The sequence below is a fragment of the Battus philenor genome, unplaced genomic scaffold, assembly GCF_028537555.1.
Source record: "Battus philenor isolate CCGP_79_NKW_IND1 unplaced genomic scaffold, ilBatPhil1.0.hap1 SCAF_2, whole genome shotgun sequence".
In the NCBI taxonomy this organism is placed as follows: Eukaryota; Metazoa; Arthropoda; class Insecta; order Lepidoptera; family Papilionidae; genus Battus; species Battus philenor.
This window is the reverse complement of record NW_027181682.1, coordinates 5288574-5410469: the sequence shown is the minus strand read 5'-3', so window position 1 is coordinate 5410469 and position 121896 is coordinate 5288574. Positions and strand designations below refer to the sequence as shown.

The 121896-nt window shown below is 32.6% G+C and overlaps 3 protein-coding genes across 3 annotated transcripts; 1 reads left to right on the top strand and 2 right to left on the bottom strand.

The window, feature by feature from the left end:
- Nucleotides 1–6509: 6509 nt before the first annotated feature.
- On the top strand, nt 6510–58651 carry Wnt6 (Wnt oncogene analog 6). Its single transcript, XM_068764799.1, has 6 exons — nt 6510–6771; nt 31252–31472; nt 56544–56650; nt 57193–57402; nt 57771–57911; nt 58326–58651. The coding sequence occupies exons 1-6, from the start codon at nt 6710–6712 to the stop codon at nt 58644–58646; spliced, it is 1062 nt and encodes a 353-aa protein (XP_068620900.1). The 5' UTR covers nt 6510–6709; the 3' UTR covers nt 58647–58651.
- LOC137921988 (zinc metalloproteinase nas-14-like) lies at nt 58282–66279 on the bottom strand. Its single transcript, XM_068764798.1, has 6 exons — nt 66174–66279; nt 63504–63737; nt 62234–62421; nt 60911–61052; nt 59435–59568; nt 58282–59328 (listed from the first exon to the last, which is right to left on the bottom strand). The coding sequence occupies exons 1-6, from the start codon at nt 66238–66240 to the stop codon at nt 58723–58725; spliced, it is 1371 nt and encodes a 456-aa protein (XP_068620899.1). The 5' UTR covers nt 66241–66279; the 3' UTR covers nt 58282–58722.
- Nucleotides 66280–68532: 2253 nt separating this feature from the next.
- wg (wingless) lies at nt 68533–88917 on the bottom strand. The gene is made up of 4 exons (XM_068765434.1): nt 88778–88917; nt 81605–81867; nt 72171–72469; nt 68533–71195 (listed from the first exon to the last, which is right to left on the bottom strand). Exons 1-4 carry the CDS (start codon nt 88870–88872, stop codon nt 70668–70670), a joined length of 1185 nt encoding a protein of 394 aa, XP_068621535.1. The 5' UTR covers nt 88873–88917; the 3' UTR covers nt 68533–70667.
- Nucleotides 88918–121896: the final 32979 nt, after the last annotated feature.

Below are 121896 nucleotides of genomic sequence, written 5' to 3'. Positions count from 1 at the left end.
GACGTATATTAAGTATATCGAACGGTGATAGCTTGTTGATATTTGAATGGTGTTGAATGACTCCGATACTATAGCAGAGGTCTTTTAAATTTTTGGTAAACACGAAGACAGCTTTCACTGGGTATCAATATACATATATTTTTTTCATCCATTATTAGTTTAGTTTTTACCGTTGTAATATCACCACTTTTCTAGTTAAGTATCCACTGGAAGTAATGGGAGAGACGGCATGTAGAGTTGAATCCACGAGAGATCCTGTGCCTATCGGTGAACTGTTATATAATAAAATTATGTAAACATTTACGAACATTTAGACATGCTTGATTTCATTGGACTTTCATCAATTAAGGTTTTGTAAATTTTCCGGAAAAACGGTGTCGAATTATTATTAAATTACTATTTTTGTTTCTGGTTCATCTAGCGTTTTGAACAACTAATACTGTAAGTATTGTCGGTTTTTAGTAACAAATGTTGTTTATACTTATTCGTAATACACTCTTTTAATTACAATTTATAAAATAAATAATCTGGAAATGTGAAGATCAAAAAAAATCACTAGTTTACAGGAATACATTTTGTGCTATCTAATGAAAACAACTGTGTTGTGAATGTAAACAATTGCCAGAAGCGTATTGAAAATTGCATTAGCTAAAGTCACCGGAAACAGCTGCAGATTTTAAAACAATTAGTTTTACAAAGTTTCAAAAGAATAGATAAATATAACGCCAATGATTATTGTAGATAGTCCTAAAATTGCAACCGAATCGGAATGTTTTGATCTGGAATTCCTAATGCGTGTCAAAAATCTCAACGCGGCACTTGTGTGTGACTGGTCACTTCATGGTTTTTTTTACCGCGCTTAGAATGCTGCATCACAGGATTGCATGGCTTTTGAATATGCTGGGTGTAATTGTTTTGTAAGTGGTGGTACCTATAATCATCGAGCATATATGTTCATCCTTTGGAGCATCCGCCAAAGTGTGCTTAGAGCTACGCGGCCCCCTGATCCGTTGATGTAATAAAATTAATGATTCGAGCCTTGTGCCCCAAAGAAGCTCTCGAGATTTAAGACTGCAAAGAGGTTTAAGCTAGTAAGTGCCTAGGAGAAGAAAGTAAAGCTGTAAATATCTTAAAATTTGTCTTTTGATATCCCACTTTATACTTTATCATTAAAAAAATCATAAATTACTTGAAATAAAATCTCTAGAACTTTGTTACTCTGTGAAAATAAAGAGATAGGTCAAAATAATATAACTTGTGCGTTATATTCAACGTGGTGTGAAAATATCCTTTGTCGAATTCTTGTCAAACAATGCTTTGTAGTAATGATTCTTTGAAGTTGCTTGAAGAAGCGTGCACTATGTAATCTGGAATATTCCTTTGAAAATTTAACTACATTTAGATTGCAAATAAAGATGTTTCATAACTAAATGTTTAATCATGTTTTATTTTTTCTAAGTTATGTTTAATATTGAAGAGGAAATTTGTTGTATTTTTAATGTAATGTTAAGTTATAAAGGGTATTGCAAATTAGTCATGAATGATTAAGACTTTAATACCAAATAAAGACTAACAAATTGCGAATGCCAAAAACAATGTATGTCGCTGAAGTTTATAAATGTAAATTTATGTGTGCACTCGTCTTGATTTGTATAATCGCACAATGATTTTTAGTGATGATGAAGTCTTTTAATATCGACGTTGAAATGTAGAAAATACTAATCCGATTAGTGAAAAAAAATCTTTCGCTGCAAACATGAGTCCGCCGACAAAACCTTTAATATCCTATGCGGACAGTTACTCTACCGAGTTTTCCCAGAAGTTAATGATGTACTGGCATGAGCTCTATCTCCAGAAGAAGCTCTTGAATTTATATATAAAATTGAGAAAAGCTTAGACAAAGGTTTCTTGGCCACCTTGGACTTGACTTGAACCAAAGCTGTAAATGTCAATGAGTAACGAACGTTACTCCATGGATAATAAAATTACCATCTGGATATTTAAGACTCGTTACTAAGATGTATGTAAACAGTAATTTTTGTTAGCTAATACAGTAATGTAGTTACACACTATTTGATAAAGAATGTCGTGTCATCTACACAGACGGTTTTTTACCATAAGTAACCTTACTTGTTCCGTTTGTCCAAAAATCTAGTAATTGAATCATATAAAACGAACATGATAAAAACACTGATTGATTGAAAAAAAGAATTTAGTCGATGCAGTAGATTTCGCTACACATTTGTGGCGCCATAAATACTGGGTGTTTACAGCCAACATCGGTTTTGACGTTAACAGTTCAATAAAAGACATTTATCACTTTAACGTCTGTTTTAGCAGCCTTTCGTCGCACTTATGTTTGAAATTTTTTCATTCTCATTTTGCTGTAATTATGTTAAGTGTGTATAAGAAAAATTATGAGTTCTAAAACAAATTATTACTTATTAAATTTTAAATTACCTTATACGCTGGTAAAGTGTACACTTTAGTTATCGACGTAATTTATCAAGTAGTAAACGAAGTGATTGTACTACTCTGTATATCTGCGTCATATGTACAGCATAGAAAAAATAATTATAATTAATTTTAGATATAATAAAACAAATATTCACAATATATTTAAAAATTTAGACATTTAAATGATATTGTACTACCAACCACTACCGACGAACACCAACTCGCTTGATGGAAAGCGACGATATGATCGAAAATGAGGCATGCATACTCAGTAGGTATCCATTGAAGATACCTGGGTTATAATTTTCGAGAAATAAGAAAGTCGGTATATCGAACCATACTTAGGTTGTGTGGATCAGAAAAGTTAAGTTGAAATGCTTGGTACGCCTTCAAAGAAACTTTACAACGTAAGGTGTCGTAGAGGGCTGACTTCATACTCGTCCTATAGAGAAATATATATCAGACAAAAAGATTCAAGTCGATATTATAGTCTTTGAACTTCTACTTATTCTCGGTTGAAGTTGTTGCTGTTAGTCCAGGAGCTTTTACAGTTTCATCGGAGCTGAGTTCACGGAGCGGAAGTCCGTGAACTTAAAAACTTAAATATAAACAAAGCTGGACAGGAGCATACTTGTTGTATGAAGTAATTCGCACGTAGTAAAACGTTCTAACCGAGTAGAGCTGTATAGTATGGGTATTATGTGGCAGGGAGAGATCCGGATCCAACCTCGGTTCGCCCACGCTGTTCGCGATTAGGGAGCGGGCGGCCGCCCCCTAAAACGGGTGTTGTGGTGTGGTGAGTAGCGTTTGGTTCCGTTATGTATAACGCGGTGTCCTGTGCGGAGTGTCGCAGGTGCAGTGGTTGCCAGTGCTGTGTGGTTAGCGCTTGCAGTGTTGTGGGTGTGATGTCTGTGAAATATTTTATATGAAATATTTAAATAAATATTGAAATCGTTTTATGCTGCTGGTACTAGAGGCCTAGTACAGGCGTTCCTCCTTGTTCCTTCTTTCTTGTGTCGCCTCACAGGATCACCGCTGAGGATTGTGACTCTTTTTGCAAAGTTTATATTTGCATTTATGTTACGCCATCTGTGCCGGTCTTCGTCAATGTGTACTGTTTTGGCTACAGTGCTGTCGAACGTGGTTCGGACCTGATCGGATCAGCGCTTAGGGTTGCGGCCACGTAGTTTTTTCTGGTAATTTATCTATAAAATAATTCGGATTCTAACGAGATTATGTAAAAGCTACACATATTTCCTAAGACCCTGTTAATCTTGAAGAAATCAAGTAATCGAATAATATTTTATTTATTACAATACAAATCTTTCTTGTTGAAAATGGCTAAAATAAAAAAATGTTTAAGAGAAGTAAGTGTAAAATAGTTAAAAAATAATTCACGAATAAATTATTTATTATTCTACAAAGTCGACTTTACCAAAAATATTACTTAGCTATTCTATTGGTAATAATAAAAGTTTATTTTAATTATGATATTTTTAAAAATTTAAAATATTGTCAATATATTATTACTAACCTAATTTTGCGAATTGAAGTATCTAGTAAAAATTAAAACCTCTGAAAAATGTTTTAGTCACTGAGAAATATTAACAGAATAAATAAAAAAATAAACTTGAAATTCAAGAGTAATCATAGTAATTACCATTCCAGTCGTAGAATGTTCATATTCACGTGTTTTTGCTTGTAATTGATGATGCAACTACTAACTTAGTATATATGTCTTAAATTAATAATTTTAAATTGAAAAGCTTCAATGCGGACCTATTTAAATAGAGAAGTCAGTGTCTATGATTTTTTTTTGTTTATTATCATGATAAATTTAAGCTGTAGTCAAGAGAAGAATTTAATTTAGATTAAATACGTTTTCTCGTTGTTCAAACCGTTCTTTCTTTTTAATTAATACTAATGGTCACAAATGGTTTAAAATTGGAACGTTTTTCTATTCATTGTTGGGGTCGAAAGGTTCTCTAATGGCGACCACGAGCCGGTAGACGCGGCTTGGGTAGACCCCCCCATCAGGTAGACCGACGATATAAGTCAAGGTCACTGGTAGTCGCTGGATTCGAGCAACGCAAGGCCAATGCCTCACAGCAGGCGCCCATCGGCTGAAAAGAAGAAACAATTCATAGTATTTTTTTTGTTTTTGTAACTAGCCTCTGATGGTTATAAACGAGATTTTCATCTACGATAAGTATTGACTTGCTGAATAATATTGTTAGCTAAGAATGATTTTTTCCAACTAGTACGCGATAAGGTTGAATGAGAGTTTATTAAAAAAAACCGCACATATGCAAACTCTTCGAAGCTCTCAACGACCTCTCTTATACACTTGACCAGAATAATTTCTTTGGAAAGTTAAACATTGCTCAGAATTGGTTTTATAAAATTGCATATACAAAAGGCATTACTTGTTACGCGAATCGGACGTGTTATAGATTATCTAGCAAGTGTAAATAAATGTTGTTTAGGTATTATAATAAATAAATAAATAGTAACTAATACGACATACCTATAAAATATATTAAACAAGCTCTAACTTTAAGCATAACTAACTAACTCTACCTCGTAAGTAAACTCAAAACATGCTGCGATACACTATAAGTACATTATTACTAACTTTTATTAGTTATTTATATTCTCAAACTATAATATCGAGCTTGTATGACTATTGAATCTAACTTTTTTAAGTAAGATAATGTGTGAATTCACTCAACGGCGACAATCTCTAAAGACAGTAAACAATATTTTGTTACAACACTAGATAATGCGTATTTTAAAGATACCTTTTATTACTACGTAATTATTACGTTATACATTATTTCCTAAGCAATTGAATTTTAGATAAAGTGTATCATATATTAACTAACAGCGAATGTGCCGTACATAAAGTTTTTACACCTATAACCAATCATCCCGTATATATCTTTATTACTCTAGGTGCGTAGTTATGTTCGTAAAGTGACACATCCATACAGCTTCGGCATTAGTATCATCACGTGTAATAAAGTGGGATCGATGCACTGCGCATCGTTTTCTATTTCAAAATCCTAAGTAAGTATTACAGGTTTCTTTAGGCGACATCACGTCTAAAATCAAATTCTTACAGTTACTATGTCGAATTATTTCTGTAGTTAAACAATTAATAATTATAGAGACGTAAAAAAAGACTATTTAATTTCTTAGTACCAATACTTGAATAGTTAATATTACGTAATTTTTTAATAAGATGAAATGTAATTTTGACATCATTGAGAGCCTTAGAGTAAATATAAAAGTTATTGTCGCGTATAAATCTATATTTGTCAGTGCAGCTTTGGATCCGTCAGGTATATGTACACGCAATTGTTTGTTTAACACAATTAGCGTTTCGCACGTGTGTTCTAATAATAGATGTGTACCGTACGCTTCACTGTCCATCACTCGCTACCAATCAGAGAGTGTCTGTTTTGTATTAGTAATGCCGTATTGAAAGAGCTGCAACGACGACTGTGCATATATCCCTGCACACCATTCATTCAACCAACCGTCAAGTAATTTGTAAAAGTAAATATAATTTAAAAACTTATTTCAACTATTTTAGACGCATTATTGCTTGCGGGGCCATATTATATTTCGTAATATATCAAATGTGATGTTATATATGCTAAATTTTTGTTTGTAACCAACTTTAGCCCACGGCACCGATATAAATGCCAAATATAGCCGCGGGACTGATAATTAACAGAATTTAGAAGTCCGATCAGTTTTAAATTGGTATTACAAACATGAGTTTTTAAAAGACCAACAAGTCGCGTATTTAATTATACCTCGAGACTCGATTATTGGGGCCCCGCTGATCGTTCGAAAGCGTTAATATATCAAATCGCCCACAACGATCTTTATTGCGAATTGTAGAGTATAAGGCTTTATATTTGTAGTAACGTAAAGCCTAATCCGTTAAATATTAGTCAAAATAGCGCGAAAATCGTTTTGCGCAGCGCGTGCGCTGGGGTGGGCGCACAGGTGAACGTCAGTCTGCTCTGGGAGCTCCTGCCGACAGGGATCCACTCACGCAACACGCCGCGAAATTTCGGTACAGTTTTCGACACTTAACAAATTAAACAAGAACTGATTGCGAGAAAATTAATATGATGCTATTATTTTGAGCGTTATACGATTGGTATGTGCTTAGTAAAGGTTAGAGGACAGATCATGGTTAGGGGTGGGATGCTGGGGCAGTGATGTCCGACGAGAGATGCGTCCGGTTGTCATTGCCGCGTGCTTGCTGCTGCTCGCGCCCATCACCGACTCCTGGTGGTGAGTCCAAATCCACGAGATAACAAAGTCAAATGTTAAATTTTCCCCTAATTCCTATAAAACAATCAATACACTAAACTTTAAAGTATTAGATATATAAATAACATTTATTATAGCGTAGTTTGATAATTAAACATGTTTAACTCACATTCCGTATATAATTAATGCATGCATCCTTAATTTTTTTTAAATAAAAAACGTGTTTTTCGTTCACGAGTATTCACAATTTTTTTTATTGAAATGTCATTTAGCGTTGAATTCATATAATTTTTAGTTCTTTTGGACTAACAGAAGGTTAAACACGGTTGTGTAGGTTTAAATCACAATATTTAATTACTTCTCCTGCCTTAATGATTCCTTAAAACAAAATTATCTTTTACAAAAGTTTATTTATAACCTTTTTGGTTTTAAACATTTAAAGACGGTATATTATTTTTTTGACGAGGACCTTTTTGGGGGATAAAATAAATATATATTTGTGGCTAAATTAACTCTGACATAAAAACTTACTAACACCGCTATGTTGAGCAGGTCTTTTTACTTTCACTTAAAAAAAAATACAGCGATTTCAGAATATTTAATTATTCCGTGTTTCAAAATCATGTTCATCTTTGAAATTTCTTTAATGTTTTATTTATGTTACCATAAATATAAATATCATCCATAAATTAGAGAAAGATTATATGCATATTTATGTTCATTTCAAATTTTTAAATTTTTATTTGTTATTGTAATCGTATTGATATGTTGTAAATATTAACGGCTATTTAAAATTCTTGTAAAAAATTGTATACACATAATTTACGTGACGGTTGTGTTCTGATAACTTTGTAAATGAAAATATCTCTAAGATAATTTATGGCCGGTTTTTGTTATATAGTTGTAACAAAAGCTATTGCGCTAATTTCTAAACGACTTGTTACTTGTACTCGTTGTAATACGGAGAATAAGCGCTTTAACAGTAGGTGGCGGGGATCCAAAGTAAACTTCATGTTCATTTTATCGAGCCAAATTTCTCTGAACAGGGTTCTAGAACAAACACCAACTATTAAAATAAAATCGACTCAACCGACGTGTAAATCTTCTTGTTTATAATGTTTTCCTTCAAGCCTTTCCCGATAGTTAGCCAAAGATTACACAATTACAATAATAACCTATGAATTGTAATTTTATATAGGCTAGAATATTACAAACAGTAAGTCTTTCGCCATTGTTGCAAATGAAATCTAAACTAAAAAACAATTTAATTTTTTTTTGTATATCCAATTTAATTTAAGGATATTTAATACTAGTAAAGATAATTATTAATACCCATAATGACTTAAATTTAATTTCAAATGTTAAAATTGTAAATAAAGAGTATGTAAAAAAATATATACATTGTTTTAGCACTAGGCGATAAGAGGTGATTATTCATTCGTTTACAAGTAAAACTGCCAGTTCATAACAGGTTGGTATTTTACAGAGTTTTATAATAAATGATACAAAGGAACAATACATAAAAAACTTAAGCGATTTTTTACAAGATATATAAACTTGCATGCAGAAGCTAGTTCAACTAACTGCATAGCTGTTCTCGGTTCAGAACAGGGGCATAGTCCTAAAATGTATAAAAAAAATTAATAGTTTAATTTATTCTTAGGGTCATTTAAAGTGATTACATGTGTATATATAAGATTGCTACAAGAACACAATTTATATATAACCTATTGTCAAATATAGCTCCTATACAATGATACATTTTAATTTAAAAGGAAGAAACCATTACAAACTTGTTCCTATTGCATTATCTTTTATATGAAAATTATTAACACCAAAAACTTATTAAAAATTTGGTTTTAGCTAGGAGTAGGGGTTACAATACTGAAACTTGCATAATAATCATAACGATTACGTAAAGTGACTATAAATGAGAAATATCTAATAGATTCAAGCGTTACTTTGCGGAAGTCCATCCTAAGTAAGAAAGGGACTAGCTACATATAAGTCCCTTTTTTACATAAATGAGAAAGTCATTGAGAATATGATATATGTACAACGCAGAGTCAAGAGATGTCGTGTCAAGTCATACAACAAGCCAGAAAATTATTAATTTTGAAAATGGTAGAGCTATAACCATTTTGCGGTAAATATAATTATTGAGGTTATACCGATCAAAACTGCCTTTAGGAGGCGACACTTTTATGAGTTATTTTTCTGTTGATTTAGAAAGGCTCTAATATTGCTGTATACAGTCGTTACTTATTATAAATAACGTGCTGTTAGCCATTATTTGCCTGAGACAATCCATTGAGCGTATTCGACAGAGTCTAAGAAAGGTAAAATTTTTCAATATCGCAGAGTCCATGTTCTACACTGTGCTTGCCACTCCGTGGTTTTCAGAAACATAAAGCCCCGGTTGTCCGTTCTGCGAGCTACTTTAATATTAATCTCACTAAAAGCGTAAAAGTATTTACGGAGTTAATAACAAAACCGTTTTTATATTCTTACATATTGAACCCAATAAGTAAACAAGTTACGATAACAAGTAACAAATGGTTGCTTATTAAAAAGAGAAATACATAATGGAGTAGCCGATATAATTACGCGATGAGATTTATGACAAGGAAGTCTAATAATGGCGATTTTCAACGGACTTTATTCATGTCTAACTTTATTTACACGTGCCAAATCCAGCATGCATGTGGGCCTTTATTTAGGATCAAATTAATGAGTGGCGAGTGATGTAGTTAATTAACTGGTAGGTGACTCTATTTGGTACGATTTTAAATATGAATTTAATTTTAAACGTGATTTATATGCTTGAAGTATTTTTTAATCTTAAATTAAATCTTTTACAATTACATAGTAAATAAAACAATGGTAAATAACGATAAGCAATTTATAAAATTATTACTCTTCAATATAAGTATGTTCCCAATTCTGAGAGTGAATCTTTACTTTATAGATGAAGTTAATGCCCGTGTTTGGCAAACTCTGGTTTCGGCCAAAAGTTATCACCCTCAATTAAAATTGGCCAAAAGGTCAACTCGACCATTCGCCGTAATTTGCTGTCTTGTAAAAAAATCTTAATAACTGTAGCAGGTGCTGTTTATAATTATTTTTCATCTCGATTAACGAAATTTACTTAAAAAAATGTCCATATTCATAATGGCTTTCATCTGAGCAAGTAGAGTTACAAACTTTTAGATGGGACATTTTAATTAATAACATAAGGTGGTTTCACAAGGTAACACAAATTGTTTTTTTTTTGGAAAAATCTTGTCAATCGATATCCGTTTAATATACACCGCTATGAAATAGAATCTCTAAAAAAATTTTTTATAACTAGCATATTCCATTACTTTATAATATTATAATCATTCGGTCTTTCGGATATGCAAAATTATATTATTTTTGTCTACAGAAATGTTTCTGCTTTTACGAACCATTGACTTTTCATAGTGATTGGCTGACGGTAGAAAATATTACGTATCAAAGATTTACAATCACAAAGTGTTGTGATATACATAGTTACGCACGATTTATCCACCTTCATTAGTGATTTATAGGGCTAAATATCTAAGTTATATTTCCCTATTTGCTACAAATTCTGATAATAATTATAAAATATAATTTGGTATAGGGCCCACTATATTAGCAACTTAGACCTCCGCTATCGACAGAATTTAGCAGTCACCAAAGTAGCTGTTTCTATTTTTAAAACAGAAAATCACTCTTAATATCTGTTGTATCTTAATGTCTCTTAATACCTGTTATCTAAAGATTATCTGCTGGTTAGAAATTAAACTTTTTTTCTTTTATTATAAAAATAGTTATTACATATTAATTTGAACGTTGATATAGGTTGGTAAGTTTATTTTATTGTGAATAATAAACCTTAAAAGCCTTTGTTTAATCTTCGCATGTTAATCCGTCTGCAATTTTCCTCGGTCCGAGTCTGGCCGTAATAAATTCAAGATTCGAGGCATAAATCTGCGAGCATGAAATTCAATAAAGTCATACCGACTGGCGAACCACCGCGGAGGGGAGTTTAATTTGCAATTAATCAAGCGCGGGCTTAAATTAGGCGATTCGACCACGATCAACAAAAATTGATGCCGCGGCTAAAACTTGGGGCACAATGTCGGAATGTTGGAGCTCAAAACTTGTTCTCCATTTACGGGAAACTTTCTATAAATAACACGTGCTATATTATTTTATACTTACATTAAAGAAGTCAAATACACAAGTGACCTTTATACCAGATATCTATTTTCAAGAGGATTACAATACTCTCGACGACCGACATGTTTATGCCCTTATCGCGTCGCGGACCAAATAATCCAAACAAATGTTTGTTTATCGCAAAGTTAAAAATTAAACTTCAAGTAGAACAACGCAACACTGCTGGTAAAACCAAGTACAGTTCTCACGTTTAAACTAATATTAATTACGTTTTGATAAGCTGAAGACCAAATAAAGTGGAAGGAAATATCTTAAAACGAGTAACTTGCACACGGACTTTTATTTATTTTGGCTATACTGTAATCAGGATTTAGATGTTCGTCTAACGGGCAATCTTCTTAGCATATTTTTAGACCTCTCTTTTTACAAAATTTGACATCATATAAGTTTCAAAAAGAACAGTAAAGAGATTTTGATAATCACGGTACATAATGATTGATTATAATGTATAAATTATTTTATTTATTTATTAGAAACTTTTCATTGATACGTTTTGTTTAGTCTACTGTACTCTGCGAGACTGATTGACACACGACCTTTATTTTCAACGATTCTTCCTTAAATAAACATCTTCACAATCAATTGCTCCTCGGGTAAGGTTTATAACATATGCAGAGCTATCTTCTACAGCTTACGTTGTCGTTTGCTAGATGATTGTATGATTATGTACACCAACAATGAAGGCTTCATGAATGATGTAAAATTATGAAAAGGAATACATTAAAAAGGTTTTCATTAAATTATATTTAATACATATCAAAAAAATCTTTCCAACAAAAATATGTTGGCTCCGTTATAGCTATTAACGGGAATCTTACTAAAACAGGTTCCATTGAGATCATTTTTTTTAAAATAAAAACTTTAATGTGTAAAACATCTATAGCCTCTTCTTTGCATCCTGCCAAATTCAATGGCTTACGACTTGACAGCCAAATTCGCTGATGTCACTTCGGGCAGTCTTTTTTAATGTCGAATAATAACTCATTTTGGCAACTTTTGACACGTGATAGATTGATTTGGACGACACGATGCGTAATTTAAGAGTGATTACAGTCGTTAATGATTCTTTAGCGTTTTTGCGAAATAAATAATGCTCTTTTGATTGTGGTGTTATTGGATGTGTGCATCGTTATTCCTTGAGTATATTTTATATATATTGTCTTTCAAACATGAAGCTACCACTCTCGAACACAAATGTCACTAAATATATTTTCCAATTTTTATATAATAATAACAAAGTGTAATTATAAATGAAAAACATTAATATATTGTTAAAAATAGAGTAAATACTTGGAAGTGGTAGTAAGGAACGGAAGGTAACCTTGGAAGTAATAGTCGCGACTTAAGTTATAAAAGCGAGAGTTTGTGTCAATGGAAGAGTTCCCAAGAGGTCGGCTTCCTGCTAATCCAGTAATACAGACGAATTTAGCAGCAAGAACTAGGGCTCCTCTGAAATTCTTCGACCTCTGCTCCGAAAATCTTGGCAGAATCTGTAACTGCTATTTAATCAGAATACAAATAAAAAAAATAAAGTAAGAGGTGAGTTATTTCATTAGAATCAGTTGCGTGCGGACGCTATGTTTTAATTTATCAGTGCATTTAAAAAAAATTGTCATTAAATAAGTTTGTGTATTGCTAGAGTAAAAAGACTTGTGATCGTAGGGTTGGATTCCAGAGATACAATTTAACATAAATCATAATTGGAGCATTAATTGTATTAGAATGCCGCTCATAAACAAGTTTCCAGAGGATGGGCAACTGCGTTCTCTGCGTAATATCTGACCACACTGTGATCACCAAACTGCATGTCACAGTTTCCAATGGATATGTCTAAAGAGCCCTTTTTTTGCTTAGCTGATTTAATAAGTAATAAGCTAATTTTGTACCAACATCTGTTTTTGAAAAATGTTCATGGCAAAAGTAGCACAGAGCTCACAATTTTTTTTTAAATTTTACCAGAATTAGTTAAGACCAGAAATAAGATAATGTGTTTTCATTAATGTGAGATAGTGATTTTTCTCTTAATTGTCGTAGTTTTATCTTATATAAGATTTCTTTAGATTTGCACTCTAATTTTTTAGCACCGCTGGTGTTCAAATAATACGAAGCTGTCCTAATAAATGAATTTACATTATGTTTTAACATGGACTTATAGGCTCTCCTTCATCATTAGTTCAATACAGGTCTTTACCAGAAAAAATGTCAGGGAACTCGACAAATATTATTAAAAAAATATATTTATTTCCACATTACATAAAGATGTTAGTGGCGATTCAAAATTTTAATTAAATAACGATGTGTTAGATTTCATGTCCGGACTAAGTCAGTTATAAATTGTATGGGAATTGGTTTAGTATGTCACCAAAGTTATACGAAACTGGTTAAATTGGCGCAGTGTGTCCATAAGCAAACATCGTCAATAAAATATGTTTTAATTACCACTTACAATACTACTAATACAATGCTACAAATTTAATATATAGTTTTGTTATTGAAATCGTTGTTGTTGCGAAAATATGCAATTAAAAAATGTTAAGGTATCGGAAGTGTTTTCGAAGTACCGTATGAAATTTATTACATTGAAATGATGAAGCGAAACTTTACCCAATAACTATTTTGTGCAAAATTTATTATAATTCTGAGCTTTATCAATAAACAAAGTTTAAGTTTAAGTAAATTGTAATTTGCACACGATTTCTCAATTTTTTAAGATATAAAAGATTTCGACGAATACTTCAAGCGTGTCTTAAGAATTATCATATGGACGTGAGAGCGACAAATATCTTACGAATGAGAAGAATAATTTGGCACGAAATAATGCGGTCACGTAAATTTTCAAAAAGATAAGCGGTGTAAAAGATAATATCCAAGGTTCAGAGCAATGGATATGATTTGCCGACGTGATAATACGCTTGGTTTTTGGAATTTAATGAAATTCTCTACTGTATGTGTGACATTCCTAAAGACATACGTTCGAAAGGTATTTTTTTCTTTGCGGTAAATAAATCTTAAATATTAAACATTAATTATAATAATACATTCAACTGAATTTTAACCTGAAAATAAATACGTTCTTTTTGATAAATTTGACATGGCTCAATGAATGCTAAGACAAACTGGCGGTTGTCTTAGCATTAAATACAAGAGTTATGCTAATAACAATTAAATTATTTCAAAACTGAACACAAAAACTCTTTCTGGCAGCTGACAGTACACGCCAAGGTACTCTCGTGGGGGCACTTGGAGCCTAGTCACACCATGGAGCGTCCGCGTAAGCGATTAAGGCTTCACAATCCGGTGAAAGTGTAATAATATATATCCGATGAATGTGTAATATATCGCGGCCGGAGCATTGAATTTTGCTTGCTTAAAAGATAGTTTGAGGTTAAGCGTCTTCAGTGCCCTGCCTTCTTGCACCCTAGGAATTTGCAGATGCCACTTGGGCTGTAGTGCAAGTAAGGTAAAAAAAGCCGCCAGTGCAGCTGTAAAATAGATCTGTTCCTTAAAGGCAAAACCAATGAAGCCGCTTAGAAATCAATTAAGTAAAGACGAAAAGAAAAAGAAAAATTGCTTTTTCGGATATAAAAATAAAACTGTACATTATTTCTATTTTAGGAGATAAATATTTGTAACGTGTTATAAGCAACGGAGTACTGAGTACGTTCGTAACGTATCGAATAGTTTTGTCATAGTTAACATTTGGATATAGAGTTGAAGTACCGTTTAAGATTTTATACATTGGATAAAAAAGTTAAATAAGACAAATACTTCCACTTTCACTCAATCACTTATGTGTGTCTGAAGAAAAATATTTGAAGAATGTCGTATAATAGCATCCTTTAATCTAAGGCATAGCTGTTAGAATTGATAACGCATATCGATATTAGAAGAAACTTTATGTAAATTTATATTAAAATTTATTTGTAACTCAAATTAGACTAGATACCGTCAAATTCTATGTATTCTGTCTGTCTGATTACCATTAAAAAGACTGAATACATTTTCCAGAAGCGATGCGACACATCGTTTAAAGACATCGTCTGTCGATTACAAAAAATCTAACCTTGATTCTATATTTTTAGTAGTCGAATATAATAATACGTAACTCAATCATTGCCGATCAAGATTTTGATTGAAATCATTGCCCATAAAAGTTGATGACAGCTGGCGACGTAGGTGTGGCCGGTCTCATGCGCCCACGGCATCATTTCAAGTCAAAGTATCGATTAGCTAATTAACTACGTTTTTATTTTAATGTCTAAACTATTGATAAGTGAGTGTATAGCCTGATCTGGTGGGTTATGTCCGATTAAGCGTCCCAACTGGCAGCCATTTCACGTTTCCTGAACATGTTTATAAAGTAGGAAGTTATGATAATGGTTAATGAATTTCCTAAACGTGTTTCATTCATACAGGTCATGTAAATGACGAGTGTCAGAAGTTTTATAATTTCCATGTCATAAAAGTTTTAACGGTTTAGTCTGTGCACTCGTTATAATGTACCTCATTTTCGATATTATCTATACGTACATCCTTATTGATTTTCAAATCATTGCTTAGATTATTAAAAAAAATCTTCAATCCAATATTTCAGCATATAAAAACTGCAGACGTCTTTAAAAAAACCTATAAATCAATAAATTTTGAACGCATTGTCTATTCAGTCTTTGATAAATAATCCTCATTGTTTCTGAAAGAGTTTATACTCGTATTTGGTACCATATAATTTTCATGTTGTTTGTACACTAAATATATTATTAATTAAGTTATTAAAAATTAGACAATCTTATCTTTGACATTTGCGTTCAACGAAGCCTTATTAATTTTCTTTTTTAATTATAAATTATTGTGTCAGTGGTAAAACTAATAATTTGGCAAAGTATTAAGAGAAAACTTAGCCATCCATAACGAAGCGGAAAATAGAAGTGTCGTACGTTACCCGCTAATGTGGCACGATGTTATTTTTAACTAAACGAATGAGAAATAAGTGGCGAAAAAGTCAAACAAAATTATTAACGCTACTAAAGAAGGATTTCAATTAACGTGTTTGGAATGTTACATAAATTTCGTTATCTGTATCGTAACAGTAATTAAAATGCCTCGTAAAAATATTTACATCAATTTTGACTGCGATTAGATTCGCTGTCTGACATTTTATTTAAAGAACGCGTGGACTAGGAAAAAAATGTTTATAGTGCTACCGAAATCGCTTTACCGCGTCTTAGGAAGCTTGGCGAGGAGGGGGTTGAGGAAAAATAAGGTTACGCTCTTTTTTTTCCTACGTTGCGTGGAGACAAAAAGAAATGGGTTCATTAAACTTCTACTGCACTAATTACTACAAGTACTATAACTTCTCCGAAATAGGCGATACAGAAACATTGTTACAATAATAATTATTAATATTTACTAAAGTTCCAGATAAAAGAATTATAAAATAAAATTTAGTTTTATATTTACAAATAAATAGTTTTAATCTATGGAGCGTCCTGAGCTCAGACAGCCGAGACAGCTAAGTTACTGTGATTAGTTCTACACCCTGCCACCACACAGATCCGTAACACTGTATATGTAAATGGTAAATAATATTCATATATTAATTTATTCCTTGTCAATAGGAGATTAAATTAAATCAGATGATATGATATGACAAATAATTATGTACAAAGGGATCGCGATGGCGAACGGTGATAAAAAACTAGAAAGCGCAGTCATCAAGCACTTATCAAAGAACAATACGAAATTAGATGTATTGACATTAGTAACATATTTCTTATTTTTATAAAGTAAGGTATGACATTCTAGATAATGTGTACGAGTAATAGTTTTATGTTTTTTTATCGATCTAATGGTTTAAGAAAAAATGAATAATCTTTAATCTATTCAAGGTTATAATTATGACTAATGCAAGGCTTAATTTAATTAAGAAAATTATAACTTCCTTATGTTAATTTCATTTATATGTAATTATATATGCAATTTCGACATATTTTAGTGGTTTAAAATTGTTTCTATATTCATATTTTGGACACCGTCATTTACATGAATGTTTGATTTTATATTAAACATAAATTACAAAAACATCAATACCTAGTGTAACATGACAAACGGTCACAAAGTTAGAATTCCGGTTTTCCAACTACAATAAAACTTGATTGATAACATTTAATAGAGGTAACATTTCTCTTTTCACGTCTAAATGGGAATTTATGTTCGTTCCACAACCTTGTTCGTAAAGAATTGCGGTGTCGAGTTTGTTTATGAACATGAACAAATGATGTGTTAATGGAAACTAAAATAAAATTTAAAAATAATCCGAATGGCTTTCGATTGATAGTATACAATAGCTTTCATTTTGGGATTTTATAATTGAGCCTTTACCCAATTCATATTTCTAAAAGTCGAATTTTTTTTCTAATGTTTAATCATTATAATAATATGCATATTACCGTGCCAATTTTTTGCTTATTTTAATAATAAAATACTAAATTATGTCAACGAGTATACCAGTTATGATTAATTAATTAAACATTTGATGCCTATTCGAGATAAGAAAATAATTACTCATGACACTACCAATGGCAGGCAGAACTTTTTCATACGGTTATATTCCCAGCAGTGGGAAAATTTCTGCACTAACCAAACCGTAAAATAATTTACTCTAAAATGTACGACCAAAAATTTCGCAAAAGTCTAACATGGTGAAATGGGTGTTATTAAAAATATTTCAAAATATATTAATGAAATAAACTAAATTATTTAGAATTTTGAAGATAACATAAATCACAAATAATAATGAATTCGTAAACATGGAGATATTTCTATAACCTGCTGAAATATTTAAGTCTATCAAGAGTGAACATGAGCTTATTTTTAAGCCAGGCTTCCAAAACAGCACTAGTAGGATCATTCATAATTTGGTTAAGTTGGGATAGGAGTATTGTTAGGTGTCTCACATAACAATGCGATGGACCGGTACTCGCACGGCGAATTCATGGAATGCTGAGAAGTTACGTCCCCGTAAAAGTAAAAAATAATTAATAATTTGTCTTTAAAAAGAAATGCTGTGTAGAGAATCAAGCCCCGTACTGTCTTTTTAAGTGGAGGTTTTTTTTGTTGTAGCTACGTAAACATTAAAGGCTAATACAATTACGATAGCTTACCAAGGTAATACAATTACAAAGACTTTAAAACTTCTTGCTTCTCCACACGCAGTAAGTTACAGTAAATATTTATTCATTTATTTATTGTTATCTTTGTATCAAAGATACTGATCTCTTATGTACATTACTACCACTACACTTATATAAAATATACACCATATATACTACTTATATTCATTTATATACAATTATCATCACAAGAATGTCAGCAAAGTTCAATTTAACAGAAATTATAAACAAATTGTGCTGCAACATAATGTCATCCTTGAACTTAAAGTAAGTCTCTAGGGTTTCAAATGCCTGTGGATCTGTAAATGGTCCACAACAAACTGAGTCGGTTTTTGTGTAAATACTTTCACAAATATCCTTTTAAGTTTATTGATCTTAATAATTCTGGTGCGTTACAAGGGAGTTTATTGTAAATGTCGTGTATATTTTTTACAGTAACTAAGATTTTTTAAAATACGGTTATTTCAAATTGTTTTAAGTTAGGCTAGGATAACTACATACTCACTTGTTTATAAAATTTACATCTAACTCTTCGTAGTATTGGTTTTTAAGCAGTTTATGGTGCGTTCTTTGCGGTGAGTGTGCAAGGATTTACATCAAAGTTTATAATAAGTTTATCTTATTCTGTTACAGGGTCAAAAAGTCTATTAAGAAGCAAGGACTAGGGCAACCTCTTAATTAAGTTTAGAAAGTTATTTATATCAATCGTTTTAAATTAATCACAATTTTTTATAATTGTATTACCCGAGGAAAGACACATAGTTAATACCAAAGCAATTCGAAAATAGAAGCTTTGCTGGAATCTCTTTCGCCACTTCTCCCTGCGCTAATGCTTTTCGAAGTGATAGTAATATCATTATTATAACAATAGCAACCGACCAAGCCAAGGTGTCCTCTCAAGGACCTTTTGAGCTTTACTTCCAAATCGGTAATATTACATGTACTATAACAGCTTGAGCCGAGGTTCACAAGTGTAGTACTCAAGCTAATTTACGCAAACGATATTTGTACTAAAAAAAGAATACCTCGAGGATCATACACCGATATTTTGTTTCAGCATATTTCTTACTATGGAACTGTGTATATTTATCGAAATCCAAAAAAGTTTTACTTGTATTAATCAAGAAACAAATTAGCAAAGTTTTAAAGTTTCAGAAAAGGTTGTTGTGAGTTTTGTAATTTAAGGTGTTAGTATGACTACCAAATTTCGAATATACCTAATTGCATACATATATATATACATATATGTGTATGTATGTATATATATATATATATATATATATATGTGTGTGAGTGTGTGTATATGCTATGCATAAATTTATCCATTTTACATTTGTCATAATAATGCATGAGCTTTTTCTTTTACTTAGATAACTAATTGTGCGTGTTTAATCTTTGTTTTATAATGCCTGGTACTGATTTTGGCAACTTATCGTACTAAATGCTACATCAAAGGTAATACTAAATCGAATCGACTACAGCATTCGAAAGTTAAGAATTTGTAACATTGATAGGAAATGTATCCACTAGATTTTACACAGTGGTATTCACTGATAGCAGTGTAATTAAGCTATAAAATCGTGTTAATATTTGTTACCGAACAATCTGGTATTTGTGAGACAGATTGAAATGTGGATGGGTATTAAAATTTTATTACATTCACGATTTGTGTACCGGCGCGTAGGCGATCAATTAAATCAGGTTTAGCTATCGACCATTACGGCTTTTCTATCCGATGTGTGTGCTAATTTTTTATCTCTTTTTATCGATTCCATAATTACTCGATACATTTCGATACCCGTTTATAGTTCAAGCTTTTACTTTTGGTTCGTTAAAAATAATAAGAAATCGTACTACATTTTTTTTGCTGCTATCGCCTTTTATAATACACTAGACACTAATTAAACATCAGAACATGAGATTACTTTGCTTATTATTTTAAATTTTAAAACAATTGTGATTGTTGAACATACACTTTACACTATTTTTAGAAATTAAATATTTACGTTCCTTTGTTACATAACATATTTTTGCTGATTTGTTTTTAATAACCATTTCATGTACAGTAATTTTATCTAACATTACAATTATTCCAGTTATTTATATGCGTACCTAATTATAGTTTAGGTAATTTATTTATAAAACGTTATTTTAAACTTGACAGATGCCTGCTCGTTTTTATTTTTTTAGCTTTTATGTTTTATGCATAATAAAAATAATATTCTTCTGGATATAATGAGAGAATGTGAGAGAAAAAGAGAGATAAAAGAGAAAAAGCGAGAGAAATATAGAATGAGAGAGACAGAAATAGGTTGAGATGGTACAGGCTGTAATTCATATGACATACTGAATGCTTAGTGGCAATGTTATATCTAATACACACTGAGTATGTGCGCCTTGTCAATCAAATCTCATTTTAAGTCGTGTAAATGTTCGTAACACAGCTATCATTGTACTTTCTTTGTAAAAATAGTTGAAAAATGTATGTAACAATTTATTATGAAGTTTTCACATACCTCTGTATGAGCTTTGCAGAGTTATTGGAAATAGATAAAGAAATTTAAAGCTTTTTGCTAACCAAAGAGCTATAAATTTACCCTTTTATAGTTTTTACCCCCATAACCAAGGACTCTGTATAATCAACGAAGCTGTCTTTCTAAAAGCAGAAGATAAATTTAGAAAAGCAACACGAAGTACTTGTCGCAACGCCTCTGGTTGTACATCGTACTATTTAAATTCGACAAGGCGACGTAAAATTTGGTCGAGATAACCTCGCCGACGTATCAGGCGGGTGGAACTAGTTCATTTAGCACTGTGAGTAGTGCGATGCCCTGTCGCACACGGGCGCCCGCCCGCGCTTGTTTGCGGTGCGCTTAGCGGGACCACGCTAACCAACGCTGTCGTTGCATTACAGAACAACGATTCACTCGAAGACGCGGCATTTGGCATCAAGTCGTTATCAAGCCGACATCTGACGTGCCCAGTAAATCTTTAATGATAATTGTTGCCGTCAAAATTTCTGATATACCTAGTATATATTAGTCCCACACTCGCTTCGCGTGGCCTGTACTACTTTTTGTGGGTGTAATTTAAAAATAAATATTTTGGCCTAGTTTTATAAATATAAGAGCTATACTTTGAAGGCTGTCTTTTTAATGAACGCTAAAGCAATTTTCTTTGTGGGTAGAATTTTGTAAAATCCGTTCTTAGCTAATCTCCACTTAGCAAAAGAAATACTTCTACCAAACCTTAAGTCTTTTCATTTTATACTTACAGAGATATGATGATGATTCAGTAGGTGGAAATCTTGTATATATTGATGTAGGGTTTTTCAACTAGAACTTGACTTTCCAAACGATATGGATCAGATGGTTTTAACAGAGTTTTGTTAAATTTATTACAAAAAATCCTGATAGTTCACTTTAACAAAATTCAGTTATTAATTAACGAGTCCAATTATTAGATTTAACAGTACTGGATTTTTTATAAATGTGGTACTATGTTAAAGAGTTTATGCAGAGATAATCGGATCCGTTGCAGTAAAACAGTTTAAAAGCTACATAAAATCTTCATAAATATAATGCTCATTGGTATGCGTAGTTACCTTTGTTCTATCTCCAACTATCTGTACTATAACCTTCCGTATTTAATATTGCCTTAATTTTGTTTTTTATAATACAATAAAAATGAACTTATTTTTACGCAAATTTTATTAAGTGCTTATGGAAAAATATTTCATTTAATTATTTTTTGGTACACGATGAATTCCTATTTCCCTTGATCACGCTATAACTTGGTTATCGATTACATTTATCTTGTTTTCTAATACATTGTAGAAGGTTACTTCCATAAATCCATCTAAATATGTTCATAATCTTTGCCTCTGTAGCATTCGGTACACAGTGCGCGTTATTGTGCGTAGAACTTTACCAATTATCGCATCTCGCACCCATTATGGTCACAAATCTTGGTGGCGCTAAAACCTTGAGTGATAACATACGTAATTCCACAAATGTTATATTTTATAATCCGTTATTTTCATTACATAACTTACTATGTTTTATATTACATTTGCAATTCATAAAAAGGTCAAACGTACCATTTCTGTATTTTATGGTTATTAGGAGAAGCTCCTAAACAGCAAACTTTAATTCATATATAAATACATACACTCTCTCACACACTCATTTAAACTCAAAACGTTCTTTATTAAAATAGGCTGTTACAAGCGCTTTCTCATAGTCTATCAACATAAATTGTCAGTATTGTTATTTCTACAGGAAGCTACCACCGGGTCGGAATGTTCTGCTAAGAAGAGTTGGCGAAAAACCCAAGAATCTTTTCGTTTATACTTTTACAATGAGTCCAATATAATAATTAGTTTCCCGTGTGTGCTTCAACAATATTTAATCCCATATATTCAAATCAGTATAATATTCTTGAATAGAATAATATACATTTTTCAAAAATATTTTATTTTGATATTGATTCTTAATATCTCCAGAGGCAGATCTAAAATTACTTGTGGGTTTTTTTTACAAAAAAGAAACTAACTTTTCAAAAACTTTATTCAATTTTTTTTATTAAGTTTTTTTTGATCTTAATAATCCTTCTTGAACAATAGTTTTATATTCATAAATATTATGCGTCCATTTATTCCAAAAGTCGCAGACGACCGGTTACAGTTAGGTCGTAATAAACACTGTCTTGTAGTTAATAACTATCAACCGTATGTTTTGTGCTAAACATATAATACTTTGAAAACGTTACAACATAATAAGCAAGCATAAAAGTTTTCCGGCATTTTTGAAAAGATTTAAATAATGTGGTTATTTCAAATAACGAAATTTTTACTATTGACGTAAGATCAGTAAAGTGTAAATATAAATAAAGCCAGGTAAATACTATTGGATCAAAAAAATATCTGAAGAACGAAAAGGTAAATAAATTAAAATGTTGTAATAAAGATGCTATTATGTACATTAAAAATCAAGATTTATACAATCGAAATGTAATGTAACGCCACAAGTAACATTTTAAAGCCACTAATAGTTGTAACACACCTCGAAACGCTTTCGAAAGCCAAGAAAAACCTGACAATGAAGACGCGAACGTCTTAAACCCAATTTGAAACGGCACAGCAAACAAGTATACATGGCTATGCATCCACGATGCGCCCACTAAAACCTTCTGACAACACCGCTCATCGTCACATAAACTTTTAAAAGTGTTTGCTCACATACAATGTGACAGAGCGATCTAGTCTGACGATTGCTGATGTTGACAAACTCGACCAGCCATTTTATATCTGCGTTTAAATTAGCGTTTATCACGATGACTACAACGTCCAAAACGGGAGCACCGGGCTTGACAGTTTTATGCTAAACGAGTAATGGTAATGATGTTTACAGTTAAGTCGTCATGTAGTTGCTAATCGCGTCGAAGTCGCGCGTTAGCGCCTCGCCCGGTGTCCACAAACAACGTCATTCATTGTCACCCTGGCTGAATGAGGCTCGCTCCATCTTCCTGCACATACCCACACATATCTCATGACCGTAATGCTTCGTAAGGGTGGTCAAAGCGGATATCGGCTTACCGTTAAAGCTAACCAATAGCTGTACCAATAGCCTCAGGATAAATGCTTTATCCTGAGGCTATTGGTACAGCTTTAAAATAAAAAAAAAACGCACAAATTCCAAGTTTGGTAACAAAAAATAAATGAGAGTTTTTAATATTAAAACTTCGTTACCTAACTAATAACGACTCATGACGTTGATTGAAAATATTATATTGTCTTGTCTCTACGAACTAATTTCCACAACCAAGCGACATTAAACTCATGCATTAAGGTTGACTTAAGTCTAGCCGACCTATCTGTTTGAAATGTTCTTGCAGATCCTAGATGATTATGACTTAAAAATTTCATGTGGAAGACCTGTGATAAAGTGTAGAAAAAAACATCGTAGAACGACTTTGTCATAGTAATAATCACTTTTATACGTGGTTAAAGGGTTAAGAAATTCAAGGCTCTAAAATTTTAATAAATCGGACATAATTATAAACATATGTAAAATACTGAGTTACATGGATCACGTACAAAATTTCGAATTACCGAAATGTAATTGGAGCAAACCGTAGATAAGACATATGTAGGAAGACATTAATAATTTGAAATGATACGATGAAGCGTCATTATAATATTTGCTTTAAGTTCCCGAGTAAAATATATAGCTCGCAGTTAATAAGAGTACTAGACGTAAATATATCGAGTGGGCTATTATGTTTTGCAATTGTCCCGGTGCCAAGTGTAACGTATTGTTAACATAGGTCATGGCCACATTGACAGTTTTATTGCACTTTCTGTGACTGTTATGAGCGTGACATTTAAAAACAATTAATAATAAAATCGATTATTCCATTTATTTAATGACGAAAATAATTCATTATGTCTGCGATTTTTCGATTAATGTTTTATTTTACTTATTATTCATCTATAGTCTCTATTATTGTTGTATGGTAATATTTATTGAAAATAATACATTTCACTTTATTGTGTTGGATATTGTTCCAAGGACATTGAAAGAGGATTATTGATTTTTATTTAAGAAAAATAATTTCATTAAACGAATGCTTAAACAATTCAATTGATAATCAAGGTTTTTTTTTAAATCGATTATAAATAGGCTGGATTATGTAAGAATTCATCGATGAATGTTAATGAAGCGAAAATGTTTTATCAATTTACTAATGACAGGTATCAAATCATTCCAAAATATCCTTGTCCATCATTTAGGTGCTTCCTTTCGCGCTTAACCGACTTTCACACCAGATGGTGCTTTGAAGAATAATTAATTGACATACAACTTATCACAGCTAATTTATTCGTCTGGATGGACAGTGGTTTGTCGCCAGTTTGGCAAAATTCCATCACTGACTTATTCATAGAAACATCATCCGTATTACCGATGTTCAAAGCATATTTTCGATTATTCATGATAACATGGTATTTTCTTAGATCACTGAAACGCTCCTGTCAGTACGGAACAGTTAAATTGAAGCCAAAATAAACTGAACCTCTTCTAAGACGTATTTTGTAACAGCACTCCGGAAGCGATATGTAACAATAATTATTGTGGTAAACATTTGCTGCCAGTACCTTAAACTGAATCAGAGAGCACATGTATGTTACAGATGTTTTCAAGTTTTATGTTTACGTTGTTGGCATAGTACTGTTTACCATTTTTTTATAATTCTTCTATTCCGAGGCCTTATAAAATATAAATAAATTTAAATTGACTATGTATACAAACATTTCATTTATCTTTTTTCATTAGTTTCCTAATACTTTGATAATCACAGCAAAAAGTGGAGAGAAGGAGATCAGAAAGGCTATCACAAACTTGATGGACGCACTGGCCTCACAACAGAAACATTTAGAAAAGCAGGTCATAGAGGCCTGTACGGCAAAACGTCGAATCCTCGATCCTCGATCAAGGCATGAAAGCGACTGAAAAGAAGTTAAAGAAGAATTCTTTGTAGAAGGTCTTTTGGGAAAAAATAAGAGAATTGCGATGAAAGTTGAGATATTTCTAAAACTATAATGACTATTGAATCTTTGTACATTACTGATGTCTGTATACTATAAATCAGATTCAAATAAATATCTGAAAATTTTTGCCATTCAAAGAAGTGTCGTAAATTTTGTGCATGTCGTCCACAGCTGGACGTAGGGTCCTCCCATAGTTTTCCACTCGTCAAATAAACTGGTTGGTTGGACTATGTAAGCGGTCTGCTTCAGCGATACTACAAATTTTCATTTTTCACATCGTTTTATTACTTTCATGTAACCACATGTAATTGCAAATTTCAATTACAATTTTAAAAAATCGTGATGTGAATATGGATATTAAAAGAAATAATTATTTTTTTGGGTCACTATTTTCCCCATCCAGACAGAGAGAAACAGTATATAATATGTGTAGTCATTTGATGTAATGTTTTTTTAAACTTTTGATGAAATTGTTAAAAAAATGTAGTATTGACGGAAAACTTAAAATGTATTGCCAAACTGTGTATATAGGGTAATAATATTATAAAATAGTTGACACTCCAAAGAGACTGTGAGGCTTAGCTCTTTAAAGCTCAAGCGACGCATGTCCTCGGGTGTCACGGGGAGGGCATTCAGGTGCCAATCCGGGGCAGATTGATTCAACTAATGTAAGCACTGGTAATGATGATGCGGCCCCGATTCGCTTCGCGCGCTTTCGTACACTTTATATTGACGGCCTAGGGACTTGCAAATCATATCCATTATGTATATACCATTTGTAAAAGTTACAACGTATCTCGTTATATTTACACATGAAAAATATCACAACTCTACAATTTTTTATGGATTTCACCACTAATTGGTTTTATTTACACGAATATCAGCTAATTAAAATAAAACTAATTTTTGACGAATTACATCGAGGTTTAATTTATTTTCAATTTCGCAACGTAGTTAACAAGATTGAAGATATTTCGGAATAACTATGACGTGTGGACTTCCAACACCCACGAGAAAAACTTCTAGTACATTATATAAACTACAATATATTGCTACAATTAAGTTCAATTTTAATTCTTTTGTAGTATTAAGGAATACAAATGTTTTAACAATTATATTCTTCATACCACAGAAATAATAACCATTATTTTAATTAATATCGATGTTCAAAATAACTTTGTATTATATAAGAGAAGTTTGATGTAAAAATTAACAAAAAAGTACTTCGATGATTCTATAAGATGATCTATTTAAAAATGAAAGAAGATAAGCGAATTAACTCCGAATTCCATGGATGCATTGCAAAACTAACGTCGGCATCACCTTGCAGTAAACATAGCCGGTGTATTGGGTTAATAAAATCATTTCATTGGTTCGGCTCGCACCGCGTCAGCAGTTGTGCTCGTAATTTAAAAGCATCTTGACTTTTACTGTTGTACTCGGATTTTTACTGTTGAAGTAAAACCAGTGAAGGCCAATCAATAGTTGTTTGCATGAATTGAATAGATCAAGAACATTTTTTTACTCTGTGTATATTTCCCCGATGAAATTTGAAGGAGGAACCGAAATTCCTAACATAGATTCTTTCTTTCTCATTTTTGAGTATCTTAATTATAATATGTATATTATTACAGTGTGATCAGTTATCCTTATAAAAGCCCACTTGTCAACAAAAAGCTTTATAGCTTTTACATCGACTTCCAATCAGCCTGTATAAAGTGACCACACTGAAATATGATTTTTTTTCTATTCGAATGCGATAGGCGAATGGCTTTTGGCAGTACAAAAGGTGTAATGGGATGGAAGTAAACAGTAAAATATTTTATTACGCATTAATTCAAATTTTGAAAACGGGTTTTCTTACTTTACTATCATTATTTGTTAACGCTATTTATTATTTCTGAAATCATTGAACTACAACATTGAACTTTGGTAAAGTGTACTATAGAGTAATTAACAGCAAACATGCTCTACATTCATACGTGTACAGTTTGTACAACTATGACCAATGATCCTATTTATAAATTATGTAATTATTTGAATAAATTGAATTTATTTGCTCACTGGCAGATCATTCTTAGACAAGTTTTGTGTTGACTTGTCTCATAGATACTAAATGAGATGTATTATTTCATACATGTAGACCGTTAATACCGCTCTTGCGTGACGGTCACAGAATTTCAAGAATTAAATATTTTTAACTACCGGGTTATCATACTCTTTCACCGTGATGTTAAAGTAAAAATTGTCGTGACTTTATTTAAGCTACAACGACACCAATAGATTATAAACAAGATCTCGTTTGTTAATTACAACAGGTGGTTAATTGTTTTGGGAAGAGCATATAAATTATCATCGGGTGAAAGTGTTATGTATTTTATATTAATTTTTTGAATCACGTTTTATTAGGTTGTCAGTCCGGTTGGGCCAAATGACAAATTTCTAATGTCAACTTTTATATCCTTAACATAACAATTATTTATATTTATACTCGGTTAGATATATCAAAGTGTACGTTAAAGGGAAATTAAAAAAGCGTTTAGAGTAAAATGCTTAAGTAATTAAAACTTATTTAATTAAACTCAGAGATACAGGGTGATTAGCTAAAGGTGTAAAAGATTTAAGAGATGAATATATTACTGCCTGACTGGCGGCAATCAATGTATGAAACCACAGCAAAATTCATTTGTTTCAGAACTAATAATTAATTTAATAATGTATAGATTATTTTACAGTAAAAAGTGTTTTCTTTCAACCTATAAAAGCTTTCAAACATGTTTCCAATCCTCCTATACAAATTATTCACTTTGAAAAATGTTACATAAATTTATTTTTTACAATACTGTTAGATAGTTTATGACTTTAGTAATAAGTAATCCAAATTTTGGAAACATTTTTTGGTTATTCATTATCTTTATCTTATTTATAATTTTGGGAACCATTGATTTTTGAATAGCAATGAGTTATATATTTAACCATTTAATGCTGTTTTATAATCACTGGGTGATCATATTAATGTTATTACCGTATTGGAAAATTACGTCTATTGATTTTTTATTTATAATTTTTACGACCATAAATTACGAACTCAAACTCTCTCCCCGTGTATTGCGCAATGTATGAATGCCGTTAAATTTTTAAAAATCAAGTTTTGTAGATCACCGCCTGACAAGACGGAAAGTAACACGTTGCACAACTGGTGAAATTTCCTTCAACGCGTATGAATGCTAAAGATTAATTGCCCACGATAATAAGGATAATTATGCCATTTTCATGTTTATCTGTAAAATGTGAACATCAATTTATTATAAGCAAATATAAAAGTTGTAACTTAAAGGCCTTTAACCAAAACAGTAAAATTTAAAATTCGACAACAAATTAAACCATTTAAAACCTATATATTTATTTTATATTGTGAAACGGACAATAAATTATTAAAAATGTGAATTAATAATTCCTTTATAACACGATCATAATTTTTATAATAGTTATTTGTTAAAAAAATACCAGTATAATTTACATTACAACTTAAAACCAGTATATTTTTGGCAGCCTATATGAGTGATTTATTATGAGTGCAAAAGTTTAAAGGAGTGATTATATAGTTTATTCGACTAGAAAAAGTTTTAATGCTTTCACGCGTATTTCTAATCACCTTGTAAAAACTCACTTTGAAATATGTTACATTTATTTATTGTTTGTATTACAATGCGACAGGTCAATAAATTCTGGCATAATAAAATCTGCAAGAACAGATAGTAAATAACTATTAGTTTAGATGTTCGAATTTTAAAAACGCCTTTTTTAGATCGGGTGTATACAAACATTAATTGACAGCAATTGAGCTATGAACACCTAAAACCAATTATTCTTTTTAATAATTCATTGTCCGTTTCACTATATAAAATAAATGTGTAGGTTGTTAACGATTGATAGAAATGTAAACCAGCGTTCGGTATACATAATCGATATTTCGCGGTATAATCAAACATGCCAATTATCGAATAGTTCTCTTAAAACGAATGTAACGTAATCTATCAGTATCTAACGAGACCCAGTTCCGGGTAAAGTCTTCAGACACGTCTAAATTTATTCGAACTAGCTTCGCACTCGATCCTCTGACAATGAACTCTTATCGAATAAACAATCGTTCACTCAACGCGACCTGGCGCTCGTCTCTCGCCGCTCGCCGTGGCGGATCGTAAATCGATATTTACCGGTTTGAAGTACAACACTAGTTGTAGTAAGTGAGTCGAATTTTACGACTCGTTTCTCTAATTAGAGAATTTCAAGTCTGCCGTCGATGAATGGACTATAAAATAAACAAAAAAGTGGCACTTTGTGAACCAGTTTTTCACATTTGCTGCCATACTTATAAGCAATAAGTAATTACAATGATTGAGAAAAAATTAATTACCTAACTAATTTTGTTTCACCGTATGACGAGTGTGCTGTTTGACATATGAATCAAACTATAATGTCTTATATTATTTATTGTTTTGGATGAAGATGGTGTTGTTAGCTTTGGGAGCTTTAACAGCTTCATCAGAACAGAGTTCAAGGAACGGTAAGGTACCTAAACTATTCAAAAATAATGTCTCACTTGCTAGTCTTATAAGGATTGAAATGAAGGTCACTAGATGAACACTTACAAAAGTATGTAAGGTCAAAGCAACAAAAGAAAACAGAAAAGTGGAGAAGAATGTTAGCAGAGACTGTCATGAGTGGCGACTACTCTCAATCATGAGATAACAACTAAGAAGGAGAAAGAAGATGTAAGGATTGATTGTATTAAAGACATATATGAAAGTGTTAACAACAATAATCGACTGAGTTTGTTATGAGTTCATCTCAGATCCGGATGCGTTTAGAACTTAAGATAAAAATGTCAAATTCGGACGGCTTAACATGTTTGTTGTTTCAACCAACTGGACTCTCCTCGAATTTTTCTTTTGTTATAGGTACACATGTGGTCACATTATATAAGAGATTTTACTCCAAAAGTTAATAAGCAAAAGCACACATTAAACAGTTAATCTATCCATATGGTTTCATAACTGACAATCTTTTACATTTTTTATGAGAAGAGATCAACGTTTTCTGTACAACCCGGAGGATGTTATTCCTGTTAGAATTAAATGAACGCACATATATTTCGGTAAAGAATTTTTCTCCTTATTCTATTGCTTAATGGTAGTGTAACATTACCATAAACTAATATGTACATTTAAATTTTTTTTCACAAATTATAAGCTATACGTATACCACGTGTACTATTTATGCTAAAGTATTTATTTTTAAACACAGTTATTTAACCTCTTCCGGTTGTAGGATATCTGTTGAACAGTAAAGCAGAAGGTAATAATTTTGTCAACTTTTAAAGTCAGAATAGCTTTATTATATAAGGTCATTAATAAATTTACGTTAGCTCGTAAAGCGCCACCTACTGAAAACAATTCATAAGAAAATAAGAGAGGTTTTTTATTTATTTTAGTTTGTGTAATAAGTTTATTGTATTTCGTTTTTTGGTTTCAGGGCGTCCGGCAGCGCAGTGATCCTTGATCCGCGAATGGTTTGTAAGAAGAATCGACGAACGAAAGGTCGTTTGGCCCAGATTTGCAAGAACGAGACGGGTCTTTTAAAAGAAATCACTAAAGGTGTTACGCTTGGAGCTACCGAGTGCGCCTATCAATTCAGGAATCGAAGGTGGAATTGTACAACTCAAAGACGCAGCATGAGAAAGATATTGCTGAGGGGTTAGTATATTATATTAAATGTTAATGGTTACAGATTTGCCTCATAGATGTACAGTTACTTCATTAAAAATATAATGCCTTTTATGGTGCAATGTCTTCTTAATAATTGTAACGGACAAGATATTATGAATTGCCCGTCATATAACGTTTGATTTAATGAAAAAGAAATATAATTTATTCCTTATTAACTGCTATATCTGTTCTTGGTCATGTACGCATTTTTTTATAATATTGAAGTGTACATATGTAAGTGGGTGATTAAGTGTATAAAGGGAGAGGTAATTTTCTGATAGACGGTCGATGCTATAATTTATTTTCAATCATCCTGTATGATCAATCTGAAATGTGGTACTTTAATTTATTTTTCTGTTGCAAATGCGACAGTCCTTTATCTTCTGGCAGTACAAACTTTGCAGGGACAGATAGTAAATAATAATTAGTATTAATATATAGCCTTCTGTACTTTGAAAATTCTTTTTCTATCTATATTATAATTATGTTATTGATAATTTAAATAAGCTATGCATTCACATATATAAAGAAAACTTATAACCAATCACCCATATATAACAAGTTGCAATGACGTTGATTTATCAAGAAAAAAAAATTACTAGAACTCATTCATTATTAAATATTTCATACTATTTTCTTTGACCGCCTACACTTTTTTTGTAAATATATAAAACATATAAATATAATATAAGTGTATTATTTTTAGTTAAGAAATATATTGGTCTGACCGCTGATTAACATAATTTGTTAACATAAGAACGTTATAGATCATTGCATAATTTCTTGATAAAGACTTCAGATTCAAATTGTTCGTGGAGACCAAGGATCAGTAAGCGCATCGCTAGACATCCACCCATTAGGTGGATAGACGGTCTTATTAACGTCGTCTAAAGACTTAGGATGTAGGCTGCTTCCAGCAGGCCTTATTAGAAACGGGGGTGGTCTAAGTACAATTATGGACGTCCAGCAGCTGAAATTGTGATGATGAAGCTGATGCATCTGTCACCGTTTCCGTAATTGACAACATGTATCTTAAAGTATTTAATCACAAATGTTTTTTTCTTACTTATAGTTAAATTTTATCCGGTTTTTTAACTTTTCAGTATGCGATTTTCTCGACCTATTAGTTAGTAGCGGATTTAGAAGTTGGGCGATCTACCTGGACCGTAGTCACTCCATGGAGTGTCTGTCGAGCCGAGGCTCCCCCGAGAGTCCTCCAGCTTGGGTAGGTTGGGTAGCCTTCTGCGCCCTGTCATCTTAGAAAAGCAATGATACAAACACGAATCAGTTTGAGCTTCTCTAAAAGTCATACTTCAACTTAAAGCTACGAGGATTTTAAACGCTCTCTAGCTTAAGATAACAAACTTAGTCAGTTTTTTATTGTGTCAATTTCAATATTTTTTCCCCGATGTGGTAGGTTGTCACATGTACAAAAAATTTCCCTTATGAAATCAAAAGAGAATCAACGTATGTACTCGTGTCATCGTCTTATTGACATTTAAAACTTTTCATTACCTCATTCTACAGATTAAGTTTTTGACTGACAATTAAACTTAAATTGCCTATAAAAACATTATTTACAAAGATTACGAAAACCATAATCTTTGGTTGTAATTTGTTAATTTCCTAAACAAACTATTGACATCGTCTCTATAATTATTTTATGTCACAAAAGATTCATATTAAGAATTACTCATGCAAGTATCCTATAGTAATAGTGTGTGACTATTCCAAACGTGTTGAGATTAAGGCAACCATTAGAATAGTTGTTTTTTAATAACTCTATTTTTAAATATACATAACATTCTGCATCTATAAAATGCACGATAATAAACAGAAGATCTCGCGTTAGTTGAAATCGTAAGCGGCTATTATTAATTCAAACATATTCCAAACATATTTATTGTTGCATTTAAATTTCAGTAAGATTGTTTACCTCCTATAAATCAAACCAAAGTTAATTGGTTCTAAAAAGATATCTAATTTAATAATGTAAAAAAATACGATCAACACGTATTCGAAGGCTAAAGGCAAATTTTTGAATTGGCTTCGGCTTCGAGCTCCCCGCAGCGCTAACCTTAATTTTCACTGTGTGCGCATAACAAATTATACAATATTACAGCACATATAAAAGCGTTGAGTCACGAGAGTTTGCTCTTCCGAATTATTTATTAAATCGTGAATTCTATTCACTACCAATCAACACAAAAGTCGAACAATCAATAGATTTATCGAAATTGCCCCGATGAGTTCATCAACATTTAAGATATTGTAAAATGTGGGCTGGGGTTTGCTACCTGCCAGGTTTATTAGTCCACACACAAAAGAATCCAAAACGTGTTAAATTGCACAGATGGATATCGGAGCCTAATTCGATTAGCTTAAAAGAGTTGATTTTTATGCGACCGCTCGTTTATTTAAATGCGCCGTTTATAGAGATGGGATTTACTATTAAATATCGATATACATTCTTTTTATTATCTACACGACACTATTGAAATTGAATTTGAAACAGTATACGAGTGCACTGCTAGACATAGCTTTTCCGGAGATTTTCCAAAGAACTAGTAACAAACAACCTGCAGGGTATTCCGACAACCCTATCTAGGTCGTCTGGCAAGTAGGTGGACATTCTACGCTACGCACGCCAGTCAGTTGTTATCTTTTTTGCCTATTATATGTGATTTATTTTTATGCTCTGTTTATGTACAGTAAAAAGTAAATAAATAGAAATTATAATCCAAAAGAAATGCACTGCGAAAATGTGTAATAATATTTTTAAATTAATATGGAAAGTTTCTTTTTACACAAGAAAGTTTTGTTTTGAAACGTTATTAGTGGGTAATAAAAACTGTTATAAGTAAACTCTCAAATCGTCAATTTTCGTGTTAACACAACAACTATTATAGATAAGTGACAAACTTAAACTTCTGTGGACCACTACGCATTTACAAGACTATGCGCGCTTAAAGTATAGGACGCCTAAGTTTAAGTAACTAGGCCCTATAGCTCCTTCCGGAGCATCGTTTACGCAGAGCTGTTACATGACTGAGAGGTTACAGAGCCTTTGGCTAGCTTTAGAGGAGTGACCAGGAACATAGACCTCCGAGACCGGACCTCGGCTTGTGTTGTTATTCCCTACGCGTTTAGCATTACTTAATTACTCGCAGGTGCCAGAGGGAGCTGACCGTCGACTTTACTTGACCTTTTGTCTTTTCTTTTACGTAATAATTTAAATTATTCAGACTGAATTTAATAAAGATATTATAACACTTGTAAATTAAAACATAACATAGTGTTATTCGATACATCGATATTATTTTGTAGTACAACACTTAGCGACTAAGGAACGTCCACCATTCGTTGTCGATGTGTATTCATTTCAAATTCATTAGTGTAAATTAAGTGGTATTTGTCAAAATTTCGCTTGCACCTACAAAATATTTATAAACTTACAAAAACACCTTTTTCGATGCAATATTTAATATCGGTCGCATTATATTTTGAGTAAATATTATCAAAAAAAAAAAAACTATAATATTTGTTACGTATTTTATACGACAATTTTATATGTCAGCACATTTTTATGACTTTAATTTTGGGTTGTCGCACAGTTTGAGCAGTGTAAACGTTCATTAATTTTATATATTATTGCTCAAATTTAAATTTATTTTTCTAACCTGTCTATACTTCATATTTTTTACTAATGTAATACATTTTTATATACACTTTTTTATTTGAATAGAGCGTAGAATAGTTTCAATCATGTGCGTCGAATAGATGTTGTATAGGGAATGAAGTTATATTTAATAGTAGTAAAGAAATAGATCTCTTAGACGCGGTATAGGTAGGCTCTCCTCTAGGCAGATAAAAGACAAACAAGGTCGCAGGAAGTTATTGGATGCGGAAAGGGTAAGCCCGTGATGGTGGCAATCTTGGAGGGAGATCCTTGTAGTAGGCGTCTATTTTCTGATATCAATGAACGAATTAATGAATGAAACTATCTTTTATCAGCGTTATAAATCTATGAATACACACACATATATATAAATATAATTAAAATATCAGGTTTTTCTAAATAAAAATAGTTTTGATATCGTATTTTTTACAACGCAGGTAGTTATTTGTAGACCTTGTGAGGAATAAATGAATTAAAAATATTTTTTAGTACTAAAATGACAATAGAAGTTGGATGTAGACCGCTTCCAAGCTGTCTCACTGGAAAGCTATGAGAAGGCCTAAGTCATCATCTGTGGATATTCTACGGCTGAAATGACAATGATAAACACTCTTTTATTATATATAATTGAACGGATAACTCTAAGAAAATAATTTCGACATTAAGTTCGCTGTTATACATATAGCGATAAAAAAATAAGTTGTTTTGTTGTACAATAATGAATTCTGCGTAATTTCTCCACTTTCTTCTTAAATCTCATTTGTAAAAAAAAAATAAAACGTTAATTTAGTAACAGTATGTGAATTAGTAGGGAGAGTTACAAATTAGGTTAAAAGCTTATAAATTGAGTGCGATGGGTGGCGCAGACCCAAGGCTCTTCTAAACTGTATTAGTCCCCGAATTTTATCTTCGGGTGACACAGAAAAATTTATCATACAGGATGTTCTTAAACGTTGTAGAATTTTTATGTACATATCATCTTTATTTTTTATTTGTCATATTTTATAATAAGATTTTTTTTATTTACAAAATTATTATTTACACGTGTTAAATTATATTATAAGAATAACTTTTTTTAATTAATAGCATATTTATTAATATCTTTTGTTAATCAGTTTGATAACTGTGAACTACGTTTTAATGTCGGACGAATATAGATAAATAACATAAAATTACTAAAATAACTAACTTATTAACTTATAAAATAACTGAATTATTAAAAAAAATAACAAAATTTTAATAAGAGCAAGCAGCTGCAATTAACAATTTTAACTCACACGCACAGATACTTGAACTTATCCATACGCACATAAAAATGTAATATATTTTGAATTTAAAATCTATACATAACAATATTTAAAAAAGAAACGTAAAGTATGTTTAAGTAAACGAAAACCTTACAAAAGAAAGAAAATATCATTATCATTGTTATGGTTAATCATAATTCCATGTAAATATTGTACAATACGAATCGAGCCCAGCGGTAGATGAATGAGACTTGCGATTGCAGGTCGCGGTTTCGATTCCCGGGATACAATCTTGTATAATTCACACTTTGTATATTAATTATGTAGTGTCACCACTGCTTACAAACAAATTTCTAGAAGAAGGGCAGCAGCATTTTCTTCGTATCATAATACCACACCCGTCAATCCGAGTCTTAAGTGTGGTGATCCCCCCATAGATATCTTCAAGTGGAGTCTGTGCCCTACAGTGGACTTCTATTGAACTATTCTTGAAACAACAATTTACAAAATATACGTTCACTCGAATTTGCGGTACAAAATAGTCATATATTTATTTATTAAAACTCCCAAACATTTTAAGACACCCAACACCCTGTATATATTAATCATAAGAAAAAAATAATCATCGTTAATTGGTCCCCTTCATTAGTAAGTCGGTGCATTCTCAAGTTCGTTGTTTTTCGGTGTCAAATCTTTATCAATGAAAAAAGGATTTCATTCTTATTTAAAGAGTCTTATCACACACGTACTTACTGTCCGGTGATTGTTGGCCTTAAGTAATATTTAATTTAATGAGTTCTCTTATTTACCAATAAGAAAACGTGGACGTAAATAGCCTGAGTGCTTGTTATAATAACTTACTTAAATGGAATAAAACAAAGTGAATAAAAAGTGTATTGATATATGGCCAAAAAGCTTTTGTTAATGTGTACCGTAGTGTTCGGAGGTCTGACTTTATCTATATTCATATTATATACTTATTATATTCTCTATATAAACGACAGTAACGCCAGTAACGCAGATAACAATATTTACAAGGTAGATATAAAATGATACATGGTAATTGACTTCGAATGATATAGTGCAGTGCACACATTAAAAATACCTATTTTTCTTACCTCATTAATTATTTTCTTTTAGAGCATAGGCAGGTAGTATTCCAAATAATATCCCGAAATCATGTCTCTATCATGTCAAGATACATATTTAGTGTAAAAAGAAAATTTCTAATCGTTCCCTCGTATATTTTAAAGACATCATTGTGAATAATTCAATGTAATAGAAGTGTTTAAAATTAAATGGAATTAACATATACGATTTTATTAGTTTCTTATTCAAATTTAATCATATTAAAGACGGAATTGAAAAAAGTTGAAAATTCAAAGCAAGTAATCGGTGGGTCTAGTATCGTTCGAAGCGCGAGGCATAAACTCGTCTTTAACAAAACGACTACATAAAATCTCGTAATCAAAGTCAGCACTACGATATCAAATTGTAAATACCTCGACACCTTATCGGACTAGACTCGACGTCGGTACCAATTTCTACTTATACAAAACAGCCTAATTAAGCTATAAACAAAGCCACAAACACGGGCTCCCAAAATATTGGGGTCTAAGGCCTTATACTAATCTCAGCGGGCCATTAAGTGTCGACAGGTCGCAGCGAGGGGTCTCCGGGGGCCCATAAAGATTACCACACGATAACCCGACTACTGCAGCATTGGGACCTCACACATACCTCGAGATCCTCACATAAATACCCAAGAATGGCTTCATATCGACAAAAAACTCGGCGATAAATTTGGCGCCCCAAACACGTAAATGTTCTTAATTATAGTGTAATTTCCGGGGAGCATTTCGTTATATCTAATCTTTTCACTCTTATGGCCAATGTCCATCCAACGTCGCTCCTCTCGATGCGGATAATGGTCGTAATTTTGTCGATATCGATTATTGGTTTGGGTTCAGCCACTTATAATACTTAAGTTTTTGGTACCTACATCTTAATAAGTATTTTAATATGTAAATTATTTGAAGCGAGCTGACCTGGAAATTCGATACGGACGAGCTTTAATTTTAGGTTTTATGAGATAACACGGGTCTTTGCTAAGTCCTATAGAGTTTGATGCGATATTAAACCTCTAAATGTTATCCGATTCTTTTAAAATTACGTTATAATTATAAGGTTTATTCCGGTAACACTCAGAACCTTGATACTTTTATACTGAAGTTTTACACTGAAATAAGTTAATGACTAACAAACTTAGACTTCGAGACAAAGCAATTTTATTTTTCCTTCTTGAAAATAGTTAAAATTAAAAATAAATGAATGCAAGCCTTTATAGGTGTTTACATTAGTGTTTAAGTAGACAACTTATTATATAAATTATCTAAATACTACATAAATTAAACTAAAATGCTCAAGTTAACAGTCATTTACTGTGTAAACAATTGTTATAGAACTCACTCAAAATTAAGAACATAAATGCTGAAAAAAATATATTAACAACTGTTATTTTATTTATGATTTCATTCGTTGACAAATAATTTGCAGATCGCCAAATAAAGCCCAGCTACATATTTATAAGTGCTCGAAATAGCGGATGTCAGTCCGATGGCTTGCTGGAATAAACAATGTCTCCGCTAAGTTATTTGAAAGTCAAACATCAGGCTGGCGAGGAGTAATCGACGTCTCAAGCACAAAATTGTTGGCGGAGGCGATATCTCGCGGCCATCGCGGTAGAAAATCCAAGAGATTGTTCCTCCTTTTGATTCGGGCATCTTGCTCCGACGTCCACTGACATCCATAATCTGATCTCGCTCGCTACCATGTTCTGTAAGTTATTTTTTTCTCTGCCGGACAAGCGGCCGTCCGTCCGTCACGAGAGACAGGCGTGCGCGAGACGCCGTCGTTCCGCACTTATCACCGTCACCCCTCCGCCAATGTTAAATTAAGGGAAATGCTACTTCAATATAGTAGAGCATCGGTAACCGTAACTTACATTTTCTTTTTTAAAAAGAAAGCACTCGAGGAATTATTGAACCGTGTCCACCGCTAGCGTGTTCAGTTTTTAGTTGGGTAATAAAAGAAATTAAGGGAAGTCGTTTGGGAGAGACATTTAACTTCGTCCGTGTCAGTCAACCTTGGGAATGCGATTACGCTGTACCACTCAACTGCCTAATTGGTTGCTAAATTAAGGAACGATTATCTCCTTTCAAATAATTTCTCATTTGTTTTCACCTACTGCCTCGGAGGAATTATCATCTGCTAATTAACAAAAGCAAACAAGAGCTGTCCATATGACTTATGACGGAGACTTATTGTTGCGGCCACGCTCGAAGCACGATGCAGGAGCTAATTATTTTCATTTAATGGACAGAATCCATTCAAATTAGCCATCGGACGTACGTTGAATAAAGTATTCGCGTTTTGTGCCCGGCTGAATGACGCTCGGCCTCTTCCGGTGGGTGGTTGCTGTCACAACACGCAATGCGCGTCGCGGACGCACCGCACCGCATAATGAGACGTTTACTCGCATTAGCTAAAGAAATTGACAAGTGAACAATAGCGGGCCGAGGCAAAAAACGAACGCGAAAACGACAGAAAGAGCCGGACAGTGTCGTATCGTATTACCCGACGTAAAATATCTGGGGGAACGGAATGAGAAACGAGCGTTCAATTTAAATACGGGTAAGGGACGGGAGCGTTCGCGTGCGTTCGGAAGCGTGAGAATGCGCTTTATTCGGGCGGCGACAGCGCGTCCCGCGTCGCCCGCCGGCCCGGGACGTCGATAAATCAGGTGCGCGGCAGCAGCGAGACGCTCATATATCGGCCGAAGAGGCCACAATGGCCCTGCGCTGACACCGTGACACTGACGCAATTGCTCGCATGTGCCGTCGCCGGTCGCCGTCCGCCGTCACAGCGACGGCCGCGGCGACGTTGCGAGTCGCTCACTGCCAGCCAGGGGTCTCAAACTCCAATCGCATTGTCTCAACCCATTAGCGAGAAAAAAAGTGGCCCCTTTTAAGTTGTACTTCAAAATAAAAAGATTACAAAGAAACTACTTCATTTATTGAAGTATTTGCGTCCTTTCATTATAAAACATATTAAACATAAATTTAATTGTAAGTTTTCACAATGTGCTGTGTTGCTAGTGTTCATTAGACAAATAGAAACAACTTATTTTATAGAGATGTGTATCTTCGTATTATGATCATATTAGTAAACATAAAACTGTTATACGACAATGAAATAATAAAAAGAAGTTCTTTTTAAAAAAAACTTGTTTACTTCGAAGACCGTCGCGACTTTTTTGATTTCTCTCGCAGTAACTTTAAATGCAACTCTGCTGTCGTCAACTAATCACTTGTTAATAAAGTTTTAAGCAAGCTGCGTCATTAAATTTGTGTTGGATAGCTCGTTTTTAGTCAAATCTAGATGTTTATGACAGTGATTGATGGTTTGTCAGGAATAAAATTGAGATTGTCGAATAGTTGGCGACCCATGATGACCGCAGTACTTCATAGTGAGTCCAGTGAGTATTTATTGCGCTAAATATTTGAATTAATCGTATGAGATAAAACTCTCGCGTTCGTTTAAACATTCCGCTGCGGTCGAGTTGACAGGCCGATGTATTGTTCTGGTATTAAACTGATTCAAGTTTAAAGAAGTCATCGTTCGTCTTTTTGCGCTGCTCCATTTATTCAAGATAGATAATTGACTATATTACAAATCTTTGACTCGACGTTACATTTATATTATATGCTTTATAATCAAATATTCATCAACGTTATTATTTTAGAAAGCTAATCTACTGTTGTACAGGTGTTTGATTAGATATAGGTGTAATTGCTTTAAAAGAGTAAATGTGTACTTCGTTTTCTATCAAATTTATAAAAGGTACCCGCTATAAAATCAATGATTTTAGAAATAGTAAAAAACGTTATGATAATATAATAATAAAAGGCATTCACAAAATTCAGAGTATTATAAATTAAGATTAATAATTGTTTACAATCTGCAGATTTTGTAGTGCCTCGAGGTTGTTTTATCTTATTGATACAATTTTGAGTTTCAGAGTGTTCACTTTATACAGACTGATTGGCAATAGGTGTAAAAGCTGTAAAGCTTTTTGGTGACAAATGAGGTATAAATTCACCCCTTTAAAGCTTTTACATCTGTAACTAATCACCTTGTACGAGAAACATTTTTTAAATTATTTCATGTTATATTTTCATAAAAATTAAGTAACTAAGAAGATTCTACATCATTCTGGATGTAGTAATAATAGATTTTAATAATGACTGAAAGTGAACCAACGATCTCAGTTTCGTAGACCGCACCTTTGGCTATTGGCGCTTCAAAAAGCTTTATGGGAACTTTACAAGTGAGACATGGTGGGGCGTAGGCAGCGTTTTTGACACGCGTGTTTATGACACCCGACGTCTCGCGACACACGATACTTGGCAAGAAAGCTTCGCAACATTACTCACTCAAGAAATAAGAAATGGGGATGGAGATGTTACGTGTAAGAATCCCGGTGTCACGGTTCAAGTTATCTACATTGCACTCTTTTATTTAAATAACAGGTGCGAATTGGATTCAACAAACGTTAATAATTTAATATTCTTTTGATTAGGTGAAGATATATGATAGATAGATCTCTATCTTTCTTCTATGTATTTCTTAAAGATATGTATTATTCTTTAAATATTTCATTAAGTATATATATATATATATATATATATATATATATATATATTTATATATATATATATATATATATATATATATATTAAAAAGTTACTAGCAAAATTAATTAACCACCGATAAAGGATGTTTGGTCATAGCTGTAAAACCTTGTGAAGTGGTGAATGTATAGCTCATTTGTCAGCAAAAAGCTTCAAAGGCCTTTACACATCTTTCCAATCACCATAAATGAAGTGACCTCTTTGAAATATGTTACATTAATTTATTTTTTCTATTATATATAATCATCACCTGTACATGCCAAAACGCTTGTAGATCAATTTATAATTCTAAAACAATATTATGTTCTGACAATAAAGGTGGGTTAATTATATTTAAAAAATAATTATGTATCCAAATATATTGAGCAGATCATACGTAGTAACAAATTATTCACAACAATTCGTATATTTGTATCTTGTATGCATATAAAAAATATGTCAACTTTATTTAGAGATTAATTATGAAATTCACAAATACGTCTAATAAAGGTCTATCTTTAGTGTAATTTGTTTGAAATAAAGGTTTATAAAAATGCATTTTCATCACGCGGATGCGCGTGTATTAAAATTAAGCAATGTATTAAAAGTAGTCAATGCTGGGAAAATGTAAATCAATATTGTTATGTATTAACGTGAAAAGAAAAAAAACTGTAGGACTGTACGCTTTCACTGAATGAGACGCTAAAATTATAACAGCTTACCACGAGTGTGTTAATTATTGGCAAAGACGTGAGTTCGAATTAGAACTTAGTCGTGACTTACGCTTTTCTATTTCGTCATCAAGTATATGGGTGAAAAAAAGATACATATAACGGCAGATATGTATTAATATTATAGATTATTCATCCCTTTAAATAGTATAAAGATTTAAATGGATGAATAATTAGCTAATTTTCTGACAATAAATGCGTGGTGTAATCCTGTGCGCACTAAAAATAATGTAAACAAATAAAAATAAAAGAAAGGTAATAATTAAAAAAAATTAAATAACTGATATGTTTAAACGTGCCCTAAACTTAATGCACAAAATTTAAGTGGCAATGGGCCTCATAGGTGGACCACCATACTGGCAAAAAATTGAAAAGGACCACCAAGAAAAAGAAAGATGGGAAGACTAAATAGACGGTGGGCTAAAGAGAGAGGCTTATGGAAGAAGTTGGAGCATGCTTTCACCCAAAGACCAACCCTTTACTAATAATTATTCATAATTAAAGATACTGATATAATAATAACATTTTAATTGTAAATGGTTTTAGAAATAACAATTGACATAATGATGATATAGAATTTAATAAGAAGTTTACAAAGCGTTCACGAAATTCGGATATCTACATATCAAAATTAATTATTGTCTACTATCTCTTCCTTCAGACTTGATAATGCCAGATGTTATAGGTTATAACATTTCAATAAAAAAATAAATTAATGTGATAATAGTATATTTCAGATTACTTTATACATATTTATTGGAAGTAAGTCACGGTTTTAAGGTTTTGGAAGTAAGTGTGGAACCTTTGAATCTTTTAGCTATAAGCTATAAATTCATACTTTTAAAACTTTTACACCTATAACTAATCATCCTGTACATTAACAGTGATAAAATAAGTGTATGAAATTAATCATGCCATAAACATTTAAATTAAGTTGTGAAATAAAGTTTTAATTGAATATGTTAAGTCATAGTCGAAAAGCTCGACCATATATAATATATCAAGTTAATAATCGACCGTGCAAAATCATAAAAGAAATACTGAATTTAAATCCTGAGCAATCAAGTAACCAATAAAACATTTAAATGTAATTTAGAAAACTAGTCAATCATTAATAAACAGCGGTAGGAATAATAAAATGACTCAACTGGAACACGACATTATCATTTTAGTTAATCAGAACGTGATTTGGCAATGATGCGTGCAAAGTTAATAAATATTTATGTAAAAATATGAGGATAAGATATACCATAAACAAATTTTATTAGGAACTAGCTTTATATTTATAATCTAAATAGAAATGTCTAATCAAGAGTTCAATATTTTGTTCTGTTTGTTTCATTATATTGTGCGGATATTCATTGATTATATATGTAAAAGCTTGAAACGGGTTAAATTAATTAACGAATACACCCTTTCGAAAAATAAATACTTTCAGAAATAACTTATAACGTAATAATAATATAGAAAAAATCATTTTTTTATAATTCGGTTTACAACATACCAAACAAAATTACTGTTAACTCTCTGTCCCTGCAAGCTCTTTAGTTAGTTATCGGGCTGTCGTATTGAAAAGAAAAATTAATTGATGTACCATCTTTGATAATTTATACAGAGTGTTTGGAAATAGGTGTAAAAGCTTTAATGATTTTTCTTGACAAAAGAGCAATACATTCACCCCTTAAAAGTTCACATAATCAACCACCCTGTAGAAGTAATCTTTCTCCATTTTGCACTGATTTATATTTAAGAAGGTTAATTTAAAATATACATTTGATTGGAGAGATGGCTGCTAGGGCCTTAAGATTCGTGGTCTCCGAACCGGCAAGCGTAACGCAGGACGTCTATCAAACAAGGAGGATAGGCGACCTAGTCAAGGTTCTGAATGCAGACCGCATTTAACTAGCTCTATTTAAAAATCTATAAGATCCAGCGGTGGGAGGACGCCCACCATAGTTGAAATTATGACGAATATACATTTGATTCAACGTTCCATTTTGTAATTACCCATACCGTATAATTTACTATCATTATTTTACTAAGAAAAAATTATTTCAGACACCACAAAAAAATGGACAGAGTATGTAGGAACAGTTTCACAGGTCAAATCAAAAATAAATATTTTTATATATGCTTACTAATGGCAACACAGATTATATGACAAACCATTCACATAATAATCGAGCTATGTATATATCAATAAGAAAAAATCCTTTTGTATAGAGAACTAGATGACCCGACAGACGTTGTCCGGTTTTAGCTTAGAATAATCAATACGAATCATAATAAATAAAAAGAAATATTTTTTCTAAACATTGTTTTTATTCTGGTGCTTATTTTACAGTGTGTAAATAAATAATGTTAATGCTTTTCCAAAACGAGAACAGAAGACATTCTATTGGTCATGTAAAAACATCAAGATTGATGCCAAAAACACTCAACGACTGCTCCTGAGATTTATTTATCGACATTTCAAACGCAAACCGCACTGGAAATTGTATTTTTTTCTATTTTAACCTTCTAGAAAGTTTGAGGAAGCTAATAAAAAAGAATAGAAACCATAAAGTCGTTCTACAGCGTCAATAAACAATAAACTTTGCCAATAAATAATACATATCTAGTTTTATTAATAAATAGAGTAATTTCATTTATTTATTAATATTATAATTCACTTTGATTCATTTATAGTGATCACTAAGAGCACAATTTGATAAAAACTGGAATCGGAATTCGCTTCTGCATATAGACATCCTTAAAATAAAGTTACGAGAGTTTGGAGTTAAGTTGGAGAAGAGATCTAATAACAAACTCATTCGGATTGTTAATATAGAAGTGAGGATAATTCAATTTCATTCCATGCTATATTCTCTTTTCAGCCAATAGACGCACTGCAAAGCATAAGCCTCCCTCAAAGATATATATCGGGGAATATACCATAATTGCCACACTTAGCAGGCGGGTCGATGATCACAATATGGTATTATAGTAGGCAGAGAAAGCTGCTTCCCATCCTCTGAAAACTAGTAATTAGTGGCAATCCTGCTATTGTGTAAAAAAGTGTGAATTACATAAGATTGCATCACGGCAATTGAACCCACGACCAATGATAGCAAGTCCTTTATCGCTGGCCTACCACTGCTCCATGTTATATTATTACTTAAAAAATTCTGTACAATATTGTAACATTGGTAGTATAATATAATTAATGATATCTTAAGATTTTTGCGACTTAAATCGATAGAACAGTCATTAAATTCGACCGAAACATATATGTGCGCATTTACTTCGCTTTCATTTTACGTATGCGATCATTGGTTCGACTACCACTCAAGAGTACATTAATTACATGTACTAACATAATATCTTGGAATTCGTTATCATATTTGCTGGTGGACGTCCTACGGATGAAAGGACGATGAAGCATAGTTAATGATTAGACACAATTATTTGGTGGGAATTGTTCGTACCTATTTTATTTTATATCATGGTGAAATCTTCCTTTTAGTCTAGTTTTTCTTTAAGGGTAAAATATGGTTATGACGAATAAACCTTTTCTTTTCAAGCTTTTGATAAACAAGCGTAATCAAGAGGTCAATAACGTTCTCATCTTTTCAATCTTTGTCTCTGCGAGTATATATTCAACAGCCATTCCCAGAAGATTAGTCGCCTCATCTAATCCGTCGATTGAAAATCTGGGCGACCTGCATCTTGACCTTTAACTTTAGCTTAGAATATTTCCTTTACCCTTTACCCACTTCGTTTCACTTTCGGGACACAACCCTTCAATTAAGGGTGCTGCATGGTTTGAAGAATTACGGGTAATAAATAGAAACAAAATTTAAGGTTTTAAAATAGAAATTGTAAATAAAATAAAATAGCCAAATAAATTAAGAAGTAAACAAAACAATATTGTAAAAAACCAAATGTGAGAAATTAAATTAAAAGAATTGTTATAGTTAAGATATATGAGGAAAAGAAAGAATTGTCGAATGAAAAGAAAATGCATGAAAGGGAAGGGTAGAAGAACTGTACAGAGAAAGAGAAAAAATGAAAGATCATATAAGGAACGACTGAAGAGCGCGAAACAAAAATACTATATGAAAAAAATTATTTAAAAGAAATAAAAGTCCCTAACCCAAAAATAAGTTAGAGGTATGAAAGGCCTCCAATAGCGGGGGCCATAAAAAATTACGGGGTTTTGAGAAATAATCATAAGCACTAAATGATTTTTGTTGAGCGTTCCAATTGTTTTATAGTTATGAGATCTCTTGCGAAACGCACCTGTGCTCGTCGATACTCTATTTTGGAGCATACTAACCAGGGGCTAGTTGGAGCTGCTGTTATCCCTAATTATTAAATGAAATGAGAAATAGATTAAAAAGGATATTTAGCAACATGTGCTAACAGATAATCAGGTGCAACGGTGCGTTGACATCGGCTCCGTATCAAATCTAAAATTCCTGAACAAGAGTGCGTGAACGGTTAATTTAAAGTCGCCTCAGACGAGCGAACGCAACTGCGATCTGTATCGCCGGAGCGAGTTTCAGTTTATCAGTTTCTAGCGGGAACGTCCGGCCAACTCGCGCTGTGGTCCAAATTATCTTTATTATCCGTTTTTTTTAGTATTTTTTGTAAGATTAAGTGACGAGACGAGGTCATTCACTTAATTATAAGCAAAACGCTCTACCAATAACTATACGATGTGATATATGCTTTTCAAATGCAAAATTTGATACGAAGAAGCGATGCGCTTTTCAATCTAAGACAAAATATGTTACATTCATGGCCTATTAAATAAAATGGCTACGAATAAACAACAAATAATGAGACATAGACCGACTACATAGGCAAAGTTGCGAGAAGTTACGGAAGCGCAATACCGGATCATCATGGCAATCTTTGGGGGAAACCGAACTTACAGAGGAGTCTGTCAGCTGATATGAACGAATGAATGAATTGAGATGGAGGAGGCTAGACTCGGGTATTCTCTGCGAGATCGAATCCGAAACGAGGAGACCTGTATACAAACGACAGTAATCGATATAGGCCAGGGGTTTGACTACTTAAAACGACAATGGGCAGGCCAAATAGCAGAATGACTAGATGGCCGCAAAGGACTTAAAATTCAGAATTGACCGGCAAGAGCAGCGCTGGATGTATATAAACAATGTGGACAAATGACATTATTTAAATCGTTGGAAAATGGTGGAAGCAGCTAGCTTCCAACCGGTCTTATTGCAAATCTGTGGAGGAGGCCTATCTCTAAATATACTGCTAGTAGTAAACGTCCTATGGCAGAAATGATGATAAAGGAGGTGTTGAATTAACATCATGTCATTTAACAATCCTACCTTGAAATGGTTTCTAAGATTACGCTGTTTCACCAGCGAGTGAATGCATAGCGCCTGAATGTCTATACCTTAGCGATGAATTTCATTCACGTGCCATTAAATAATTAGTCATTCAATAAAATAAATAAAATGCTTAAGATTTTTAATTTGTTTAATTTACTAGTTTATTATTTGAATTGTAATCGCCCAAGATTTATATATATTCGTGCTATGCTCTTTTGTTTTGATGTTAATAGATAACTTTATTCTGCTTACAAAGAATTTTGATTGGTGGTTTACTGTGCGAAGTCTTTCTTTAAAATTATTCTTTATGGTTTTTTAATTTGTAAAAAAAATCTTAATTTTTTATGTTCGAAAGAATAGATAATACTTCTTATGTGCTGTGCTATATTAATGCATCTAATCCAATACGGTGTTGGAGAACTATGTATCTTCTGGTACCGAGGCTCTTTAAGGAACACTAAGTGCAGCTTTGTTTTCAAATCCGGAATCCTAATTAATTACATAAATTAATAATAAATGCCAATTGAACGACATAGAAAACTAACAAAAATACTTCGAATGACATGTGACGGTATATGTTATGTAACCTGTTTCGGTGTGTCTTATGTATCTTATTACCTCTAAAATAATATTTTGTCGTAAACAATTTCATCATATTGCACCGAGTACTTTTTTTTAATCTCTTCACAAGTTTTAACCACAACCATTGCATATATTTTATATGCGCTTACTTTTGGAACATATATATCTTGTCTTAGTATAAAAAAAACAACAAGAATTGACTAAGGTTTATAAAATAAAATAAAAATACTGTAAACACTGATTGTAATAAAATTGGTGAGTAAAATTTCGCTAAATACGCTTTCATGCTCGCGTCCGCACCATCCGCGAAATGTGTATTTATAAGTAAAATTAAAATTTCAAAATTGCCAACGATTTCACACATGGGCAGTACTGGAGATGATCTCGGGGACATCGGGCCCCGCCTTATCTCGTCAATTTGACGCTTCGCGAACCATTCGCACTCTGTTTTGTATCGTGATAATTTATGTCGCCATTGTCGTTGATTAATGTTTTAATAGCCTACATGCCGCGTACGGGGATCGTTAAATGATATTTGAATTTATTTGTACATTTAAATCATGATTGTTGTGTCCGCAACGCGACAATCATGATTTAAATGTACACGATTTAAATATGTTTCACTTTAATTATCGACAATCAGTCCATTGCGAGCGTGTTAAAATGTTCTGGTTATTATCAGATATTTTTGTAAGGCGATATTATCTGTTTTTCTACATTTAAACACGTTTATGTTTTTTTTTTAAAAAACATAGCCCAGCGGATCGGTAAGTTGAATTGGCTGTGGGCAGACAATAAAGCGCGCAGAACTGATGGCCGCTAGAGCCTTAAGGTTCTGTATTGCTTATTAACCCAGATAAAAATGCAGAAAAACAACGGATAGTCTGTCTTACATACTTGTGACTATAATTGGAACTTTAAATGTATAATAACACAAGTAATTTAAATATATTACTTAAAACGAAGGTGTGGAATATGTTTATTTTTATCTTAAACCATAATTATTGCATTGTTTAAGATTAATTACACAAATGGTTACTGATAAACGAAATTTTTAACAATGAGATTTAATGCTATATATACAACTCGCTCATAAATGTTATACTGTATATATAATTTTTCCTAATAATATAAGAAGCTTTACTAGTGGTTTTTCCGCCTTTTTTTCTCAGGCACTAACGTTTTGCGAACTATTAGTAACGATAGCCTTAGAAAAACTTTCCATAATCCGATAATAGCAATCGATTTAAAATAAGGAACTCAGGGGCACCCTCGAATGGCATTACCACGCGGGGATGGGCTAGTATCCCTATGATTTTTGTTTAACTAACAGACGAAACAGCACAATTCTTGCAGTAACTATTATTCAATAATTGAATTTACTATTTTAAAGAAATCAACTAATGAATCAATAGTGAACACGTTCAATCGTAAGTTAAAATAAATTAGTTAATTAATATTATTTACATTTTACTTGTTATTTATAATATTTTTATTTTATGCTTTGGATAATTTATTAACGACACTTTAAACAGCAAAAAAATCCTATTGATATATTGATTATAAATTGTATATCTTAATTCAAATTGGTCCTAGCAGAGTCAATTTTTTTGTATAAGTTTTATTGAACACGTTAGACGTCAAATGAATAATTGTAGGTAAATGTCACGTATTAAAGGACAAGAAAATCTCACGTACGATGCGGTGTGCCCTCGACCGCGCCATTCTAGTCATTTCGTCGGTGGATTGTTAATGACATTTCCGACAAGAACTGGTTCTACCGCTGCTCCTACGATTATTCAAGTAGGCACTTACCGGAGGTCTCAATTATCCAATCGAAGAAAAGTTCAAACAACATTTTCATGAGTTCTTCGCGCGTGCTCTCATGATTGATTGGGTGCGAAATGTGGAACGACTCCAAAGTATTTGGACTCTACAAAAACGCAAACAACAAGGCGCATTATGAAAGCCATACAGCCTTCAAGTGTGAATCAATTTGATTCCATCGGTCTTATTGATCGATTGACAATTTCGTTGAATTATTCAGTGAACACGATCGTCGACATACCGCGACCGCTCGTGTCAGCGCGAGCAAAAAAATGATGATCATGAGCTCCTGAAAATAATCGCCGGGGGACTTCGTGGGAAGTGGCTCCGCGCAGGATTCGGATCGTTCGTTCGAGGACTAAAAAAAGTTAAAGTTTGGTGATGAGAACGTCATGTCCCTCGTTTCCGACGACATATTTGCGAGCCGGGGCAGAGTTCTGTGATAATTACAGCGCATAACGCGAGCGGCGCGTGTGGAATGCCCCGCTCTGAGCGCACCGCCATCGCCACCGGCTTGTAATGACGGCCGAGTGTCGCGGCCGCGCTGCCCTATCGACGGCGCGCTCGCCGGCCGCACGTCGGGAAAAAGCGCGGCGCGCGTGGAATCCGCGCGGGGCGGACGTGTTCCCATGCCTCCCCGCCCCGCTTCCGTCGCGTCGCCACTTTTTTACCCCTAAACGACTAGCAAAATATCTCGAAATTGACATTCCTTTCATAATTCCTACCGAGGACGCATCCTTGGCGTAGTCTTGCAAAATTTAATCACTGTCTGATGAAAATACCTATGCGTATCGCGGTCGACAAGCGGTGACGCGGTGTAATTACCGCCTGAATTCTGCATCGGATGGGTGTGTACTCTCGCTTTTTTGTCGCACGTCAATTATATAAATTGTTTGTGCAATAAATTTTCCTGTATCTCTCGGGACGGGTGGCGGGCTGGCGGAATGCGAGGACGATACGGCGTCGCTCCGCGGTATACGGGCCCAATTAGCATGGGATCGATCGGAGCGGCGATTCGATCTCCTGTCAACTGCACCGCATTGCGTAAGCGTCGCGGCTATCTAATCTGCACTTAATGAATGCCTCGCTACTATCGCCAAACCGAGCTCACTCTTCCAACGTGCCCGTGATTTCTGTATCACAGCCCTTTCATATGAAATCATGCGAGATGACTGCCACCTTCATTCAAATCATACTAATTTTATCCATTTCCCACTGATCAGCAGCTATTAGTGTAGGTTTACTTGACCTTGGGCTATTAGTCTAATTTTAAAAATGAAAGAGAGTGGTCCACCTAAGTACGAACTCGTTACGGACTAACCACCGAATACGAATAAAAATTTTAAAGCTATATAATTTCACTAAAACCCAAAACTCAATGATGGGTTTTATCGGCATCAGCATTTTATCGGCCATTGGTGCCGCTAGGTTTTCGAGTGGCGAACACGAGACGGTAGACGCGGCGTGGGTATGTAGTATACCACCAGGTGGACCGAAGATAAAGTTATGGTCGTGAAGAGTCGATTGATGCGGGCAGCGAAAGACCTATTATAGTGGCGATCCTTGAAGAAGACGAGGATGATATGATGATGACAATGATGACGATCAAGTCATATTGAAAACCATCGTTGAAATACGCGGTAAATATACTAAAATATACATTTACAAATACATAGTAAATCTACAAAAAAATCTATGACCACCAGACTATAAATCACAAATGAAAAACTGGATCCATTTAAAATAATTATAAGAATGTACTGCTTTTTATTGATCTCGTCCACATATAATTCTATAATCAACCCTCGTGTAAAAGCCTTCATTGTTATTGTCTGCATATTCAGCGAGTAACAAGTCGCGTTTAATAGGTTGCGTGCGCAATTATGGCAGCCGCCGAAGCGAGTCCGATCCGTGCCACGTACGAGACACAATTGACGTCGAATGCTCGACTCATTACATTATGGACGTTTGATCTCTAATGACAGTGCCTCATGCCGGTATGTCATTGTCACAGCACAGTGCACATATGCAAGGAGGAACCATCTCAATTATTATTACCTCGTTTTATTTATTATCTTTTTGCAAAGACCAAATGAATTGATTAATACTCTGTTACGTAACTATCCACTATATTATTATATCTCACGTACGAAAGTAAATTTTTACACTTGATATGAACGTCACGGGAACGTCGCTAGATGCGCGCGGCACAAGTTCGGTCATCGCAACGATATTTGGGAGTGTCCTTGCATTAGCAGTCTTTCGGCTACTATAAGAATCATGATGTTATGAATAGACGTAATATTATTTTTCCCTAATAGTTCTTAACTTCATATTATGTAAGTACAAATCACTACGCTCGTGGTAAGGTGTTGAAGTTATATTTCATACTATCATCGGCTTATTAAGTTAATTTTAAAAATTAGGTTTAGCTTAAAACTTATGTAAATGTGTTAACCAACACAAACCTCTTATTTAAAAACATAAACCTCTTGTTTGCTCAAATTTTTGGTGATATAGAAAATTTCATAACAACATTTATTGAAATGATTTAAATTATCATTATGTAGGTTAAAGAAAAATGCAACTTTGGTGATTCACTTGTAAACAAAATAAGCAATAAAGGATATTTTGGAGTAAGTAATATCATGATTCGAGTTAATGATATGTCACAGAAGAAGCATATATTAAAAATGGCTTTGATGAAATTTCACTTCAGTCCAGTGGCAGGTCTAAATAAAATGGTCGATTTGAATTACAATCGAACTTTTACAATTTTCCTTAACTGTCTATTTTATGAATTGCCAAAAAAGCGACAAAAGCATCGCTGAAATCACTATCAGAACAAGAGCTGTAAAGAGTAGAATCGTGATATCAAAAATATTTAAAAAGTTTTAAGATAAATTAATAACTTTGTAACTGAACAAGTGATTCAAATTAAAATAGAAATATGATACTAAAAACAAATTTTTAGATGTAGCCGGTTATAATATAAATGTAAAGGTAAATTAAAATGTTCAATTAATAAAAATATTTTAACAAAGCTAAAAATAAAACTCTCCACGAAGCCAATCAAACGGTTGTAAATCAAAGCAAAGAAAGCACGCCTATCAAAGAGCTGAATCAAGTTTATAGGAAACTAATCCCCGGCAATATAATTGAAAGCTATCAATATGAAGTCATCGACCTAAACAAAAACAGACTCCATTCAGTTGATGTCCGGCGCATATTCAGTAGATGACTGGCGCAGCAATTTTCACATTATTCATGCCGTCTGAATATTCATCCAACATCGGTTGACCCACCATTAATAGTTATAGCCAGGTGCCGTGAACTCTACTCATTGACGACAAGATCGAAGGACTATTAGTGCCGAAATACAGCTTGTTAATGCGTAGTCCTGTTTTAACAAAAAAATATATTAATAGAGGCTTACGTTAATTTTATTAAACATGTTTAAAAAAAGGTGAAGAATTTATCACTCACATCATCACTGTCCACTGCTGCGTGTAGACCTCCCCCATAGATTTCCAATAAGACCGCTAAGAAATGATAGTGTATTCAGACCTTAAAAAGATCCTTGCGTCGCGTACTTGATTTGGCTTCACATACGATTTATCCCGGAAGTTGACATAGCGCTTTTTAAAGTAAATGAAAAGAAGTTCTATTTATTTTATATTTTTAAAAGGAAGTATAAGTATGTTGTGTTAAATCCATAGGAAACTTTAATTTCATCTGCTTGTTCATATTCATTGACTACGTTCGTCGAACCAAACGGCCGTGTCTCACGTTCGAATGTTTTATGGATGAAACCTTCGATTCGTAAAGCTCATCGATATTTATTACAACAGTCGTGTGAATATTGATTTTTGGGTCAACAGCTTCACTTTGTATCATTGTGTAGGTGCTTTATGTGTCGTGTTTGCATTTTATTTCTATGCCTTTCAGCGTACCGATGGCCGCAAAGAATGCGCAGTGCCAGTGTTTATTGGCTCTTAAATTGCAAGTGACATAACAAGTGCCAGTCTCAAAAATCTAATCGTGTTATTTCTAGTTTATAACATTAAAACAAACATATTGCCACTAAATGCGGGGCACGTTTGCGGTCTTTGCGCAAATCTTTAACTTATACGTCATGACAATTTATATTATTTGACATTTTCAACGGGGTCTCATAATGAATCTCAAGTATGTGTGAAGCGAGAGAATTTTAAATCGATTTCATATATAAAATATCTTTACACGATATATGATTTCTCAAACATTAATATTTTACTTGTAATTGCCCATACTTGTATTGAAATTGATATTTTATATACCACTTAATGTATTTTATATGAATATATAAATATAATATGTGGTTAACAATTTTTCTCTTAAGAGATTATCTAGTCTTTTCATTGGATAATCAATAATTAACTACTATTTTGCACGAATATAAAAAGAGCCGGATGATATTTTATTTTATTTACCGTTTCGAATGCATACTGTCAATCTTATTAAAATTTACACCGCCTAAACCACTTAGTCTAAGATCGAGGTCAAGGGCAGAATGGAAGATAGACAAGCTCTAAGGTTGCTCAGGACGCTTACTGCAAACTTCAAAAAGGTAGTTTCGTGTTCCAAAGGACAAAACTTAAACTCGATCGGTTATGTAGACCATACTAGAACGATAAGATATATTTATAATATATAAGATTATTCTTAGACAATAATATTTTACAACTACGTATCATAATTTATATTTTTTGGTTTATAACTTGTGCTACCAAAAATCTGATCATTTTCACAATTTATTTCTTGTATCAGAATCTTATATACTATTGTTAAATTAAGATGCGTTTTATTGCTGCTAGATTTTAGTTTTATGGTTCATTAGACGCATTCAAAATGTTTCTATGCGAAATGTGTGTAGTATAATACATCTTTAAATGAATAGTTGTAACGAAATAGGTCTTAGGGTTCTGAAATTAACCTCAGACGGGGAGACGCGGCATAGATCGTCGTACCACAAAGACAGATAACCTTGTTAAGGCTGTCAAAAAACGATGAACGCAGGCCGCTTCAAGCCGGTCTTATTGAAAATCTATAGGGGAAGCCTATGTCTAGCATTGGATATCCTATGACTGAAATGCTTACGTACAATCATTTTTATTTTTAAACAGTTTTATTTAGTTCGACCCGTACGGAATTTAATTGTTTGGGTCAAAATTAGAAATTGAAATTTAAGCACCTTCCCGTTGTCAGATTGATCTGAAATTTGGTATACACTTTTAATTTAGATGACAATACAATATAATAAAATCAATAAAATTATAAATCTAAAATGGCCGACGATACAAAATGGCGGATTACATATTTTTCCTTAACTCCCTCAATATGGGTATCAAATGAAAGGGCTACACTAGTAAAACACGATGATTATGTCAAAAATTAAAATTCAAGAAGGACGCCGTTCTAATATAGCGGACTAGGTACATATTTTTTCACAACCACCACAATATGGGTATCAAAAAACCGTTTAACTTAAAAGTTTTTTAAATGTATTTATTCATTATGACATGCTCTTGTTATATTGTTTTAGATACAAGTAAAGAACGGGTATTTATTGAATTTATTAATGATATTAACCAGTCTTACTAGCGTATTGTTACGGATACGCAATACAATTTGGTACAAAAATGATGCTACATAATTATCAAGACGATACTACATCATATGTTTCAAAATCAGCCGCAAAACTTTAGATTATTTAGTATAATAAAGTAAAGGGTAGGCGGATTTTACTACATACAATCTAAAGGAATCCCATATTACTTTCTATTATGGTTAAGAAAATCTAAATAAAATTCATTGAAGAATATTAAAAATTTACCAATCATGTTTATTCATAATTTCTTTCACCAGATACGCGGGAAACGGGGTTCGTAAATGCAATAACTGCAGCTGGAGTTGCTTACGCCATAACACGAGCCTGTACTGCGGGCGCTCTGCTTGAATGTTCTTGTGAAAAGGTAACAACCATACTTTATCAAATTCGATTATTTTATAATTACGATAAATATTATTCTTTTTTGTATTATAATGTAAGTAATAAACACGAAGACCTTAATTATTTAACTTGAGCAAAAAGAAACACAAAATAAGAAAGCTTTTCACTCTGAGATAACCATTAAGTACTATTACTAAATATTACTATAATAATGGCCTGAGTGACCTTTCTCCGAATTGTATCTGCCGTCATCTTTATCTTTTTCTACCCCGTACTCTGTTTTACCTTAACTCTTACCGTCTATTCTAGATGATTCCATTGCTCTCCTGGCCATATTTTTATTTTATTACGAATATTGACCATTGTAATAAACGAAGTGATGATATATTTTTTAAATAAATATTCAAACTAAAATGATGACAATTTTGTGCAATTGTACAAAAGATTTTAAATAATTTTATTAACACATATATATATATGTGACTTGATAATGACTAGTTGATAAAGTATGATGTATTTATAATCACAGTTCAGAACATACATTATTAATAATATTTCTTTCAGGAAGTTACTAAACCACGTCGTGGAAGGGTGACTCCTGTACCACTCCCCCCTTCCCCAGTCGACACAGACCGGTGGCAATGGGGAGGTTGTAGTGATAACATACGCTTTGGTCTACAGAAATCCAGAGAGTTTATGGACAGCCGTTATAAAAAACGAAGTGATAACATAAAGACTTTGATAAAACTTCACAACCACAACGCTGGGAGGTTGGTTAGTAATTATTTCAATAATTGGTTATGATAAAAAAAAACTTTTTGTAGGAAGCTTAATTATCGTTTGATTGTGTTAGCAAAGTTACATAACTCATAACAGCACCCGTTATAACGTGGCGCAGATAATAAAGCCATAGTATCCAAAAGAGCAACTAAATGAATGGCTTGTATATATACTATCATAAAAAGACAATGCTGACTATTTTAGTATATTCAATAATGTTTCAGCTAATTCCGATTTGTTGACTTATAAATTAAAATATTCGTAAATGTAGAGACTTCGCAGAGGTTCTTACAAAACACTGTGGTCAAAGCACTTTAGTATATGTAAATTATTCTTTTGATAACTTTTTATTTTTATTTTAGACAATCAAAAATAACATGAGGGTAGAATGTAAATGTCATGGCCTGTCAGGATCGTGTACTCTTCGCACGTGTTGGTGGAGGATGCCACCTTTTAGAGAAGTTGGTAACATACTTCGCGACAGATTCGAAGGCGCTTCGAAGGTATGTTTATTATTTCACTGAATGTTCAACACATTTGTTTTTATTGAAAGTCTGAATTTATTTCCATAATTGAATTTAATTAAGATTTTGGCAATGATACTTATGATTATTACTAAAAAACTAATAAGTTTTATTTTTATGATTCATAAGGACCTTTATAACAGCTTCTCCGACAAAAAAATATCAAAAGCCATGGATGATTCCCCAGATTTATTCAGAAAGAATTTTAACAAAATTAAAACAAACATTTACATATCCTGCGATTTTTTTAAAAAATTCAGTGCTATCTCTGATTTTGTTTTAAAGTTCAAATATAAAGGGCGCCAATTTGTTATTTTTTTGAAATGTGTAGTACTTCGTTAGAAAATAGATACCAAATTATTATAATCATAACTATTTGTTTTATTTCCTTAGGTCATATCGAACAACAATGGCGAAGGGTTTATGCCGGAGAGTCCCAGTTTAAAAAGTCCTGGGAAAAAAGATTTAATTTATTCAGAAGAATCCCCAGACTTTTGCACTCCTAATATGAAGACTGGATCTTTAGGTACAGAAGGACGTCAGTGTAATATCAGTTCAGCTGGAACAGACAGTTGTGATCAACTCTGTTGTAGAAGAGGTTATGTACAGACCACAGTAAAAGAATCCGAAAACTGCAATTGTCAATTCAAATGGTGTTGCGAAGTCATTTGTGAAACGTGTTATATTAAACGAGACATACAAACGTGCCTATAATGTGATAGATTATTATATGGTTATTATTAAAAACTATAATCTTTTTCATTTATTTCTTTTAATATTAATTACTGGATTATCCTTTAATTTTTGTGAATATTCTTTTAAGGGTTTTTGTTGTTTCCCAAGATTCATAATCTGAAATATCATGAAACGGATCTTTGGAAGGACGAATAGGTTTACTTAGTTTTATAATCCTGTTGCTTTGTTTTTTAGATTTATCTGTTTCTTCTGACAATTCAGCACTATTTTTTTGTAATTTACTTGCATCGTTTGACTTTTTAATTTCTTTTGCATTATTTGGTCTTTTGTCTTTTTCCCCTTCTATTCTTTCATTACTGACTGTCACATTTTCAGCGTCCTTGTTATTTTCGTCATCGTCTTTTATATCTTTTTCGGGTTTAGATTTATTTTCATCGTCTGTTTTATTATCACCATCGCCGGACGGTTTGATATCTGGTAATCCTAGATACTTATTAGGCTTATTCCGTGGTTCAATTTTATCTTCTAACAAAGGCTGATATTTACTAAAATTTGTACCAGGTTCAAAAAGCTTTACACAATCAGAAGTTTTTGCAAAATTAAGCTTTTTTCTGGACATGAAATTATATAGCATTCTAATTTTCCAAATATCATTATAACTGAATCCCCTGCCTTCTCCTATGAGAATGTTTCTTGGTTTCTGAAATGATTAAATTCAATTTAAAAACCTTAAAGTACAATTTAAATTCTTCATTGACACAATTATTCATCATAAATTTCTTATTTACATAGATAAATAAACTAACTAAAAATTGAATTGTAGCAAACCCATTCATCGTATACTTATGTAGGCCGTAGTGGCCTGCACTGAGAAAATCGTAAGGTATGTCGTGAAATAACCACTCATCGTTTTTTAATGCAATAAACAAATGCTTCTTTTCTGTAATGAAAGATAGTTATAAACACATTTTATTAACGCTATTTTGTTAAAAAATAATTAGGTTTAAGTTTTCGATTACATAAATGTAGTATTTTTATATATATACACATAAATTAATCTCTATTTCCCCTGATCTTGCCATAACTTGAAAATGACTTTATCAATTCCAAAACCATTTTTATATTAATTCTGTTTACACTTTGTAGAAAGTTTTTACAGGAAACAAAATAAAACAAACGTAGACTAAAAAATGAATATTAAAGCATTTGACACTTTCCTATGCACTTAGCTCGTATGACAGTTGACGTGCTGCAAGTTTATATATACCGCCGTCTTACTGATGCAACAGTCAGAACTTATAGAGCTCGAAATGATTTGTTTATGTCACATTTAATCAATAAATACATCATTGTAAAATTTATTTATTGCTTATTCAAATGCAACAGGCAAATAATTTTTGGCAGTACTAACACTTTCGGCGCAAATAGTATATAGTTATACTGGATTTCCACCTATTATCTCCCTACGGACATTGTCTTATCTAAGGTTGAAAGGACTTCAATTAATAAATTCATCCTTTCAAATTATATATTCTTTAAGTATAAAACTTTGCTAAAATAAATATTAAAATATTATACATATTTTTTGTATAATAAACAATAATGAAGTAAACATTTTCTTTATCTAATATCAAAAGAAGTGAAGAACGATGAATTGGTATGAAATACATAAAAAAGACAAGCTGTTATTTCTCTTTGGAAGATTTACATCTTGCTTGATATATCATGTGTGAAACTAGACTCTACAACAACATTACGACGGTAAGTACGTACAGAAAATAAATTAAAAATTCTGACATGCATATAAAAAGATTTTAATATAATAAAAAACGTGATACATAATGATAAAAAAAATTAATCTAGTCACAAATAAATGTCAAACTAAAAAGTTAGTGTTAAAATATCTCAACATGTACGTACTTGCACGGATATATAATTTTATAAATAAATTTGAAGCGTCAGAAGTATGAAGTTTGTTACAATGTGAGTAATTTTGTAAAAGAAAGAAAAGATTAAGAAAAGAAAAATCTAATCTTTTGTTACTTGGTACATAAAAACATCATTATTATCATTTCAGTCATAGAACGGATGTCCACTGTTAGACATGGACCAAAAAAGGTTTCCAATACGATCGTTAAGAGTGGGACTACATGCAGCGTTCTCCAATGATCTTTACAAGGTGTTCTGGAACCTTGTGAGGAGACGTCATACGCTACGCTTACCAGTTTATAGCCACTCCAGAAGCTTAAGGTCAACATGATTTACAAAAAAAAAATATTTACCCGGCAAAATGTTTTTATCTATTATTTTGATAAATTTGTCACGATCAGGGGAATTATGCTGTGGAGGAACTCCCACCAATGCCAGTATCGCTTCTGCAAGCTCGCCGCCTGCCGCGAGGCAGTCGTATCCTAAAACTACCTTCTGTAAAATAAATTAGTTAAGATTCACCAATCACCAAAGTCGTAGTCTATTAAGATATAATGGCTTATTATTCTAAGTTATGCAATATATTCCGAGACTTATAATATTACCGCTAATTTCTGTGAATTATATGACATTGGCGATAAGAAAAAAATTGTTCTGAAGCATATTTTGACTCAGAATAATATATATTATAGATGTACATAAATTTGCACATGTTATATTTGGTGGAATGTGAGTGAACCATAACTTTAAAAAAGTAATCATGTCCTAAAAATAATATTAAAATCCGTATAAATACACTTTAGTTATTAATTATTGTACATCGTAATTATGATTTTTTTTTGGATTTCTATATATACTTTATACATTACAAACAACCATGAAAGAGTTCACAAAGATCAGAAGAAAAGGGATCTCAATTCATACCTCTGAAACTCTTTTAATTTTTTTAGTCAAGTTGACAAGTATAAATTTATAAAGAATTTATTAGAAACTAAATGAGTGCACAACACTTTAGAAGTAAAAACATGCACAAAAGTAGTATAAGAGGTAAGTTTCACTATGCTTGAGTTAGTAATAACCAATATTTAAAAATCAAACTAGATATTGCAAATAAAATAAATCTTTTATTTTTCTTTATTATTAGTTCGCTGTGCAAGCGATTTGGAAGTTACTAGAGACAATCTAAGTACTTAATTTCAGATTAACGGATGCCAATATAAGGGAACTCAATTAGATCCTTGATCCAATCAAATTATTCTCTTTTATCTTTCTTATAACATACACAAGTAATCATTATAAATGAATGCACGCACACTATAATTGATATTTAACACCGATAGTTGCCCTAAACAATTTCTATAGCTAAAGATCACTTAGGTAGGTTAAATTACTTTTTCTACCGCGAAACAGTAGTGTGATACTTAGTTAATAAATCGTATCTTGAATTTCAAAAGCGATAGTCAATCTGATGACACATAAGATTTAATTTATCTAATTTCAAGGTTTTATGATTCAGTATAATGGCAACGTATATTACTTACCATATTTGTAAAGGTGAAAGGAAGAGAACGACAATGTTATAGAAGTCACAATAATCATTAGAGAAGGTAGATATTACAAGAGTGAAGTTAGAGTTACAATGATTAAATATGTATATCTTTTATAACACTTCAAACCTGAACACCGTTGTTAGTATAATCTTTAGTTGTATGATCTGCACAATTGAGTAAGCCTTGACGGTTCACGAAGAGTACCCATCGGGTGTTCTCGTCGACGGGCGGTGCGGGTAGTTCCATAAATCGCAATCCAGTGGCTTTATTAGTGAGATCAAGAAAGTTTCGGATTTTATCTCGGAGTACCTTATCTACGGCAACAATTGTATTTTGTTAATTGTTGACTTATTTAACATTTACAGCTAGTTCAGAAATCGTGTAATTGAAACCGACAATTTTATAATAAAACTTAAAAAGTATAAAACATCTTTATTAGTGAACTACGAAACATCTTTTCGTCTAATGTTTCTATAACTCTCTGAACAATGTATGTAGCTCGTGATGAAGCTTAAACGCGGACTATCACTCTGTGCCTGCAAGTTTATAAGCGATGTGCTATGGAGAGGGCTATCTACAGGATCTAAATAAGTAGACGAAATAAAGTACAAGGCAAGTTCATAGTCCAACACCTTGGCTAGTAAAGATGTCAGTGGATAGGTCAATAGTGCACAAAACTGATTGCCGCTGGAGCCTTAAGGTTCTAGAGTGGAGAAGAAAGCAGCCAAGAGCAAAGTGGGATTTGTGCCCACAAGGTAGACAGATGTTCTTAAAATGCAGGCCGCTTCCAACCAGTTCTATTGAAAATCTATAGAGGACGTCAATCTCGCCGCCGAAAACGTCTATCTGGACGCCGAAATATTATATTGAAAGAGTTAACTGCTATCTATAATTTACCTAAATTACGTTTTATATCAATATTAACTAAGAAGAACAACTAATAAAATAAAATATACTATTTATACAGGAAATAAAATATTAGCACAAAACATTCTCGATGTAGTATGATTATCCAACTCGTTGACATTTACGTCAAAGCTCAATCAAAAAAGTCGTCATGAAGTAACGTCTCGTAGTTGATCCGCAAATCTATAGCTTGGTATACTTTATTACAGAACCAATACACGTAAAAATAAAATATGAAATTAACTTTTTTTTTTATTCCACGGCCATGAGAAACTGCCGATGTCTGAAATATATCATTTTTGCGATTTCACAAAAACCATATCGAGCCACACTTTGCAACATATCGAATGTTTTAATTATACTTTTGATATGCTTTATCTGAAGCACTTGTATTAAATTACTTTATATTTACTGAAAATATCTACAAACTTATCAATGATATATTTTTAAATCAAAATATTTGTTGATAAAAATAATTTTTTATACCAACCAAAAGAGAAGTCATCGATGTAATATGGTATTATTCCTTGCGGCCAAATTTTGAATTTGACCATTTCTTCTTCAGTTAGATTGAATCCTGGCTCCATATCCGAAAGTCCGTTGGGTAAATTATCTTCATCTCTTATAATGCTAAAAGACCTTCTTGAAACTGAGAAGTCATTGCTTTGGGAATGTTTTGCATTAGGTCTGTAGATATTTGAACGAACTGCCAGGGCTTTAAACTCTATAAAAGGACATTTATTTTTAAAAGTTTCAAAATATTCGTTATTGAATAGTTACACAAATGAATTATTTAAATTCTTCGGCAAATTCAAAGTTTACAAAATAACTTCAACACATATGCGTCGTAATGTATGTCAAATTAGGTACCTGTATAAAATTATAATAGTCTAGTGAATTCCTGTTAACTAATAATTATATATAACATTAATGATTATATGTTTTATTGAAGTACAGGAAAAAAGAGTAAAACAAGTAAAATACCTGTATATACAAAATTTTCAAACATGATACCAAAGCAGTTTCCAATATCTGGGTTAAACATGATGATACCAACGTAACATCAGGAAAGAGAACACGTTTTTAGTTGCCATTTTACCGAACAATGTAAGCCAACATTTTCCAAAATATAGAAAGTAAATTAATGAAATAAAATAATAATAAATGTAAAAAATATTTTCAAAATGTAAATAAATCAAAGACAATCGTCATTTTGTTTTTTTTTTTCTATTTTTACTTTGTCACAGAGCTCTTTTAGCCCAACGGTAAACGACTGACACTTGCGAACGTAGGTCGAGTAGTAGCGCGAGTTCGATTCACGGGATATAATCTTACATAATTCACACTTTGTGCATTAATTATATAGGATTGCCACTGCTCACACAAGTTTCTAGAATATGGGCAACAGCGTCCTCTGCGTACTACAAACTAAATACCTGTCTGACAAGCGTGGTGATTACTATCTCTCAATAGATATCATTGTTAAAATCACGATAATTTAGTCGATTTAGAAAGATAAGCTTATACAAAGTTGCTGACTTAATATAAAAAAAATTATAAAACTTGTCAGTATTTCTCTATTACAAAAATACTAGATTGGAATAAATATAATAATTATTTGAATCATATTGTTTTAAATCACGATGTTTCCATCGAAAATAAGTCTATCGGATTTAGACATATAAAATAATTATGCGGAACAAATTTAAATAGTGACTTTCATTTCTTCCTTACGTAAAGTACCATGTTTAGTTACTGCAAATAATTATAAAAAAAATATTTACGAAATGAAAACACTACATCTACTGTACTTCATGTTCAAATACTAACAACGGTACTTTTTGATAAGTAAACCTGTATTTCATGTATTTACATTAAATTGAATATTAAAGTGACAATACTATAAGAGAGACGGAATATTTAAACCTGTACTCTATAAAAACGTAATGTATGAACTAATTGCAGTTCATACATAAGAACGTAATCAAAAGATACAATTAACGTCCATATATTTTAACTGTTTCAACGTAGTGTTTAGAATTTCTATACGCCTCCGGGCTTCCTACTGTGTATGAATAAAGAAAGCTGTTTCTTTGGAAGGAGACTTATGGACTTGACCATATTATCCAAGTATTTTTACATTTTATACGGGTTCCCGTGGGATACAAAATACATTTGTATATCTCCAATTAAATCGGTGAATACATATGTGTATGAATAAAATTAACACCTTAGATTTAATATTAACAAAAACTAAACCCCGTTTTGAAACTCATAGTGATATAAAAAAATATTATTAAGCGTACAGTACGATTTTAATAACAAATGAAGAAATAAAAAAATTAACACAATATAAATAAAATGATTATTTATTTAGATTAACTAATAAATAACACATATATTAGCGGAGTTATTTTAGTAGTATTCTTTTGCAACGTTCACTTTTATCTAGATTACATGGTCCTATTTAAAAGGCTCCGATATCTAGCAAATTTATTTTGTTAATGAGATTTAGTTTGTAAATGCGATGCTACGCAATATTTTGATATTTCAACTAATAGTGAATCGTCGGACAAATGTTCTACTCGTCTCGCAACTATTTCTATTACAAAATAATTACTTATATGTCGTCACAACATGTTAGCGGTCCATCTAATTTATTAATTTTTCTCGTTGACTAATAATCTCTTTTGAAGATCTGTTCCTCTACTCTCTACCTTTTTGCAGCAACTGAGGTTGAGGTATGGAGGCTTAACTTTATTTTAGCTTTAAGCAAACCTATTACTAAATTCCTCATCATTAAGTAGTAAGTAACTGTATGGTCACTTTAAATCTATCACATTGCAAAGTGATGAGGACAACATGACATGATTTTTTATTGCAGAAGCTCATCATTATATCATTATTGTTAAATCTCGTACCATTATTTGAACGATTTGTTTGTCTCGGCGTAAGAATATGTCCTTAATATCTATATTGTAATACTATTTAAAACGTTTATTAGTAACACTTCGGTTAACGTTTTGGACATAATTCTATGAAAACAGAGTATTTATGATCAGGTAATGTCATCTAACAATAAATAAAATTTAAAAATAATAACGTTGATAAATATTAAGAAATCGATAGGTAAGTACAAGTACATATAAAAGTTACTTACTGACTTTCGGGCAAATATAAAATAGGCAAATAAACACAATGCATTTCCGAAACAAACACGCCGGCATGTCTAAATCCGAGTGCAAATATTGAAATACGCCCGTCGACTTTATTGCGAAAATATCTCAAACCACGGTGCGATTTAAAATGTAACTTTAATAAGGCATAAATTTGAAATGACTGTTATGCAATTGCATGTGCGTGTGGGAATGCGCAGCGATATGTTATATGTATTTATAAAAAAAAAATCGTTTAACAAATACGATCGAAAATAATTAACGCACCGTAATTTTTCTTAGGAAAAATGTTACAGCATCGAGCCTTGCAAGGCGAAGTCCTTTTTATGAAAAATTATTCACGGTATTTCAGATTCAGGTACGCCATTCGTATCTCTTATGACAGATTTCTCAGTTCATAACCATAAATTTTCCAACGTGCGCGATACTCGTGGGAACTTGCCTCGGGGCCCTGTCGACCACCAACACTGATCGACTTTTCACTTTCAACAGTACTATTATATGAAATAAACTTTATTCATATGACATAGAGTTCATTTTATGATACGTTTATGTAATCTTTGTTAAGAAAATAAAGCCGTTTCAGAAAATTGCGCACTATCAAAAGCATGGTCGATGGCTGCGTTAGCAATAAAATAAAATGGCCAACTTAAAACAATTCGCGCTGCGTTTCGTAATCTAGGTTTTGATTAGATAAAATAGTTTGCTACGTAAACGGTTTTAAAGCTTAGAAGCACTTTCAAATAGTGTAGTAGCATTAATCATCAATTTTCGACCTATAACTTCGTCAAAAATTATCTGTGCTTTTTGTTATTGTAATATCGAACTATGTTTTCTGTCATCATTTCCAATTTCAATTTAGATTCTTCTGATATTAGTACCCATTTTATAAAATCCGAATAGCTTCTTACTTAAATCATTTCATAGGTTAATATTTTTATTATTCCTAAAACCACGGCGATTGTTACAACAGCCATTCATTTGTCCACACGAATGTGTATTCAAATACTAAGTTGATAGCTAGTCGCAGTCCAACAGAAAAAATAAATAAAACGTATAGAAGTGAGATCATTTTATTTCATTGCAAGTTATCTGATTATATTTTTATTGGAGCATTTAAAACTATTTTTTGTATTTTTGATCGACTTCAATAGTTTAAGAACTGTCCCTAGGTATTTTATAGTTTGGTATAAAGAAAAGTGAAAGTGATGTTTTTAAAATTTACCTAGCATTTTTTAAAATTTAGAGATATTAACATCTCTCAAGCCTTACAATAAAATTACATAGTCCAATTGCGTCGTTCCTTGACGATTTATACATATCCATATATTATATTTAGAAAAGCGCCGAAGCTATGTAAAATAATCAATATTTAAAATTCAAGTAATACGAGTTTATTTATAGTTATAGTTATAGATTTATGGGTATATTGATTTGCTAGATTCAAGTCCTGTAAAATAATTTTTTGAATAATTATAAGAAACGACTTTATATATCGGAAATAATGATAAACAAAACGTATTGATAACAGTAGGCTTTAAAGTATGATATTCTAGCTGCCTAATAAATTTATATCTTGGCCCTGTGATAACTTTTTTCTTTTATAGAATTAAACGAAAACGTGTGTCGAAAAATGTTTAATAATTGAATAAATATATATTGCATATTTTTTAAGTATTTTAAGTAAATTAGCGAATTCTAAATGAAACAACGGCTTATAGTCAAAAAGACCAAGAGCACCATATCATCGTAATAACCAAGGTCTGGAGTTTACAAGCTCCTGGTGTACTACCAATGAATATTGATTGCATAGTTACACACTTACATCACCTTGATATATTTAGGCACTGAGGGTATGAATAACGTAACAATTCAATTACATTTATAGATATTTATGTTCCGATTTGTATGTCCAACGTTCTATATAGAATGATTGGTAAGGTGTTGAAGCTTTAAAAAGTGACTTTGTCTCTTATTTGTTGTCAATTACGGTTTCAGAGTTAATAAATAGCGTAATCATAATATATATAGAAAAATTGGTTTTACCAATTTGGATTACGATTATTTACTATATAGATTGAATAAAATTATTGTTTATTTCATTATTATGTATTGTTCTATTGCATTCTCCTAATTATGTAATATTTCAGACTGTCACTCTATACAGGGTAATTGGAGATAAGTGTAAAAGACAAACTTTTTTGACAAATTCTTTTAAACGTATAACCAATCATTCTGTACACAAATTCGGTCATATCTAAGAATTCGTTTCATAAGATTCGATTTATGTGTTTCTTTCACAGATTACATGGGTGAGGTTATATGAAAACAAGTCAAGTTTTGATCAATTTTGTATTTTCAGTAACAACTAATCATTATTTACTTATAAAAAGGTACTGCTAATGTACAACCAATATCATTACGATAATGTATGTGTCAACCAGATACGGTCACCGGACGAACTAGTTATAAACAAAGTTTTATTTACTACAAAAACATTAGGAATAGAGATTCAGAGTAGTTCAGCGAATTTCAATTGTATTGTTTATCTTAGATTTACGATTTAAATACTAAATTCACATAAATAACTTATAATATTGGATTAAACACAATATTTACATGCATAAAATTAATTTTCCAATGGAATTACAATAAGGCAAGGTATCTCGGTAAAACATTGTCAGGAGTACAAAAGGATTGATCTCCCTTTGTAACTTTTAAAAATGGCATTGATAATGAATGGAAATAAACCTGTTAAATATATGTATAAAATACTTTTTATCACATAAGCTTTATCGCTTGACGAAATAAAATGATGTCTTTATCGATCTAGTCATGGAAATATACTTACGAATAAAACACTTCAGTCTTTCAACTCGAAACAGTACATTATACTTTTGAACGTAGACTGCGCCACAGTTCGAATCATTTATACAAATGTATATGTACATGTTATACAAGGTACAATTCAAATGCCTTTTTAATTAAAAAAAAAAAAGTAATCCACCGACACATCACCGCCGAATTCCTTTAATTAAAATTAAATTATTTACTCTAAAATTGATTTAGAGTAAGGAATAATTAAATTAACACGATTTAAAATAAATAACCTATTAAAATAATTAGGTATTTAATTAGCAATAGATATAATACAATAAGTAGGATAATATCAATGTAGATAACTACCGAACGTTAAGTTCCTAACCTATCTTTATATCACATTTGAAATATCATTCCTCTCGATAAACATTAATAAAGCTTCCTTTGCAAACTGTCGATGTGATTGACCATAAATGATGTATTGTTTGATTTTCAAGTCATCGGGTGTTTTAATAGCGATAGTCTACATATAGGTTAAGTGATATATTCAAATCAACAGTTTGCAATACACACTAATAGAGATGTAAATTATATTACAAATAGGAAAACAATATCAGTAAACATGCTACTGTACATTATGGTTAATTAAAAAAAACATTTGAACAAAATAAACACGGCATTAGCCGAGTACGCGTTGAACGTTATCTTGATGCATCGAACGCAACACGCATACGTTATTATATATATAATACTGATTATTTAATTCGTTTAATATTTAATTAAAATTCTCGAGAGCGTTTATCTCGTAATGTGGGACACTTTTACGATGGCGCTACTTACTGACCGATAAGGGCCGAATGCAGCCTTTTTGAGCGAACACACAAGAAGTCACTTTATGTAAATGATGTTAAGTCACAGGTTCCGTTAAACTGGCAAATAATTAATATAAAATTATAATTACAAGATAATTTTGTTCTCCAGCCTCAAAACAGTTATTGCGACCGAGCAACCGACGATTGCGTCGATTAAACAGAAAGTATTTTTTAAAGCCGATATTATTATTGTTATTAATATACGTAATGACGTATGTCTACATTATTGTGTAAGTTTTAACTTTGAAATGACAATAACGAATATCATTTAAAAAGTAGTCTGCTATATTTGTTATCGTTTAGCTCGGTTCTTGGCTCAAAGTTAAGTGAGAACAATAAATATAATAAATAATTTGTGCACCCATCAGACTGGGAAGGGAAACCAATAATTCCAATTTCGTATGTTAAGTAGTCGGTAGGTCTGACAGTTATAGATTGACGTAAAACTGGCTTCATTTGTATCCCAACGCCAGTGTACACTACAAGTAACTTTCTAGATCACATGTTCGCACTTAATAGCCAAATAAATTAACCAAACGAGCAACCGTTTAAATTCATTTTAGGTCGGATCAATTACAAATGTATAAAAGAAGAAAAAATCAATAGTAGCATAGAATTATTTACATAAATCTTCGAAGGAGAATAAGTGACGCGATTATATACATCGTTTGTTATCTGCCCACGAAGAAACAGGTTCATTCTCGTCTTCGAACTACGATCGTCCGACACTCAGTGAGGTTTCTCTCGTTGATCACATGCGTGTACACATCATTAGCGTTCGAGCATCTATAAACATGTATGGACCACTTTTTCCGTACGACATGTTTTACATTTAACTTCGCAGCACCAGTGAAAGGTACAGTTGCACCTCTCAACTACGAACTTGGTTTCGGTTTTATAACCGCGGCCACAGCACATCAGGTCGCAGCCGTCGACGCCGATGCTCGTGTCGTTGCATGCTCTGCCGTGCGTGCCGGGAATGCCCAGTCTTGGATTCTTCTCGCAGAAACCGGGTGAAGATTCCAAATATACGAGGTCTTTTAGACCGGGAGCCTTGTGGTCAGGATTGTACGGTCGGAGTTGGAATCTGTAGCGGTCCCTTCGCGGTGCCCTGTGCGATGCTGCGTCGTTCCGCTGAGCAGGTGTTTCTACATCCGTGTTGCTCATCAGGACGCGCGATGCTCCATCGAATCGATCTTTTAACGCATCACCTACGGAGCGAAAGCTCGGCAGCCGCATCCAACAGGTCTTGACTGTGCAGGATCCAGACATGCCGTGGCATTTGCATTCTTGTCGCATCTCCGACTGGACATGCTGTGGACAAAGACAAAATCACTTAAAAATAAAATCAATAAACATTTAATTACGTAAAACTCATTAGGAGGTCTATAATGATGTCCAAATATCAATAAATTCTTTCGATAGAAGTCTACAGGTGATCGATGATCTAGTAAGAGCAGTCGATCGATCGCATCTCACGATCGAGCAAATTGTAACAAATCGTGGGGAGGTGGCCCGGTCGTCACCCCGCGAAGACAGATCATAAATCATACGCTAGGGACATTCATCATTCTTAGAAGGTTAGATAAATGACGCGGGGATGAAGACTGTAAATATTTTACTAGATCTAAGCGCAGGCGCTTCGTAGAAAGCAGGCGGTATTTATTCGTTTACATAAAGATAGTTACGTGGTGCGCTCTAATGTCCAAATATGCGTCAAACTATGGAATGTTGTGAATATTCAACAGGTGGACACCCAGCGCGGCTGTCGTGACAGGAATTAAGCGCATCACTTAATGACTCGCCCGGGTGGCTCGAGGCGTTCGGCGATCCTTTTTGATGAATTTTAGGCAGGAACGGACAGCGCGTATGCAAATGTGAGCGTGCGGTGGGAGGGAGAGGCGCGAGCGCAACGAATGGATGGCTGCTGCACGTCGCCACGCGATGGGCTGACCCGCCTGATGCATAATTAATTTTAGACTTAAGCGACATGTCAAGTGGCTGACAATCGATCGTCACCCGTAATGGTAATGTAAACACGAAGCGGCGACATGCTCCAGTGCGATTGTTTTATGGATGTTTATGACCGGCTCCCGTTCAAGTACCGATTGGACGGAGAGTGTTGACTGACCGGGGCACCGGGATCCAATCATCACTCTGAGAAATTTACCCGCTGATTGCAGCGTTTTTGCCACAGACGTGACTCGACTGGATATAATGGATGTTAAACCGGATTCTATAACTTTCTCGGTTAATTTTGTCGCTATGAAAGTCTTAAAGTAAACTTACCGCTCTGCCAGCTTCGTTGTTGTGTAGATTCATTTTCTCCCTCAATGTTTTGCCACGTTCTCCAGTGTCCACGAACTCCCGACTGAATCGGAAGCCGAAGCCAATGTTGTCACTACATCCCCCCCATTTCCAGACCCTCACATTAGCAGCAGCTGCAGCGCGGGTGCGGTGGGGCGTGCGGTCCAGATGGGAATAGTCACAGGTGCAGGATTCTATGGAACCCTCGGCACATGCACGTGACACTGCATGGGTGACACCAGCACTTGTGATAGCGTATATGAACGCAGTCTCGCGGCATCCTGGGACAATACAGATCATGATCAAATACCTTTATATTTAATGGTAAGAAAGTTATAAAACATTCCATACGTATTGGAATACAGTATACCACTTTTAGACCTTTAGTTTATTCTCTTAACTAAAACATCTCTTTCTTAACTAAAACATCACTAATACTTAATAAATTAAAAATTATATTAAATTAGCTTTTAAAAACATAGCTATTTTTGTAATTTAGGTATAGAGTTAATAATATAAAGATTATCTGATTGTAGCTTAAATCATAACATTAATCAATACATATTATGAAATATTACCAAATAAAACAATAATTACCAAATAATATCAAGTATGCTTAGTAAAAAGCGAAATGACAATGCGCGTGGGCGTACGTCGAAACGACCTCCTTCCTTAATATTGTTGTTTTGATAATAAGAACTCATGGTTTATGACATTTTTTCACATAGGCATGTTTGGTATGTATAATTAATTCATCCCAACACAAGAGGGTCCTATATTTTAATCAAATTTTATTATTGCCTGGGGTACGCGGGCAAAAAATTCTCATATCGTTAACTTGGTATCAAATTTTCTAAATTCAAGCCGTTCGGGCTCATCAACGAATCGCAACGGGTAAGTCAACGGACCCTAACGCCCGCTTGATCGGTATTTAGCGGATTGTTTTCATTTTTATTGTTCATCTTGTTTATTCTTAATTATCTCGCTTCGACATTAAAAAAGGATACCTATATAAATACAGCGTATGTTTTGACATTTTAGAATAAGTTATAACACGTGAACATCAGGACAGTTCACACAACAATGGTATGAACATAAAATCAGATTCATTCATCTGCCAACGTACACATAAATCGATGGGCTCGTCCCGTATCGAATACTATAAATAATTAATGGCTCGGCATTAGAATCAAATACTCATAAAATACAATTAAAAGAGAGAGGGTACATCTCGGAGATTGAAAATAAAAGAAGTGCCTCTTACCTACACGAGAGATTATAAATTTGATCATTACAAGTGGTACGGCGCAACGAATTCTCTCTCTTAATATCGATTTAATGGCCTGCGTACTTTTTAACGATTAATATCGATATTCAAGGTCTTTGTCTACGCTATGTGAGGCTGCAATAAGGTAATGATTTTATTAAACGAGCTTCCACGAATAATGTGGCAAATGTTTCTTTACATACCCTGTTTACTCGATGCGTATAAAAATTCATTGTAATTCGCCACAGAACTTCGTAATTTACATAATAATTCATAGTAATTTATTTATATGATAACCGCAAGCTCAATAACGAAGGTTTTCGATAAATGCAAACCGAGAATTTTTTTCTCAAAAATTAATAATAAAAACTAGCAAGTAATTAGCAATTTAAATTTATTAAGTATGTACCCTCGCCTCGCCTGGTGGTCCGTTCACCACTGTGTAATGCGAACAAAATCAGAAGTTACATATACAGAACAATAAATTTATAGCTAATTTTTAATATTTATAATAAAAATTACGTATAAAAGCAGCGCAAAGGAGGCCACGAGCGTTATTAAGGGCTCAATAAGCAAATGAAATCATTTTTTTATTGAGTTGTCATCGTGGCTCGATATAAATTATGGCGAGCGCATACCGCCGCAGCCCGCTTCGGATTTGCTTTTTGTGCTCTCATTTGGGATGTTACACAAAAGTATTTTATTCAGCAATTACTTGAGATGTTCGACCGGGAATTTTAATGTCAATTTCGCCATCATTCAATGCTCGGACGAAATTAATTCAAGGCACAAATACGAATAAAAGCGGTCGCGGAGTTGAGCATTTATCAACCGTAATGAGTTGGAAACGTCCCTACAACAAATAGACGTGAGCCAATTAAATATGGCGCGCGTAAATTACGCTCGTAAACTTATACCTTTCGGCTAATCCTATTTACTGTGGACATCTCAACAGATCTATTTAAGTTTTAGTTGTTTAGACACAGTCATAATCTCTTCAAATATAACACGTATCTCTATACTCTTAGTACCAATTGTGACGATATCATCGATTATTCTTTCTACTGGACGAAGTATTCCAAAATTTAAACTAAATATTTTTTTAAAAGAATCAGGTCTATACCAGGTGGCGTCTTCAACGCGTGACAAGCAAATGTGAATCTTCACGTCATGTAAATAACAAATTAATTCGATCCACGACTAATAAAACGAAGCCCCGCTGAGACTTTAATGTCGCCATTTTAATTTTATTGTGTACGAGATAATAGATAACGCTTTTTTATGACTAATAACGAATGTAAACAGCGTTATAGACATCAATTTTCGGCGTGATTCTGAATGGATATAATTATTATTAATCGATGATTCATTAAATAACCATAACCTGTTTCGCATAATTTAATAGTGTTGTATATGTCTAATGCAGTGGTTAAAAGAAATCAAATTATTAATGCTTGTATAAATAATTTAATAATATATTTCACCGTCGCGTTCGCCCATCGATTTTCCATGACAACAAAGCCGATTGTCGCATTTTGCAAATAAATCGCGACGTAGAAAAATTATGACAGATGTAAAAAGGCTCCGTCGGCGTCGGTGTATTAGTCACGGCATTAAATAAAATGTAAATACGTTCTGTAGGCCTAATTAACTGCCCAAATGATAAGCCAAGTAATATTGTTTGTAACTTGTGTATTATAAGTGTAATGTATTGGTCAATAATGATTTTGTGTCTCTCAAACATTTATCTACGGAGGATCGACTTAATAGGCCACAGCGCCCAGAAATCCAAATCATTCTAAACATGAATATTTCTGTAGCCACATATGTCGCAAAGAATCGGAAAAGATAAAGGAACATTGTCGTAGATAAAAACACTGCACGATTGAGGTCACGGCCAGTTTTAGGGAAACGAGGCAAGGAGAAATGATTTAATAAAATAATGACGAAAGATTCTAGTATATTATAAAGACGTATTCACCCATCAAATCGCCAGTCAAATAAGAACAAATATGAGTAATGTGAACCAATAAAAGTAAATTATTATTATAACTGATAATAAAGTGCTGTCCGTGGATTATCTGTGCGGATAATAAATGGTCTCGGAGTCGGTTTACACCGCGACCAGCGAGCGATAATTCCATCCCGGGCGATTGGCAGTTAAGGAGAGGCGTTGAGGATTTATAAAAGTCAAAAACTCGTAAATCCAAGCGAGCATCTGCCGGCCGCTCCGTAAAATAAAACTTAATCACTGTTGACATTTGACGAACACCTGGGCCCGCGGCCGCTATTAAATAATTCAAAATTAATGCACTAATTAAATGTGTTCCCGTCCGCATTAAGTCGTCAAGGAGAGGTGTTTCGGTGAGATTAATTTGAAAGATTGACTTATGATGCACCTCACACCGCTTGTCCTTTTATTATTTACGGCGAGTCGCATTATTCAAACTTGATGAGACGTGATTACTCAAAACATCCATAAATCACTCGTTTGGCTGCTTTCGACCATTCTATCGACGACCGCTGCTACAGCATCGATGAGATCATTATATAATTGTTGTAGGTGGAAAGGGAGATTTAAAGGGGAATGTAAAGCTCATTTGTTAGCAAATAGCTTTAAAGCTTATACACCTATTTTCATCCTTAAAATAAATATTACTTTAAACTATATACTTTTTCTATTGAAAAGCGACATACCAATATAGTCTGGCAATACAAAGTCTACAGGGACAGATAGTAAACTATAATTAATTTTTACATGTAGTAAGTTATTTATTATTTCTAAATTCATTGATTTTTGGATAAGGTGTATTGTACATTAATTGGCAATAAATGTGCTCTATCTATACTCCTTTAAAGCTCCAACACCTATAATCAATTACCTTTATAAGCCTGCTCTTTACTTGAATAATTTTACCTACAATAATTTAATGAAGCTACAACATTGTAATAATACAATCATGATTGTTATAAATTTTTCACAATATCATTGAATTGTTCCGCATCGACGTGAATACTTTTTCTCTTAATAGAAATAGTTGATAAGCGTAAAGGGAATTTTAAATATAAAGGAGCGACGCGCATGGATGTAATAAACTGCTGTAATTCATTTTCGCTATGCTATGTATGGGCGATAATTTAACATTGAATCCCGAGACGGAGGTATTCCTGTGACAATTCGAAATTACATCGGTCATATATCACTCATTGTGAGACTCACAAAGCGTTCGGAGCTACCACTCGCCACCACCTACCGTTCCGAACTCCATTCATACGTAATACAAAAGCATTTGTTTTCAAACTAAGAGAAAAAACACCAAAAATAATTATGTTTTAAGTGAGCTATCTCGACAATGATACGCAATTGTTTATATTGAAAGATCGAGCAAAAATTGCAAAGTACGGGCATCGATCGGCCGATATCGCTTCAACGTCGTACCGATTCGTATTCACAAATCGCTCGTATCTCGAAAACAATTCAAACGCCACGAACCTAAAACGCTTATCTAATTGAGCATTAAATATTTCGTCGAGGGCATTTTATATCCATTTTATATTCGGTGTGGATCTTTTTATTCGTTTTATCCACCCACGACGATGGAATCTCGGGGGAGACATAAGAAACCTTCAAAACAGGAAATATTTGAGTGAGGTCGTTTTATTGACCGAGTTACCTGCTATTAGGAGCTTCGATAGGTGTAAAGCGAGCTTCCGTGCGTCGCGCACGCTCACTGTCGCGTCGCTAAACTACGCGACAGGAGGGCTCGCAGCGGGTATTCGGACCTTATATTTCTCTATTCACGGGTCAACAATGACCCGTGGTACAAAGCCATATTGTACTGTTGTCATCGTCAATGTTAATACGATCCTTGAGGTTTTCTACAATGAAGTGAAGACGGCATTTACGATGCATCAATGGCGTGTCAACATCTATATTAGCGATGATTCCTTCGCTTTTCAGGGTGGCTTTGTACTTACGAGCAATAATTACTAAAACGGAACCCCACTTTTACCTTTTGAAAAGTTTGGACATTCAACCAAATATACGACCCTTTTTCCTGAAGAAGTAGCGTTGTAACGGACTCCCGCGGAGTTCGCATGTCCGTTTTTTTGCGTTACACAAATGAAGGTAATTTTAATGCATTAAAAATGTTTATCTGGAACGTTTGCAACGGACCTGTTATTCGTCCGCGTGATTGGCCCGCCCCGCCTGCTCTTAATAAAGCAATATGCTCAAAACGCATCAGCATATAGCATAAATATTATAACCCTTTGCTCGTTTTATGAACTGAAATTGTTACTGCGGTGGTCTGAGGCCTCCGCGAGTTCATGTACGGTATTTAGAAAAATGTAACTTAACTTTTATATGTTCGTGCTTGTTTGTAGAAAAACAACATTTGTTCTTGCTCTGGGCGACATTATGCCTTGATATATTCGTTTACTATAATTCTGAACGAGAATAAGTTTTAAAATAAAGTATAACTTTTATTTATCGTTTAACAATAACTATATAATTACATGGTCACAAGATATACGATGGATTTAAAAAGAAATCGTTATTTCTCGAATCATCTACGTGTTTACTATAGCCGCCGGCAAGTCAAGAATGCGCTATAACATTGCACAATGTACTCAGTTATAGCCCTAAGTTGTGTTGCACATTCTAATGAATATTTTTAAAAAAGTGGCAACAAATGACTTACATAATTAATAATTTACATTTGACTCTGTTATTTTCATTGATTTTAGAATAACTGTATTATCTTTACTAATGCTGCTTATACGTAATTGTTTTATTTATAATTCGGAAGGTAGTTTAGAAAATGATTCCTCTATAATTAAAGCATTTACTTGTAGCAAAATCGCCGTGAATTTTAATCAATATTTTTACAGACATATTTTAGTTAAAGTTAATATTATTAAAACACATCATTGCTTAAAAATTTTGTTTAGTTTTATGAGTAAGAATTTGAATTTAAGAACCAAGGTAATTCTGACAACAGCAGTCAATCAAAACCATGCCGACCATGCCTTCGACGGCAAGGTCGGCTGGAGAACCACAGGGGATGCCAACCTTTGATCATGTTAGAAAGAAGCATTGCCGAAGTTTTTTCGCGACTGCACTCAGTGATAACACTAATTGTAATATTAATATAATAAGTAGTCATAATGTTAGCCAGGAATCAATATCGAGGTTCGACCGTCTCGATTTCCCTTGAGTAGAAATACTAATTTATTTTGAGTGCCAGCTCAAGTCAAGTCCTCCTTGGAGACCCTTGCGTTAAGTCATTCCATTAAGCGGTCCAAGAGCTCGGCGCTTTTACAATCCGACAATATAGTAGCCCGAGTCATGGCTCACGAAAAGGCCCACACTCTTTCCTGTAAACCACGCACTCTTGCAAACTGATTCCCACTTATGCTATTTTCCAAAAAAAAATACTACATAAATTTGCCTCTTTAAGGGATTATGGGATGGCCTTAAAATAAAAGTAACTGTTAATAATTAGAAAAATAATTGACGATTACCCTAAAAACAAAGTTAAGGAAACATTGCAACGATGACAAGTCGATCGAAGTTTCTCACAAACCAACACGAGACTTTGTCTTATTGCTTAGACAACAAAAACGGAGGTTAATAGAAACATCGTTTACCCAAAGCGTTTGCGCCTGTCATTAACGTAAGAAGTGAGAGGGTCAATAACCAGACCGCTCGGTACGCCGGTACGAACGAATCCCGATAACTCGCATACCGAATTCAAAATGAGATCGAATTAGACCGAGATACGGGAGTGAATGCTCTTAATTTTGGAGATAACCCTCTAATGCGAGCTGAACTTCGTTCTACGAAATGCGTTTTAGTGTTATACCCTCTTATCGATTAGAATGTACACTCCTCGTCTATTTTGGCCAATTGATTTTATTGTCAAAGAATTAGGTCAAATTGTATACCATTTTTTCATAATGTTGAAATTTGCAATAAGATTTTTATTTATGAAGAAAATTTCTTTACTAAAAATTACTAACACGTTTGAACTTTTTTTATTGTGCATTTTCGTTTTTCATTGTGTGAACGTCAAAATATTAATCTTATTCAAAATAAACATAAAAACAAAATTAAGATTTCGAAATGATTGACCGAATTGGCCTTTTTGCCGTGTTGATGAATAATACGCGATATACAAACCAGATGTTCGCGAAACTATAATAAGGTGTATCGCGTACAAAGCGTCGAAATCGGACACCGGAGATAGGGCAGGCCTGACCCAAGCGAACTGAGATAACACCATCATCATTAAACACGATTGCCAAACAACTTTGAACTCTAATCTAAAAGCATTAGCAATATGGCACAATTTTCATAAGAGCAAAACAGAACACGCGCAAGTTGTAGTAAACATTTTAATTTTCGTGAGTGCTTTATGAATTAATCTCGCCTTTCTTATTTCGTTCCGATTCTTGAGCGCTACAGAAAATATATATACGACCATTCCCTTTTCGCTGCGAGACAACGTATTCAGTTTTGTAGCCTAGCCCTTATTGTTCAGCTAATGGAGATCTTTTTGCTGATTTGTATCAATAGATAACATCTAATGCTATTGAAATGGACGAAAGCGAAGCGATGGCGCAATTGTGAACCAGTGTTAATGGGATAAAACATATTACAGCTTTTTCTGTTTAATGTATCGAAGCGGAATTGATACGGATTAAGATCTAAATCTTGCACCCATTGGTAGGTCGACTACACCGTGCCAGTATCTGACGGGCTATAAAAAATACACGTCTACATTTTTCGTGACTGCTGTCCTACTGGTAAATTAATATGTAACTTGTGTGAATATATAATAAACACATACTGTTTCAATTCTCAATCACATTCCGATCGCGCTGACGTAAAGCAATCGCGTTGTAATTTAAAAAAGAAATATTGGAAATTCAAAAAAGCGTCATCGATAAACGGGAATCGGAACGTCACTCGGTCGCATGTAATTGATCCGGGATGTTTTATCTTGATGAGCCCTTTATATGTGCCCCCGACGCGCTACCCTCCCGTTGAATACAGATAAAATCTTTTAAAAGGGTTGCCAACTAAAGATATCACTTAATTTGTAGCTACTCTTTGTAACCGGGATTAGGGGACTTGTAAAAAAGCAACAACCGTTTTTGTCGTTCCGTTTTTTTTTATTAAGTACGAATTTTCCTTTTGGTGACAAGTTATCGATTTCATTTTTTAAAGATTATAAATGAAATACTAAAGACTTAATTTTTTAAGTATTTTGCAAAAGATTTTAAGCTTATCTTCTTACGACGCCTTTTTGTTTTTTTGCTTTGTGTTGCCGTATTGAAGCTGAGACAAACGAATGTCGCTTGTTCCTAAATTCGCAACTTAAACGTTGAAGTTTTTTATTGTTCGTTTTTTCAAATATATTACCGCTACGATAAACGTGACCCAGGTATTATATTGTCAGCCTAAATCATTGTTAGGCCTTAAGTAAGCTTCTAATAAATAAACTTATTATTCAGTTTCCATTAGGCTTATCGCAAAATTTGTACAAGTCCGTTGTTTTATATTAAATGGCATAATTAATAAACTTCGAATTGACATGTATCAAAATATTTAAGTTTGTGTTCACGTTCGTATACAGGGTGATTGGTTATACGTGTAAAAGCTTTGAGTGAAAGGAATGAATGTATAACTCATTTTTCCGCAAAAAGCTTTTACACCAGTTTTCTATCACACTTTATAAAATAAAAATCTGAAAAATATTACATTATTTTCTTTTTCGAAGACAGTTAACAATAAAATAATTTTAATATATTGTAATTTGAATTTTGATAAATATTATCATTACTTTATAGATTATTTATAAAATCATTGATTTTTGATAGGGGAAATGTATGGTACGTTAATTGATACCAAATTCATGAGCTATACAATCATCCCTTTAAAGTTTTTACACCTATAACCAACCATACTGTATATAAACACTTTTCTTAGTGCTTTATAACAGCGATTTATTTTATTTTAAAGCAAATATATCTTTATTTATATACTTGCAATTCAACCCTAAGAACAAATATCACAAATGATATTAATAAAGTAATTTAAAATATTTCACAACAGAGTGATTAGCGGTGAGTCTATTCTTACCTCTGTCGACAATTTTGCCAAATAAATTTTTGCCGCGAAGAAAGTTTCTAGTAGTGCAATTCCATCTCCTGTATTTGAATTGATGTTGGCATTCCGTGACGGCCATGTTGGCACCTTTGGCAACTGCTGATAGAACTCCTGGGTTTTCTCTGGCAAGTCGCCGTTGCTTCCGCCTGAGCGTGGAATGAACCCCAGCGTCCATATATAATACTCCGGGTGACATCGGTGAAATATTATTTGGCTCTCCTGCTTTGGCAATGCCCCTGGGGAAGAACAAGAACAAATTAAAATGTTAAAAAGTGTTAGGAAACATTTGTACTCTCAAATCAAAATATTCAATTCAATAAAAGTCCTTTTATTTTAAATATTAAATGCATTAAAGTTTTATAAAAATCGCAATCACATATGTGTAAATTTTATCAATATATGAAAAACATAAAAAAAAATTGTCTTCTGTTTATATCCTAAAGATTAAACAATTCACGTTGACAAGTCGTCGTTTACACTTGTCAAGATTGCCTTTTGTCACCACAATGAAAGACAATGCCAAGATCGTCACCCAAAACGAGAGAGACGCTGGGAATTGAAAAAAAAAATAAAACAAACAAAACCTGAACGCCACTTAAGGCAATGGGTGCAACTCGAAATGAAATGCTCATTTGAGAAGGTAAAGACAACAAACAATTGACGACCGAAATGTCAATCCGCAGACGTTTAGATAAATATTTGCGTCGCGCATTAATCGTCGAGGGCCGAGCGAGTAAACATAGGCCAAGAGCGATCGACATCGCGGCTCTGTTAGCGTCCACGTCCCTTTACTACTTAAGGATAAAATTCAAGACAGAGGTCGCATCGTACAGCCCGCGCGATCATCTCAACGTTATACATTTACGGTTTCGTAAACGCTATCGTACATTTCACGCTAAGAGAACAATCGATGTAACCGCTCATTTACTTCCTTACTTTTGTTTTAAACGTATGACGTTTCATGGTAGAGGCGCAGGGTTTGAAATCTACGTGTGCTCTCGCATGGCGTGGTACCTCGTCGCTCTGGAAATCGTATTACTTTTCTATTTGCTCTTCTTTGTAGTCGAGTGTAACGTAAATATGAACACGCTCGTCGGAAATTCTCATTTCCTTCGAGAATTCATAGAGCCGTTGCGGCAGTTTTGGGTCTTGAGGCCGCTATTTAAAAACTATGATACGGCTTAGTACGAGTTCTTGAAAAGGCACGAGCGTGTCGTATGGAATGGGGATGTTGACAAATTTAAACTGATATTCCTATAGACTTGATATGTAGTTTTCGGGGCATAATTATATCTTCAAATTTTTTTTTTTTTGGAAAGTCAATTTTTAAAATAATTGTTATGTTGCGTATTTTAACATTCATGAAATGATTAAATGATCCTTTTTTGAGAATGAGAAAATTTCGTTCAAAAATTTAATTGTAAACAATAATTCAAACGGCGTAATATTATTATCGTATAAAAGTCATGTCATATTAAGAAATAATAAAATTTATTCCCTATCGTCGAAAAAACGACACGAGGGATGTCCATATTTGTCTGTCGATGAGTAAAGTCCTTTACACTTGTCACTTTGGTAGGAAACCAAATACGAGACACGAGATGCCCGGGGAAAAAATCGTGAATAGCTTTCACAAGTAAACGTGATGTTTGCACAAAGATAAAGCCTGTGTGAATGTGTCAAAATAACAAATATTGTCTTTGGTGGAGGCTTATGGCACTTATAACTATTCAGGTCATTAAGGCCTTTTGCGAGGGTAATATACGTTGAAAATGAAACAAATATAACATGTCACATACTCGTAAGGAAAAACAAATCAATAACGGTCATTACATAATTAATAGGGATGTATTAAATACTTTTTACAAAACAAAAATTTTCTGATCCCCACCTAGTAAATACTGTGTAAACGGTAGGGAAAGCTATTAAGAATCCTTCTTACTTAAATTAAAAATAAACCTACATTGTGATACCGTGGATTAATTTTTTTATTATACATATCTGTTTATATACAGGTTGTTTATTATAAGTGTAAAAGCTTAAAGGGTGTGAATGTATAGTTCATTTGTCAACAAGAAGCTTTAAAGCTTATACATATATTTTCAATCACCATGTATAAACTGATTTGAAACTCTATTGGAATGTATATGACCAAGTTATGGAAGTACAAAGCCTACATGCATATATAGTAAATAATAATTAATTTTAAAACGTATTATTATTTTTTTTTTATCTGAAACCTCTATTTTTGAAGACGGTGTACTGTGTACTGTATTATTTTAATAAATAACTCATAAATTCACTTCTTTAAAGCTTTAATACCAGTAACCAATAACTCTATATACATATAGTGTTTATTGTTCTGCGCATTTGTTCTCGATAAGTATTGAAAAATCCATATTATAATTACAAAATCAAGTCCACGTTTCAATAATACGAACTTAATTTTAACGCACGTAGTCTGATTTTAATTTAAAAAAAAATGTTTCCTGGGCGGAAAAATCGATATTATACAACTAGCTGATTTGTCTACAATTCTGGCTTACATTTCGTACCTATCTATGATTTAACATGTTTCACTGCTTAAGTTATTTGAACAGTATAACGGAATTCGCTGTAAAATACCTTAATCTTTTTCAATCCTTGGAAAAACGTTTATCTGTTAAGCCAATATTAGATACGTCTAAACTTGTTAATCTTCAAATATATCTTCCGTTCATAGTACCAAGTTACATGACCAGTACTTTATGTACATTGACTAGAATGTTTACACTAAATAAGTTAACTTCCTTGAACAATAGACACTTATTATTTCTTTTACCTTATAAACGAAGCATATATCTTCCCCTTAAAAGTTTGTCTTTGACTCATCATACGCATTTCGCATACAAATTAACCCTTTATTATTTAATTTGTTGGCATCTTACAAGGCGTCAAAATATCGAGCAACATGACCATGTTATATAGAAACCTTGCTTGTGAATTCTGAACTTTAAACTCTATGGCCAATAAAGCGAAGGTATGTGTCAAATTATACTGGACGCTGTTATCAATTCTATCGTGACGCCGGCACGCGATTTCGGACGTAATGTAATATGGACAACGCCTGATGAATACGAATTGACTGAGGTGTGGCAATTTTTTTTTATTCTTATTACAAACATCCAACACGATTTATTGAAAGTACTTCTGAAAAGAATTCCGCTTTGCTGTCAACTTAAACGTTTCAATTGTTTTATTTTACATCGTAGCTTTATGTAATAAAAATATTTGGTTATTTATTTCAACTGATTAATATAACTTTTTTGTTGATTACTTCTGTTTAAAAACAAATACTATTTGGGCTTATTCAACACTCTTACCCGAAGCGTTCCATACAGACGGCGCACGGTTAGCGAAGACGGTCACTGGTCATAAAACTTTTATACTAAACTCAACCAAGTATTTATGGCCAAAAAGTATTTTTTTGCGCAAAACTAAATAGCTAAGATATGTTATTTTTGAATATTAACATTGTTAATTATGTACTATTACTATTTATTATTACGGATAAACCCCGCACTAGATGGACCGACGGCATAGTTAAGGACAAGACATCTTATCGGGGAAATCTTTTGGGGGAGGCTTATGCCCTGTAGTGGGCAAGTCAGGAACGAATGCCACTGTATGACTTCTACAAGTAAGAAACTATATTGATCAAAGAGATTAACAAATACATTTAAGAGTATTTACTCTGCGCCAGTGGCTTGAGTTAACGTATATAAGCATCCATCGTCCGGCAGCCACTTACAAGGCCCAAAAGGTTAATGAGATCATTAAGAACTTTGTTAAAATTGTGTTTAATAGATGTAATAGCATGTTTAAATAAAATCAATTAAATCTGTTACAATAACAAACATTTAAAAACTTTGTAGCGCGACAGAGGCGCAGATGTGATGAATATTCAGAAGAGTCTGATTCCGCTTTCAATTGTGCAAAGTGTGACGTGGCGTCGCCCCAGAAAACAATTTTCAATTTGTACGAAGCATTTAGTGTTTTTCCTTATACTCGTATAGTGCGATTTCAGTTAAAGTATCATTGGTACTATTTATATCAAACTGTAATTAATGTAATTTTAACTTAAAAGTGGCTATTTTATCAATAATTTCATAATTAATTATTCACTTGAAAATTTCATATCTGGAAATATATAAACTGCAGGAACGGATAGTAAATACAATAATTAATTTCAATATGTAGTAATCCAAATTAGAAAAAACCATTTCTCTTACTATATTATAATCAGGCTATTTATTATCTCTCATACCATAGATTTTTGGAAACATTGCATCATACATTTTCTGAAAAGTAAGGAATATTTTCACCCCTAGAAAGCTTTTACACCTATAATCGATCATCCTTTATGATCTTACATTATTGGTTAAATTCAGAGACAATGAATAAAATATTCGTCCACGTACATTTATTCGTAGTATACTTAAATTTCATTACGGCTTCAAGTTATTCGTGTATAAGAGTACAAATATATTTATTTAATGCAATGAGCACGAGCCACTTTGATACTCTGTGATAAGTGTAAGGCAGTTTTGTCCTACGAATATACTAGAAGCGGCATAAAGAGATATAAATAAATGTGAACCTATTTAAAAACATTAAAGAACTATTATATTAAGGAAACATAAATGTTAAGTATTATCTATACAAAATACACAAATCGTAAAAAATAGTAACTGTATTTCGATAAAACACACAATACTGCATTGTTCTTGTTATTCTAATATAAATAATAGATTGGCCAATAAATGAGCGCGCTTAATCCCTCCGAAACCGCCGCCATACAAATACAAAAGAAAGCCGATCAGTTCAAAATGTGTGCCAACGCTTTATATTTAATTATCTGTGTACATAAAATAAAACAATTTATACAAATAGAGAGGTGAGCAGGAAAAAAAAAGTTACACAAAATGGCGAACGCAAAGAGAAAACGATACTTTGACACTTTCATTTACATTCGATGTATAAACTAAAATTTATTGTTTAAAATTAAATAAAATCTATGTAAACATCGATAAATTTACTTTAATTAAGTAAAGATAATTAATTTGAATGCATTATTCACATAATTTACAATTAATGTCGTTATAATATAGTTTTATTAAAACCACGACATAAAGACGTTTGTATGTAGGAGTTGCCGACGGCCGCCGTCAAATGTTTGACCTTGTTAATTAAATCTTATTTTTATATCATTCTAAAGTTATATATAGCTTAAAACATACTGTGATATTTTAGTAATATATGTTAATTGTGTATATATATAATTCACTTGTTATATGTTTAAAATTAACCTCAATAAATTATTTGGTTTTACTTAGATATTTATTAAGGATTTGCGGAATACCTCATGACATTTATTTAACAATTAATCTATTAGAATATTGATTAGTAATTTAATACATCTAATTAATATTTTTTTAACAATATTTTACACAAAAGTTTTTAAAAAAATTAAAATTTTGATTTTAATATAACTTTTAAAGTGGTTTTTAAAGTTTTTAAAGTGTTTACAGACCTGATGTTGTCAAGATACTTATATGTTATACACGGTGTCTTCATGCTGTATATCAAGCTTTACATGGGGTACTTAATAATAAGTACATTATAAAAGTACTCTGTGTTCGAATAAGAAATTTTCGATTTCAAAGTATCAATTAAAGCAAATTCAACAGTCCAAAACATTAAAGTTTAAAGCTTTATTGATTTTATGGTGATAGTTAATTAAATTTATGCACACATTTGCGAGTAAATTGCTGCTCACGTTTAACGATTTCATCCGTAATTAGAGGAAAATGAATACGTAAAAAAATTATGAGCGTAAGAAAACTTTTACGGCTCCATAATTTATTCTGAAGTAAGCCTTTAATTAAAGTTGATTATAGTTCAATTATTTATATTTATATATGCAGGAAATGTATATTATAAATGTTTTAAAATTACAGTAATAGACATATTAAGTAACGGCTTAACGGTTTTAATTTATAGTTATATGCATTAATTAAATAAGGAAATGTTTCCGAATAAAAATTAATATATTTGAAATAAACGCGTAAAAGTTCTGTTAGTTAATAAACTCTTTAAAATGGGGATTAGGCGGGTCGCATACCAGGAGCCGAGTGATAGTAAGCGCAAATATCAAGTTGACGCACCCGTCCATCACCCACGAGAAGTGTGCACAGAGCTTTAGACTAACATTTTGATTTATAGCGTCAAGAAAAATAATAAAAATAAAACAATTTCCTAAGCCCCGACAGCTTATCTATGTCCACTTATTTCTTTGTCATACTTTATTAAAAATAGAGTTGTATTATATATTAACAGAACGAGTTGTATAATTTCTCAATTAATTCATGTAAAATATTCAATTGTTAACACTACATTTGAGAGAACATTTTTGATACCTTTTGGTCCGTATTATTTTAAAATAGTATAATTTAACATAACTCTAGTTACTTTTTAAACACAACTGAATAACAAAGAATAATAATTTAAACATGAATATCGTTATATATTTCTCAAGTATAATATATTATGAAAAGGACACGGATACAAAATAGAAAGATGGTTAAATTCAGTGTTATTTTATTTATAACGGTCCGACTGAAGAACACTAACGCTTTGTTTAATGATTCGCTAAATATTCCAACTATTTGTCAGATGGATTCACTTCTGGGATCGCAACATAGTAAGTACATAGTTGCAAGCTACAAACAAACCTACACATAGGGAATAGCATGCGGAAGATACAGACAGAATGCGGTGTGTCGGCAACTCACGGGGGTTTCCCTTTATTATAAATCTTATCATAAACACTATTTATCTTTTTGAGTATTTTAGCTACAATTTATTTGTATAAATTATGATATGACTTGTATTAATGAAGATCAATCTTTAAACGGAGACTAGTAACGTTTATATAAATATTCAAATTTACTAATGTTTCTGGTTTTGAATGAAATATTATAATATAAAATACATAGACGAATGAAATAGATATGTACATTGAAAAATAGACTATGAATACATATGAAATTAAGTCAAAATTTCAAAGACAGAGAATACGCAGAAATGACATGTAACACTCCTTACCACCACATGCTGCCGCGACCTCTCCGAGGCTTGTTGGCGGCGGCTTCGCACCTTATACACAGAACAGTGAGCACTAACAACCACAGACACTTCATTCTGCGATGGGCGGACCCCGCGTACCTTCACATGAGCGCGGTCGATCGTAGCACAGTAACGTCTGACAAACGGACGGCTCGACTCTCGAGGCGGAGTCGCCTTTGGTGGGAGGCCGTACCTGCCTCACCGCCCGATTGGTCTCACACTTCTGTTTTTTTTTGTGTAATCTTTGTCGTGTTTGGGTCATTAGGTTGGCGTTATGCAATTCGACTGTATCGCGTTAGAGAATGTGACGTTATTGGATTACGATGCTTTGTAATTGACCCTTTTGCGTATTAGTTTACAAAATTAACGCATCATTAAGAAAACTTTTGTCACTATGCTTTATATCCACTATTACTTAAGTTTTCTTTGATAATGAATTAAAATAAATCAAGACACTAAACGGTAACTTAATCTAGAATAACAGACTTATATCTCTATAGCATATATTTATGATACATATATTCAAATGCTCCTATACATGTGATGATTTCAACCTGTTCAAGTCTTGTTTAAACTTTTTTACCATTCATTTAATATTACATACTGATATGCGTACTAAAATTTCAAATTCGTAGAGAGATCTTATCAAGAAATACAATATTAAATGGTTATTTTTAATAAAATACATTTTTATAACACAAATTCCATTTTTTTGAATATTACTAATGTACAACGGAATATCAACTTATTGCTTTCTATGGTTGCTACGAAGTTATAAAGCTCAATATAATAATCCTAATATTTTATATTTTTTACGACGCAATGAATTTGATGACTTCTTCTAAATAAAATGACTTAAAAGTAGTGTTACAGATAAAACTTATAGATTAGATTATATTTTTACTTTTTTAATTACTACATAGTTGAATTCAAAATAAATTTATGTGAATTTATATTAACTGTATTTTTTTTAAATAACGATAATCGTTCGAATTAAAGTGAAAATTTATAAGTTTTTTTAATCTGTGGGTACAAGAAACAGTTTTGATTTAAACATTTGTGAATATTCCCAGATTACAGGTATTTGACAAAAGCGCTTATCAAAAATTCAGTCGGAATCAAGTCCGTCGATAAAGTAGAGTGTGGATCGCGGTAAAATACGTGCTCTTGCGCAGATGGGAGGGGCAGACCCGTCCAATAGCAGCGCTCGAGCCTCGCAGCCCGCCGTGGTCTGTACGCCACCACGTGGTTCATTACTGCGTTATAAGACATTCGACGATTGTATAAACAGCGCATCTTTAACATTACCGAACAACCATTTTTACTTATTTAAAATGAGCAATAATGTTTACTAAAATTATAAGTAATTAAATAACATTAGTGATTGATATGCTGTATTTTCGCTATCATATTGTTATTTTGAGTATAACGATTTTATTAATAATTAATGATTAAAAATATCTACGAAATTCATAAGTCATTTTAAATTATACTGTTCTCGTAAAAGCTTTAAGAGGCACGCCCTGCCTAGAAATCAATGGTTTCAGAAATTATAACTAACATTAAGATAATATAGCAAATAAACGCGATTTTAAATTTCAAATTACTGCATATTAACATTAATTATTATTGACTTACAGTTCCAGCAGTCTTTGTTTTGCCAAAAGTTTTGACCTGTCATATTACAATAGAAAAAAAAAACAAATGAATATAATATACTACAGTAATCTCTTTATACATGGTGATTGGAAATGATAAAGTGTAAAAACTTAAAAAAAATTTGGTGCACAAATGAGCTGTACATACATATAAAGCTTTTACACTGATTTCTAAAAATACTTAATTTATTTATGTATTTACATTTTATGCATGAACATTTTAAAGATTTACGATGTAAATAAACCTAAAAATGATTAATATATTTTTATAATGAATTGAAATTCCTTTTATTATTACTAAATTTATGTGTACTTTTTGTAATCGTAAATAATAAACAGTAAGGTGACAATAAATACTTTAATTAAAATTACATTTAAAGTTGCAAAAGTGACTTTCATTGAGAAATTTTTAAAAATCTTACGTGTTCGATAGACTCGTTTTATGAAATTATTATTTTAAAACTATATTTTTTTATATTCATACATTGTAAAGTATGGAAAATATTTTAAAATTATCGTGAAAACTTGTCGTGAAGTAATTAAGGATTACGAACAGGTTCAATATTATACTTTATTTAGCTACGACGCACGCAACGTTTATCGCCGCATACTAAAGATTTCAACGCTGGCGGTCCAACGGTGACTACAAAATAACATTTTACATTTATACAAATTCAATAAATACACTATAAATGTAATTTATTTTAAACTGATTTTTATTTTGTTAATTGTATGAAGATCTGTAATATTAAAGGCAACAAATATATATTCCTATACGTATAGGTTATTAAACAAAAAGCTTGAATACACACCTCTTTTTTTTAAAAAAATATTTATATTTCCAGTAATCCTGGACAGTGTTAATTATATAATATAAAACATTAATTTATTTGGATATTGAACTACACATTTTATTTAAAGCCTTTAAATCTTTTCTCATTCACACTATATTTTAATCATTCTGGTATGTTGCATTAATAATTTTTTTCTACTGGAACGCTAGTATCCAATAACTTCTGGTAGTACAATAAGTCTGCAGGGACAGACAATAAACAATAAATAATTTTAACATATAGTAATCCGATTTTTCGAAACGCTTTTTTTATTACATTATTTTAACGTCATGTATTATTTAAATGATCTAGATATTTGGATCAGATGCACCAAAACCTTACTTGAGTTAATAAGCAATGCCCTTTAGAGCTTTAACCCCTATATTTCTGTATGTGTTATTAAAGCAAAATTTTAAAACGATCGATAGGGAAACGTTTCTTAAATTAAATATTATTTTTAAGTTTGACGATTTTAAGTGACTTCTGAATGGCACTTAAAATATAGGCACAAAAAATCTAGCGCGTGTCTTCCACAGCACATGGTTGGCATCTGTCAATAAACGAATGCCTCTCGGTTAATTGAACATTCATGTAGGGTCCTTTATTGACGTCAACGGGACAGATGTAACCACCCTACAAATTCGTTGCGCGGTTTATTTTTAAGTCCATTATATCTAATACTATATTTAACTCAACTCAAAAAGAACTAAAAAAAAACTGCGAAGAGTGTATCTACTTAAGAAGCTTTGTAATTTTGCTATCAAATCTCAGATTCAATTTTTTATGTTCTCACTCAGAGTTCTTGATGCGTTTTGAATTCAAGTCTTGAATAAACTCTAGGAAGTTCATAAGCCAAATCACTCAATAAAACATCCTCCTTAACGGATTTAAAATCATGGCTGTCTCCCAATCTAGTAAGGTAAAAATTATACCTGCTCGAATCAAAGCTACAGAAGGAACCATTGACATTACTTTGAAGAAGTAGTAATATTCATGTATCCATTTATTTATAGCATATAGAGTCATTTATTAAAACAAATTGCACTGCCATTATAACATCGAACTAAAGCTACGCAAATGTGCCCTGGCTTGAGAAAAGTCCAAGACAAATTTAGCCGATTTTTTTTTTCAAAATAGTTTATTACCAAACTTTATTATAATTTAATATTCCTTTACATCGTACTGTGCCTGTTTACAAAATTTTATTTAATAAACTTATATATATTACATGATCATTTAAAGATTTTACGTGGTGTTGTAATGCCGTACTTAAGTTCATAAAAGAGTTACTAATATTATGAAGCCAAGAGAATTAAAAAAAAAAAACAAATATTATAAAATCGTAGGTTGAGACAAGAAGAGGTTATATCAAACCGTTGCAGAAGTTAGAATGAAGTTTTATTTTTCTAAATCGCTGACTTTTGGTTTCAATGTGGTACAAATAATTATTAAACGATTCTCACATTGTTCTCGTAAAATTTCAAATATTTAGCCTAGATTTTTACTTCTTAGATCTTGATCTTTATACATTGATGTATTGTGATGTAGGTAAAATATATCATATGAAGTAAACAAAAAAAGTAAAAAATCGAACCCGCAAAATATATTTCTGGAATTTTATTGATGAAAATGTAATGATACAGTATATATGACTATGTACCTCGTTTTGTTGGCTACGAATAAAATGTTTTACCAAGATGATTGGTTATAGGTGTAAAAACTTTCAAGCTGTAACACCTATTTCCAATGACAGATCTTTTATGAATTCTGATATCGACCTTGACTCTTACGACGAAGGAATTAAAGATGGCAATCGTTTAATCTTAATTTCTCATACAAAATTCTGAACTGGACTCAATAATAAACGGCAGCGTAAAATTTTCCATTAGTAAAAGCGAAAAGGCTCATTATTATAGTAAGTCTCAATACATCACTGCTATGTGTAATTTTTATTTTTAAAACTAACCGTATAAAGTACATTTTCATTTATCATAAATTTAACGGGTGCAAATTCTGTCATGCGTCACTAATTTCTGTCGATAATTAACAATTGTGTCCAAATTTTCGTCCCAACAATTTCAAGCAATAAATCTTTTCAATGCGTACTAAACGTACACAACTAACAGGCCACTAATTTTCGATTGTATTGAAAGCATATTCCAGTTGGGACTTTACTCGGACATATTAAGTGCAATTTTTATAATTTCTGTCTTATAGCAAAATTACACATTGTCAATTCGTATAATAAGTATAAAAATGTATCTTGTATCTTCGTTTGTCTAGTACTGGCTATATACTCTAAAGTACTCAAACATAAAAGCGGTATGATTTAAAAATAAATAATTTTGAAATTAGATACGATCCATAGTTGAATAAATAAAAAAATATATGTTAATAAATTTTATTTCTTTTCATTTTTACATTGCAATAATATTTTAGATTAAATAAAATATTATTTTTTGGGGAAGATATGTGGCTACCAAAATTATCACCCCTATTTGTGTTAGACTACAAAGAGCATACAACAAACAGCTCACTGCTAAAAATAAACAAGGATAAAAAAGGCCGCCTCGCTTCAATCACTTCTCATAGTTCCCGCTTTCCCATCCCTCGCTTATCTGCGATGTTAGGAAACGCAAACATCACTCCTCTAAGACAATACGCAACTTTACAAATAAGTTCTATAAACGGACAACGAGAACGGGCTCGTGACTTCTACAGCTGCACAAAGAAAATTCGTCTTTTACCTTTAAGAACAGAGTTTAGTATTACGTAATGGAAGTTGGAAAATCGAGCAACGGATAACATTTTACTCTGTACTCGCTCATTGTATCTTTATTGCTTAGAGTGAGCGTAAATATTAAGTTTTATTATGTTTACGGATAGGCGCGGTCGACCATTGAAGCGTCCGAGTCAGTGTGGTCGCCTCCCAGTGAGAGATCGATTGAAAAAAGAATCTTCCGCCCCTTACAATCGTTTTATGAGGATGACAACTACATAAGTAGCCGGTATCCCTCCGAATTGTTAAGGCAACGCCAAATTCAACACTTCTGATGTACGGGAGCTGATGATTTATGTATGACGGGGCAGGTTTATGTATTATGTTCTGTAATGACGCCGGAGAGTCGGGCACGGAAATGTACGGTGTCATCTTTGCTTAATCCGTTCGTTATTTCACGCATGGCTGAGTTTTCTGATCTTAGAATCAGTCCCGGGAGAAGATGAATTTATAAATAAATTCAACATAACTTTCATCTACTTACAACTTTAAATTTCAACTTGCCACATTATTACGTTTATATTTACTTTTAAAAGTTGTTCTAAAAATCATACATGACTACAATGTACGCACCCAAACAAGGATGTCATTAGGACTAGTAATGATTTAAAACTAATTTTGCACAAAATTTATATAAGTTTTTTTATAATTTTTATGTTATCCACGTTTCAAGTTATTTGCAATCGTCATGGACATAAGTAGGCCTCAAATGTTGGAATTTCAAATGTATTTATTGTTGCGGTACCTTCAAACTTATTACTTATTGTTGTTGGTACTTTCTGCGCAAAATGAACTCACAGTATCTCAAAGTCTTGCAATATTTTTTATAGGATTTCATAATAGGTTTCCTAGTTGAATGATGCATGCATCTTCTCTATGAAAAGTTGATTGTTTTTTTTAATTTAAGTAGCCTTGATTACATCAAATTAATAACTTGGTAAAAGGACACAGGTTAATTTCATAATGTTTACTAAAAATATATAAAAATGCACTGAATGAAGCATTATAACTTAAACTTGTGTTTGTTACATATGATTCAGCTTGTCCAAAATTATTTGCGTAAATCTAAAAACAAATTATTTTGTCAATTAAGTCGTAAAGCATACGAGACCACGGCAAATATTTCGGTGCGTCTATTCTAAGAGCTATTGAACCCTTCTCACCGTGAGACGATGATCGCTCTCACATAAACAATCATAAGACATCGCGGCCCCGAATTTATTTCGCATTGATACATCCGCCTGACCTGTTAATGGCAGGCCCAACATTGTTTTCGCAGCGGCAAAAACTGAAATAAAAAAAATTGAGACATCGAAATTCTTGTCCGCATTTAGGCATGATAAAGTCACCGCCCTCAAATGATATATCGCTCGCTCATCTAGACTAATAGCGTTTTAATATCACGGGTTAGTCATTTAGAGCAACTCACAAAAAATTAAAGTTATTGTTAAAAAATTATACCGAGACCACAATGAACAGGCGTCATATTTGACATCTTACAACACGCTTTTTTTAATAACTACCTTGCAGCTAATAAAGAGGTAGATTGATTAATGTTTAAAACCTAACCCGGATCCTGTAGTATTAACAACTAAAACTTATCAAATAAATAATTAAATAATGATTTATAGTTGAATACAGAATACATTTTCAGGTATGTGTAAGGGTATATGATTTCTATGAATTCATGCATCCATCGTAGCCTCACCTATGTCGTCGATTCACCTAATGGGTGGCCTACACACGTCGCATTTTATTATTCACATAGGATCATTTACAATGAACACTTGTGTTCATGACAAAAATGTCCGAAACCCAATTTTGATGTAAACTAAAATCAGATTGAATTCCCCTAAAATGAGACCTTTAACCTAAAACTACGATGGGGTTTCACCTGAGATAAAAAAATAAACATCTTCAGTAATATTTATTATGATGGATTGTCTTGAGAAACAAACCATCTTGATTAGGAATAATATGTGTTTAAATTGAATTCCAATTTAAGTATTACTTAAAGATTGCAAGTTGCTAACACGGTTCTAAGAAATGTTTTTTTGATGAAATGAATCTTTATGTATAGTATATTATATTTTTTCCTGTATATATATTTATAATGATCATCAAATAATAATATTCAGCTTTAATATTGTTACTGAGGAACTGTGGAAGGATTTGAGCTCCAATCTACCGCGCGAAATCATAGTACATTTTGGTGTTTGCGAGATACAGCAAAGATGCGTATATTTTAAGTGAAAAAAAAACAAAGGTAAATTTAGTGATAGTTTAATTAAGATATATTTCACTAGCTGCTTTAACTGACTCTGAAGTAATACAATAACAACAAATTAATTTATTGTTTTAAATATTTTAATAATGAACAATGATTACGTACTGAAATAGGTTTCATTTCGTAAACTGCAAGACAAGTAATATTCGTTATGTTTAATGCATACCCGCACGCATTTTGTAATTTTCATCGACATCATATATTTGACTATTAGGTACAAGCATTTAAATTTACACCATTTATATTTGTAAGGACAATTTTTTTTTTAACTATTTACCGCATAATTATCACTTTTTTCTCCGCCTATAAAATAGCCAAACTGATCTACTCCTTTTTGACCTACATAGATATTACTGTTTTGATACTAAGAAGCTTTTATACAAATTGAAACCGATGCCTAATTTGACATGTGCGCCAACAAGGTTACTTACAACCATTTCCTCTTGCCACACAAGTGGTACACGGAAACACTTTTATTTTTTTATCCAACGCTTGTCATTGCAGACTCTGATTATGGCCGGGAGAACGTTTGACATGTTCAAGACAGCTACTTTAATATATGAAAAAAAAAGATATAAGTTTTTATTCTGTCTCAAAGCTAGTTTACGAGCTACACTATAACCACTTTTGATGTTTTCTAAACAGTTTCATAATCATATACAATTAATTACCAGAAGACATAGGTAAACTTTATTAAATGCATTTACTTGTGTTATTTGTTACGTTTCATTATAATTCATCATTGCGGATGTAGGATATCAAATGCTGAAGATTTGCCTCCCTCATAGATTTTAATAGTAATGATGAGAAGCGGCCTTCCTCCAAAGTCCTTGAGATGACGATAACAAGGTGAACGAAAACCTTAGAAGGTCATCTTTTTACCTTGTTAATAGATCTTCTACAGTATATTGCTGATCCGTGGTCTCCTGAAGTTGAAATTCAGACACTCTTTTATCAATGAACAATTCAGTTAGGAATATTAATGAGGAAAGCCCGATCGAAATGGTCATCTAAGATATCGACTCGGAATACTTATGATTTTTCTAATGAAGGCAAAAGTGGAGTTTCCTTTCAGAGGCTTTTGTGTTCAATTATTCCATGGAGCTTTCGTCTAAGCGACTCAAGAGATTGACTCTTCCCGTACATAAATACATTATAAATAATGTCACAGCCCGGGCTGAGGTTCCTGAGAAAACTTTCTAGATTATCTAATATGCTGTAAAGAGACTAAGCGCCAATACTTTAGGGTTAAGCGCTTCCAATACTGTAACACTGGAAAACTACAAATAATGATTATTTTCTTAAATGTAACAGGTGGCAATTAAATATTTGTGTTAACAGGTGGCAATTAAATATTTGTGTTTTTGATTCAGTTTCCTCAAGTTTACTGAATAACAAGTACAGTAATTTCGTTATACACCAATTATTCTTGCACCCGTTCGGTCTACTGTCATTCGTTTCGAATTTGATTTTGTGTACATTTTATAAATATACTTACATTAATTTCACATTCATCATATGAACACAACACAATTATGAAATAGTCTACCTTTGGCGAATGAAATCGAAACTTGAATTAATTCCGTCCCGCGAGGTGCAAAAACTACACGAACTAGTTATAACATAATTGGTCTGAACACCTCTAGTCAAGGACGGAGCCGAAAATTCGTTAATTTTTGTACAGGTGTTCTTAAGTTATAATTATTATTTAATCATTGATTTTTGAATAAAGGTAAAGAATTATGATATAAATCAAATATTATAGTTGTATATTCCTAATTACTAATATCGTAATTTTCAGTTGTGACATATGTTTAATTAAATTTTAAATTCTCAATACTGCTAACCTTTCGAGATAAAACAAGCGTGAATATTCATTCCGCTTCAGTTTGTAGCCCTGTGGCTTTGAAGCTATATCGGCTTAGTCTATTATACAGATTGTTTCACCAAAATAATAGACTTACGAACAACAAATAGCGAAACTGAATCGCAAAATATATATATTTCACGTAATAACGCCGCATTTACAGCGTATTGCGGGACGCAAAATATTCCATATGTTTAACCGGAGGCATCTTATGAAATCACAGCACACTGTTAGGGTTGTCAACGAAAGAAAAAAAAAGAAAAATGAATAACATTTTTTATAAAATACTAACATTACCAACAGTAATTAATTTAGACAATTAACGCTGACGAATGTTTGATTTTAGAAATATACCTTATTTTTTACGTCGCAAGATATGATCAAAAACTCAAATTGCCACAGTCGGAAATTTTGCAATTTTACTTTGCCAAAGAATATAAATTTTCTTATGTTATTGTTATTCATTTGAGACAATCGTAACATAATTGTACATTTAGTAACAGTACATTTAATAAACTGCTATACTATCTACTGTATTCACGACATTAGTAACATTGATTTTAAAAAATCCGATTGATTTGTTGTGAGCTCAACTTGATTGTTGTTTCTATTAAAATAGATTCTTCAGAAATTCTCCTCATAACGTACAAAATTGATCAGTGTAAATGATTCAAGTGGAAATTAACACGAATAATATGATATCTTATACTGGAAAAAATAGCTTTTTGTAATTAACAATAAAAAGCTAAAACTATGTAAAAATTAAGTTACATTGCTTTAGCATATTCATTTTAAAGGCATTGCGGTATTTACAATTACACAGTACAATGCATACGATGTCTTTGTGTGCGCTGTCTTCACTATTACGTCAAATCATATCAATTGGATGAATAATTTGATTGCCAAGTATGCTATAAAATCTGTAGTTTTATTGCAGACAGAGCTATCAATTACCACTCAATTAACCAACGTTTAGATGTTATTAGCGGATGTTAACGGTGAACGGCTCCGTAATAACTGGCCCGTGATTTAATGCACACTTTATTACCATCAAAGCATTACCACTAGCTGCAATGATAATTAAAAACTCAACACCGATGCTAGAAACATCGGGAAAGTCTAACATTTAATTATATAAGCATATTACAGATATTAAAATTATCGAATAGCTTCCAATGAAGCTAATGTAAAAACATGAATATAAGGTTAATGATCTGCAATATAATAAAATATGATCCCACATTCAAATTAAATTATAAATTATGACTCGTAATGCAAATTTATCATAACGATTTGTCATGGCGGAAATGAAAATGTTGTGAAATTAAGAAATAATTATAAAATGTTGATCACATATCTAATCATTAGTTTAACTGCGACGTAAACTATCTAGTTTTGGTTTATTTAGTATTAGATAGATACTAAATAATATATAATATATATACTCTTTCCAGGAATTTTGGAATGAAAAGTCTTCATAGTTAGCAGTCTGTCGCGTTTTAATAAATTGTTGGGACTCACACATAAGCGATTGCATAGAAATCCGTACCAATTAAAAATTATTTTTCGTTATTATTTATGCCTCTATTATTACTAACATTACTTACTAAGCTATGATGTTTTTTAACTATAATGTCTAGTTTGATATAAAAATAAATTATAATTAAGGTCAGTAATTATTTTTTAAAGTCCTGTCTGTCTCGAAATACCTTGACAAAATTAATAACATCTATTTCCATACCATCTTATTTTCAACTAATTTCAAAGCAGTAGTAAATAATCTATGAGAATCCAGTTATTGATTTTACTATGATCTAGTTATTAGCGGACTGGTGATCGGCCACGTGGTATTTTACCGTCTACATTCCCTACAACTAATAGTTTATCGAAGTTATCTGTTTGTCTGCAGGCGAGAACAAAATAACTTATTCGTAACATATTTTGAGGAGACTAGTCTTAATCTTGAGCTTATTGTTAATGGCCTTCTTAGTGCGTCTTGCCGTCTGTGGTATTTGTAAGATTCTATTTGGATAGAAACCGGATTGGTCCGGCGAAACAAAGAGCCTTCGAGCTTCGCTTCCTTAACAGAGATTTTAGCCTAAGCGCCCTCTGCGTCCTACACCTTCATCATCAACATCATCATATCAACTAACAGATGCCCACTGCATGGCATCGGTCTCACCTAAACATCGTCACGGTGTCTCGAGCAGCATCCAGCGACTTCCCACGACCTTGACTATGTCATCAGTTTACCTAATGGGGAGCTTACCCACGCTGCGTCTCCCTGATCCTAGTCGCTGCTCGAGAACATTTCATCCTCAAGAGCAAGCTCTAGCAACCGACTAGCGATTTGTCCCGCCCACTGCCACTTCGGCTCATGGAATCTGTAAATGCCACCTGGGGGGCGGTATAACACTTTTTACTAAGACAAAAAAATTAGGTATTAAAGTTTTGTTTAAAACAGTCATCGGGTGACTACTGTAGTTGTTTGTTATTGTTAAAGCTCGAGTCAGATATTTATATAATATGAGGAGAGTCGACAGCCCTAGGTCGGCGAGAAAGGCCCGGGCTGGCCGACCGGCGCGGGAAGGCACCGGGGCAACAATAAAGTAATTGATCCGTCAAGCGCGCCGCGCCCGTGGCGGACCACACACCACTGCATGCGCTCTAAACACGTTATTTTGCGATATTTCCCGGCGCGCAGAACTAAGTACAGCGCAGAGGCGCGGCCTTAATTTGTCCTTATTACACACATAAATGTATTTACGAGACAACAGTCAACAAATTTAAATTTATTCAAAGTTAATATAAAAGTTATTCATCGTCACCATTATTATTTATGCTGTAACACTTCCACTGACGGACATACGCCCCCGCCCCCAGACTTCCAAAATCGTCTTCGGATGACATAAATAAGGTCGTCTGTCCACCTTGTGGGTGAGCGTTCTACCGTTGACACTCTCTCCTCTTGTGGTTGCTGTAAGAACCGGCTAGAGAAGACAAATGAGGGGCGGCATTCCCTGAACATGTCAGAAATAAAAAAATTTCGCCCGCCAACCCACATGCCAAACGTGGCACACACTTATGATAGCCAAAGTTCTTATAATTATTTATATATATGTTTATGTCACGAAGTTATATGATGTAATATGTAATAATTTTTTACGAAAAACAACCTATGGACTAGTTACCTAAAGGCGTAACACTCGTCAGCTTAATATTTTTCATACGTATCTTTAAACTACTTATTCAAAATGCTTATACACTTATAGATATAAGCGTCACTGGTGTATTGCCATACAAACCGTTAGCAAAACTCTAATGTTACTAAAAATATACCATGTCCATGTACAGTTCGTAGTTCAATGTAGACGCATAAAAATAACAACTGAGCATTATATATAAATATCAATTAAATGTATCATCGCCACAACAGTATAAAGGAATTCTAAAAATAATAAAAATTTAATTCGTTTTCGATTGTCAACTGTTAATAGATATATAATACATTACTATATACATTCTTTGTTACCAAAAAAATTTTATCTTTTCTTTATATAACCAAACTCTTTAAAGGAATAATTTAAAGAAATGCTGCGGTATTAAAAACGAGTCATCGATTAGACATATTAACAAAATTAAAAAACAAAGATCTACAGTCACCTCCAAGGAAAAGTCGTGATGGCATATGGAATGTGTAATAATAATTTAAATAAAAATAGTGAGTTTAAAGTGCTTCTAATAGACTACTAACACTATCACGCGGTCAGCAGGACGCGCGAGTCGTAGGAAAGGAACACATTTTAATATAATTAAGATGCGGCGGTTGGCCCGCCCATGCGGCCGACACAATTTATTATGCCAGCCGCCTTTAGCACCCGTAGGGTTAAAATGTTGCGAACTGGACGCTGTCGAAGCGACTGATGATGCTTATCGTAAAATTTTGATTTGTTTTCTTATTTATTACGTAATTCTTTATATTGGTCTTTCAATTCTGACCTCTTTGGGTAGCTGACAATCTGTCAACGAGCCATGACAATGTCTTCTGTCCATCTTACGAAAGGATGACGCGCGAATCTAACTACGGGCTATATGACCTTCTCACTGACTCTTCAACTTGCCGATTCATTGGGCTATGTTTATATAAATATAACTTACGTTCGTCTACTGATCTCCTCAATCCTGATCAATCCAGTAGAGTAATGTGTCTCGTTGAGTGGCGGTAAACTTGTCAACGAGGTCCAGAGTGACAGACCACGTTTAAAAAAATAATCAATGAGAAGAATGTTATAATTACTTGTTTAAAGTCGTTTTAACTATTTTTATTCGCAGATGTAATTATATTAAGTAAATCTTGTTTTTTTTTTTATTTTCTGCCGAAGGTTGATATGAAAGAAATTAAACCTTGAAACTTAGTTATCTTACGGTCAGACTGATACCTCTTGAGTTGACATTTAGAGAACATTGTTATTTTAATGTTCCATCTGGAATACATAAATAAGTAATTTCTATACCAAAAATTTCTAACCACCTCATATATTTAAAGTATTGTTCTCAAACACGTATGAGCATAATACTTAAGACGAAAAGTTTGTCACCGGGTGAAATTAATGCTAGTTTTTGAATCTGTCTAAAAAGAGTATGCATATGCATAAGTGTATACATATATATATATATATATATATATATATATATATATATATATATATATATATATGTATATATATATATATAATATACAACCTTGACGCCATTTTTGGTAACATAAAAAAAAATCAAAATGAAATCAATAAACTATCGCTATTAGATACTATTTTTTTTGGTTATTTCATGAATAATAAATTCAAGTTAAATTTTACATAACCTATTAAAATTTGAGTCATAATTGAAACTTAAAAATATCTATGCTTTAACTCTAGTTTACGTAAAATATTCCAACGAAGGATATATCATCCCTTGTCTAAACAGTAATAAACCAAAATACTTATAAATTCATTACGTCGTCTCTGAGATATAATATAAAAAATATTTTTTTAACTTTTAAAAACGCTGCTGTTTAAAGTATGACGGTTGTGGAATTAAACGTGTAAATACAGTTACGGGTCCAGAATGTATGAATATTTAATAAAAAAAAATAATTCAAATATTATGACAAAACGGTCTTTACCTTCGTCTCAAGTATTACCACCCAGCGTTGTAAACCAACATTTGCGGTATTTCCGATTATCGAAATTCATTAATTGAGAACCTCAAACCCCTTCGGTGTGCCTATTAGCATAAATTTTAAACTTTATCTGCTCGGGGGACCGAAATTAGGTAGGCATTAATTGTTCATGTGACCGCGTAAAAAAGGAATTTTGACACTAATTTAGGGATTCCAATTACGTCAACGATTCAACGTCGCACCCTCTGTTTTAATTAGAATTCGAATACTCATCGCCAATATTTGATTGTATATTAATTAATGCTAATAACATCGATACGATATTAATCGTACTCTTCAATATTCCGATAGCAGTAACGATTAGATGATATCTGTTAGTAAAAAGTCTGAGTAAAAAGATTTAATAATCTCAGTAACAACTTTGTAGCGTGTGAACGTATGCCGTTTTGGTTTCTAAAGATTAATTATGATTGATGAAACTTTTCTATGTGAGATTACATATGATATCAATTTTATTATTATTAAATATGCAATAAAGTCAGTCAGAGCAATTGTAGACTTGCGTTCGTAGGTCACGGGTTCAATTCCTGGGATACAATATAAGAACACATTATAAAAATATAATAATACATAAGAATATTATTTACACTTTGTCCATTAGTTATATAGGATTGCCATTGCTCACAAACAAGTTTCCAGAAGATAAACAGCAGCGTATTCTGTGTACCGTAATGTCACACTGTAAACGCCAAGCCGCCTGCCAAGCATAACGATTATTATATATCCCCCTATAGATATCTTTGGGGGAAACCAATGCCTTACAGTGTCCGTCTAAAGATTAAGTTAAAACCTATTTATACAATATTGAAATATATGACAGGACTCTGGTTCATCGTGAACTTTTTTTTTAATAGCCCTCTTTTTTTTAGTAGAAAGTGTTCTAGTTGTGGAGAAAAAGCAGAAAGAAAATTCACATCAACCAATCATTTAAACAAAAAATTAACAATATTGATTTATAATATTTATATATGTACGTTTATGTCAAATAAAGCTTATATTCATGTAAATAATATAATTGAGGATTTTTTTAGAGTGTTTTTAATTATTTAATGGTAGTTTAATAAAGTTTTGCGAATTTTTTTTAAATCTGATTCCGTGTGTAAGAAATGAATTAATGGCTTTTTGCAGGCGAATTTTAGTACAGCCAATTCTTTGTAAATACTCTATGGACGTCTCCTATTTTTTTAATTTATTTTAGTTATTGTTAACATTTAAAATTTTATCGTAAATATATTGTGAAGTAACAGTAACAATGTTAATTTTTTAAAACTGTTTTCTCTGGTTATTTGGCGGCCTAAACCGTAATTTACTAGCCTATCTTAAGTAAAATAAATATATTATAAATATCCGCACCTTACTAACCTTACTAACCACTTAGTATATTCCGCACCCAAAGCATCGACACAGAGGACATAATATTCTGAAAATTAAAATACACTATCCTAGCAATATCAGGTAACATTTTATCTTCCTAACGACATAAAATGAAGCACTCAGCCTACCCGCAGTAGACTCGACGTGAATTTTAAGAATTTTTAGTAAATTAGTAGCAATGACATACGTGTATATAATCAGGTTCCAGTATCGGGTCTTATAATGATATCTTAAGTTATACTTCTCACTAAAGGTAACGATGTCACGCTTTTTAAACGGTTTTATTTGGTTTGACCCATACGGAATTTATTTGGGTCAAAATTAGAAATTGAAATTTAAGCACCTTCCCGATGTCAGATTGATCTGAAATTTGGTACACACGTTTAATTTAGATGACAATACAATATAATAAATTCAATTACATTATAAATCTAAGATGGCCGCCGATACTAAATGGTGAATTACATATTTTTCCTTAACCCCCTCAATATGGGTATCAAATGAAAGGGCTACACTAGTAAAATTCGATGATAATGTCAAAATTTAAAATTCAAGATGGACGCCGTTCCAATATGGCGGACTAGGTACATATGTTTCCACAACCACCACAATATGGGTATCAAAAAACCGTTTAACTTAAAAGTTTTTTAAATGTATTTATTTTAGCATTCGTTTACCATTAGATTTAGTCAAGGTTCGGCCTACACTCGCGCCTTTAAGTCGGAATGCTAAACGTGTATTGAGTGACAGGGCCCAAACTTCGAGCTCCCCTGGAGTTCCCTTGCGTCAGGTTACCCCATGATACCATGACTATGAGAGTTAAATGACTTTCTAATATTGCATGTGATCAATGTGACAAAGGACAAGGTAAACTTAAAGTTCCCGATGGAGTCCTTATGCTAAGATTTGAATTAAACGCCTTCCACGCTCGGCGTCTTCAAGCCCGCAAAGTCTGCAAATGACAATAAGGCAATGATGTAGATACAGACCGGAAGAACGTCATTTTCTGTTTTTAGTATTAAGTGGGCATTATTCGATTAATATTAGACGCTGTTAGCCGTTCTGGATTTTATAGCTTCTTCAGACTTATCACACGCGGATCCGAAATTCGCGAGCTAAAAAATTTAAAAAGTCTTCGTCAGATGCGTCGTCTGGCGTATTGTATTGACTAATTGCTTTCGACTCAGTTTTCAGAGAAAGGTGTGATCCTCTTCTCTGAGAACATTTTAACTGAATCAATATCGGAATTGGACGAGAATCAGTTTGAGTCGCCGGTGAGTGTGGCACTACTTCGCACACGTACACGAGAGTGACGCGCTGTGAAAGTTGAGAGGGCTAAATAAAAACATAACGTGGTCGATACTTTTGTGTCGACAAGCTTAGATCAGGTAGTATTAATTACACGGTTACAATGTAAACAATTCTACGTATGAAACTAAAAGTACGTTTTTCTTAATTTTTAATACGGCATAACTCAAAGCTGTGTTATTTGTTTTAAAAATAAATTTCTGGAACAGAATGTATTCATTACTTTCTAAAAAAAAACATTGACAATGGTCGAACTAATCCTATCTTCGTGTGAAAGCAAAATAACCCCTCACTCTTCACCTAGAACACAGTAAAAGAACCCTCGACTGACACAAAAACTATCAGATAAGAGCAATCGTATGCAATAAAACATCAAAACACCGCTTTCTTTGTACCTAATGAAACAATGGCGCATTAAGCAAAGCCTTTTAAAATGTTGCTGGCTTTGGTTCTTCTAACTATAGACAATTACATTAGATTTATATATCAAAGACGCCGCCAATTATTTTACCACGTATTCGGATTATATGCGAAGAAAATAAAACCTTTATTTTAAAATCAACGTGCGAAGTAATTCCGGATATTAGTCACTTTTGTTTATGAAAATTTGTATAATATTATTTTAATTTAAAAACCAACAATTTTTAAACAGATAATATTATTAAAGCATTGTGCAGATAAAAGCAGTGGTAGCCTGGAACTAGAGGAAAGAGACTTGCGATCGTAGATAGCGGTTGATTCCCCAGATAGATTCTTTTATCCTTCAAACAATATGCATTGATTATATAGGATTGCCACTGCTCACAAACAAATTTCCAGAGTATGGGCAGCTGGGTCCGCCTGCCAGTCTTAGCTTAGCTATATAGGTCCACTTAAACAATGGAATAGGGCATTCGTTTGCTGTTTGTTGCATCTGGGAAATTTTTGAAAAAATTGCTAGTTGTTGTTCATTGCAAGACTACCGAGCTCTTATATTCTAACCGCTTCAGAAAGCGCTAGCGCAGGGAAAAGTGGCAGAAGAAACCCCTGCAACGCTTATATCTTGGATGATCTTGTCTTCTATACTACACGATTTTAACCACCGGCAAGGACGGCTTGCTTTGGATTTTCTACGAATTGTTCTGTGTGTGTTCTGTGTGAATCTGTTCTATTCTCCTCACGTTGTCCGAATAGTAGAAAGCGGGTCTCGGTTCCAGAACGTTGCAACCTTTAAGAAATTATTTTGGAGGTGACGGACCCAACGATTAACGAATTTAGAGTGATAGTGAAGAAGAAACAGCTTAGATGTAAGATAATTCCAAAAAACAGTCGAATAATCGTACTCTATTATAGTCAATCAGTCCAATAGACTGCAACGACTTTTTTTACATGTTATATATTATATGGTCTAAAATAGAGTTGTGTTAGAATATAACGACGAAAAATTTTGTATTCTTTCTTTATATTTGTCGGCGATTCTTTAGTTTAATATTTTTAAGTTTTATAACTTTAAATTCCGTTAAAAATACTCAGTTGAAGGTACCAATACCTCACTAATAATAAAAACGCAAAGTACAAAGACGGTAGGTAAGTTTTGAGCGAGTGTTGGCACTCTTTTGTGCCAAATAGGTCAGTGCAAAGAAAACTATACCTTTTTAAGTATAGAATAAAATGAATAAAGAAACGATAATTGCACCAAGCGTTATTTGTAATTAGTACGAAGGAAAGCAATAGCGAAAACATCGAACCGTTATATTTTTATAACACCTAGTAAAAGTGAAGCAATAAAATAGTAAAGATCGGGTTGCCGATAGAATTTCTTTATATTTGTTAGCACTCGTTTTGGTCAAATGTATATTGGTCGCGAAAAGCGAGCTTTGTTCGAACATATGGGTCAAAAGACGTTTTTTTTAATTCTCGGAACATTGTCTTTTGTTTTCGCCCTCGCAAGCTCTTCCGCCAAACTCGTAATTAAATGTGTTGGCCAAACAAAAGTTAATCCCCATTTATTACTCCGCGTGTTTACTGCCGGTGTTAGTTTCCGTATTGTTAAAGGTAAGTTGTTAAAATATTTTGACATAAATTTATTAGTTCGCTACAATTTTTAAAAAATGTACAATACCAGCATTCTCAAAAAGGTGTAATTATACTGCCGTCTGTTTACAGCACCTCAACTCTTTATAACATGCTATATAAGCAAATACTTCTAATTTTATTGTTCAAATATTTTACTGTTGCAAATTCTACTTCATAGTCTTTTACAGAATAGTATCAAAAGAAACATTATTATTAACTTTTATACGACCCTATAACATGTACATCCGTAAATAAGAGATATTTATTTATCAAGGTCATTAAAATTTTGAATAGACCTTATATTATTAAAAACTTAAGTCTGTCGAGATTGCAGTCTTATCATTGGATGGTAAGTTAAACAAATTACTTGTAATTGAAATATACCATCTTATGATTGTTGAAATAATTAATTAATTTAAATTTAGAAACAACTCTTTCTAAGCTGGAACATTCGTATAAATATTTTTAAGTTCACTAACAGTCCGGACAGACTTTATATCGCAAGAAATTATTAGCCTGTTGCACTCTAATTAAAAAGTAAATTAATGTAACATATACATAGCAAAGTGATCAATTTATTTATTGATTAAATGTGAAATAACTTGTTTTATTTTATGATCGATAAAAATTGACAGACGGAGTTGTTTAACGATAACAGAAGTTTCAGGGGGTGAACACTTCAATTTCAAAGCGTACTATCAAACGTCCTAAGTCTCAAAGTTTACTGAAAGTTTGCAAACTTTAAAGTATTGAGGTCCTAGTGTCTCCGGTTAAATCCAGTCTGGCCATGCTAATCTAAATTGGCATCATGTCTAATACTAAAAAGATTGACTAAACCGAATTTAAACATTTAAAGTATTTAAAAGCGGTATAGTCATTCTAAAGTTCTGGTTTAACCGAGGAAAGTAAAAATTTTATTTTATTCCGTTTACATTTTGGACTGATGATGAAATATAATATTTCCTATTTTTTTCTCCTAATACAATAACATTATATATCGGTGAAAAAATTACAGTTCAGTAGAACGTGGACATTACGACTAAAATGACTGTAGTATCCATTACATATAGTATAAAATAACTATTATATATCTGAAATCTTTTTGTTTTAATATGTTATGCCGCTTAGTGGTTAACGACAATTTGCTGTTGGCTATTTAAATTTTATCTCATCCAGTGTAAGCCGTAAATAAAAGGAGAGCGGACTGTAAAATGAATTAAAACATCACCCACGGCGCGTTCATTAGCTACGTGTGAGTCCGGCATCTTTCACGCCGTAAACGAACGTGCCGTTGAACTAAATCATATTACGCTGGTAATCACTCCCACTTTGTTTACACTCAATTAGGAACCATCGGATGTTGATTAAAATAGAAAGTTTAGAATTTTAATAATAGAGTTATTAAATATATTTAAAAAGATTAAACTAAATTTGACACCTTTCGTTTCATTAAAGCGAGTATCGAGAGAATCACTTAATAAAGAATATAGAATATTTATTCCCCATAAAAATTTATGAGACGTATAAAGTATGTGATATAAATTAATTTCGTTATATATATTATGATGAATTTCGTTAGTTTTTATTTAGAAAAAAATTGTTTTTGTTTTATTTGACGTTTAATTATCACCTAATTCTGCAACGTAGTCTTATATTTCATTGCGATGTGATTGAAGAAGTTCGCATTTCTGAAAAAAATGCACAAGATTATTTACTTTTATTTTCAGTGCTAAACCTTAATGTTTGGTAATTTCCATCCCTTATGTATTAGGTTATGCTTCATTAAACACCAGACAAAAAAAAATATAGCCAGTTCTCAATTTGAATGAGTTCGGCTCTTAACCGTTTTCCCATGTCATTCAGTGATTATTACACATATTTCAAGTTATTTTGTTGCATTATAATAGCGATATCCTGTCCATTGATTGTCAAAAATTAGGAATTTCGGCAATTACGTCTCACCTCCCACGTGAACACGTAAAAAAATCTCGCACCAGGCGCATCCAAATTTTCTTGAAAGACCCGACATGGCTTTTATGACGTATGGTCTAAAACACATGAAATCGGAAGATTATTTTTTAATCTATTTCTACTTAATAAAACAACATATTAACGAAATCTTTATTTTAAGTAAATAAAAACGTATTTGTTTCTGCTGATATGTATTTTTTATATTCAAATTTCGAACCGATACTATTGTACTAGCGAAAATTTCTAGAATGTTTTTCAAATTCGTCATAAAAGAGCATACAGCACATTATTACATTAATCTTATTGAGAAGTTATGAATTTTTAATTTGATGAGAGGATAGATTTCTAGTATTATTTGCTAAGATCTTTTAACTTAGACCACAAGGAACAGAAGAATTTTTTTCTTGTTTTTTCCCTTTGTTGCCTTTGTGCGAGCTAGCGCCGGCACGAAAGGTACCTTAAAAGGTGTTCTAAGGCGTATCTCCCCGTAATGGGCGTCGGTTACATATTTATTTCGTGTTGTGCATTCTTGTCTTGACATAAATAAATTAATATGTTAGACCCGTTGTTATGAAATTTCGCGCTCTCATGGTGGCAAGGAGGCAGGGCCTTCACCAAATCTATATGTACATAACTTAAAAAGGCCCAGATCATTTTGAATAGAGATGTAAATATATTTTTTTTAATTTTAATTTCATTGTTAAAAGCATGTCATTGCTAATGTATAGACAGTGATACATTGAAAATTATAAATTATATATAATTACATTAATGCTTTTTAGTACATTTAAATCTAAATATATGACTTGCAAGACTTTGAGCAATGCGGCGTGAGACATCTTGCAGCTCGGCTTAGAGCTGGCTGACATACACACTCATGGACAATCCAGTACCGTGTATGACTGAAACACGTTACAAAGATGTCGTCCTGGAATGTGCAATAGTTGTCAATGCGTACGTCGAAAGCGCACGAGAGAAAGCGACCTTCATCCTCGTCCCCTTGTATCGTTACCTAAACAGCGGGAGTAAAATATCACTGCCAAATAAAGTGATACATTATAAAGCTGTAATCAGAACCCTTTTTCCCGTACGAAATCCCATACTTCACGCGTGCGCTTCGCTTCCTTAACAGAGGTTTAAAGCTAGATACACTCTGCGCCCTCTGCACCTTATCACCTCGAACCAGCAAAGTCTGCAAATGCTTTTTTAGCCATCATTTGTCTACTGGTCCAATACAAAAAAATAACCATAACTCTTGTGGTTATTGCTCCCAGAATTGAGTAGAAATACGCAAAGACGAGAAGGGCGTAAATATCAAATTTTAATTTATAATAAGAAAAATTTACAAGTCGGCATGTTGAGATTGCAAGCAAGTAAACTTACAAACAAGTTTCCAGAGGATGGGCAACAGCGTCCTCTGCCTACCATATTGGGATTTCTAATCCACCAGCCAAGCGTAGCGATAATGATTTGTCCCCATGGACCATGCAGTATGCAGTATGCTGATGTGACAATAAAGACGACAAATTAAGGAAGTTCATTATGCAAAATCATATAAAACCATCCAATTATAATGTTAAAGATAGTGTAAGTGATAATAAAGCTTTGAAGTTAATTACTCTTATCTGTTCTACTGTATTTACGATATTACATAAGTGAATTAAAAAAAAAACTGAGGAAATTTTTCTGACATTAGAGCGGGTTGTGAACCCTTGCAATATTAAGATATAATTCCTGTAAATTATTTACGTTTAGAACATAAAATTTACATAAATTTGTTTAAGGCGATTATGGTGTGTCTCCCCAAACCAAATCTATTATGTTTTGAGAGAAGACTTTGACTTGCGATGGGCGTCTATTGGCAGAAACAACATGTCGGCGTGACACATTTTAAAATCAAGTATATGTCGATAATTGTCTATTGTAAATACTTATTTAATTCATAGACATATATATAGTATTTTCAACACTTGGATTGTTAAGAGTAATAACTAAGAATGGAGGAATATATGCTGAGTCTGATAAGGCAGTGAAAACCTTTCTAGGCTATGATCGTCCAAAATAATTGAATATAGCTAGAACGAATATATGTTAGCCTGTTGGCAGTGGCGTACCTAGGGGAGGGCGGTGGGTGCGGTCCGCACCGGGCGGCACTTACCTTGGGGCGGCATTTTTTAAATTTACTTATAGTTGTAAAAAGCAACATATTCATTTCATATTTATTTTCTTTCTTGAATAATAAATTAAAATTCTGTTCCCAACATTGTAATTTTAAGAATTTTTTTAACAATTTCAATCAGTGTCGGTAGTTGCGAAAGAAGCTTCTTAAAATTGAAGTTGATAAAAAATTATCTTCGTTCTACAATGAGTCAATTAAGACCAAAAACTCTTGCAATATTGCCAATAGAACAAGAAATTACAAATAATTTTAATTTTGAGAGCATTATACACGATTTTTCTAGTATGAAAGCTAGAAAGAAGAGTAGATATTATATAAATATGTTTACGAGTGCATACACATATGTCTAAAAAAATTTACTCTGTGTATTAATTAATATTGATTAAATAACTTAATAATTTATTTATGTGTATTAATTTATAAAAAACCACTATTTGATTGACTTATAATAGAAGGGGCGGCAAACTGGAGATCGCCCCGGGCGGCAAAAGTTCTTGGTACACCACTGCCTGTTGGTTAGTATAATAGCGACTGACCGGCGGCTCAAGAGAAGAGTTATCGCGTTGATCTCAGAAGATGTTGTTACGCCGTCAGCCGGATATAAGAAGAATGTCGGATTTTGTATTAAAAGTGTGTTATGATCTCCAAAATTATATCATTGAAATTGACAAAACTGACATCGCACACTTTAATAAAGAAAAAAAATTCTACACAGGATATTTCTCTGATATGTATTTAAATATGTGTAGGTTTGAGTCTAAATAAAACCACTGGCGGAAATGCTGCGTTTGTTATTATTAATGTCGCAATATCACCCTTAACTTACCAAACATATAAAAAGACGGTATAGATAAAGATAATTCGCCTGACAACTCCGCTCTGCAATGCACATATTTGATTCAGAAATCTTAAACCATGTCATAAAACTTACATAACTATTAGGTTATGCTGCATGAATATACCAACATGATCATGTACATAGTATATAAGACATATTATCATCATTTCAGCTGTACAGCGTCTCCCGGATCCCTAGTAGATAACAATTAATCTGTATTGAATATATGTACATCAGGTGACGCATTTGACGTAGATTTATTTTAATTTATTAGTTCGCTGGTTTCGGTTTCGCGGGCCCTGAGTCCGAAGAAGCTGTAAAAGCCAAAATGGCTAACAGCGTCCAGCACCAATCGAATATAGCCAACAGTCTCCCGGAATGATTTCCATTAGAAACTATTGCGGTCTACATCAGGTGTCTTCCGTCAATCTTGGCCTTCAATCGACCATGTACAGTACCCGGCGATAATTATTGCACATCGACCTTTGGAAAGAGACAATCGGCTAATTTCGGCTACGCAGAGCGTTATCCCTGTCGCACGACTGATAACGCTTATTTTTCGCCGGGTACTGTAAGTGAACATCCCACGTAGCACATACTGGCCTTCAATCTCCACTTCAGGACCTTAGCAGCCATCTATTCTACGCCATATGACCTGCTGACTGCCATTTCAATTGAATATACCGCTGAGTAATATCCCAAGAACACTTAATTAAAAAATTCTATTTAATGGGACACTACATAAATTTTATATTGTGAAATAAAGACATTGCAGTTTAGTAGTATTGTAAATACGAGTTATTTTTTTTCTGTTAACGAAGTTTCTAAAGTTCAAGGGTGCTAGAATGGAAATACTTTATTGATACTAATTTAAACAAAGGAAAAGATAAGAGTTTGTGAATGGAGAACCGAGAACAATGGTCTAGGAAATGGCCTCGATGGTTTGTTAGATACTTTGGCGCCTGTGTAACTGCCTGATACAAAGCGAACAGACAGGAAAAAACAACGACAGAACTTTCATTTTGTAGTAAATAAAAAAATGTTTGTGCATGTACTCATCCATAAAATATAAATTAACTCATTTAAAAATGATAACGTAAATATATTCGTAATATTAAGATTTGTTATATAAGTTTCTTACATATAAAATCTTTTCACAAAATGTAAAAATTATATTGTCGTTTTTATGCAAATAGAATTAAGACAGGTGAAAATTAAATGTATAACTAATTTTGATACAAAAATTGTGATAGCTTAATTTGAAATAAATTTAAATTTAAAATTACAAACCGAAATGACAGATTTTTACTTTCAAAGTAATTGTCAATAGTAATAGTCGACAATATTATCTTAAAAGACACTATAGTTTTACTCGTGTAATTGTTTTGGTTAAAATGGGTATATTTTATTTAATAAACGAAAATCAAAACGCCACAGATTTTTTGTATACATATTTCGTACAACGAAGATTTAATCTCTCGGTTCAAGATAAACGATCAAGTTAGCCCCGTTCCAAACGAAAATATTTAAATTGCAATCAGCTGACGAAACGGAGCTTTATCGAAAGAAAACTTTATCATCAGCATCGCAGTGTCAGCGGCGAATGGCAAATGAAATTAAAACGGACAGTTCCATGGGCTCGATGAGATATTCTTACATGCCGCTGTGATTGCAGAATGTCCTGATTAAGAAATCAGCTCAGCAAGTGTCAGCTTTTGACAAATATTACCTTCATTAAAAAAAAAACACTCGTTATTCTGCATTCGTCATTGTCAAAACAATATATGTGCAAAAGTATAACTCTGAGATACCGAAAGAAACTCAGGTTAATTGATATTGCATAATTTTTAATCTGTCATTTTTGACGACTGTGATTAAAATATTTTTTTATTTAAATTTATTAATATACATATTCGGAGCAGTAAAAGCAAATCGGTTGAAAACAGACCTGCGATCGTAGGTCGCGAGTACGATTCTCAAGATACAATCCTAAATAATTCACACTTGTCATTAATTATATAAGATTGCCACTCGTCACATAAAAGTTCCCAGAAGATAGGTAGCGCCATCCTCTGCTTACAATAATACCACACTGCAATAGCCAACCTAGACAGGTTGGCTATTGCAGTGTGGTATTATTGGCAGGCGCCAAGCATGGTAATTTTGGAATATCGCCCTATAGATAATATTATATGCACTGTTACCTTAATAGTCAAAACATGTGACAGATCGAGCAGAAAAATCGACTATTTTTTTTCTTGTGTGTAAGGCGATACATTGTCTATTACAAGTGTTATTCGTTAACAATTTACTTATAATATTGACTAAGTGATAACTTAAATCAATAAAAAATTAAAAATAGGTGTTAGTATAGACTGTATAAGTGCTTTTAATCATTTAAAGATAAAATATTCGCTTTCTTAATCCAATTCAATCTTCCGATTTCTTAATTTTGAATCTAACAGTAGATAGATGAATAGTAAATGTAAAATGTTTTTTGTAAAATTAAATTCGGACTTGCTATTTGTATATCTAACACCAAATGCACACTTTAATTTTCGAAAATATAAAAAACAAATAAATTTCGTTAACTTCTAGTTATCAGCGCTATCTATCGGACCTTAACTACAACCTAGCTAACATAATGTTTGACAGCTGGTATTCGATGTGATATTTTTCATTTGATTTTTTAATTAAATTTAAAAGAATAAAATATGCTATTTATTATTAAATTAGAAAGATTTTCCATAATGTACTTCATGATTTGTAATATTTTTATGTCAAATTATTTATAACTCTTGAAAAAAAATTGAACAGAATCAAACTACGTGCGCTGTTAATTTCTTTTTAAACTGAACTTAATGTTAAAATTACCAATAGAAAACAATCTATAATAAATCCACGGCTATTATAAATCTCCAATGCAAACACCTGCATATTCATTGACAGTAATTTTTTTTTTATCCATTCGGCAAAGATAACTATCGGCGCGGTCCGTGGACGTATGAGTATTTTAACACGCAAACGCGCTTCGAGTTAATTGTGAACGTACTTAACATTATTCATTGAAAAAAATAAACTGAACGGTATGGGAGAAGCGTTAATTAAAAGATCTAGTGCTTGTGGCGTTAACTTTATAAATGGTCTCCCTTCCGATACAAATCATAGCAGAGTTTTTTTAATGCCTCGCGTTTTGTATGCTCATGTTTTTATACAAATTTGATCATATCATTATTAATTCTATAAATAAACGGAGTTATTCGCTAACTAAAGTTGTTTGGTATGCAATAGAGTACCAGTGAATGTACGATATGTATTTTTCAACTGTAAAAACTTGTAATGGGTAGCAAAAAAAAAAATATATTTTATTCTCCATCACAGACCTAGACACTTATACTCTTAAAACATATACTGTACAAATACACGTAGCTGATAGCTCCACAAATCGTGAAATTCTTAATTCATCAAAAATTTTTGACCGTTTTATAGTTTTGAATATTTGATTTTAATTTTGCTTATTATCGTAATAACGTTTAGGTGTTTTAAGGTATTCGAAAAATTCTTCACATTTTCACTGGTGATGTGTATTCGTGTAATTTAAAATGAAATTAATTAGCAACAGAGTTGTGGCAGTCAAGTGGTAGAGGAGTGAGACTTGCGATAGCAGGTCGCGGGTTCGTTTGCCAAGGTGCGTTTATAATATAAGGCTGCCACTGCTTACAAAACAAGTTTCCAGAGAGAGCAGTAGCGTTCTCTCCTTAACACTATACCACATTGCGATCGCCACACCGCCAGCCAAACGTGGCGATTATGATATATTCCCCATATATATCTTCGAGGGAAACCTATGCATTACAGTGGGTGTCTAAAGATAAACATAAAACTTAGTTATGCAATATTGGAACATTTATAAGAACTCCTATTGATACTGAACTTTTTTTTAACTCTTTTTTATATTTTAATCTAATCGGCTTAGCAAAGTTTTGTAGTTATAGTTTGACGAAAATCTTGCATAAATATCCATAAATAAATCTTACTATTCTGGCACTCATACGAGTATGTTAATAGTATTATTAGTTAGTATCTTGCCTCTTTACTTGTGGTTGATTTGTAGATATTAAGTGTATAAAACTAATTACCTACAAATTGTTATTTCTTTTAATTCATTTAACACAATTTTTGTTTTGTAACAAAACCGTTCCGTAGAAGCTTTACACGATTGTATACTACGAAGAGAATTTTAACTTGTCCGGCCTGTCAATCCAACAATGTCACCGTAAAAAATATCCACAAAATAGTTTGGTGTAACACATAAAAAATGAGCGGATTTAATCAGTATTGACATTCGAAAAATTCGCTCAATCGTTTATTAGAAGTTTATTTGTATTTGTGTTGTACATATATTACTGCCTACGTCAGTGATTTCTGCCTATTGCTGTTCTTCAAAATATATACCTAACAATTCACATTGACTATACATATAAATGCGCCTGAAATATAAAATTTGGAAGACCGCATTGCTCTAGTCTTTGAGAAATGAGAGTAAGCAACAACTGTTATAAAGATTATAAAGATAGGTTTTAATAAAGATCGCTTTCATTAGCTTGCCTATTACTACAAAACTGTAAATAGCACCATAATAAATCCAAAGGTATCCATTATGGGCGGACATTGTATAATCGCCACGCTTCGTTAGCGGGTTGGCAATCCTTGTGGCATTATGATACGTAAAATACGCTGCTGCTAATCCTCTGGAAACTTATTTATGAACAGTGGCAATCTTATAAAATTAATGCAAAAATTGTAGATTGTTTAAGATTTTTTTCCAGGAATCGAACCCGCGACCAATGTTTGTTAGTCTCACTCCTCTATCGCAAGGCTATCACTGCTCATTTAAAATTGTACTTAGCACCGTAATATTAAGGATGTGCCGTATTATTTATGATTAAGTGACGTCTTAGTCATTCTGCCAGTTAGACGATTAGGTAGCATAAAAAGTTAATCACTCCTAAAAAATAAAATTATAACCGTTTTAAATTATATAGAAAATGATATATTGATTGATTTAATCGATTGACCATTGGAAAAATTAGCTAAAACAAGTATTAGAAGTTCCTCTGTATAATGCTGTGATATAAAATGTTGAAGTTAGGTGACGTATCAGAGTATTAATTCAGAAGGAAGTTAATCCCAAGGGAACGTTGAGGTTGGTCACGGCTGTCCACATTGGACATGACGGCGAGACTTAAATGGAAAGGATCCTATCACTTTTTGTTATGATGATTTACTAAAGCCCTCACTGCTCGTGATTTCGCGGCAAACCCAGATGATAGAAAATAGCGATTCATCTATCAGTTTAGTTTCTCTACTTTAAGTTGTCTTTTAAAATACAATATCCTTGGGAAGTCAACATTAAGGGAAAGACATAGGAATAATAACGGCATTCTTCTCATAACGTACACAATTGTAAATTATCTATGTAAATAGTAATATGCAAAAATGAATATTTTTTTAAATGTGAAAAAGAGACGGCGACTGGGAAGCGTAGTTTTTTTATTAATTATTGCTTTTATTTTAATAATTGAGAAAGAGACCTATGTTCAGCAGTGGACCTCTACGGCTGAAATAATGATAATATAAGCATGCAATAAAAAAAAATTAATGTGTTATATCTAATAATATTTATAAGGGATACCTGTTAATAAACTGTTGAAATCATTAACGTATAACTAAAAAAATACATATTTTATTTCCAAAAGATGATACCGAATAGTTTACTATATCTTTTATTTTTCTGTACTTTTTAATTTTTTGCAATAACATAATAGCATATTTACTTATTTTTTACACTCGACGCATTTAGTGGTTGATTAAACACAACATCTAAACTGCAATTAAACCAATGTTTTATTGTCATTAACGTGTTGATAGAAATAGTATTATAATGCTGTGATGCCCATGATTTTGAATTAAAAAATTAAAATAATTAAAGCGAAGCTAATGTATCTGTTTCTAGAATATTAAGCAAGAACATCCTGTTCTAAATTTAATTGTGAAATTTAGTTAAAAATAAACAGTACAAATTTATTTTTATCTCTTAATAAAATGAGACGCTGTAAGTCAATAGCTTGATGCGTACTAGAATGGTAAAATCTCCACGGGGTGCCCGCAAAGAAATGTGTTGAAAGCGAAACTTTGCTATGTGTTAAATAAAACATTGATGATGTCATGCATAATTTATTGAAAGGGTACAATGGTCAAGCATAACCTGGGATTTTGCTGCGCGTATTTTTTGGTCGTGCAAAAAGGTGATTTCTTCACATATGTATTAGAATAAAAAGTTTTTTTTATTAATTCTAATTTCGCTAGTATTTTTTAACAATATTTTTTTTCGCTTTTACTAGGCACAGACAGTAGGGAGAGGGTTGCTGCTATTTGATAAAGATTTTTATTCTCCCGGCTGCGAGGCACGACAGCGTTTTATTATTATTTACAATGATTCTTATGGGTACTGCTAAAATTTATACATATAAACAATACCATTTGGAAGTTTTACTCAATTATACATTAATTGGTACAATGTTTTATTTCAATTTACTGCGCAATAAAAAGTTAAGTTATAGGAACAAACAATGAACAAAAATTTGCGCAAATATCCATTTTCAATCATATTTCCTTTTAATATAAATATTATTTTTAAATGGCGTTATATTCATTTGATTTTATTCCACCGTATATATTGTAATATTTTAATATTCTTGTTGACAAAAACACTTATTATTTTATGTTTACCATATTTGTTAAGTTTAGGCATACCCTGTCAATAATATAATGTTTTTTTCCGTTTACTTCGTATACTTTTATCTGTGATTATTCCTTTTATTAAACCTTACTGCTCATGAGCCTAGATATCCAAGGAGCAACCGCCTAAGCGACCTAAGATCTTTACAGTCCTTTCAGTACGGTGAAACTGTAGAATGTAGCGGCCCGAGCTGAGACTATGTGCTTCTTTACCTTAAAAAAGGCTTTAGACCGAGCGACCCGAGCGCCCTCCTCGAATCCGCATATAAACTAGAAGTATGGTAACCTAGTTGATGCAATCGATAAATAAGAATATAGCCATCTTTGTATATATGAGTATTCACAACTTTTAATTAATTTTATTTACTGAATTTATTTTGACGCACAAAAAAAAATTAATTTGTTATTTACTTTTTCGTCGTCCCTAATAATATAAATAATATTACGTTTTCTAATTTGTCATACAAAACATGTTTGTAGTAATGAATTCGCTTTTAGCGATCAATTGTATAAAAAAATCATAATTAACGCTAATAAACCAAGCCCAGTACCATTTTGTTTGTTCGTTTTAGCGGCAATAAAATTTAGCATTTTGTATAAACACTATTCAATTTGTAAATCGAATTCGTATTCTCTAACAATATCATTTTATTTGTTTTATTACTTACAAATTAAGTTTTGATGATACGTCTTAATTAAAAACATTAGAAAATTTAACCTTTTATTACCTTCTTAAAATCAAAAATCATTTATATACAAAGTTATCGTATACTTTACACCCACGATAGAAATAACACACAAGCAAAAATTGTGTAGTTTTGGTGACTATAAACAGGGTGATTTGTTATAGGTGTAGAAGTTTTAAATGGGTGAATGTATAGCTCATTTTTTGACAAATATTGTAAGTATATATTAGAAATACCACTTATACAAAAATCAACGGTTGCAGAAAAAAAAACATAATGTAATGATAATATGGTAAAAAAAAGCGTTTTTGTATTAAATATAAAAAAATATTTTTTATTTACTATCTGTGCCTGATGTTTTAAGCTATGGTCTGTCGCATTTTAATAGATAAAATAAAAAATGTCATTACATTAATTTTTTTTATCTTTTTAAAAAATGATTGGTAATAGATGTAAATGCTTATAAACTTTTTGCTGACAAATAAACCAATCACAATCATCCTGTATAAAATCTCATTAAGTGTATATGGGATGCAACAAAATAGTATAGAACATTCAAACTATGAGCTTAATAGAATCAACTTTCGATGACTCAACCCGTCCCTCGGCTCGAATGAAGAGATTAAAATTATTAACGCAACTACAGCGGTCCAGGCGAACGTCATTCCTGATTATCAACGGGCTTCAACTCGAAGCCTTTTGGGCCACTCTTAATTAAATAATGAGAACCTTTGGGTTTGCCTTTGACGCCCTCACTAGACGATATCAATTTCGGCAATAAACCAAATGTATGTAGTGGTATTAGCAAACTCATAATATTTTTTTAAATTCGAATTTACGAAAAAATATCTATAGCAGTTAATTTACATCTTTAACGTTTTTTAAAACTTTTTTTTATTTGGGTGCACGATATAGTTTATGACACTTATTTAAAATTTTTAATAAATATCTGTTATGTATATTACACATAACTATACAGGTATTCGAGATTTCCATAAAGCTTCTTCAATTTCTTTTGCATTGCCCTCCTTTGTTTTTTATTGATTTTTTACAAAGGAACGCTATGATTTTAAATGTTCTTTTGTGTATTGATACAAAACTTGTTGTTAGTCTAGACTCATTTATTATTATTATTTAACGTTTTATTGCTGTTTTATTAATTTAATTAATAAATATCACTGCCCACTTCTGACATTTGACTACTGCAACGCTTTCTAGATTATTCATTTAATACTAAT

What these genes read in the sequence shown, in the direction of transcription:
- Wnt6 (XM_068764799.1), top strand. Translation starts at nt 6,710, where the DNA reads ATGCGTCCGGTTGTCATTGCCGCGTGCTTGCTGCTGCTCGCGCCCATC. An exon ending in CCCATCACCGACTCCTGGTG is followed by an intron (nt 6,772 to 31,251) that starts GTGAGTCCAAAT and finishes TTTTGGTTTCAG; the next exon opens with GGCGTCCGGCAGCGCAGTGA. An exon ending in TTGAATGTTCTTGTGAAAAG is followed by an intron (nt 56,651 to 57,192) that starts GTAACAACCATA and finishes TATTTCTTTCAG; the next exon opens with GAAGTTACTAAACCACGTCG.
- LOC137921988 (XM_068764798.1), bottom strand. Translation starts at nt 66,240, where the DNA reads ATGCCGGCGTGTTTGTTTCGGAAATGCATTGTGTTTATTTGCCTATTT. An exon ending in ATACTAACAACGGTGTTCAG is followed by an intron (nt 61,053 to 62,233) that starts GTTTGAAGTGTT and finishes TTTATTTTACAG; the next exon opens with AAGGTAGTTTTAGGATACGA. An exon ending in TTGCTACAATTCAATTTTTA is followed by an intron (nt 59,329 to 59,434) that starts GTTAGTTTATTT and finishes TAATCATTTCAG; the next exon opens with AAACCAAGAAACATTCTCAT.
- wg (XM_068765434.1), bottom strand. Translation starts at nt 88,872, where the DNA reads ATGAAGTGTCTGTGGTTGTTAGTGCTCACTGTTCTGTGTATAAGGTGC. An exon ending in GGTCGCGGCAGCATGTGGTG is followed by an intron (nt 81,868 to 88,777) that starts GTAAGGAGTGTT and finishes GTTCTTCCCCAG; the next exon opens with GGGCATTGCCAAAGCAGGAG. An exon ending in ACAACGAAGCTGGCAGAGCG is followed by an intron (nt 71,196 to 72,170) that starts GTAAGTTTACTT and finishes CTTTGTCCACAG; the next exon opens with CATGTCCAGTCGGAGATGCG.